The following is a 144,179-nucleotide window of genomic DNA, read 5'->3' as shown; positions in this document are numbered from 1 at the left end:
AATATCATTTGTATGCAGTGTCTGGAGCTCAAAGTTACACACTTTATGCACATGAATGATGTGAAAGGTACCCTTTGGCATACCAGGAGTGGATGCTGCCACTACATTTGATAGCTGGTCAAGGAATGCCCCTTCCCACTGGGTACTTTTTTAATGTGTGATTCTGCTTTGTGCTTCTGGCAGTAGACCAGTGCAGTGGATTCTCTCTGGCCCCAGATTTGACACATAAGATACAGCCCAAAACAAGAGACAAGTTATATTGCTGCAGTGGGAAGGCATGAGTTTTCTCACACCCCAGATGTGGTGCTGACAGGGAGGACAAATGCAGCAATCCCACTCTGACAGCTCTTGTATGGTAATTATAAGCTGATAAATGTAATTGTGGGTGTTTGGAGTTAGTAAGATTCTGATCTTGCAGACACTACTGGTTAAAGGAGTCATTTCTATGACTGCATCTTCTGAATTGCTAAGATTTTTCTTGGTTAGTGCTATACTGGCTTAAGGGCTGGCCTCAAGTTAGGACATGTCTCTGTAGATGTGCATTGTTGGACCATCCATTAAAGAAAAGAAGCCTGTTTTTATCTCTGAAAAAAGGCACACCTTAAGGGCCTTTGCGCCTTTTATAGCAATAGAAGTTCTGGAATCTGGAGTATTAAAGGAAAACCATAAAATAATAAAAAATCCTGAAGATGAGCAGTTTATGTAAGATAAAAACAATGAATTTAAACTTCTCATTCAACTAGAGAGAAGGGGTGGGGGGGGGAGGCTGGGGGAAGAGGGGAAAGGGAGGAGAGAATGACATGGGAAATACCCCACGTTGGTCATGAAATTAATACCCATAGGTTATACTTTTCTTTTGTCTTTGTAAATTGCCCATTTGTTTGATTCTGTAGTATTGTTAAGTGTCAAAATCAAAGCCACAACATAAATTCCACTGAACAGCAAAAAACAACTAGTAGTTCAAAGTGACTGCTGATGTGAAAAGCCTGTGTTCCCTTGATGTTGCTGCTTGGCATCATTACCGACTGGGTAGTGAAGCGGATAACAAATATTGGCATGGGTAAGTGGCAAGTGTTGCTGAAGACCTAGATTTTGTTTGTAGAGCAAACATCCACAACAGATGGAAAGATCCAACCTGGCAGGCCAAGTAGGGCTCAAAATCAGTTATGCCTAAAGAAATGTAGTTGAAACATGATTGTGTAGTAATAAAGTAGAGGAGGAAAGCCATTAATAAAGAAAATAAGTTACTTATTTCATAGCTGCACCAAACCAACCAACAGAGACTCCAGAGGCATCTTAAGTGAAGCAAAGGAGGTGTATCTTCTCAATTTGTATACAACCTCTGTTAACATGCCTAAAACATTTCTGATTCTAATATACTAAGCAGTGATGAAAGCTTCTGGACTTCAGTTGGAGAGAACTTGTGTCATCATCGAGTTTTGTGAGAGAAGGTTCTCACTTAGCTGAAAAAAGCTGTAGATAACTATCCTATTTGAAAGGAATTTTCATGGGACTTATAAATAGAATTGTCAAAATGTAAGCTGGGAGGGATGTTTTTTATTTTTATTGGAGTCTCATGACAGCTGTGCTAAATAGGTTAAGGTCCCACCCTGGTCCCATTGTCCTCAATGGTAAAATGGATATTTACATCACCATCATAGTGTCCATTGTACATATTCCTAGAATCATCTATCTTAAAATCCTGAGATCAAGATGTGGGAAACCTTGCCACTTAGCAAAGATTGAAGAAACTGGGGAATCATTGTAACTCAGTATAAATCGCTAAACACCTTGCAGGAACAGATTCACCAGGATATTTAAATAAAGTTTTTGTATCGCAGTGTCCTGTGGTAGGAAGCCAAACGCTTTGGAAAGTGCATATCACATTGTGACAGACCACACAATGAGAAAAGAGGACATTGGTTAATTTGATGAGTTCCATGCTAACCTCACGACTGAGTGGGAGCCTTGGCACCACTACTTCAATAAAGACAAAAGTTCTACAACTCCCTGACTATTTTCTGGCTAAGTTTTGAAACTTTCCAGTGGCAAAAAGATAGGAATTCACAACATAGGTACAAAATCAAATCAGCAACTCCCTCCCCCCCCCCCAAAAAAAAAAAAACCACACCAAAAATCCCCATAGCAATTGGTACTTAGCCATTTCTTCTCACAATTCTAACAAAGGGGGAAACCCACATGTTTGATATCATAACCAACCACTTACCTGTTTTCTGAAATGATAACTTCTTCAAAATAAAAAACATATCCAGCGTCCACTGCACTTCTCTTCTTTAGGATATGTGCTGAGGATGTTCTAAAGCAAGCTTTCCCAGGCCAGTGTCCTGGTGGCATGGATCACCTCTGGTTTCATCTGTGGAACAAACAGGGCCAACCACAGAAACTGCTCCAATGGAAAAGTAATGTTAAGAAAATTTTCAGTCTTTCCTAACTGTTCCAGCTGTGGTTCTGGCCTTCACTTTCTCTGTGAGGACAGTGCATACAAGAGGCAGTTAAGATACTTATATCTGTCCCATTCCAAGTCCTTAAATAGGATTCCTGACTTTTCCTGGCTACTCCTCCAAGTATCTGGAAGCAAGAAAGCAGCACTATGCATCCTATCAATTATCTACAGACCATTAGAAAATTGCCTGCTGACTTCATCTTTGAGATTGCTGCTAGGGAAAACACAAAAGTTGTGTGTCTGTAAATGTAATAATAAATCCACTTCACTTGATTGTGACATAAAATTTCTCCAATAGTTCATGCTTATCAATAGCTCACTCTACTGATATGAAGATCCAGATATTTACAGAAATATCTTTTTCTCATACATATTTTTAATAGGGAATGCATTTGTAGCAGCTAAAGAAAATAGGAATATTAAGGTTGGTGTTAATATGTAAAAATAGTTTAAAGTTTCCTGATTGGGAGGAAGGGAGCAAGGGAGGGGGAGGAATTTCTCTTCATAAAAATGTGTCACTGAAAGGGTAGCAATAATGTGTGTTTTTGTGACACTTCATCACAACTAAGAGATAATTTTTTTCTTCCAAATAACTGTGGGGTTTTTTTCCACAGTCTCAGTGTTTCTCTCTTAGTTTGTGCACATATTTTTCTACAATTATGTGTGTTTTTGTAAGCACACATTTCCAGTATCTCTGAACTTGCTTCCCAGGGTATGACCCAATCATTAAGGCTGAACTAGTCAAGTGATTTAACATACAAGGATTTCAGGTAGGGTGTAACCGGAGGAGGGAATGCAGCCCACCCAAGTCTGAGACTGTGAATGCCAAGTTCAAGTAAATTTACTAGCAGGCTTTTTCCTTTTAACCCCCCCACCAAAACATATAATCAAAAGGTGAAGAGTTCAGTTATGGAACAAACAGGACCTCTTTAAAAATATGTGGCTGGCTGTAGCCAAAGACAAACTATGATGTCATTGGGTGGGAACTTCCCCTCACTGTATGTGAGCAACATTGGAGTGATGCAATGCAAGATGTGAATAAAATCACAGGAGTGATTTTAGTATATCTTGGGGTACAATTGTTGCAACTAATCTTCAATATCAGTGATTTTCTGTTTCATACCTTTGAATGTTGTGCATCTTCCACAAATTGGTGCCCACACAATTTTCCATTCCTAGCCACACTATACTCATAGGCAGACTGAAAGCTAATCTGATTTGCAAAGTTGTCAATCACAGCATCGATTAGATAGTAGATAATGGTGTTAATGCAATCATTAAATGGCAAGCAGCTTTTGCAATGTTTTCTTTGAATAGCTTGTGGGGCCCCATATCTATGTTACAAACGCAGTTGATTCGGGGAACCTGGCTACAGACAAGTTACCCTATACTGGGTGTTAACATTTATATTGATTGGTCCTGCAGACAGTTTGGTACCTAGTTCATATTTATGTCTGTTTGCAAAACTGGAAACTAGCTTTGCCCTCAAGAGATTTCCCATGCAGCCAGTTAGGCTTAGAACCTTTACAGCAAACTGCTTGAGAAAAGGCCTTATAAGCTGCTGTCAGAAAATATGTCAGAAAAACGTGTTTTACACAAAAACTGGTACTTATGTTGATGTTTCTAATTCTCAGTATTCCATGTAATACTCTTAATGGTGACAAAAGAAACCAAGGTCTAACCCTGGCTTCACCCCATCACTGTAAATCAACCTCCGCTGACAGCACAGGGGGCCTCTATTTTATCCTGTATGTTTTACACTGTAATACGGCCAACAGTGTGAATCAACTGCTTTACTTTTGTGAGCTTAGGCCAAAATAAGTTAAAGAAGCAAATTAGCTTGATTTTTTTTCCTACTATAATATGGGCATAGAATTCCACACAATCTTTTCTCAGGATTAACTATTAGAAATTTAATTGGTCTGTGGTGAACTACATTATTATATATGTAGTTCAGATATGTAGATCCAGATAAAATATCCATCTCTTCTTCATTTTTGCTTTTCCAAAGGAGAATGGAATGAATGTTTCCTTTTTGATTAATTTGACTTTTCAATTTCACTGATGTATTTTTCTTTTTTATTAATCACACTCAAGAAAGAATACTGGATAGATAACAAACAGCTTCACAACTGGCATTGATTTTCAAAGAAATTTGTCAGCAGTTTTCAAGTACTCATTCAGAAAGGTCAATAAACTTAAAATGGACAAACTCATTGTCTGAGCCTATAGACTGCTGAGGGGGAAATGTGCTTCAAGAAGAGCTGATGTCTTTAAAATCATCTATCTCAAGTCTTTGCCTCAGGTAACTTTTTAGCATTGCAAAAGTATACCATATATAGCCATGACATTGCCAAGACATCTGTGATGTCCTATATAAAAAATAATGAACATCCTGATTTTCAGATAATGTAAAATTTGTCTGACCCACAGCCAAACACTTCACACTCTTCTTTTTTAAATATGGATTATTAATTTTGTTTTTTGAAAGGAAGAAATTGCAATGAATATCAATATTGGGCCAAAATATCCAATTTCAATTTTTTTAATACTGCATGATTGCTTTATTAAACATAAAATGTTTAATCAGCATGATTGCTTTACTGATATTTTATCATGACACTAACTTTGACTATTATCCATATGACATTTAGCAGCATTTCAGTTTTATACGAGCAAAAGCATCTTTGACAGTTAAAAGTGTATGTGACTGGTTGTACTGTTAGTAAGGAAAATTATTTTACTGGATGCAATTCTAGATGATTGTGAATTAGGGAGTGATATTGTCTTTTGGGTGAGTGGAACAGCCATTATATGTATAAAATCAGAAACAATGTATTTGTTGACATTACTGTTTAGCCTAGAAACTCTCAGAAACGAATTTTTGAATTGTACATACAGAGTAACATCTGTCCATGCAAGCTGTGCTCAGAGCAGGTTAGAATTCCTTGCAAAATCCATATGCATTACATAATTTCACGTTAATTTGATTTGAAGTGTCTGCACAGCAGGTGTGTGCTAAGTGTTTAAAGTGATTCAAGGGACACTAGGAGTGCAATTCCCTGTTTGGAGCAGGCCTACTACAGCATTTGAAAAAGAAGCAATAGCAGCATCAGCATTGCTCATAATGTCCTTTGGAGCCAAGCAGAGCGGAGGTGCCCCTGGCAGCTCCTTCCAGTGACAAGAGTTCCACTGGGCTGCTGAGAGGAGCGGGGAGTTTGCCCTGAGACATGGCTGACTTCCCCTCAAATGCCCTCTCGGCCTGTAATCCACAAACCCCACTAATCTGCACCGGGGCTTCCCTGCATTACCGTGGATTAGTGACGTGCTGCTGTATCATATAGCATATTTACGCACTGTTTACAAACCCTGTGCAGTTTAACCCATGACAAGCATGGCTCTGTAATCTGATGTGCTGTCAACCTTGTTTGGTACCAGTATAAAAATATAGATATAAAGAGTGTTATGCTTGCTTCACAAGAGTTTTATACAACATTCTGCATGTATATTTTATGGCCAGCTCTTCACATTCTTGGAAAGGGAGGTTGAGTATCACTCGGCGCATTCAGCCGTTCCTTTGCACAACAGCAGCCTCTCACAAATCTGTCAGGAGGCAGTGGTGTTCAGGGACTTCGCCTGGATTCCCCTTTACTCCACAACTCTTTTCTAGTGGCTTGGCTTCCAGCCTAGCAGTGTTACTTATTCTTTCTCTCTCAAATAAAATCTCTAAGCCTCTATCCTGCAGGAAGCCTGACAGCCTAAGACTCCCTGCTCCTGAAGGCTTCAATCACCCCGTTTTTAAGGTCTTCTAGTAGTCTTCTGCCAAGCATGGCTCAGTTCAAAAGTAGTTGTGACTAATTCAAAAGGAGAAGCAGTTTAAAGGATGCACTGAGTTCCTTTAATCTGACCGTTTGTTTGCTCTTTTCGCTATGCATCACCATTATATTGTCTCTTTTCCTTCACTTTTCTGTGGTGAGTCAGCAGATGAGTGACTGTAGAAAGATCAGGAAAACTGGAAAAGTTCTTTGCTAGGCTTTTCAAACAACTTCTGGTCTTTCTGTGACAGGTGTCTGGCACCTAAGGCTGTGGCAGCCCCTCTCCTCCCTCTTCCACCCCATCAGTCCACAGTCTCTCCATGCATAGCTCCCAGACACAGTTGCCATCACCAACACAAAAACTTACCCACAGGCCCTGCAGAAGGACTGGCAGCACTGAACTGTTTTCTCTTGTTTGATAAGAAGGGCTGGAGCCAAGCAGTGGTGTGCAAAGTGCAAGATCCAGCAAGGCATAATAGGGTGCTGTGAGAAGGACAGTGGGGCAGCCATGCCAAGAGAAAGAGTAACCAAATGCCTCCCTAAAAGCTTACAGCATGTGAATAGACACACAAACAGCTCTGCATCTCTGCACCTTACAAACACACTACAAATTCCCTAAGTTGTCCTTCTTTAAGAAAAGAAAATACTATACCTGGAGTTTCTGGGAGTCATGTCTGTCCATTCCTTCAGGGCCCAATTGGGGCAACCCTTTTTCTTTTAAAACTTGCACCTCACTTGACATCATCTCTCTCCTCTGCAACCTCCTCCTTCTCTTCCTTTTCCTGTCTGACTGCTGCAAGACCCTGTATTCAGCCCCTATTCTGCTAAAGCTTCAACAAAGTTATAAAATGTGGCAAGGGCAAGTGTAGGGGAGATTCTGACACTGGTAAGATGTGCAAGCCTGACTTGCATGGACGATTAGTTTTTGTGGCAACAAACTACTGACTACTGCTGTAGTCTTTAGTTCTAACACTTAATTTCTTTATGAACAAATTGCTGCTTTTTCTATAGAATAGATTCCTTCTCTAGGTACTCTGGTGGCTTGATGTGCTGTATGTACCATTTTTCATTAACAGACTTTAAACAGAACTAAAAGACATGCATATTTCTTCTCTTCTAATGTGGATATAATTTTACAATTCTTCTTTGGTACATCTTTCTTTTTTAACAGGATTGTAACTACAGTGAAGGCAGGAGAATTTAAATCAAATGAGATTTGTGGTCTGTGAATCTCTGGACTACTTCATCAGAGTCTTTGGTGCTATTACCTCTTTCTTCTTCCCTTCTCACTCCAACAATTGGGGTATTTTTATTGTGCTCAATTGTCATGGGAAGCTGGCCTCAAAAACAAGAAGTACATCCAGGACCACTCATGTGCAGTAATGACAGGACAGAACTGTATTCTCTACTCTTTGAAAAATGTAAAGGGATGTACAGGGATGCTGCATCTGTGGAATCACAACCATTAATGCCTGTTGAAGTTACCACCCTTACTGAAGCTTTTTTTTTTTGGTTGACTTTGCGCAGGAATCTTGGAGAGGCTTCTATAACTTGCATCTCTGTTGAATTTTATGCTAGATGCAGCATTTACCAGCATTTCTGAGGAAATTTCTAGGCGAACTGAACAGCAAATTTGCTTTATGTGTGACTGGCATACACTAAGAAACCACCTACTTTAGAGAAGTAGTGGGAACACTCTTCACACAACATGCACAAACCCTCTTATGATTTAAATGTGAACAGACTATATATCTTTGCCATGTTAGCTCAATAATCCAAACTTCCCTCGGGCAAGTTGCCTGTGTGTCTAAACAGCACACATCTGTTCTTTTCCACCACTTGTTTACATGTTCTTCCTCTCTGTGTGCCTGCTCCATCCTCATTTTAAAGACATTCCTTAATGCTTTGTTTATTTCCCATGTACATTTCACAACTGCATGCTGTAACAGTAGTATGTGTTGAGTGCTGGTTTTATATAACTTATGATCCAGTGTTTGTTTTTTAATGTATTAATGTGTATGAAGAATAACTCCATGAAGTCATTCAAGGTTAAAATCAAGCTTTCTGGCTTCAGGCTGACTCGGCAGCATTGCAAAATGCCACATTGCATGGTAATGTAACTAATGAATCTATAGTGATACATGCTGTAATACAGAGTAGAGGATTTAGAATAGGAGAGAAAAATCTAATTAAAATTAGCAATTTATTAGTGTTATCCAAAACATGAATACATCCTTTTACTAAGCATAGTAAGAGGAAAAATGCACACTGAATTAAGAAGAAACATAAATATTTTTTTGTCTTATATATCTTATATCTTCGGTCTTCTGTTCTCAGGTATTAAAGAGTCTGATTTTCAGAAATGCTGAGTAAATATTTTTCAGTGCACTAAAAAAATAATGCTGGATAGGTGGGAGGGAATTTCTATAAAGTCCACCATTTTTGCAATGTTAGTACAATGTTGTACAAATATCAGGATGACAAAGATGCTTATTTCACCCTAGGGCTGGAGTAAAACATTGCTGCTGAAAATTTTTACTAGAGCAGCCCAGTTCTGAGAAGTATCTTACAAACCTTTTTGTTTAACATTATTTTGTGTTTTCATTTTACTATTTAAAGTGTTCTACAATTAATAAACCAGATAGTCTGAAGTGGGTTGTTTGTTCCTCTACTGAAATGACAATTGGTGCTACCAAAACAAAGCAAACAGCACAGGACTTGTTTACATGTCTAGTCTACTTGCTTATCATATTTAAGAGCTGATCAGTGCTGCTTCAGTCTCTTTTGCCAGAGCCTCTGGTTGCCAGCCTGGAGTAGAGCCTGCAGTGTGGGTTTTTTATGAAATGCTTAACAATAAAAGTTAAATTCACAAAGAAGTATTTTCCCTTTATAATGTAGAAATCTCAGCAAGCATATAAAAAAGTCTATGACATTAGGAATGGGCACATCTGACATTTCATTACTGTAAAATGCGCCCACAGACTAACAATGCATCATTCAGAAAAGAAACCAAGTATTTTCAAGGTAGAAACATAAGCAAAAAGGTATTCCTGTACATAAATGAATATTACTGTTGGAAAAAAGGTTTTTGCTGATTGATCTGTTGGAATTACAAAACCCTGCAACTGGCAGAACAGATTCAGTGTGGAATTAAAAATCAAACACTAAGGAACTTATTGAGATAATTATTTCTGCTCCCAAGCTTTTTGCTTTTTTGGGGGGGAAGTAACTTAGCAATGCAAGTCTCTTCTATTTGTCATAGCTATAAAAAAACCCGCAAAAATACTTTTTTAGATGTGTATAAATACTATTGCATAATGCCATGTTGGTCTCTGATCCTTGTGAATGCAATTATTTCCTTTGGACAAAACCCTCTCTTCATTAGCACTGAATGGTATTTGTCAGTCTTTTTCCTGTTTAGATAATTTGTTCAGTGTTGATATATTTGAAAACATTCAATTGGTTGGAATAGTATCTGCGGCTTTCCATCAAAGGAGTGATGGCAGTGGCTGTGGGTCTAAATCTCAAAGCACCACTCTGTAGACTTCCTAAGTGATTAGTACAGAGTATTATCGCTCTCCACCATCTGGCTATCTAATATGGAAACGATATTAAAGGAATCAGAAGACCTATACAGGGCTTCGTCACTTTGGATGTACACAATGTCACAGTAAAAATGTGGAAGTTACATTTAAAATAACAAGAGATATGCTTAAACATAAAAGAATTGTTTCTATTTGCAGAGACGACGTACGTCTGTCCTCCCTCTTTTTAATTACTTGCAAGTATATAAAGCCATACATACATACTGAGATAATGCAGCTTAGCACATATAGGCAGGCCACATGTTTAGCATGCTAAGAGTGGAACCTGTTTAAATTAAGAGTCTCATTTTGGTTTTGATGTCACTTCAATTAGTTGATATGTTTCTGAGGCTTTGATTCATCTATGCTTTAAAGGTTTTGAAGTTAAATGCTTTGGGTAAGGCAGAATTAAAGAATCATCAGAAATTTCTGTGCTAAAGCCTCACAATCCAATACATAAAAATTCTTGTAATTCAGTGTACTGTATATCTTTGTGTATAAAAATATCCCTTTATAAGGAAGAACAAAAGATACGCTTCTCCACTCCAGGAACATTACATGGAATAAAGAGCCTCTGAAAACCTCTGAAGCACAGAATGCAAGCTTGTGCTGCCAGACAAAAGTGAAAGCCTATCCTGTTTTCTCTCTCCCTGATGTAGTTGCTGTGTCAGATGAGGGCATCAGGGCAGATTCAAAAGTCAGAATAAAGAAAAGAGAAACAGTGCAGAGAGAAGTGTGGTGAATTCAGTCCTATGAACACCTAGGTTTTCCCTGTGCAAGGCCAGCTTTAGGCTTTTTAATTCGTTTGTTTTACAGAAGTGCAGATAAAGGCGGTAATTAAAAATGAGTTATCAAATTCCACTCATTTGTAGGTGTTGTGCTCCAGGGGATTGTAAGCCCTGTATCCGGCAAAGAGGAAAGAAGAAAAAAGGGAGGTCTTTTCTCCTGTTTCCTTCAAGCTGTTTAGGAAGTTATTTCTTTACTTCTTTTTAAACAGTTTTATTTTTATCTCACAATGAAAATCAGCTTTGCCTTGCCAGAGAATCCTGAGCTACTGGGCTTTCTACTCAGGTTACAAAAGTGTTGTAGCTGCTTATGAGGAAACAACATGTTTGGCTGAGCAGCACAACTATTAGAGTCTGGTTTGGTAAAGATTTATGTCTTTTGGTCCTGAAATCTCCTTCCCTACTGCAGTGATCTCAGGTCCTCCTCTGTGGCACCCGCCTCAGACAAAAGACAGGATGAACTGCAGCTAACTGGGAGGAAGCATAGTAGCAGAGCTGAAAACCTTTCCCTCTGCTAAAGAATTATTTTCCTTTCTCTTTTTGCTAACTGTAGGGTTTTTTTTACAAAGCTTGTAAGGCATTAATTGTCTTTAAGATGACTATCCTATTGCACATATGGCTGAAATTGGTCACTGACTTCAAATGATAAAGGGCAATGGCTGACAGCAGTGCATGGACCTAGGGAAACCAGGCTATCAAATCACTTCTAATATGTGGTTTTATATTTGATATTCTCAGTACTTTTGACCACAGTTATCTGACCTTTGGTTATGTTCTTCATGATATCCAAGGACTGTAGTAAGTAAGAAAACCCAACAAACACCATCTTCTTGTCCAACACTTCACTTCTCTTTCTTCTCCATGTATCTTGAAAAGAACACAGCATCTTTTCCCTTTGTGTACAAGCTACTTATTATACACATGAAGGCTGTGGAACTGTGTAGCACTGCTTTTGGCCGCAAAGCCAGCTCAGGTCAGGTTGATGAGCTCGGTTTACTGCTCCCAGTCTGATCAAATGTATGTTGTACTTTGCATCCAAAGAAGTTGTGTGGACAGAGCTGTCTCTGGACTCTAGGATAAGGTGGATCGCTAAAACTACACACATTAAAAACCCCACAGGTTTAATTTTTTTAGGGTATTGTTAATCCAAATTTTTTCAACATTCTCATTTCTTCTGCTTCAGTAGTGCAGGGGCAAATGTGCACTGCTGGAGTGGGGAAAGGAGCTGGGAGATGAGTCTTAAAGCAGATCTGCTACCAAAGTGGAATAATTTTGAGTTATTCCTGAAGTGTGAAATTCTGTTCTGACTGAAGATACCGCAAGTTTGTCTTTTACTGCAGGGTGGATAAAATTCCATCTTGGGCAGCCACAGCACCAGGGCAATAATCCAGGCCCTACTGACATCAGAAGTAAAATATCCCATGAATTCAACATTGTGGCACTGAATAAACTCCAATAGTTGCTACTCTGTTCTAGGAGAGCTGTAAAATCTGTGAAACGTTATCTGTCAGTTGAATCAACCCTGCCATTACAAATTCCAATCATAACTATGGAAAAAGAATTATTAAAGGACTAAAAGATAAAATTAAAATTGTTCCCTACTTAACTGTCCCAATCTTTTGAGAAATTATTTAGGATACAAATAACTTTCAATTCTGCTGTGCCTACATTTACATGCATAGTTTAGGCAAATATTATAAGAGAGGATTTAAATTTTTCTGGTACAATTTTTTTTAGAAGCCAGTGTCAATTAGTACAGACTCTGACCCATTTTCCATAAAATTGGCACTAACAAGGCAGACCAGGGCACACAGTTTGGCAGTACTAAAGACAAAAGTTTCACATACCTAAAAATAATCAGGTGCTGGTAGAATACACAAGGAGAGAGAATAACTGTCAGCCTCTGTGCAGGGTTCAGCCAGTTCCTAATAAACTTCCATGTCTGGTTGGTAATGTAAAGGACCTTCTCATGAAGTTCTTATTCTGGCAAAGATTCCTTTCCCCCGAGTAAGGAGCACAGAGCAACCCACACTCAATAACAAGGCCTATGAAAACTAGCACAAGATAGTTTTTGGTACAGAAATATGCGTTTTCCAAACGACTTAGACGCTTTATTTTCAGTTTACACCCAGAAGTATCATTGTAGTCAAGACACTGTAATAAGCTATCTCAGTTAAATGTTGTTATTCTCGACTTTAACTCATTGTTAGGCATGTACAGTCTACGGGTGAAAGCAGGAACGCAGCAGCAAGAGGGTTCTTTTCTGATCCTAAGAGGACAGTATTTTTGTCAGAAATTGCCTTGGTATTGCAAAAGCTACTGTCTCCTTCCAGGATGCTGGTGGTCTTGTAGTAACTGTAAAATCTTTATACAGCATAATCACAGTAACCATATACCCCCTTTTGTCTGCAAAGCACTTATTAAATATTCTATTGTCCTCGTTGTAGAGAGGCAATATACAGATTCCCTTTTTTATTGTGTAAATTAGAGAAAGAATATGAAAATGCCAGTTTCAAAAAATCAGATTGAAATAAAATGTAAACCACTTTATAATTCTCTAGACTATTCCTTCTAGTACAGCTTTTATTAAGGCTTTACATCCTGAATTTCTACCAACATAGATGTCATCTCATGCAATTAAACTGGACCATTTTCAACAGTGTTGGATGCAACGAATCACTTAGAAATCTTTATAAATATACCTTGGGGACAGTAAACTTTTCAAGTAATAATACTTTAAAAGATTCAGGAATAGGTATTTACAAGAAGACATGTCTTTTATGACATATGATTTACTGGAATTCTTCTGTGTTTTCCTGAAATTATCTACTAGTAATTTAAAATGAGATTTTAAAATAAAGGTTTACAAAGGATACCAGCTTTTTTGTCAAGGCTTGATACTTATCACACAATCAAGAAGTTACCTTGTCCAGTTTTCATTAGACAGATTTTTGTGGTGGCCATTTCCTTAGCTGTAAAGCAGAGAAGCTCCATCTGAGATAGATAGATAGATAAATAGACTGGCGTATACACCAGGGAGCCATATGACAAGCATTAAACGGCTTAGAAGATTGTCTTAGTGCATTATTAGTTCAGCAGTTGTAAGGATTATTGCTGTTGTTGTTTGGGATTTTTTTTCTGGCAAAATCATAGTAAACAACAGTTTAAAGGAGAACAACAAAGTATTTTTGCTGGTGCTTACAGCGGTATTTTTCCAAACAGAAGAAGGAGTGCAGGAAAAAGCCATAGATCCCATGTCTGCACAGTACTAACACAGCATTATCCACAGATATCGGAGCTGCTTCTGAATGACTTAAATTCACACTGGGAGCAGAACAAATTAATTAGTGCAGTATTCTCTTTGGGCTGTTTGCTTGGCTATGAAACCCAGTACAGCCTATCCAGATGTACAGCCACATCAAACACAGCCATCCAGGTCCCAGTACCCAAGGCCCGTTGTTAAGATCTGGACTCTGCTTCTCTTGAGCTATGCAGGCACAAGTAATAGCTCCTGTTTAAGTTACAAACCTTTCAGAGAAAGAAATCAACCTTCTCAGTATTAAGCACAAGATAATTAAGGCAGGCATTAATCATAAAGAATAAAAGCCAAGACATCTAAGTTGAGTGCTAAAATACAGAAGCTGAAGAGGAATTTAAGATAGGTTACATTGCAAAAGTTGAAATTGTAGAAAAAATTACTTTTCCAAAGACATTCTAAATTACTGTACAGGGGAATTAAATTGCATTTTTCAAGACCACAAAAAAACCAAAAATACCTCACCCCAAACAAACAAAAAAAATCACACACAAAAAAACCAGTTCCAGTACTTGAGACATAAGGTGAAGGTCTGGACAAGAATTTCAATAGTAAGCATTACAGTTTGTATTGACAAGACTCTATCTTAGGTAAAAAAGTTAACTTCTGCCTAACACATGACAGATTGAGAGAAGAGATTTTAGAGGTTTGAGACAAACATAATGCTTATGTGATCAGAACTCACTGACTGACAGGAGCTGTGCCTCCTGGTGACTGAAGGAATATGGAGAGCAAGGATGAGGACAAACCATGTTTAGTGATGCTGCACATAGGCTGAAAGCCAGACATCCACAAGCAGATGGTCAAAGTCAGGCTGAGATCTTAATTTGAAAAATATGAAGGAGAGAAAAAGTTGAAAGTGAATTGATAAAGATGGTAACTTGTTTATTAGATGGAGGACGGTAAGAAATTAAAGGTATACACAAAGGGGTCAAGGAATAAAACAAATCCTCCAAAGGCAATGTGGAAATGTGGGATAATCATGAGCCAATGTTATCATAAAAATCAAGTGAGACAAGGTTTCAGTGGCAGAAGTTTGACCCTGATTTGAAAGATGTCAACTAACCACAAAGAACAATTAGGGGCCTTGGGTCATTTGAGACTTGAGTGAAAAGAAATTCAGCTGTAAGGCAGACAATGGACTGCAGAACATGCAATTTTAGAAGAACTTACACAGCAAATGTAAACAGAATATTGACTGAGGCTGGAGATGAATGGGTAAGACATAACATTTACAAAAGCAAGTGCATACAGAGTTATTTTCAAAGGCACAAAGGCCCCTTAGTTTGCCAGATCCCGTGAGAAGTCAGTGAACTCTACCTAATCACACTCCCTTCTCTGAAATCCCCCTAATTATTATTCTAATTACATGGGTATGACAAGTCAACTGTCATTAGTGGTACTTCCCATGAATCTCTGGAGTCCTGCAAATACAGTGTGTAATTGGTAAAGCCTGCTGTAGATCCACCTGACACAAGTGCAGCTCAACATATCCTTCAGCAATTCAGTTTGCTTTTTTCCCCCTTGTTTTTCTGCTGGTCCTTCTCCTCGTCAGTTAAGGGAACAGATCCTTGCTATAGTGCATCACTTCAGGAATGCATTAGTTCTTTCACTGAATGTACCTCAAGTGAAGGTCCTATTATTGCCTTCCCAACTGTCACAAAAGCATAAAGCAACATTTTTCTAGGTATGATTTCACCCTTTTTGAAAGTCTCCATGCACCTTACCTAAGAGAGCTGTGTTGTGAGGAAAGTTGTTCTTAGGACTGCAGATACCATTTTGCCAAGACACAGCAGAAAGACAGCTACATGTCCCATAGTATTGTCTACGATTTTCAATTTGCCTGTTATTTTCAATTTTGATGCTTATATGTTTGCTCAAAATCTTGATGATATTTTTAGGAATCAGTGCAAATTAAAAAGAAAGAGAGCAGTTCTGTCACCCCATCATACTATGTTCCATGTGGAGTTACAGCATTTGGCCAAAACACAATGCAAGTATATCTCATACTGAATATTCTGAACTGAGTATGAGTTATGAGTCAAAAAAAATCAATGATTCACTGGATGCCCACCATAAATAGTGTCTGATAGAGTACATTTTAATGTTTGCCTGAGCTCCTTCCTTTCAGTGTTTCAAGCATGTGTAAGCTTTCATGACTTTTAAGCTGTAGATTGATTCTCTTACATATAAGCAAGTCCAGAAAATGAAAACCATCCAGAAAGTAAATAAAAATAACACTAAATAACACCTTTTTTTTCCTACATGGTACAAGTTCTTGTGGTAAAACCAAATAGCTGATTTGATCAGACTACAGTTCTTCTGGAGCCCTGGGGAGATGTTTTTCCCCTCCATCTCCTCACTTTATACTAGCTATATTAAACAGCTGTTAGTCCACTATCACAGATAGATGATAATAGTCACATATTGGCTTATGGAGACAGACTGGATGCCTGAAAAAATGACCCAAACATGGTTCTTTCAATAGGGATTTTTAAAACATTGTTCTATCCTGGACTGAGAGTTAGATGTACTACAGGAAATGCAAATGTCTTCCTCTCTTTCAGTTATTGCAGTTCATCTAGTGCCAGAGTATGACTGTTAATTGAAAGTGGCTCAACAAAAGTCTTGAATAAGAACTGTATGATGTAATCTATTAAAGATATAGCAGTGTGCTAATCTGGAGAATTAAAATGTGTCTCTTTCCCCATTAGTCAGAATGTGTTTTTCTTTAATTGTATTTTTTTTCATGCTTTGTCATACTAAAATGGGGACATGAGTTAATGTCTTTGATCTAGGTTAAAATCATAACTGTAAATAAGGGAGCTTTGAACTGGTTCGTCCTTGTGATTTTATAAATTAAAACCTTGAGTCTCAAGAAGAGGATCAGGAAACTCCACCATCAGCAAAGAGGTGGTGAATTGCCTCAGATCCATACATACAGATGAATCCAATAACTGTAAAGAGATTTCAGTGACAGAAACTGGATGCCACATCAAATTGCTCCAAGTGTGAGTGGTAGCTAAACCAATGTTAGAATTGAGATCTCTCATTTCTGTTGAGGTCAGGGGCGCTTTTCTTCTTCAAACAATAAGTTACTGTTTCCCTGAATATCTCGTAGGAAAGGTATTTTGAGCATCACTGGTTTTTTGTTCTAGACTTTAGGTTAAACATAAACAGACATCTTAAGAGACTGCTGATGTGACAGGTGGGTGGGATTTTTTCCATGGTTACACCCAGCAACACCAGGAGTAAATAAATTTCAAAATTCATGTGAAACATAAAACAACACCGCTTAATTATTTCTTCCTAGCTAGGCTCTAACTTGGCAGGATCACAAAACCTACACTGCGTGAAGTTTTCTGAGCACTCGAGCTTTGCAGCATTAGCCATAGTCATAGCAGGTTCTTCCATCGTGATGAGGGTTAGTATAACAATCAAGAAAGGCTGTTTTAACTCAAGTGTTTCCAGTTAGACAGCAGATGTTGAATTTAATTGTCTGGGCTTCAATACTCTTCAATACTCTTTAGTATTGGTCTAAAACACAAAGTTATTTTCCTAATTCTAAACCAGGTGATAACAAAAATTGTTATCATAAATGGATCAACAACCAACGCTGATCCATTTCACCCAATATCAGCCTTCTAACCAACATGCAGGTTAGAAGTTGTGTCTAAGCAAGACACAATCCTGGTTGTTCATGGAGGGAGTAAAGCATCCCTAGAACAACTACTTACTTATTATACAAATTACAGTCCACATAAACCTCTGTCTTTATTGACTGGTGAAGAGTCCCAAAGCAGATACATTCACACCTTAGCCTAAATGAGCAACTGTCAGAAGCTCTGGTAGTGCTTGTGAACTAATGTCTGAGCTCCTCTTAGGAAAAACACCAGAAATGCATGAAGAGAGAATGATGAGCTGAACTTCAGTAAGAATTCTAATGTGTTCTGGCAATAAGGAACATCAATTTGTTTTTTCTTAATTGGACAATGGGCTGTGCAAACGTGCAGGAAAGATACTGCCTTTATTCCACAGACATCCTAACTTGACAGAAAATCCATGGATAAGAGAAGGAAATAGATACAAGGTATCTATATACACACAAAGCCTGCATAGTGGTCACAAATGCAGTGTGTTTGTGCAATACCTGAAGATTGAGAAGGTAGGAAGCCAGAGCTAACAAATAAGCTTGTGGCTGAAGGGAGAGACAGACAGAAGAACAAGAGCAGAGAGGAGAGTAAGAAACAGAACAGACTGGCAGCATGGAATCAAGATTTTTCAGTTTAGTAAGTAAATACGTATTTCCCCCACCCACATCTGGAATAATATGAATTCTGGATTCAAAACTGCATTCTTTATTTGCTTAAGACTCCCAGTAAAGTGTCTTTTGCTCAAGGAATGCAAGATCTAGTTAGTGTCTCAGCTGCATGACTTCCACATGTAGCTGACCATATTCACTTAAACTTTTTAATTGCAGGCAGTGTCTTCTCTTACTTTCCATCCACTTTTCCCCTGCACATGCTTTTTTCAAACCACTTTTTCACTCAGGAAAAAAGAACAGCTCCAGGAAACTGGACATTCCAGATCAAACCTAATTTGGCCTCTAGAGCTAAAAAGTGAAGTGGGTTTAGTAAAGTGAAAGTGAAATCTGCTTTTATTTCAGTGTACAGTCCCTCATAATGCAGGTGTGTGAAGGTTTCCTATCAAACTGAATGTTGTCTTCACCCTGCAGACTGGCATACTTAATGATCTCCAGGACAGGCAACTTTTTGCTTAAATCCACATTATATTTTTCAAGAGTTAGAAAAACAAAATTGTGGTAATCAAAATCACTTAGAGTTATTTTCTGTTTTATAGCTTTGTTTGCATGTATATAAATATTTAGTAAACAGAAACCTATCTACTCACATTACAAAATATAAACCACTAGAGATATTCCATTATATTATTTGTATTCTAATTATCTTACATTTTGGAAAATGTAGTGACATATACCACAGTGATGGAATTTGTGCTTCTGAGACAAAAATAAAGAAATTAATATCTTCTTTCAACCTGACAGTGGAGCAACATAGGGAAGAGTGATTTTGTTGACTAGAAAAGGATGATGTAACTCTGCTGCAGAATGAGGATTTACATGATTTCTGGTGGATTTTCTGTGTTGAAAAGTGAAAGGAAGATTAGATGAGGGAAAGCATAGATTGGGAAAGCATACTCTATGTCTGCTGCTCAAAGTATTTAAGAGGAAATATTAAAATTAACCAGTGAGATACAATTTGCAAGGTGAACGGGTAAAGCAATAAATTAGCTTTAATAAATGCTATGTTCAGGGAGCAAATACTGTAGGAGTTCAGGCTAGAGATTACACCTAACAATAACACCAGTGAAGACTCCAAGTTGGTCAAATATGCCATGGACCATTAAGGTAGGGCAGATGTGCATCCAGCCATTTTTGCCAAAATCCATCAGGCGCTAGATGCAAAGTTTTACAATTGTCTTTGTTGAATTTTACATAGTAAGCATCTGCTGTCCCACTTTTCAAGCCTACTGGGGTCCCCCTAAATGCCAGGCAATCTCTGCCATCATGTTATCCTGCACCTGCTTTCCCATTATCTACCACTACCTCCCTGTCTGCACAACAGCTTTTAGCTCTTCCAGTTCTCTTCCAGCTTAGGTATGATGGGATTGTTTCTCCATCTTTCAACAACCTAGTTTAAAGCCATCCTTATGAGGGTTGCAAGCCAGTTGGCAAAGAAATTATTGACCCACTTTGTTAGGTGAATCCTCTCTCCACCCAGATGTCATTCCTCATAAACCCTGGAGGAACCTGGAAGTGTCTGAAATATTACATTGACGTGAACAGCATTTGTTTGTCTATGCTGATCTTTAGCTCACGTCCCTCAGGTCACTATCCAGACAGTAGCAAGTGAAGAGCTGCTGCTCTTGGTAAGCAGCCTTTGTTCAGCTGCTTTCTGCTGTTCTGTTCCCTCCTCCTGAAATGCAAATGAACTGCCTGTGATCAACAGATCATGAAAATATCCATTTATATTTACATGTCGGATGTCAATCAAATGCAGTTTCTATTTATTAACTACATCTGATAGCATCTTCATGCACTTCTTTTTATACCAGTTATTGTAGAGACTCCAGACTACTTGCTTTTTGACCTTTGCATTAAATTACCTTATCCTAGGCACTCCTCTGCCTCTCATTTTCCATCATCTCTAGTACTGCAGCTCAAAGTTTTCTTGTTTCTCTGGCAAATCTATTATTACTATTGGGTCACGACTTGTTATTCTTCTTTGCTTGTCAGAAAACAAGATGCTGCAAAGCAGTGACAGTAATGAAAACTTGTTTTGTATCAGTTATGTCCTCCCTTCTTATCACAACAACCCAAGCTTCCCCTACAGCTTCCATGCCCTCTCATTACAATACCTTCAACTCCCTCCCATGTCCTACACAATGTCCCAATGTCTCCTCTAGGCTCCCTGCAACACATCCCGTTCCTGCCTTTTTACTACCTAACTTCCCTCAGTGAGTCATGTCCCAAACACTCCTAGCTCATAGCTCCCCCGTATCTCTTGCTTGACTAAGATAAGACATAATATGTATTGATAATATGTGCCCTGACCTACAGTGTAATGAGCTGGCCAATACTCCTCATGGACAGCCACTCTTGGAAAAACAGACACACAACACTGTTTCTTCTTTCCCTCATTTGGGACCGAAATTGATCTTTCTTTTCTCTCAAAACACTCACTTTCAGGAAAGGTGTGGGAATATCATACCTCTGAACCCTCTAACACTCTACAGAATTTGCCTGAAATTGGTGGGTGGATTAAGAGAAGGAAAGGTAGGTGAGAGGCTAACAGGCATTGGCAGTGCAGTTGTGTAAGCAAATACAACCACAGAGCTGACCCTGCTTCCTCTTTCTGCCAGCATCACTTAGCTGTCATAATGTGATTTTTTTTTCCTTTGAAGGGACAACTGCACTGCTGAGAGGTTAATCAGAAACTTTAATAAAGGCAAGGCCACAGAAAATTGATAAAGTGCTGGCTTTAGCCCAAACCTAAGCAGTAATGAAAAGCAGTTTCTGCCAGGCACCCGGTCAGTGACCTCTGTGAAACTTGTGCACTATTTGGGCAGGAAGAAAAATCACAACTTGTTACCTCATCTTTCCAGTCCTCAATCGAACGCTTCCCTCCAACACCACTTCTGTGACTTGTAGGGACAAGTCATGGGAACTGCTACCCGCTCTAGCTGAGGTACTTTTGATTTCTCACTTCCTCTCATCCTGGAGGTAGTATATTCAGGCAAGTCATGTGACCAAAAAATACATCTACAGGCATCTATAATTTTAATGCCAGGCTAGTGGGTACTGGTTACAGGCAATTTTAGCTCCATAAAATGCACTGCATTTTCATTTTTTAAGAGCACTATTAAATGCTATCTTAATTTAAGCATTGCATTCGACTCCCCCATCAATTTTACAAACAGAACTGTTTTTTCCAGAAGTTTTCTCGCTTAAGATTTCTGCAAAAAACTCGAGGAATTGATTTGGAGCAGTTTCAGATCCAAATTGCTTTTTAAATTCATATTTATAAAACCCACTTAATTCCAAAAATATTTTCTTCCAGTGTTTGATCTGTAACTTTCTAGAATCAAAGTGTCATGGAAGTACTGTACTTGACAATGGAAACAGGCTAGGAAGATGTGACCACTTATGCATTTAGTCTCCTAATAACAGCTGATATTCAAATTCAAATGAAATGTGAATAAAAACTGCCAGCAGCCTCATCCTAAAGCTTCTCTTGGATCCCACAGAACTTGGACTTCTGCATCACATCCAACCTTTGGCCTCTACAGAACTATGCAAATCAAATAAAAATTCTATGTGAATGGCAAACACAGCTCAAAATGGATCAGAATAATGGTAAAAGGAGGAGCCAAATACAGAAACTGGCCTCATTTTTCACTCTTCTTTCAACCAGTTTCTAGCCACCTGCAGATATGCTGTTTTCTCCAACCATCCTATTTCATTTATTTACTTTTGCCATCTATGGAGAACCAGACATAAGCATTTTTTGTCTCAAACATTGTGACTGTTACAATGGGAAAAGTGTGATCTAAAGATGTAGAGGTGGGGCAGAACTGTTCTGAGCCAACTTCCTGCTTCACCTTGACACTTGTGCTCAGTGTCCCTGTCCCCACTCACCTCCTGCGGGAGGGCTCCAAGGGCTGGCTGTGCACACATCAACAAAACAGGGCAAAAGATCTGGTTTATGCAAGAGGCTTGTACCAGGTTATCTCTAAAAGAAAACAGGTCAGGCCCTCTCATACTTTTCCCTCTCTTTCACTTTCTTTCTTATGATCCCAGCTCCAGGCCCTCCAACACAGCAGGACCAGTGCAGGATCTGAGGATCTGTGATATTCTTTGTACTCTCTTTCCATTTTCTTTCTTTAATTCTCTCCCCCCTTGCTTTGCCTGGCAAATGCTACCTCCAGGCAAATTCTACCTCTACGGCCAGGCATATTCTACCTCCCATATTGAACTCTGTTGTGGGTGTAGGGAGTTCATGGAATTGTGTTGTGGCTTCTGGGCCAGCACCTTTGAGTAGTTTGTTTTGCAAGTTGAGAATATAATGAAGTGTATGGTATAAAATTAAGGACTTGCTAACCACCAGGTTTGTGGAAATGTATTATAAGATTCAAGGGCTTCTTAGCCAACAACTCGAGGCTCAAGAGTGGGCTGGTTGCCAAAGTTAAAAATGCAAGAGTTCAGCCTGATGAGAATTCACAACTAACATCACCCCTCTACTCATGAGTCGTGACACCATCCCTACTGTATTTATAAATGAAAGTAGGAATTTTTATGTGCACACATTCCACCTGCTCCCTCAGATCTGGTTTACATGGATAAGCCAATCAGCAAAAGCAGCAGGTGGCATTTAGCTTGGCTTCTCCCACCCACTGCCCTGACAGGATTTGGCTTCCGAGAGGCACCAAGTCTTTATTTAAGCAGGAAAAGACCGTCTCCCCTTCCTTCCCTCAGACAAGCGGCCTCTCCCATACACAGCCCTTTTTATCTGTTTCTCCACCGGCTCCAGCCACTCTTATAATCCTATGTGCATACCTTTACATCCTTTTATCTTTGCCAGCCATTTTTTAAGGTCTATTCGGTAACTTCAGGTAGACTCAAAATTTCTATTCTTTACGTAATTTATCACCCTTGAGGCCATTCCCAACACGAAACTGTACAGCCAGAGCCGTACAGCTGTACAGAGCTATTAGTGCCAGCGGTCAGAGCGCCCAGAGGCTGCGTATAGCAGAGCACATTCAAAGCAAGACTATCTATTCTCCGCTGCTAAATTACTGTTCATTATCGCTTTGCCGCCCTAAACTACAGCCGCTTATTTTGAGGGACACCATAGCCCGCTGGCTGCAGCCCCCCGCGGGGGCGAGCGCTGGAGCAGTTCAATCGCTTCCTCGTTAAGGTACCGATTGAAAACTGCGCTCGAACCGAGGCACTCCGGTTGCAGGCCCCGCCGCACGCCGCCACCGCGGAGCGCACGCCGGGGCAGATGAGGGGCAGGGCCGCCCCATCGCCGTCGCGGAGCGTGCTGGGAGCTGTAGTCCCACTGCCGCACGGCCCCGTTCCCCCGCTGCTTCCCCGAGGGGCGCGGCGGCTTCGCCAGACCCGTTCCGGCCCCGCAGCTTCCCGGCGGGCAGCGCTGCTCGCCCCTGCCGGGTATGCGGCCGCTGCTGCCGCGGCTTCTCCCCGCGCTGTGCTCGGCGGCGGCCCGAGCCCTGCTCGCCCGGCGGGCCGTGCCCATGGCCCTGCGGCCGGCGGAGGGAGCGGCGCGGGCCGGGGGCGATGCCCGGAGCGCGGCCCCGGAGCACGGTGAGAGGCGGCGGGGTGGGGGCGGAGGGCAAGCGCTGGCGAGACCCGCGCCCGCCTCCCCCGGGACTGCGGGCGGGCGCTGGGGCGTGCGGGGCGCGCTGGGGCGTGGGGGAAAACTTTTCAACTTCATTATTAAGTTGTTAATGATGAAGCAGGGCTCTTGTTGGTAGGGCTCTGGCGCTTCCCTCCCTGCCCCGCTCAGTCCCTAGGCTTGCCGACAGTGTATGCATCCAACCTGACTGAACACTAAATCTGCCTTTCTTTCCCCTAAGTTTACTACTACTCCTTTTCTTTTTAGTTCCATGTGTATGCGACCTGGCTGAATATTAACCCTACAATTTTTTCCCCACAAGAAATTATTATTATTATTATTATTAGTAGTAGTAGTAGTAGTATTTCCTTAGCTATGGTAACTGTAGTGCCAGCACTGGAGGTTCAAAATGTGTTGACATTAAGACTAATTACAGCAGCTTTCAGTTAAACTGTCTCTAAAGGATTAATTTGTTATTAAAAATATGAATAGAAAGCAGTGGGTGGAAGCTCAGCAAGAGTCAAGGAGCCCCAGCCCTCTTGCCATCAGGCAGATGGTGGGGGATGGAAGAAGGGCGTGGGGTGAAGAAGGGGTGGAAGAATCCACTCCTGGCATCCTTTGCCTTCCCAGGTGCCCTTACAGAATAGGTAGGAGCCCTGGATCTTGAGAGTCAGGCAGATGACAGTGGAGAAGGCTTATCTGGAGGTGTTCTGGACTAATGAAGTCAACCAGGTGGATCTCAAATACATGTATTAAGAAAAAAACAATGGTAGTCATAGTGGGTGACTTGCCTCTGAGGGAAATTGAGGGCCCTGTATGCTGGTTGGACCCATTCCACAGGAAAGTCTGATGGCTTCCTGTGGCCCAGGTAAGGGATATTACCAAGAGACTCCCTGAGCTAATTCTGCCCACTGGTTACTACCCACTGCTGACTGTCCAGGTTGTCAGGGACAAGGTTGATGAGAAAAGTACCAGGGTAATCAAATAGGACTTTGAGGCACTTAACCACTTAGTTGCTCACAAGTGTATGGATCTGGATGAGATCCATCCTAGGGTGATGAGGAACTGGCAGAAGAGCTCATTACACTGCTGTCCATTATCCATCTATCATCAGTCATGGCTAACCAGGGAGGTCCCAGGAGACTGGAGTGTTGCAGACATCTTTTCATGAAAATCCTTAGGATTTTTTCCTCCTGAGAAGCTGAGAGGCCTCAGAAACAAATTGTAAACAATGGTTATCTGCTGCTGTGGAATGCAACAGGTGGATCTTTGGCCCATCTTGGATGTTTATAATTAATGGCCAATCACAGCCTAGGTGGCTCAGACTCTCAGCCTGAGCCACAAACCTTTGTTAGATATTCCATTCTATTCTTAGCTTAGCTAGCCTTCTGAGATGAAACCTTTTCTTTTATTCTTTTAGTATAGTTTTAATGTAATATATATAATAAAATAATAAATCAAGCTTTCTGAGAAATGGAGTCAGATCCTTGTCTCTTCCCTCATCCTGGGACCCCTGTGAACACTGTCACACTGGAGGCTGGCCAGTGTGATGCCCATCTACAAGAAATGCTGGAAGGAGGATCTAGGGAACTACAGGTCTGGCAGCCTGACCACAGTGCCTAGCAAAGTGACAGAGGAGATCATCTTAAGTGTGATCATACAGCACAGGCAGGACAACCAAGGGATCAGACTGGGCCAGTGCAAGTTTAGGAAAGGCAGATACTTCCTGACCAACCTGATCTTCTTTTATGACCAGGTGATGCACCTGGTGGATGAGAATAAGGCTGTGGATGTGGTCTACCTGGACTTCAGCAAAGTCTTCAACACCATCTCTTATAGCACACTCCTGGTAAACCTCTCAGCCCATGGCTTGGACAGGTGCACTCTTCTCTCACCTAGAGAGAGGTGGTGAATGGTGCCACATCCAGCTGGCAGCTGGTCAGTAGTGGTGTCTCCAGGGATCAGTGTTTGGTCCAGTCCTGTACAAGATCTTTATTGATAATCTGGATGAGGGAATTAAGTATTCCAATAGCAAATTCACAGACAAGATCAAGTTGGGTTGGAGTGTTTATCTGCAAGAGGGTAGGAAGGCTCTGGACAGGCTGGATCAATGGGCTGATTTCAATGATATTCAGCCCATTGATCCAGCCTGTCCTGATTCAGCAATACCAAGTCTGGGTCCTGCACTTTGGCCACAACAATCCCCTGCAGCACTACAGGCTGGGCACAGAGTGGCTGGAAAGTGGCCCAGTGGAAAAGGACTGGTGGTACTGGTTTTGACAGTCAAGGAAACATGAGCCAGCAGTTTGCCCGGGTGGCCAGTGGATCTGTGATAGTGTGGCCAGCAGGACCAGGGCAGTGATTGTCCCAGTGTTTCTGGCACTGATGAGGCATGCCTCAATTCCTGTGTCCAGTGCAGGGCCCCTCATTTCAGGAAGGACGTTGAGTTGCTGGAGCATGTCCAGAGAAGGGCAGTGGTGCTGGTGAAGGGTCTGGAGCACAAGTCTGATGAGGAGCAGCTGAGGGAGCTGGGAGTGTTTAGCCAGGAGTAAGAGGCTCAGGGGGATCTTATCTCTTTCTACAGCTACCTGGAAAGAGACTGTAGCCTCCACAGGTGGGGATTGGCCTCTTCTCCAGGCAACCAGCAATAGGACAAGAGGACACAGACTTAAGCTGCACATGGGGAGGTTTATGTTGAACATTCGGAAGAAATTCTTCATGGAAAGAGTGGTTAGATAGTGGAACGGGCTGTCCAGGGAGGTGTTGGATTCATGTCTCTGGTTCTGTTTAAGGAAAGACTGGACATGGCACTTAGTGCCATGGCCTTGTTGACAATGTGGTGTTCAGTCATCAGTTGGACTCAATGATCTCAGAGGTCTTTTCCAACCTAATTGATTCTGTTATAAACCTATTAAACACATTAACTTAAACATAGTGAACAGGGAATAGTGCCAGAAGATCAGGTCTCACTGTGATCTGTGATACTTATATGTCAAATAATAGAAGATTGTTCTGTCTGAAACAATAATCTGGATATGTAGAGAAGGCAGCTGGGATCAGGGCACAATCAAATGTGTTTTATTGCTCCTTATTTTTGTGGTCTCTCCTTTATGAGGTATGTGGATCATGATTTTTTTTTTTTTTCTGCTAGAACAGATGACAAATGCTGGTGAAGATCAGCAGTCACTTAAATACAAATAAAGGAATAATGGATGCACCTACTCATAAATGAAATTCAGGCAAATATAATTAAGCATGCAATTAAGAAAAAAGAATGTATCCTATAACAACTTGATGGTCAAGGAGTTCCTATGGGAAGCTGGTTTTGTACTCTAGGTTTCAGATTATCAACATTATGTCAAAAAGTTTGAAAAATCTTGTTTTCGAGTTGTATTAGTCACTAGAACGTAATTCTTAAATTTTGTGTCTGATTTCTTTAATTAGTATTTTCAAAAAAGCAAGGGAGTTTTTTTTGATAGAAGCACAACCTGTAGAATTTAGACACAGTGCCTGCTCAGTTCAGTTTACTGAAGGTACATTGTTAATTACTTTAGCTGTGCCTTTACTATTGTGAACAGGCTGCTTTTTGAGCAGACAGAGCAAAGGAAACCTGTAACCTGTAATCTGTAAACCCCTCAGGTTTATGTGAGTCCTTGTTCTGTAGCTGATGCTACCTTAACAAACCCCTTTTGCTCTCAGCTGATGATTCTGCACTGCTGAATTTTGAGGTTTTCTGCCTCAGTCTGACCCACTTGTTTGTCAGTTTCATGGACCTCTGTCTTGTCCTTCACTTGGAGATCTCTTTGGATCCAGGGTTGTTTTCTGTATGCTCATGGATACCAGAAGCAATCTGTTCTGTGTGAGTTTTAATTTAAATGTTAAGTAATAATTTTATTATTGCTTTAGCATCTGTTTGTTTTGCATAGTTCTTTAGTGTCTGCGAGGGAACAAGTAACAAATCTAAATACTTTGTTTCCTTTGAATAGCCTGGGGGCATAAAGTAAGGTGTCAGACTACAACCACAGAGTGATTTATGCTTCCCTACTTTAGCTTGGAGTGAACTAGCATTTAATCAGGTTGTTCTTTTATTTATCTTCCCTAGAATAAAGTGATATGTGTCAGAAACATTCCAAAGGGTGATAATCACCCACACTGGATCTGTAATATTGATTTTATACATGTGTAGCCTTGCATGCCTTAAGAACATAGTGTACACTTTTGCTGCTGAATTTTCCTCTTAGGCCAGATTTGGGCCATCCACACTGGGCCTGAGAGGAGCTTTGAAAGTGTGTTGTCTGTAGTAATGAGCTGTCCTGGGATAAACTGCAATTCTAACACACAGCTCCTTCCACTACAGTAATCCCATTGTGGAGTTGTCCCAAAAGAGTATTGCTGGCTGCCTGATTATATGCCCATTTTTTGCTGCTAGAGAAAATTTTGCTTCTTCTTCTTTATTTTTTAAGGTATGACTTAAGGTTTAAGGTTCTTTAAGGTTTTTTTTAAGGTATGACTTAATATGCCAATATTAGAGTTTACTGATGCAGAAGTGTGAAGTAGACAACGAAATGACTCATGCTCAGTTAGTACTCTTGGGAAAAAGACTTTTTCAAAAACTTGTTAGTGGACATTATTCTGTCCTGTCTAACTTATAATATTCTGTGATTGTGATATTATTCTGAGGTAGAGCTTCATATATATATGAAAACACATCCTGCATGTACAAAGATATATGAAGATATATCTTTGTACATGCAGGATGTGTCTTCATTTACACTGACTTCCTTCCTTCCTTAAATACTAAAAGTCAGTTTTTAGAAGGAGAAATTCAGATCATTGCTGTCTAAAACATGCTATACTGAGTGGGAGATGCAGAAATAGAGTCATCATCTCACTCCTGAATGATAGAGTCAGCTGAGAACTCTGTTATATGTGGAATGATAGGATTCCCTTCCTGATTTTTCATGCCTCATTTTTAGTGTGTTTACAGTGGAATTAATTTGCCAGTGTTTGTCTGCACTGAATTTCATATGCCATTACTGTTATCTAAAATGAACTTTATGTGATGTCTGAAGGGTATTCTTTTTTATGCTCAGTTCTAAGTATTTTTTGCAGTAATTTCATTTAGTTGGAACCAAACAAGACCCTAGGTTATTAAAATATAGAAAGCAGAACTCTATTTTTTGCTATTTCACATAAAATGTTACAGTATTTTTACTGATCTGTTGACAAAGAAGAAGAACAGGATCCTTGTGGGGTTATGTGTCAATATTTATTTGCTGATAATTAATGAAATGTTTACTTGTTGTGCTGCTTATGTATAATGTCTCTTAGCTGTTTATATAAAAAACTAAGACCCAGTGTGTTATTTTGAATATATTACAGATGGGCTGGAAAATATACAGCAAAAGAAAATCTTTAAAGAGAGTAAGGAAGAAACACAACAGAGTGAAGTGCCATGTGCTGCTGATTCAGTAGATTCTCTAATGGCAGAAATGCCATTTGTGGACACAGATATTGAAGATGAACATGCTAGTAAGTACATTAAACAGAAGAAATGTGAAAGTATAGACACATCATGCACTCAGTTCTTGGTCCTGCCTGTTGGCAAGGACACATGGGCCAGGCACATGGAACAGTCTCCCTGAAAACAGGTTACAGTCCAGAGCTTCTCGTTTCGCTATTCACTCCTGCAGTACTTGAGCATATTAAGAGTTCACCCTTTTATTATCCTGTGGAGCAGTGAGTCACAGAATAAAGACATTTTGAATGTCAATTCACATTACTGTATCTGAGCTTCTCAGGTGATGGATTTTGTGAGCTGTCCTTCAATATGTGTATTCCCAGCATGATGCTGGAAGTACACTTTTAGTTGGACAGTGGATGTCTGCAGCCTGGTCAGCTTGTGGGCGTGTGTCAGGCCATGTGGTGGGAGAGGGTCTGTAAAGGCACAGGGAAATGAGCTGAGAGAAACACAATTATGTGTGAAGGAAGAACTGAGGGCACACACATTTCTTTCACTATATCAGAAAGTGTCTCTGTGAAAGGAGGAGGTAGAGAGCAGATCTAGCTGGGATGATGTTTTCTTCTGGGCTGGGTTTGGTTCCTATGCTATTGGTTCATTACTCTTAGTCTACTACAACTTTTAGCTTTAATAATCCTATGTATTGCTGCATTTTATATTTCCAAATGCAGAATGCATGGGATTTCTGAAGTTTAATATTGGCCCTTCTGCTCTACAGTCATGTCCATGATCAAGTATGGATAATTTGCAGTCCTGTTGTCCTGCTGCATACGTTGGCTAAGGGAGGCTCACTGGTTTGGAAGCCATGTGTCTTGTCTGTGTTAGCAGCTTATAAACATGGCTTAGAGGTGTAGGCTGTGAGTTCAGGTGTGGTACTTCAGTTATATGGCTGCATTAATTCAGGTCAGAGTTGGATCCCAGTGAGACCGTTCAGAGCATGGGCAGAGCAGGTGAGTGGGAAGACATGCTCCAGTCAGTTGACTCAAGTCCAGCTCCTGTTGCTGTGATATTAAGAGAGTCTTTGTTTAAATGTCTGTGTGCTGAAAGTTACTTTTTTTTTTTAGTGCATGCAACTTCTGAACTAAGTATTAAGAAGAAAAGAAAGCGGACTACTGGAAGGGATATTGAAGAAGGCACTGAGAGAAAGAAGAAAAAGAACAAACAGTATCACCCAAATTATTTCATTTCTCTTCCAATTACTAATCCAAAGGTGATATTCTTTATTATACTAATTTGGTATAACCAGAATTACTTCAACAGCTGCATGTGTTTATAAAAACAGTGTTTGATATTGTGCAAAAAAATTTTTTTTTCAGGTAGTTTTAAAGAAACATTAGCAGTCTATTCAATGAGTAATGCTATGTTATGTAACAGTTTTTGTGAATAAAATTGCTTTTCTAAAAAAGACTGGAGGAAAAATACTTACATTTTTATTCAGTTTGTCAGTCTTATGGATTTCACTGAAGCTGGCTGAAATTTCCCTTCTGCAGTGTTCAGTATTGCCTATTTTGTTGTTCACATAGTATAAGGAAGAGAGACATTCCTATTTAATGAGAAAAATTCTAGCAATATTTTTAGATTTCTTTATAGATACAAATTTATATTTGGATCTGTTACTGTTTTAACTTGGCAGTTTGTAGTTTAGCATTTTACAGTAAAATGGTTCATCTTATTTAAAATTCAAGAAACTGTTGTTTTAGTGAGATGTTGTTAAGATAAATTCAGGAAATGCAAAGAGCTCTTTAAGAAAATGTATTTCCTTGCAGCTACATGAGTTGTCTCATTTAGGCAGTAAATGAAAATGATTTCTTACATCCTGCAGGTTGTCTCTGGTACACCTTTGATATCTTTTGTGTCTGAAACAAGGAAAGTAGGTGCCTTATGTTTAAAAAGTTGAACCCACCAGTTTAACAGCATTTGCAAATTTAGTTTGTGGGGTTTTTTAATATCAGAAGCTATCTCAGATGAATTTTAACTCATATTAAAAATCATTAACTCACTTTAACTTAAATACATCTGTATTATCAGTTCTCTTAAAAAGTAAAATAAGATTAAGAAAATATGAAATGAGACTAAAATAGGTTTGAAAGTGACACTGCATTCTTTGAGTCTTCAAAACATATGTGAAGAAGAGATTTTAAAGGCTGGTTTTATAAGATCCAGGATAGCCTGTTACAAATGTTGTAGGATATCTTTTGTGACATCCTATTTTAAAATATCTTCCAGATCTGTTTAACAAGTTCCATGACTTAACAAGTGCAAGAATAATGTAGTGGTTATATAACCTGGTAATTGAGAATTCCTGCTGACGATTGTTACTATGGCCAAGGGTTGGTTAGGAAGATCTTAACTATATTTGTTTTTTTATATGCCATTATTTAATCATATCGTTTTTTATATGCCATTATTTAGTCATATCATTTACAGAGTTAAGAAACAACTCTTTAAATTTAATCTCAGAGCATTTGAGAACTCCAGGACTTTGCTAGAAAGTTTTGTTTATACTTGCCTTAGAGGTAGAGTTGTTCTGAAAGTAGAAAATACACTATTGGAATTTTTATAGGCAATATCAGCCAAAATTTAGACACCTGATTTCTTGATAGTCAGAGTGAATCTGGTAATTGCTGGTAGTATTTCAGTTGGTAATGAGAGACCTTTATTTTTTGAAGAGCTTATTTTATTCTAGTGGAGTATTTTAAGCTAAGTGTTGTTTATTTGTATTTTATGTATTAATTTAAGCTTTACACAGAGGAAATTTTGTAATAAAGGATATTTCTGAAACATTTAATCAGCTGTTCCTCTTGGAAAATGAACAGTTTCCTTGTTTTCATTTTAATTGTTTTGAATCTTTAGAAATGAAAAGTGTTGTTTCATTAATTTTGAATTTATATTGAACTTTGCATTATTACTTGTGCAAAAATAGTTAAATAGATTATGATCATTGTATCTTTTTCTGTTTGTTCAGGGTTTTTTTTAAGTTATGACTTTCATGATATGCTATTGCTTGGTATGTTAGCCTTTCAGGGTTCTCCAGTCTTGACTATAATTGCAATTCATCTGTTAGGTCTCTAAAGCTTTACATTTACTTACTTGTAGTATCCTTGTAATAAGCAAAACAGTGTTATTCTATTGCTCCTCAGAATAAAGTACTTCAAGTAATGGAGAGGAGATCTTGAAATGAGTAGCTGAGGCCTTTTTTTGAACTTGCTTTTAAAAAAAAATTCAGAGGGAGGAATTGTTTAGTGTGATCTGCCTTAAAAAAGGTTTTGGATTAAGTTAGGACATGTCAAGTAAAAATAAATAGCATGATAGCAGTTGAAATGTAAGACAACACGTTTTAAGGTAATGTAAATAACAGGTTAAATAGCAATTCAAAATTTTTATTTACGCAGTGGGTCAATGCCTGTTACATAGCATTGAGAGAGTCCTAGTTTGCTTCATTAGAATAGTACACTCCAATGTTAATTGCACCTTAGATTTATTGGAGAAAACAGAACAAATCTGAAATTGTGATATGCATTGTGATGGCACACCTGTTTAACAGCTGTTGTTACGCTTTGATTGCATAACTTCAGGGAAAACGTCTGAAAAACAAGTTTCTAAAATTCAGAAGAACTTAGTTGAAAAATTTTTTTTCCTTTCCAATTAATTTCGATTGTGTAGACCATTGTCATTTAGCCAGAGAGAGAGGATGTGCTCAGCCTTCTTTTTATTTTACCTGTATCCAAAGGGCAGGATTTTTCATACTTTCTTGATGGATTCAGCAATAACTTTTCTCTGGAACTGATAAGTGGCTGTCTTTGGACTTAATCTTGTTCCAAAGCCATATTATTTGTTAGGTTTTTTAGCTTGGTGTCCTAATAGAGTTTATACAGCTATGAGCCTGTCCATCGGGGTCTTTTGGGTTTTCAACCTGTTGTCCAGTTTTGGACAGAAAAATTGACATCTCAGAGGTATTAATTTCCTACAGTTTTTGTGTCATTGGTGTTTGCATAAAAGAGTGAGCCTTGAAAGAACATGCTTTTGTAGCAATACTACTGAAGGGAACTATAGGGGTATGGGGACATGGGATATTGGCTGCTAAACTAAATACTGAGTAATATTGATCCCTTTCAGAGCTAGGATGCTTTTACCTGCTGTGAAAACACAGTTCCACATCTGTCTTCTGTACTCTGAAGGGCTTGTACACTTAAATTTATATTTTTTCTTTTGCCAGGTCATGGGTGCAAATTAAATTTAGAAGCAATAGTTGAAAATTTAATAGAATTGCAATTAGTATGGCAATTAGTATAGTTATTTAATTTTTGAGTTTTGTTTCTTTTTTTTTTTTTTTTTTTTGCTTTAGCTTATAAACTTAAATAATTATTCAGTCGATACATTGTAATTAGCAGGGATCACATTTACCAGTTCTTTGCTTAAATATGCATTAAATTCCTCCTGTATCTGAGACAATGAAACTGTTATTTATCCAGGATAAGATCAGTTCTGACATATGAAGGAAGATGATCTTATTGCAATCTTATGATTTATGATAAAATGTTGGTGGAATTTTCTTCATATGTCCTACACTACTTAAGACACTTGTGGTTTTGTAAATGCCATATCCCCTTTACTGGCTAGTAGCTCTTACCTTCCATCCTTCTCCCTACCCTTGCTACCATCAGTTCATTTGGGTTATGATTTAGTTATATTTATATGACACTACTAGATATCTATGGCTCATTAGGTAAAACTTCTGCATGGCAAAACTCATCTTTAGAAATTCAGTCAGAAAAATACTGAACACTCCCATTAGATTGTGGGTTTTTTTTCCCCAGGAAATTTATATGTTCCTTATGATTAACAGAGCTACCAAAATATATCAATTTTTTTTATACCTAAGAGCTACTTGTGCTTATTTTATAAAAGTCAAGTCTGTACAGTACACTTGTGAAGTGTTCACTACTGATTTTCAAATAAATAAATAACAAAAAAAGTGAGATTGGAGTTTTCAACATCCTTCTTTTAGATTTTATACACCAAAGATGATTTGTCTGTAATGTCTTTGTTCACTGTGCTTTAAGAAGTAATTCATTTTGTCAGATGGTCAGGTTTATTTGACTTGATCTAATTTTCACTAACATACTCAAGAATTATTGCAGGTTTTTGGTGTTTTGTTTTTTAAATTGCTACAATACAAGGAGCATAATATCAAGCACAGTAAACATTTTGTATACAATATATAGAGAATGTATAACCAAATAAATAATTTTAAATTTTAAAAAAGTAATTCCAGTGTTTTTAAAGAGAAGGACTGATGAAGTTAGAACTCTATACCTGTTGCAAGGAATTTTGTCTAAATACATTTGAAGGGAGTAGATACATTATATCTGTCTATTGGACAATATAATCAGAATTGCAAATTAGATATCTCTACAAATTAATTACTGAATATTCTGGTTTTGTATGTGCCCAGTCCTGCAAAGATCAGGTTTTCTTCAGTCACTTACCTGTGCATAGCAAGATAGACATTTAGCAGAGTGGGCAGAGCAATTCCTTGAAGAAGCTTTTTGTTGGTATTACTGGCAGTGTAAAACTGGATGATCTTAACCTGCTTCAGGAGGTTATGATACTTATGGAAGGAGGCTCCTATTAAGATGTGATGGGGCATGTCCAGTGATTTATTAATCACTCTATTTGTACCCAGTTTGGGTTCGCTCGGGTCAATTAGCACAGCTTTGTCAGCGGGTAAAACTTTCTTCTGCTAGAATGGTTTTTACATGAATGTTTGTTTTTAGTTTGAGTGCTTTCTTGTTCACTTGCATGATGGGATACAGTAATTGTAGTGGCTAACTGTTGTTTCTGTGTCTTTCTTCCCAGATTACTGGCAGTATTCAGGCTGTCCAAGATGCAATAGTACAAAAGGATCAAAGGCTTTCCAAAGCAATGGTTCGCTCTGGCTCATTGCATGTCACCATGTTAGTGATGCATTTATCCAGTGAAGAAGAAATTAGCATGTAGGTATTTAGTGTAAATTAAGTATATACTAGTATTTTTGCTTAATTGAGTATATACTAGTATTAAGCGTTCATAAAGAGACTAGCAGGGTTAACAGACACTTTTTAGTGCCATACACAGCCCTAATTTACTAGGGTTATTGAGCATTTAATTAATTTTGTTTTTAAAATGCTACTCTTAATATTAGCTATTTTCATAACTTATATGTCATAAACTCTGAACAAAGTATGTGTTTATCCACTGTGTTTCTCCTACTGTGTCCTGAACTTGCACACACAGATTTCATGTTTGCTAAAATAATTCTTTAAAAATAATGTTTTGATATAGGGGATAGGGGAATTAAAAATCTGTTGAAGTGCAGATTGCTCATAAGAAAGAGAGAATCCAAGGTAGAATGTAGGAACCATTTGGTAGTCAAGGGCATGCTTCTAATAAGGAGAAGTATTTTGGCTGAAAGCATTTGACACACCTAAAAATAATGAATGATCAGTATATCTAAATCAGTTGCCTTGTTTTTACATGCTTGTTTTCTTTGAATGCTATATCCTTGAGATCTCTATACTCCTACCTGTCTTCACATCTGTGAAGATGCAAATTTGTCAGCATCAACAGTCTGATCTAAGGCAAGAGAAGCAGCCAGGAAGGAGAATTAAAAGGCAAGCAAAGGATACTAGATTTGGTCAATATCCTCCCCTCTCCATGTGCCTGGTTAATGAGTAAACTGTGATAGCATCTGAAAATTGGTGAGAACAACCACCAGCTGTTTATGTGAGATTTTTTTTTTTTTAAGGGTTTGAAGCAAACTTTTAATAAAAGGAGCATGGAATAGTACCTCAAACCACATGTGCCTCTTCATGAGTATTTTTTAAGAGTCCAAAACTGTATACCAAAACAAATGTTCTCCAATTCAGGATATTCTGCTACTCTGTGAGTCCCTTCTCAGCTTTCACTGTCTGAATGCCACTGAAGCACTGACTTACAGAGTTGTTCTCTGCCTCTCCCAGCAGAACTCTACAGTCCAGGTACTCAGAACTGTCCTCTAGTCAGCAGCAGCTTCCTCAGAGATTGACCCCTTCCCTGGCCAGATGCCTCCTATAGGTTTCTAGCTCAGCTATTCTCAGGTATTCTAGATTGCATGTTCTTTTAAATGAGATTTTTTTTAAAAAAATCATAACTGATGTTTTTTGTTTAATCTTCTGGGAGATCTGAAAGACTAAAATGCTGATTTTGCCCTCTTCTTGCTTCACCAATTTTTGATACCAGGTTAATGGAAAGAAAGCAAGATCCAGGCTGGCAAACAAACCTGTGTGTAATGTAGGGGAAAAGGGATCTCTCAAACAAAGTGCAGCTAGTCAACTGGGCATCTGAGAGTTCACAGATCCTTAGGTTTGGATCCATTGAGTTACTTAGATATCTACAGTTTTTCAACTGTGTTTGCACAATAGTGCCTCTGTCTATACAGAAATGAAATGTGTTGAATGCTATTTGAAGTCAAATGCGTGATAAGAATGTGCTAAACATAACATTCAATTCAGCACAAAGCCCTTTGTATGCTATTTTAGTACATACAGCTTTCACCCTGAAAATGGAACATCTGTATTCTAGGCTGCTCTTTCTAAGGGAATCCAGACCTGCAATTCCCATGTGAGTTTCCTAACTGACTGTGGTCTAGCCTTCATGAATACACTATACATCTCTTTTTGTAGGACTGTATGAAATCAAGAGTGTGAAATTTTGAAACTAGAAAGAAAGCAAGCAATCAAGACTCCTGACAGCACTCCCTTCAAGTCAGGAAGTTCTACTCTATGCTAACTGTGCATAGTCATGGGATCAGGTGCTAGAAATCAGGATGCCTGCCTTTGCAGTAAATGCCTAATTATGAGATTATAGGGTCAAGGTTTTCTTGCTCATTTTCTGTCAAAAACTCTGTGAATCTCACCTTTGCATTACAAGTAACAGGAATGGCAGAATTGAGTTCGGCTTTTTTTGCGAGATTGCTTTTTCGAACAAGTGATCAAAATTGAAACTCAGAAATTTCTAAAAAGAAACTTTGTGAATTTTAAGGACTACAATATTTATATTACAACAACACAGAAAGAAAACAGGCATTGCTTCTATAATTCTAGCTTGTGTTCACTTAGAATATGCTGGTTTAATTATTTTTTAATTTCCTTTTTGACTTTAGATCAAAGTGCTTGTAAACTTTTTGGGTATCTCTGTGGATTAGTTGCACTGAGTGTAATTACCAGTTGGCATTGTAAATACTATTTGGTATGGAATAACAAGAAAATACCACTGTTGTGTTTTTAGCTATTGACTCAGTGGAAATGTTTGTCCTTGGGCATTATTCTTACAAAGCCATTGTTAGATGTTATGAAGTGGTTGATAGAATACAAAGGCAAGATAGCTAGAGTGAGATGACAGCTATTTTTCTACATATTTTAGTGTTTGCAAGATTATAAATAAAAGAAAAAGTAGAACTAGATCTTCAGTGCCACAGTGCTAAACTGAAAGCACAGTGCACTGTGTGGGTTGACCTTACATGGAACTCATTGGGTGGACTTGGGCTAGTCAGTGAGTTCTGCAGCAGACCCTACAGTATGGAAATATAAATCTTTGTTCAGCTAAAGAACAGAGCTTTCCATGGACTTTCTTTGGACTAGTTCTCACATGTAAAAACTCCAGAGATGGATTTTAGATACATTCATGAATCAATACTTAAAAGCCCTCTGCAAGCTTCAAATTAATTTGACTCAGTGTATTTGAAATATCTGTACTTGTTTTGGACCAATTTTTAGGTTCATGTTGGTAAATAAATCTATGCCTGCTTACATATGAAGTAATCTGACAGGTAGAACCAGTATTAGATGGTGTTTTTGAAAGATCTTGAAGTACAGCACATAAGGAAGACACAGGAACAGGCTTGTTTAACAGTGATAGGAGGGTAGGTAAGTGACAGAGACTACACTTACAGTAAAATATCTTTTACAAGGAACGTTTGCGTTTAAAATGGTTATAAAGGAGCTAAAGTACTTCCAGCTTATAGATTAAAACCCTCTGAAAAGACTACAAGGGGACTCTATCAGTGAAGGAAATTCTGTCATGTAATCCACCTTCATGTGTTTCTTAACTTACCCTAGGTTCCAGTTTTGCACAGTTCACATCGAGTCCACCTTGTTAAACACAATGAAAATGTGTAGAGATTCTTGGAATTGTACAGGCTTCAATGAAATAATTTAACCTACCCTAGAAATCGGTGATTGCTTTCATCCAGCTAGGACGGAAAAAGTAAACCTACCTCTTTTGAGCATTTTTAACCTATTACTGCCATCTAGCGTTTATAAAGTCTGCATCGATTTGGGGAAAAGATTACATTCAGGTTAATTGAATAGAATTAAAACTGTGAGATGTGAGAAATCTTTTAGAAAACACTAAAATGTTTATGTGGTTTTTGTTTAGAATTTAAATCACTTTTAGTGCAGGTCAAAACAATTATTTCATGTAATTGTACATGCACTTGATGTGGCTAATTAAGATGATTATTAAAGTGCATGTAATTGTACATGCACTTGATGTGGCTAATTAAGATGATTATACTTCTTTTAATAACAATTCTCCATGAGCTTAATTGTAATTTCCATATAATTTTATCATTATATATATAATGTCAGATATTATATATATAATATCTGTTTATAATTTAACTAACACTTTTGTAACTTTGAATGAAAAAGAATCTTAGTTCGATTGACATATCAGGACAGGAAAAAAATTAATTTAAGAATGGAAAACAAAATGCTTCTAAATAATCATCTTTTTTAAATGGGATTCACAAAGTAATAGGGACACTATCATGTTAATATCTGGATACCTTGAGGACTGAGATAAACCCTTTTGAGGAATTGCACCCACTGCTAAGTCTGCCTTTATTATTTGTTTGGTTTTACAGCACAGTGTATGAACCACTTTACCTTTATAAAATGGTGGTAATAATAATAATAACAACAACTGTATTGATAGAAATTAGTGCAAAAGTACCGCAGTAGATAATAAATTGGTACTAAAAATATCTTTGCTACATTTATTGATATAATGATTAATAGCAATATTAACAGCAGAAATGTGTTTGACATTGGTCTTTTATTTCCTCTCAACAGAGCAGTTGGTGCTCTTTCAGACAGCAAGGTTTTTGTAGATGATCTCCTGAAAGGAAAAAGAGTGGATTTGTCTTTTCAAGGAATTGATCACTTCAGAAATCAAGTTGGATTTGCAAATTTGGCAGAAAATGATCATACAGCACTACTTAAGGAAATAGCAGGTACAACTTGTCAATCTAGTTTAAGTGTTTTAAAGACTTCTCAACAACCTAAATGAGAATTTAGTCAATATTAATTTACCTTTAACAACTGTAAATGCTACATAATTAATTCCCTAGCCTACTTTGCATATTTCAAAATTATGTTAATGAATTGCAGACAGTACTGTTCTCTGATAGCTTTTTATTCAGTATATGTAAAAAACATAGTGCAAATTTGTAAATGGGATGTAAAGACTCCATGCTACCTTGTTTTGGTCCCATTTTTATCTGCCTATGAGTCTATACTTAAACTATGTTGTTTACAGATATTTAATAAAAATTCTCAAAGAACAGTACTGTCTGTAATTCATTGGTGTCCTTTAAAACTATCCCAGCAATTCCAACTATTCCTTGGAAAGATTCTTTAAAAGAGTTTTTCAGTATTGATGAATTATCTTTTGTGTTCTGAGGAATGTGAGGTCACACCATTTTTTAATAGAGCAATAACCCATTTTGCAGAGTAGCAAGGACTGGTGCTGTCACACTACCTCTTTGCAGTCCAGTACAGAGGGAAAAATTGAAAAAGTCTTTATTAATACAGTGTTTCTCTAGCAATTCATTAGTTTCATTTCTGAAGTGCAGCTGGTTTGACCTTTTACAAAGACCTCAGCTGAATTTATTAAGGAATCACTGTTTTGCTGCTTCCAAGATTATGTATGGCTTCTGCTATGTTCTAAGGTGAAGTTTGATTTAATGTTGTTACTTTGTGTTGTACATTAATGAAGGAGAAATGTTGAAAACATAGTCAATAGAAAATAGATGAAGTTAAATTAGCTTTCAAATGGTAGGAAACCATTTAGTTCCATAAATTATATAAGAGAAATTGTTTGATAATAACATCTGAACGTGGTCATTGCATGTCTGCTAATACCAATGTAGACGTAGGTTTGCCAGAGATGGAAGTCCAGGAAAAACAGAGCTAATGTGAATCTTCTGTTCTAATTTCCTAGTTACTCCCCAAAAATCCATTAAAAGACATTAGCATCATTTAATTATCTACCAGGAATAATGCTAAACAGTTCTGACAGGGGTTTGAGGAGTATTTTAATAACTCTTTGTCCAAGTCTTTTTAGAAATTGTGTGCTTACAGTGACATATACAATTACAGGACATTTTGAAAAACTTTCTTTTTTCTGCTTTGCTGCACCACAGAATATTTGAATGACTGTTGAGGGTTAGTCCCAGCTGGCAGCTCAGTCTCTCACAGCCACTCGCTCACTCTTCCCCAGCCATTTTGGGGGAGAGAGTCAGAAGAGTAAAAGTGAGAAGACTTGTGGGTTGACATAAAGGCAGTTTAATAGGGAAAGCGAACACCATGCACTCAATAGAGCAAAACAAGGAATTCATTCACCATTTCCCATGGGCAGGCACATATTCAGCCCTTCAGCGATTCAACATGGCTCCATCAGTAAGAGTGATTTGGGAAGACAAATGCCATCCTCCTTCCTTCTTCTTTCCCCAGCACTATATATGCTAAGGGTGATACCATACAGAATAGAATATCTCTGTGGTCAGTTGGGCTCAGCTGTCCCAGCTGCGTCCCCTCCCAGCTCCTTGTGCACCTCCAGCCACTTGCTGGAGAGGTGGGCTGAGAAACTGGAAAGGTCTTGGCTCTGTGCAAGTGCTGCTCAGTAGTAACCAAGACATCCCTGAACTAACAAACCTCTGTTCAGCATAAATCCAAAAAATAACCCTATACAAGGTACTATGAAGAAAAGTACCCAGCCAAAACCAGCACAAATACTAAGCGAATTTGGAAAGAGTAATGAAGTGCTTGGTTTTTATTTTGATAACTACATTGTAAATGCTGCTTGAAGCTGATGAAAGTGAATAAGTGAATCCTGTTTTTTTACCTACAGGATTTGCAGATGTTGATTTTATGGATTAATGATGCGTGTTATGGTCTGACCATGAGAGGGAGCTTGTATTTCACAAACGGAAAAATTACTCTTCTGTTTATACATACAAATATTTCATTTGCTTTTGGTCCTTTGTTTTTAAGAAATGTTGATTAGTTGTCTTAAGTATTTTAATTCAGTTAGGACTGCACTGTAGTACAACAGTCAGTTAGGCTGACATGCAGTACAACTGACTTAGTAATTTTCTTTAACTTTAGTTGTGTATAAATGGCATTTAGGCTAATCTCTTTGAATTGATTTCCTAGCAGTCCACACTAGAGAGTAAGAGAAATGGAAAGTGAGTCATACTGTCCATCTTCTTCTCTAAAAACATTACAGCTTTACTTGAGCATAAACTTACATTGCCACCATACAAAAGCAATCTTACCCCTTTGTGCAGCCACATGGAGAATTTAGCTGTCGAAAAATTAACATTTTAACCTTTGCCAGCTAATTTTTAGCCTATTTAGCTTGCCCATGAAGTTTACTGAATAGCTACATAACTGTTGGCAGGAAAGATAGGAGCAATGGCAGGCATGGGGCTAGAGAGAAACAGTCTATTCTGACAAGGATGATAGTTTAAAGCTCATCAAGGATGAGCTTCTTTAAAAATTGTGAATCCACACATTTAGCATCCATTTGAGGGTGAATTGCATTGCCCTCCCTTCAGGCAGCCAAGGGAAATAGTTTAATTCAGTTAATTTAGTTCACTTTAGTTACAGATGGCTGAAGCTATGATAAATGAATTTTGCCTCTTGTCAGTTGTTCTTAGGTCATTTCACATGATGAAAAAATTGGGAACTCAGAGGTATTGTAATTTTCCATTAGAACAACTGATTTGTACAAAGTGAGGAAAAAGGTGACAGTCCAAATGCTGTTGTTTAGTTAGGTGGGACTGGAAGCATTCTCTGAAATGATGAAATTATTCTCTGAAATCATACTGAAAACGAGGACAGCAAATGCTTTTAGATTTTAATCTACATTCTTTTTCATATTGTGCTGCCTAACACTGAATTACAATAGCTCTGAGAAATAGCTCACTAAAATGAAGCAATATGCTTACTGTGATTTAAAAGAAGGTACCATCATTCCCCTCTTTTTGTGGTCATAACAAACTTATAGAAAGTATTAGAATGGCTTGAAGCCAGTATAAGCAGAAAGTTTTATTAGGAAGTTCTACTTATGTTTCTTTTTCAGTTCAGGACTTTACCTTCACATTGTCACTGTCTTGTAAGGCTTAGCTTATGTACTGACATTGCTAGGCCCAGCTGCTCCATGGATACTACTTTATGAATGAGCTTATCTTTCTTATGTATATGTGTGTGGTGATGGAGAGAAACAGAACAACCCATGCATACTCCTCATGAGTGCTTGAAGTAACAGTATAGCTTGCTGATACATGGCAGGGGTCTGGGACAGTGACAGCTCATTGCAGAAAAGTCAAACTAATACACAACCAAGGAGCAGTGGAGGAACTACTGGAAAACTGGCTTGACTCTGGCTTATCTTTTGGCCCATCTCTTAAAAAGCTCTAAGAATTTAATAATTTTAGCAGGGCTTAACATTATAGTTCTAATGGTAAGTTATCTATGGTCAGCTTTTCTTCATTTCCATGTGTAAAGTCAAAAAAAAAATCAATAAAAAGACAGAATACTGTTTCTAAATTATAAACATTTTAGTTGAAGGAACATGGTTTTGAGACAAGCAGAAATTATTAGTCTGGAAGTAAACCTGCATATGTAGCATGTTTCTGTATCTAATGAAGTCTTTGGAAAGAAGATGGCCATTTGTATTATAGAATATGGCTCAATAAGTAATTTTACTATGAATTGTTCTGTATTGATCTAGCTGTTGGATTTTTGAGCTTTTCCCATGTAAAGTGGCTCTGAGTAAGCTTCATATATCACATTTCCATTCTAATTATAGGGAAAGAGTTGTCTAATGGATTCAGCTGCATCCAGTGTAAGAGGCAGATGATATTCAGTAATTTTGACATTATAAAAATGAGGTACAAAACGATATTACAGAGTACTTCAAACTGTATGAAAGGCAGTCTAAAAGCTGTCCAAAAATTTGTTCCAGGAAGTCATTGAGCTCGTAAAAATAGCTTTAACATTTCTAGGGTATACTTTGAAGCTGCAAACATCAGTCAGCCTGAGGCTAATAAAGGAAAACATAGATTTTGTTTGATTTTTCAGTCTAAGTAGTAATGATAACGTCTGGAGGAAAGATGGAGAATACTCATTTGTCAAGATGCCTGGGCACTGTCTGTCTATTTTTCTCATCACTGGCCTCTAATTTCTTTTCATTTAGGTAATCTCCATCATTAAAGTTAAAGTAAAAACTTTAACTTTTGTGTATTTGCCAGTCAACAAATCCACTTTTATGCTGTCTCACAAGCCTAGAACTTTCTCTTGCCCACAGCATCCATGTGTCCTTTCCAGTTTCTTCTAAATCCCTTTTTGTAGCCACTTCTTCAAAGAGCTTCATGGATATTAATAGCATTACATTATCTTGTAACCTTCCTGTACTCTCAGGAAAACATTTCTCTTTATTTCTTTTTTTTTTCCCCTCCACTTAGTCAGATTTCATTCTATTTTTCATTATTTTTGAAGAAGGAAACCTTGTGTTAATTATGTTCATAAGTTACCTTAACCAGTAAAATGTCGCACTTCTTGTACATGTTAAATTCCACAAAACTGGGGCTATCTGTAGTCCCAGCAAGCCCAATGTCTTGAGCCTGTGATGTTTAATATGTCTGTGCCATGACAAACTGTGTGAGAAATATGATGCCCCTGAGAACATGTGTAGACACACACCTACACATAGATAAATCTGTTACGTTAAAACTGCAGACTTTCTCTCTTCTTGCCTTTCTCTTCTGACCAGGGTTTTCATTGTTTTTTCTTGATTGGAATTGCCAGGTATGAAAGAGGATTTTGGAGATACATTGAACAGCTACCGAACAAAGCTATTTTGCACAGAACAGAGACAGGCAGGCCAGTGGTTCTGTTTAGCAGGGTAAAGTGCAGGTGCCCAGCTGTCCCACCCAATTCCCACACAGTCACAGCACTGTGTGATTGGTCTGCCCTGCTGACATCCCTGGGTTCGTACCTGGATCAGAGGCACATTGGCAAACCTCTGCTCTGATACTAAGCTCTTCCCAGAGTTAGGAGGGGACATTTGGAGAGGTGCAAATCTTCATCAGCACAGATCCTCATTGCAGAGTGTCAGATAAGACTGCATGGCCTAAGATGTGATGGCAGAAAAAAAATGGAGTTTTCAGAGGAGGGAAAAAAAAGACTGCTATGCACAAGACTGAGTCAGAACATCACATGGTAATGTAAACCTGGTTCTGATAAGATTTACCTTTGCTGGAACATCAAAGTCAGTGGGTCCCCAAATTGTGCTGTTCAGAGAATAGATACAGGAGCCAGAAAGCTCAGTGGGGATTTAGTGTAAATTTAGAAATGTCTCCGACAGATAAAATTTAAAATAATACAAGTAGGTCAGCTGTACTTGTGTTGTTTGCTTCCCGATGTGATTCTGTTTCTTCCAGGTATCAGAAAAAGGACTGTTGAACTATCAGGCAAAAAAATAATATATTTAAATGAACATACATTGTTTTGTTAGGGGCTGATTAAATCTATGTGATAAGATTGATAGTTTTCCCCCTATTTTGATTTTAGTTTGATTGTATGAGTGAGCTAGACCGACACCTGGTGAAAAATTGGAAGTTGTACTTGCAAAGAAATAAAAAGCTTAAGATTTTGCAGTTTTTCTGTTTTTCAGCAATAGAAATACTCTATTTCCCAGTATTATTTTTACCATAGATTTTTTTCAATTTTATCTAAACCTTTTGTCAACCAGAAATTTTTCATGTTGAAAGTATTTAATCTAAATAAAACCATGGAACATAATTCAGAAGTTGCACTGAAATTTATTTCCAAGACATTAAACATTACATTGGGCAGATGAGTTGAAAAACAGTAAACTAGGTCAATATTGTTGAGTTGTTTTCGCCTAGACTTTAAACAGATAAAAGTAGGAAAAAGTACATTAAAAGAAGGAAATTAGCTCAGAAGGCAACAGTGAAACTTTAAAAACCAAGCAAAAATCATCAGCACACCTAGTATGTTCTCTAATGCTGGCATGTAAATCCGGTGCCGAAACTTAGAGCTTTCACTTCTGAATTTCCTTTGGTCTGAGTGGGAGATTACACAAATAGAGATAATAGAATTACCACAGAATACTGGTTTTGAGTTGAGAATTCTGTTACACACGCAGAGTTTTCCTTAAGTTTCCCACACTTCCAGTGAGAGTGACTCCTGAACAGTGCTAATGTTGAGTTTCTATTTTGATAGCAAAATCAGACAGCATGAACAGCTTTCTAATTGCCATTATTTAACTGATAGTAACTGCAGATATTTCACATGAAATATTATATCCATGTTCACATGAAATAATATAAAGCTCTGAAGAAATAACATGTACCTTTAAAATTAAGTAGAAGTCTTCCTGCTTTTTAGTACTCATCATCTTGTTTCTTTCACGTAAAGGACCCGTGACTAAAATTACATTTGAAAGCACATTTTAAGCATTATATTATGTAATTTATGTATTTATGCAATTTTCTCCTCCTGTCAGAAACTATGAAAAAGATATTTCAAGAAAAGGGGATCATGACAGGAGAAGAAAGAGCTTTTAAACCACATCTGACCTTCATGAAGTTGTCAAAATCAACAGAGCTACGTAAGCAGGTGAGCTCACATTTCACGTAACTCAGCAGCAATCTAGAAAGTTTAATTTGGAGATGGACAGTGTTCTTAATGCTGTAGCATCATATTTGCTACTTTGTAACCAGCTGAAGAGGTAAGACTTTTATGCTTTATAGAAATAATTAATGTATCTACTGTAGAAGCAGTCCTGTACTTAATTTATTGCTCTTGATATTCTCAGTGCAGTAATATCATGGTCTGTTTTCTGTTGGGAAATTAGGCAAGACCAAGGGATAAAAGTACTTGTTCAGAGTTGCAGAACTCCCATTAGGGGGTAGATTGTATGCAGGCTGTGTGTTTGCTGAGTTTTGTTACTGTATAGGAGAAAATGAGCAAATAAGCAGTAGAATTTCTGTTTGGATATGCATAGTAGGCAGTTAGTTCTCCACTGAATATGCTTTAGTGAATTTCAGAGTAATGAGGAAAAACTGTGTATCATGTAATTTAATATATCTTCTATATTCTCTCTTGCAGGCAGTTATTTCTTGCCTATTATGGGTTTTTTTTACAAAATACACAAATACATGAAAATAGGATATGACTGTGATTAAAGTACATAGAAGCAGTACTAGTGTATCTTTTTTTTAATTTCATATTAATTTAACTGTAGTACTGTATTATTTAACAAAAGGTATATGTCCGTACATTTTTTTACTGACATTGTATAGAATGTTTTATGTGATTCTTTAACATTGACTAGGAAAATAATTTTCAGAAAAAGTATTTTAAATAAGAATTAAAGTACATAAAACTAATCTTTTAAGTTGATTTTTTGTTAATAGTGGGTTGAAGTTAATAATTAAAGTTTAATTAGAAGTATCTCTAAAAATGCTGAAGGTGCATGTTTTAATTAAGTAGTGTTTTAAAATAAGTAGAAAGAAGGTAGTGAGATTTGAGATACATCAAGAAAATTTGAGGGTATGTGTACTTGTTCTAAAATAGAAATAAAGACTTAGCCACAGGATGCAGGTGGTATATGATAGATATTAAATTTTTAAACTCACAGAAGGCTTTTGCTTGAAATGACAGTTGGGTTTTTAAAATGCTAATTTTAAAAATCCACAGATCTTCTAGAATATCAGCTGTTCAGTGATTTAACTGGTTAAAAGATCTGAGACAATCAGGGTGGGATTTTTGCTATTCTGTGTTTTTTCTGTTTTTTGGCTGGTTGGTTGTTTCATTTACATTTATCTACCTTCCATGAAATATTAGCCAGGATACATCCTTTCTGTGTTCTGATATTCACTGCTGCTGACAGAACCAGGTCAATGTCATTCCAAATCATCTTCCTGAGCCTTCCATAATGCTGGATAATGCATATGATCTACTGCATAGAAGGATACTATGTATTAAAAATCTGTACATTTTTCTCTGTCAATTCAGTGTGAGGCATAAGCATCAGTCTTTACTATAATTTTTTCTTTCATTGTATTCCTGCACTTAGTTAGATAGTTTAATGCATTTACAGAAAACAGTAAATAAAAATATGTATCACAAAAGGAATAATTATTTGTCAGTGCATTTAAATACGATGTCTAATTGCATTTTCAGATCTTAGAACAATATGAAAAAGAAGAAAAGGGAAGTGGATGAAGGTTACATGAGCAAGCTTATAAAAGAGCAAATAGTACTGAAGTGGTTGAGTGTAGTTCTCAGCCGTAGCTTTATATAACTATATTAATTTATTTTTTAAATGTAGCTTCCTTATTTGCAACAATATTCTGTTAAGTCACCCTCCTCTCAATGACATCCAAATTCCACCAAAGTTTTATTTTGGGGGGAAAAATATCTGTTTTTTAAACCTTAATATAACTGTAGTAATTTTGAAATGTATATATTCTGTAGAGATTTTAACTTTTCCAGAGGTAAAAATGGTATTTACAAAGCAAAGAGTTTGAGAATTTAGAACTAGTAAAGATCTCAAGAAATCCAGTTTTCACTTTGAAGGCACATCATTAAGCTAACAATGGTAAATCTAAAAAACTTGGAAACAGATATTAATAAAGGATGGAAGTGTGAAATAAAGTGGATTAGGAAAGAACTATGTGGTTTACTGTATCCCCTTCAGCTTCTCAAATTAAAGGACTTATTTACCTACTCAGAAGCGGGACCAACTTGTTCTTCATGCATAGTTGGACATTTCTCAGATTAGATGTGCCACTGAACACTTCCCCAAAAAGAGGAGGTATAGTGTGCTCCTAGGTGTCCTTGTAGAGGAGACAAAGGGATATAATTTACTTGCTCATGTTCAGCTATTTCCAGAATTATTTGAATGAGAAGAATCCTGGGTTAGTATCGTTATCTTCTATGCAAAGAACCTAATGAAGCACAATAAAAGAAGCAACTGGAGTTTTGTATTTGAAGATAATGTTTCTGTTCCTGCTTCCCTCACTCACCTCCTAAGTTGCCACCAGTCAGTCATAAGCCCTGTGTTTTCCATTTGTCCAGATTCCTATTTATTTCAGGGTGTGTTGTGAGGCACTTCATAAATGCTCTATGATGTTTGAAGGTCCTTTGATACCCAGTACTGCCAGAACCACAAATGCTGTGAAATTCATTTCATAGGTAGAAGATGACTGACAGCTAAATTGCTCTGATGGCATCTGCTTAATTAGTGCAGAGTATATCCCTAGCCTAGACAGTGGTTGACAGCAAAAAATGCTGAACTTATAAATCATGAATCTTTTGTATATTATATTCCTTTGTACAGTGTATCTTTACAATGCTGAATGTATAGTCAGTAAAAGAGAATATATTATTGAGAAAAATATTTGTATTTGCAACACTTCTGAGTATTGTTCAAGGCCTGATTCACTGTTGCCATTCACTTCAATGGTAACATCATAATGATACCAGATATTATGCAGACAGTATTATTATGATTGCACTGGAAATAGCATTAAATGCACAATTCAGTAATTTGTTTTTGTATTTTTTAATGTAAAGTATGTTAAACTTCTGTCACTTTCCAGTTTCATACAGAAATAGCATAAGGTACTTTATTTGGTAATAGTTTCCTTTATCATCAAGGAGGAAATTCCACACTGAAACAAACCCAAAGCAGTGTCTCAAATTTCAGATCTTTTGATGTACGCTGATATTCATCTTTTTGCTATCTTCAGCCAGATAACCAGATTACATGTTCAATACTTATAATTATGAAGTGATTTAATTTTTTTAAAATGTAAATTTTCTCTCAGTTTATGTGACATTAATATTTTTGGCTTCTTGAAATGACATATAGATGAGAGATGTAGTATGTCTTTTATTTGCCATAATGTAAGTGGTTAGAGCAAGTTTTGGCAGACAATAAGCTATCTAATGTCTCCTCTGTCTTATTTACATGAGGAATCTCAGGCACTTGCCTGGCTGCAGGAAAGGTTATTGCTTTGATAGTGTTTAGATATGGCTCTTGCATCATTAATTTTTTAATGAATTTTTCTTGCATATGCATACATAAAATACTGTGTTCAGTAAAGATCCTTTACATGACAAGAGAAGTAAAAGGGAATCCTCCCTTTGTGGTATTAATCCTCAAATGTTAATAATTGAAAATAGAATAGAATATGTGAAGTTCTCTCTTCAATTCCTAGAATTGTAATTTTGCCTTTATACCCATGAGGCACAGACACATAATATGCATGATACAACTGTATCATACAGAACCTTAAAGAAGAGAACAGTTCTCAGTAAAACTAAGGTACTGCTATTTATCAGTCCCCACTGAATCTGACCACCAGCATTCTTTTTATAACTAACCCCTGGGATCTCTGCCATTTGGACAGAAAAGCTGGTATAAGAAAAGCCACAAAGCCATTAAATCCCTCTGCATTGCCACTTATGCCAGCCTCTGTATCAGTGGTTTGTATTGGGACTACTGTTAATTGTTGGCACAAGAGTCTGAGCCACATATTTATTTGGAATCTTTTATGGTGATCCTAAAATGGCTGAAACCATCACTTTGGCCCAATATGAAACAATAAACACGTTCCTTTAATAGTCTTCTAAGACCAGTAGAAATGTGTTGTGATTTTTCTGCAGCATATTTTTTAATCTGAGGTTCCAGTAACAGGGACAGAAAATGCAAACTGAGTGACCCAACAGCTGTAAGAGGTTCTTAAAATTCTTCCTCTTTATACGCTCATATGATGCACCATATTGCAGGGATATGTAAGTACTTGGTTTAAGCAAGAAGAAGGAGAAGGAAGGACGTAAGTACAGACAGTTTGTTACAAGCTAAATGTCCTGGGAGGTGTCATGTCATAGTGATCATTCTTTAAAGTCCCAGACTCTCCATGGTAGGTATGATGCAGTCTATGTATTTAGACATACCCTGGCTACAGGACTGAGGCTGCAGAAGGCAACACCTCTTTAGACATGAACTCTTCCAAGTCCACCTGGGGATCGTCAAGGTCTATGCAAAGAAACTTTTCCACAACAGACTTGCATTTTTCCATCCTATCACATTTTGAAGGATGATCAAGACGTTTGATAGGTTTTCCGTTGCGTATCAGTTCTGATACTTCCACTCCTCTTTCAATAATTTTGGCTGGCATTCCTGCTAATGCAGCAATATTGGCAGCATGACTAACGGTGGACATGCCCTGTTTGATCTGGTAGAAAAATATCAACTCCTCTCCATCCTGATGGGTCTCCATGGTCAGGTACTCCAGAAGAGGTGTGTCAGGCAGGAGTTCTAGCTGCATTAAACTGTGAAAATTAGTGGAGACAAAGACCTGTGGACACTGTGTTCCTTGTCTGATCCAGTACCTCAGGACAGCAGCCAGAAGGGACAGGCCATCCAGTGTGTTGGTGCCTTTACCAAACTCATCAATAAGTACCAGGGACCTCTCTGTGGCATTGTTTACAGCCTTGGCAACCTGGTTAAGATCAATCATGAATGTGGAGAGCCCTACAGAAACTGATTCCCTACTGTGGATTCTTGTATAAATCCCATCAATTACTCCAATCTCTGCCTCTGCTGCAGGGACGTAACTGCCGATGAAAGCCATGTACACTATAAGACCCACCTGCTTTAAGTAAACACTCTTTCCAGAGGAGTTGGGCCCTGTGATAATCTTTATTCGTCTAGTAGCCTCACCGCTGTCCACAGGATTGGCCACAAAAGTCTTTGCACATAGTTCCATGAGTGGATGTCTCCCGTCCTTGATGTGGAAGCCGTGGCGGTGAGTAAAGCGGGGTCGGCAATAGCCGTTCTCTCGGGCTGTCGCTGCCAAGGCTAGCAGCACATCTAGGTGTGCAGTGTACTCAATCACGCTGTAAAGTACTTCAGACTTCTCCAGGATCCTTGTCTGCAGCTGGTGCATGATGAGTGTTTCCTGGTCTCTGATCTCACAGTGCAAGTCACCCAGCAGGCTGTCTAGCTCCTTGGTCCGGGCACTTCTGTAGTGCAGTTTATCCTCTGACAAGAACATGAAGTCCAAGCCTTCAATTTCGAAGTCAGTCTTATCCACCATATTTGGGAGGCGTGGAATGGAGAGAAGGAACCCAATCAAAGGAATGTAGATGACAGCGCAGGAGGGAATCTGATTGTCCAAAGTCTCCAGTTCTTTTCGTGCCACTTCTGTAAGGAAGTCTGACAGTCCCATCAGCTTTCGTTTCTTCTCATCAATTGTGGCATCTACATTGGGTCTAACAGTGAAGCGATTCTCAGAGAGGCTGCCTTCAAAGTCTACCACTTTGCTGATCAGGTTAGCAATGTAGTGCAGATCATCAGTGAAGACACGTGAAATAGTCTGAAAAAGTTCAATAGTGTTGGGCAGAGAACGACATGTGTCTCTAAGGCACACTGCATTGTAAGCTGTCTTATACAGTGCTTGCCAGTCACTAACTTTTGTGTTGGAAAGAGTCATCCTCTTTAAAATAAGAGGCACATTTTTAATATTCTTGAGGCAGTTTTGAAGAGTGAGGACTGTTTCGTGGTTCTGAGCTAGCAGGAAGAAGTTGATAACATCCAGCCGTTTGTTCAGCTCTGTCAGGTTCCGGGTAGGTCGTGTGAGCCACAACCTCAGCAGTTTTTCTCCCCATTTGCATCTGCAACGGTTTAAAATTCCAAATAAGCTAAATCCTTCTTTTAGTCCACTGGATAGCTTGTACACAGAAGGATGGATATCACTTTTAAATATCTGAAGGACACAGTAAGTGTCTTGGTCCATATTCACAGTATCTGATAGCACAAATTTTTTAAAGGCCAAAATAGGAACTGCTATACTGCTGTCTTCGAGTTCAACTCCAACCCTTCTTCTGTCTAGAAACTTAAGGAGCCCCCCTAAAGCTCGTATCATGAGTGGACTCTCAAAAGGGATGATTGAGGACAAATAGAGAATTTTCTCTGTGGCAGTCATATGAGATGGAATAAATGGAAATTGCCTAGACAGGATCCGTTGCTTGCTGACTTCTAGACCAAAATCTATGTTGGGAAACAGGACAATTTCTGGTTTTCCTATGTCTTTATCACCAGCAGTAGCTGTTAGGTTGGTCAGGAATTTAGCAATATTCTGGTCCTGTTTTGCACTGGTCACTATGCATTGAGGGTTAAGTTCCCCAATCACTTTTTGCAGTAGCTTGAGGTCTTCATTATCAGGTATGTCAGGCATGAAGTAGACTGAGCAATCTTCTGTATCATAGTAAGTAATTGCCAGCTGCCCTGCATACCACAGAACAGACATATGTGTCTCTGAGCTCTCTTGCTCCTCTTGCTCAGGCCCCAGTGCAGGTGGCAAGACACAGCTCGTGGCTGACGTGGCACTCATTTTTGCCAAGAGGTATTTTTATTCATAACTCATCCAAAAGGTCCTGAGAAGTAACTTTAATTGACAACAGGAAGTTAACAAATAGTCACTCTTCCAACCCTGGAGAATCTAAGATGCTACTAGGAATTAACTATACATGTTCAAGTAACACAGCCAGTAACTACAGCCACTTCCAAGGCTTCCGAGGAAGGAGTAATAGAGCTAACTACCAGCAATAGTTTTACAGTTTTTCTTTGTATCCTTTATTTTTTTTAAGTCTATGTGGACCCAAGTACCCATAAATACAGTAACATGGACAGACACGTATATCCATGCACAAAATCATCCCCCCTCAGAGGTTCGTGGCACACACCTGTGCTGACCGTGGCTTCTCTCAGCAGTGCAGCCCCACAGCCTGGCCATCATTTCAGGGTCGCAGCCCCATATTTATGCTGCAGCATCACGCAGCACCAGTTTCTATAGACGTACATAAGGGATGGGACATACCAATAATCCCTGTCAGCACCTCACTTTCAATCCTCTCCCACTTCTCAGCTCGCTTCTTACCCTCCTCACCACGGACGGGCAGCTCCTCTCAGCTGCTGCGCCTCCCTGCAGCCCAAAGCTCTTGTGCTGTTCCCTTTCCCTTCCTCCCCGGCCGGAGCCCGGCGCTCCGTCGGGAGGGCCTGTCAGGGGCCCGGACCCGCCTCTGCAGCCGGGCCGCGCCCACAGCGGCCCTGTCCCGGCCGGCGGGGCGGCCGCGCCGCAGGGAGTGACCTTGGGGCCGCCGGCGGGCCCCGCTTGGAGGAGCACCTGGTGCTGTGCTGGGTTGTGGGCTCTGGCACACGAAGCCCAGAGCTGCTTGCCTCTCTGCTACCTGCACTGTCACCACTGGAGCCTTCCTGCCCCTGGTCCCAAGGCTGACTGTGGCAGTAGCTACCAGGGCTGCGTGGGGTTCAACTGCTGGGATAGCTTCCCAGCGACACGGGCAGGAAAACCAAACATTGTAGGGCTGCCAAAAGCATTCTCCTGGTGCTCTGGCGGTCCTACAAGAGCTCCTCGTGCCGTGCCTCTCCAGGCCCGTGTTATTCGGCCGTGTCTTTTACAGGCATCATCCATTACAGTGCTCCTCGAGAGGCAGATGTCTTCCTCCTCCCCTTCCAGCACCAAATGCTTCGAGTACTCTTGTTTCTCACCCTCCCCCATAACAGCTTATCTTATTATCAGCATCTGTATTATTCCCATGTGGTAACAACTTTTCACTTGCATCTCTACTGCTCCAGACCCTTTCAGTTAAGAAATGAGCCATGACCTTCCCATGCGCCTGCATTCCTTCATCCTTTCACATCTCACTGCAAGCTGCACTCCAGGAATTGTTCCAGTTACTAAAAATATCATAGTTTTCCCATGGCTGCTTTTCCAAATACCTTTCAGTAGTGCATCACGAGCACGACTCAATTCCTGAGCATTCAACATTTGATTCACACCTTAGCAACTTGTCTTGGACAAGCAACATCCCAATCTCTTGTAAATGTTATTTTTTTATTGGAGCATGAAGTTGTGATTTTTACCTTTTCTTCATTTCATTCCAGAAGAACTCAAGGCTTCACATTTTGACAAGTGTTCTCCTGGCTGAAAAGGTCTTTTTTATTACTAATTGATGTCTAACTGTATTTCCTAGAACTGTCAGCCAAAAAGCAAGGAATGATGATTTAATGTCAGAATAACCTTAGTACATAAGGACTAGTGTAGCCATAGAACAAAAATAGATTAAGTAATTACTGTGAGGATGGAATAAATGTAGACTCCCACAGAGATTTAGACTCTGAAATTTCCATTTCTTGAAATGAAAAGCATCCACCACTAGATGTCATCATTTCAGAGATTTAGGAAATGAAAAGACATTTGACCTTCTCTAAAGTAGATTTTACTTTTCACACTGATGAGCTGCCGAGAAACCACCGGCAAACTGGGACTTTGCAGCCATTGGGGATGTAAAGCCGAGGGTCCAGGATGTTGGCAGGTTGACTGTGCACATACATGGGGGGGTGCGCAGGGAGAGAGGTTGGGGAAGAACACAAAAGAGGAGTGGACGGTGCAGGCTGCAAAATGGGCCAGTCCTGTTTAAAGTGAGGCTGGTGGGTGCACCTGTCCAACTGATTGCCAGGGGCAAATGTCTGTATCCTCCCCAAACTGTGTGTGGGAGTGCAGGTGATCACTGCCAAACCTCAAGCTGGGCCAGCAGCAAGTGGGAGACCTGTGGGCTCAGTAAGAGGCTGGCAATCTGGGCAACGGTGTTGGGGGACACAGGGGCCATGACAGTGCTTCAGGAATGCACAGACATGAACATGGAGAGAAAGTCCTTCTGTCCCTGCCAGGAACGACCTGCACTTGTGTGTCCTGTGAGCCCCATGTGCAGGTGCTGGTGAAGGCAGTGGTATTCCATGTAGCCAGCTGTGTCCTTGTCCTTTGAGCATGGGTATGTGTCTCTAGGAGGTGAAAGCAGCAGGTACATCCATCTCAGAAAACTGCCCTTGATGACCATTTGAGATTCTTCCTAGTAGCAGCATGCTCAGTAATAACAGCAAGAATAATTTCCAGTTACACATTCCATGAACACTGTTGCAAACCATTGGAAGTTAAAGCAGTCGTAGCCTTGTGTATGCCTATTTGTTTCCTACAAGACTGAAAAGGAAGTGGTGAAAGGAGGACTAATGACACTTTTATTTTATTGTTATTTTCTGCAGTAGACATTGCTTCCATATAACAGAAGATTTGGCATATGATTATTTCTGTATTCCTTTTGCATCTTGAAGTACTTTTCCGTACTAACTATACTAATGGTTAAAATGCAAACTATAGGAATTAAATATGAAAATTCAGTGTCTGAGTAGAATGCCTAACTGAATTTTATATTGCTTTTTAAAGGTGAAAAAAATTGACTCTAGTCTGTATGAAGATTTCAAAAACCATTATTTTGGAGATGAGATCTTGCACCGCTTTGATCTTTGCTCCATGTTGAAAAAAAAGCAGCCAAATGGTTACTACTACTGTGAGTCCTCCATTGTTTTTGGTAAGTACATCATCATTTTCTTCTGGTCAATTGCATCTCTGAGTTATATATGTGCAGAGAGCCATTTTTTCTGGAGTGTGTGTTAGGAAATTCTTGTAAGATCCATGGAGTCTGACAGAAATCTCTCCCTCAGCCTTGGCTCTGCAGGAATTCTGTGCTGTGGTTTTCACTGACAGCTAAAGTTTATGTTCAATTATCCATCTCCAGAATCCCGTTCCATTTCTCATCCTAAAATGAGTGTTTAAGATAAGTGAGATGTATCACTCCCCAGAGCTGCTCATCTCTCTGTTGACTTTAAAGACAGACTGTGTGACTAAGTCAGATTAGACACAGTACTTATAGATGATTAAAGCTAAGTGAAATGTCTCTGGTATTGCAGAGAGGTGACCTTACTTGGACTACATTCATGTAGTGAGAGAATTGCAGTGGTACCACAGATTTGAAAATAAGTCTTCAGAATACTGTTAGACTTTAAACATTTTACTGACACCTTGCTAGATTATTACAATGCTAGAAGTCAGAGTTGTGTCTTCCTGCTTTGTCTGAACAGAAATACCACTGTTAGAAGTTAGTGCTGGTTCAGGACTACATGTAGGGCTTTGGTGACGATTTGGTTTTTCCCTTGTGGAGACTTCTTTGTGCTGCAGCATTGTATTAAATACTTAAACATGCCAGGCACCTCACAAATTCTAGTTGTTGTTAATGTTTTGTTTGTGCTTAGGGTCACCTTTTTTAGTTTAGCTAAATTGTTGCCAAAAAAATCAAAAGCAGTTCAGAGGAAAAAAGTATAGGATGTGGCAAAACTATTGCAAAATCCAGATCAGTCAAAATCAAAATTAGATACATTTATACATATTTATTTATCTATAGATTTGTCTTATCATATTTATTACCTTGTGTAATGTATGTCTCATAGTTATGTTTATCTTTGTGTATGTAGCTATATATATAATGTCTTCTGTACGTGTTTGTGCATTTAAATATTACTTATATGCATCCAAATGATTGAGAAGGAGAAATTACGGGATCATTTAACATGGTATAAAATTTTTGATTTGGGTGAAATTGAGGCCCCACTATTTACAAATATTCTTCAGAGTATTCTGGAATATGCTGGAATTTGGTATATAACTCATTACAAAAAAAGAATCTGCTTAGTAGTATATTTGGTAGATATGTTTTTCCCAAACAATTGTTTAAATCTGTCTTCTTGAACTTGTCTTGTTACTGACATCTCAGATTGCTAAAATGAGACAGTCTTTCAGCGGCATTTTGAATGTGAGTCCCATTAAATGGTTTACAACAGCAGTCAATCAACCAGTACTCAAAGCAAGAATCAGATGCTTGTTTGGCTTTAACTCAATCCCAGTATGGCCATGCGTAAAGAATTTATGTGTCATTTTCACAGTCCAAACAGAACTCTGCTTTGAATTATTTTTACATGAGCACCACATCTGACTTACTCTAGCAATAGAGAGAATGGATGTCCTTCACTAAGATTAAGAAAGGGCACTGTTATTATCCCCATTTTTCCCAGTTCTATATGGATTTAGATGCATCTTGGTGAAATATGTGCATTTAGTTTCTTGGTTTTGTACATGTTAATATGTATTTATTTAAAACCAACAAATGAAGGAAAACACTTTATTGGAATGGAGTTAAAATTACTTACTTTTTAATTTCAAAGAAGAAGAAATTTTATTTTAATGAATTTATAAAAATTCCTTTTGATGTGTTTTGAAATGTGATTTGGATGGGGTTTTTTGTAATTATAGGTAGCTAGAACATTAAAATAAGGGATGTAATGTAGTTCTATTAATACATCAAAAATAGTGAATTTTGAAAACTGCTTAATACAGACAAAACACTGTATCCAGGTCTAGTTCTTCCTACATGTACATGTATTCAAGCACTTATCTTTTCCTTGAAGTACACAGAAATTACAGAAACAGAATTTACTTATTACCTAGAGTTTGGTCATGGTTGAGTGTTTTGCATTTAATAAGATGACAAGACCTGAAAGGGGATCAGAATTAATGTCAGAAATCCATTCACAATGGAGATTTGCTTACTACCACGTTCTGGCAGTCAGGATGGCCAAACGTGTCCTGTGGTGCATCAGGCTCAGCATGGCCAGCCAGGCAAGGGAGGGGATTGTCCCGCTCTGCTCTGCACTTGGACAGCCTCACCTCACGTGCTGGGGGCAGTTTTGTGTGCCACAATGTAAAAAAGACATTAAAGTATTAGGGAGTGTCCAAAGGAGAGCGACAAAGATGATGAAGGGCCTTGAGGGGCAGCCATCTGAGGAGCAGCTCAGGTCACTTGGTCAGTTCAGCCTGGAGAAGAGGAGACTGAGGGGAGACCCCACTGCAGTTACAACTTCCTTGAGAGGGGAAGCAGAGGGTCAGCAACTGATCTCTTCTCTCTAGTGACCAGGGACAGGACTTGGGGAAAAGGCAAAAAGCTGAGGTGAGGGAGGTTGAGTACCAGAAAAGGTTCTTCACCCAGAGAGTGGTTGGGCACCAGAACAGGCTCCCAAGGGAAGTGGTCGCAGCCTGACAGAGTTCAAGAAGCATTTCAACAATGCTCTCAGGTGCATGGTGTGACTCTTGGGCTGTCCTGTACAGGGCCAGGAGTTGGACTGGATGATCTCGATGGGTCCCTTCCAGTTCAGCGTGTTCTATGGTTCTATGGCTAATAAGTGTCACAACACATCTCAGCTGCACATTTATTTTAAAGTGGGGGAACCAAAAGATATTGATATGAATAAAAGGCAGCAGTACAATACTTGCTGAACTGCAGCAGTATACACCGCAGGTAATCAGGCTTGGACAGGGTGTTACAGAGCAGCATCATCTAACTTTAGCAGAGCCTACATCTGCACCAGAAGCTTTCTCTGTCTGTGTGCTAGCCCCACAGGGTATGTGTTCAGGAGTTAAAAATTGATGTGATAGTGATGGTAATGTTGAAGCTTCATCTTCAAAGTAGAGTTCAGTTTGATGTTTAAGGCAAACAAAACAGCAAGGCAACAAAGTGTCCTTCTTTGGGCCACCCATCTCATGGCAGCTGTTATATGCTACCTCAAATCCCAAAGAAGGTCAGTGGCTTTCAATCCGACAAATGAATGCTGGAATGAGTTGAGCTTTTCAATATATACTCCTTCATCTCAACAATTGGTCAGTTTTTGATATTGTGGTAAAGATGTTCAATAGATCTTATTGTCAGGAGGAGCATTATCTAAATCTTATGTCAAATATACCTTTAGCATTAAGTATCTCACTTAAATATTTTCCGGATCCATTAATAAAGATTTTTGTAGACTCATTTCAAAGAAAATTGGTTTGTTGTATTGTAGTGTAAAATGAGATAATACACATTAAAGAAAGTTATCACATGCCAACCTGTTTTTTGTGATGTTTCTTCTGAGTGGCTTGTAAGAAGTTTATACATCAGACTTCTCCTGTGCTATCTCTGAGGTGGAGGAACTTCAAGAAGTCTGTTGGTTATTGTTACTTTCTGCACAGCCAAAATTCATATTTCTGGAATGTGGACCAACCTGGCGGTTAAAGTACTCTTACAGTCCCCCTTAATCCTTGCAATCTACCGGTAGCAATATGGAAAATAAAATATCAGACTACAAACATCTGGTTTATCTGCATAAAATCATAATCATATGGTAAAAGGTAATGCTTCTTTCTGCTGTTGTAATAACTCAAAGAGATGCCTTTTTAAGTAGCAGAACACCAGTGAGTCGATTTGCTTTTCAGTGGATCTATGTACAAGTTTGGTTTCCAGTCTGACCTTGTCAACAAGGTCATTCTGCAGTCTCTCTGAGATGGGAGACACCTGCAGGAATTTGCTCTTCCGATTCTAAATGGAGTGTCTAAGGCAGGATCTAAACAGGGTCTGTGATAGCCAAGCTGTGAGCATAAGATGCACTGCTTGAGCAGTTGTTAATATTTGTTAATTAGCTTCCTTGCTAATTCCATATATGTGTATATAAAAAGATGCAAGTTTTCAACTAAATAGCAAAAAGTTGCATTATATTTGTAATCTTCAAGTTTCTGAGGGAGATCAAGAACATTGTGCACAGAACATCTTACAAAAAAAAACCAATTCTGCCAATTGCTGGTGTTAGGTAGGCTATTTAAACCATTTAAGTAACATTTTTGTTCCTTTAATAAACCTGACTAGGCTTTCATGGTGCAGTTTATGCTTCCACCTTACATTGTACAATGCTAGCCAGGCAGTTGCTCAACACCCATGTCTCAAACAAAGATTAAGATACTTCTGATAATAAGTTTCATATGAGCCCTCCAGAGTGAACACGAGTTTGTCAGCAATATGTTTGGGAATACTCACATGGAAGAAAGAATTATGGAAGAAAGAACAGAAGAAAGACTCATCTGTACCTGAAACAGAAAATAGATATGATAATGTCACTCTATGAACTCTGAATAATACTATGAAGAAACAGAAGACTGAAAATAAAGGAATTGGAAACCAATTGATAGTTGGATAGATTGTCAACATCCCTCAGTCTGCTCTTGATAAAAATGCACTTACAGTGTCAAGCAAAAAGTACAGTAGCATTTCACCTTCATCATCAAGGACAAAGGTGTTTCAAATACAGTATGCAGTATGAAGTTTTGGCAGTTTGTCTGAAAGCTTTTTATAGTGGCACTATCTTAAATGAAAAAATATTTCCATTTGTCTCCTGTGGATGCTCTTCTGCTTCTCTGTTTACTGCTGGTTTGACCTCAATGTTGTTGATTTTATTTGTATGGTAATTGAGCATTTTCTCTCATTGGGAACAGCAATGGTAAGCAGGTAAATGCTGCTTTAATTGTCCAGATTCTACACCCAGCAAGACTACACATATTATGTGTTGGTTTCTTTTCACCTTCCTTCTTAATTGCATGACAGTGAATCCCTGTCTGTAAAATAATGATACATTCTTTAGTTGTACCTGTTACTTGCCCTTCTTTCCTCTTTGTAATTTCAAAATACCCTTAGGCTTTTTTCTTTCACTTCTTAATTTTCTTTTCTTGATAGTATATTTGTAGCCTAGCTTCTACTTTCTCCACCCTATTAGGTTTTGAGTAACTGTTGTTGAGATTCTTGCATATCTCTGGCACTTCTACCGAATTTTAATTAATTATATGGTAGTCATGGTGCTTCTGGATAAAAATGTCTTGGGTGGTTTCCCAGGGGCTGTTTCTTAACATTAGGAATTAGTAATTAAATCACTGTTTGTGTTGAGTTTATCCAGAACTGCTGCAATCTTGTGCATGCAGTGTGCTGAATAAGTATTTGCCTAAATAAAAAGCAACAGGTATTACATGCTAATCAGTAAAGTCTTTCCCTAAAGCACTGTTTCTCAGCTGAGTCATGTGGTGGAATGTTGACTTATAAAAATGGTTCTTTTAAACATGGCAGAGAAAAATTCATATATTGGTTATTAACCTAGAAGCCAGGCTCTTTATGGACACTAACTAGAAAGTAGCAATCCAGGGGTTTCTTACACACATCAAATATTTTTTTTATTTACTAATGACAATAGAGTAGTGCCATATTGATTCCTTTTCACTACTTCTGCATTAGAACTTGATGGATGGGCTCTAGCAATGTATTTCATCTTGTATTGCTACACTGGGCAGTTGCTTCTGTATTTGTTAATTTTCTGCTATTGATCACTAGTATCACATTTTTCATAATGAGATAGTGTTTTTGTATTAGTTTTGTAATAGCAGGTATGACCTAAAAGCTGTACGGTTACTTACTGTGTTTGGATAAGGAGAAGAAGCTAATTAAGAGGGAGGTAACCAAAATGGTTTGAAAACTGAAGTTTTCATTTCAGAATAATATTTAATTGTTCTGAGGAAAATCCTAATATTTGAGCTTTAATGTTGGCAAGTATATGGCAAACTTTTCATGAGACTATGACAGGGAGCTTCAAAGGCAGGAACATGATGTTTAGAATTCAATCATTCATCTCCTAGTACTGAAAAGAGGCAAAAAACCTTCTCATCACTTTCTGTGATAATGAGATTTATTTTTTGTATTTGATTATGAGATTTACTTTATTGTACAGGATCATTTTTGCTACACTCTTTTTAAAATATCATAATGCAATTCTGTTCAAAAGACTATTTTCCTTTGTTTTTCAACAAAAGAGTATTTGAAGTAGTGATGTGTTTTTATGCCAGAGCTGTTATCTGTCGCAGACATCTTTTCACTAAAAATCCTTTCTTTAGGATTTTTCCTTCTGAGAAGCTGAGAGACCTCAGAGACAGAATGTAAACAATGGTTGTCTGCTGCTGTAGAATGCAACAGGTCTACCTGTGATTGGCCCATTTTAGATGTGTATAATTAATGGCCAATCAAAGACCGAGCTACCTCAGAGTCCGAGAGAGCTGCCTTTGTTATCATTCTTTTCTTTTCTATTCTTAGCTTAGCTACCTTCTGAGGAAACCTTTCCCTTCCTTTTTTTTTAGTATAGTTGTAATGTAATATATATATATCATAAAATAATAAATCAAGCCTTCTGATCATGAAGTCAACATTCTTGTCTCTTCCTTCACCTGAAAACCCCTGTGACCATAGTCACAGTTATCAGTAGTTGAAAATAAGTCAAAATAAGTTTTTCCGAAATGGTTTTCAAAAATATGTTCAAACAATGGGATTAAACTGATAAAGTAAATCTAACAGGAGAGCACAAGGTCTTACTTGACGTCAGTAAGATTGTGATTCATAGCTGAAAATTTAGTTGAGTATATGAAAAAGGCAGAATTGACTTTTCACAACAGAACATAGTGTGCTATAAAAAAATAATTTAATAACATCCAGCAGGTTTTTAGTGTCTTAAGTATTAATGCTTTAAAGATATTTTCCTCAGCAGACTTTGGTGTTCAAACAACAAATTTATTTCTAAATTTAATATATTAAAAATACTTTGAAAATGTGTAAAACATTTATTTCAATATTAATTGCAAAAAAGTAAACAGACCACTTAGGTGGTGTGGAGTAAACAAAATATGTAATATTCTTTATGGAACGGATCAGTAAATATATAAAATTCTTTCATTGAATGGATCAGTAGAAGATAATTAATTTATATTCTTAAAATTTTGCTAGCTAGAAAGGTGCTTTTGTTGATACAGATTACTTGTATAGTGTTGACATCAAATAAAAGGTATGTTAGTTTTACCATAATCAAATTACTCTCTTTCTGCAATTTCTGAGTCTTTTTCAGTAGTTTGAAGGTCCTTGAATGAAAGGACAACCAGTTTTCCACTGTTCAAATGTCACCATTTTTTAGTTGTTTCTGGTTAGTGTAGAACTCCAACCCAATGTGAGGCATGGTTCCACAGTCTGTAGGCTTCCTACCTAATCCTTATGAGGTATTCTAAAATAAGATATGGTTGCAGATCTGTAGAGGTCTGTAGCTCTACCTCTAGTAGAGGTCTGTAGCTCAGGGATTATGACAAATGCTGACATAAAAATGCAGGTGTTGGGGAAAAGGGCTTGTTTTGAGTTATACCACAAGTTGAATTTCTCTTTCATGACAGTACTCAGCAATTTATCAAAACAGGTATTTCTAGGATAGAAACAATAGTTTTCTTATTCTGACTGTGCATTAAATATTTTTGAGGCCCCTAGTATTTCCAAACGTAGATTCTTTTAGTGAAAATAATTTCAAGATAAATTGTGACATATTTTAAAGATGCATTGTTAATGTGGCTTGTACTGTCATTTCATTTCCAGCAAGACCACAATGTGCTGTTTCTCATGGAAGCAGTAGAATCTAAGACAAAGATTACATCAACCACAAGCTAAAACATGACATCATTGTTTTAACAGTAGCCTTCCAAGTTACTTGGTTTTGATCTGTTCTTAAACACAACAGAGAGTGTTGTCAGAGTATCTGCTGAATACATAGTATGTGATCTTCTATTTTTCAATGAAGATAAGATATTTAAGGTCTACATTAATATTTGATGACAGCTAATAGACCTGAACCACCCATGGCATAAGTTTTGTGGCATTACTCCAGTGTTTGATCTACCTCGCTCACTTGTGCTGTGGAAGTGACAGTGAGAACTTGGGATCACGTGGAGATGACAATGCTAAATGCAGCTGTTCTTCCTGCTTCTCAAGTGTGGGTGCCACCACTAGGCTGATGCTATAATCTTTAGCTGTGTACTAATTTCTATACCAGCAGCAGCTCAGGAGGTTTACATGGCCAAAGCTGTGGTACCCAGGCGTAGATTGAACATACAAACATACTGATAATTACCAGGTATACTTACAGACATCTGAAGGTAGGGTTCCAATATTTTAACTTTCTAAACATGTGTACTGTTTATTTTCTGAGACAGTGTGCGTTCACGCTGCTTGCATTCTGGGCAAATATTCGGGGATATGTGGCTGCCAGAGTGCTGAGCTTGTCAGTTTCAGTTGGCAGCACAGATTTCTATTCACCTGAATTTGGATCAGCTATTGGTACAGCAAGGATGTCCTCCCTAGACTACATGGTTTTACTTTAGGTAAATAGTTTACTTTCTGAAGTCCAAAGACATTACAGTCAACCCATACTTTTAAAAACCTCTGCTGTTACTTCATGTTTTGCAAAGAGCAGGTTTGACTTACAGAATTCTGAGTAGCCATCCATAGCCTAGGGATTATACCAGAAAGTAATTGCTGACTGAAGACTGTTTGAAAAACCTTTTGCCTTTTAAATCATTTATTTAGAGAAGCAGTGAAAATGCCACAAATGAATTTTAATACCTAGGCTGTCATAGCTTTTTTTTTTTAATGTTTAAGATGTTTTGAACCAGAAACCTTAGATACTGAACTTTATTGTTTTAATCAGGAGAACAAACAAAAGCCTTTCTTACACATATAAATGCTCCTAATTAAATGCTTTTGGAAAGTGGGTCAAGCTGAACAGGAACAAAGCACTCTCTTATTCCAAAATAAGAGTGTTCACATATGGAATCATTCAGAAACAGCTCTTAGTACTTTAAAATTCCCAGGCAATGCTAATCTGTCTTATCTTTTAAATGCAGGCAAGCTCTATAGTTTTCCTTCCCCATTCCTATCATATTGCAGATTCAAAACATGTTGGATGTTAAAATTTTTCATCACTTGATTAGGTTGTTACACCATGTCTGGAAGAAGGGCAGATTTGTTAGTGTGTCTTTAATATTAGAAATGTTATTTTCACATGAAAGCAAGTAAAAGCAATCATTATTTTGCATGGGATGTACTCTTTCAGATGATTATGTTGAATTCTTTATCATCTTTTTTATTGGTGAATTCAGCTTTCTATACATTGTAATTTCCTTTCCCGATGTCTGCAATATCTCAAATAGCATATCATCCACAATCCAGATTATAGTTACACTATTTCCTTTTTCCAGTTGTCTTGCAGTTAACTAGTCAGAGTCTCTATTTTAATTTTTTTTTTATTCCCAGAAATATGCAGAATATCTGGTTTAACTCTATTCATCTTTCATTACTTGGGCTGGTTTGAATGTACTTAATGGTTATCTCTAGTCTTGGGATAGCTTTTCTTAATTTCTGAGAACACAAAACACATGAAGGTATTCTATGTCTCCAAATGGAGTTTGAAATGTTGTAGTACAACTCTTTCTATATAGGCATAAAACTGTATGCATTTCAGAGCATACCAAAATCTATAATTTGAAATACAGATGTGTAAACCCTAATGTCCTAGTTATTTGAGAACTATTGCAAATATTTCCCAGATAAAGAGTCATCTGTATTTTTACTTCTTCTCTGTATCATGGTGCCTTTTATTGGCTTATATGACCAACTTGAACAATGTTGTCGTGTTAATTCAGGTGCTTATGAGGAACAAGGACTAAGGTTTTCAAGATTTAGTAATTTCTTACTGCTCTTTCTGCATGTTCAGTTTTAAACTCTCCACTTACTTTCAATCCTTTTCTTCACTTCTTTATCTGTTTGGAACTTAAGTAGTACAGGGCCAGTGGTGGTGGGGTTCACCTAATGAGATTCTAAGGAAAAGAAAATTATCTTGGGAGAATATTGGTTTTTGTTAGTAGATTTTAAAGGTGAGAATTATTAAGTAGAATGCAATAGCTGAATACAAAATTTTTTTGATTGTTTGGACATATTTGAACTATTTAGCATCCCTTTGTTTAGAGGAAGGATCTTGTCTAAATAAGTTGTGCTGCACAAATATGTGGAATTAGTCAGCTGCATATACCTGATAAGTTTCTCTTCTGTACCAGTAGCTATTCTGATTGTTCAACTTTTATTTGAATATTTTTGTCTTTATGGTTTATTTATATAGAGGAAGAATCTGTAAGGATTTGTGTTTTGTCACATACATACATTTTTTCAATGTCAATTTACATTTGTGCAAATCCAAGTGTGATGGTCTGGCAGTGCAGTTATATTAATAACATTGTACTCATAGGGCAAATACAATAAGAAATCTATAGATCTTCAGACTCTCTTTTAAGGGCTGTTTTCCCAAACAAATTTTGGTCTACAGTGCTGGCCCACAATCTCTTGCACTGTGAAGTACAACATGTACTGAATGTATGTTATCTACTAGCTAAAAAGTGCATTTTATAGGTGTATTATGTTGAAAAGTCCTTCTGTTTCTTATTAGAGGAGGGGATTGTTACATATCCTTGTGTATAAATAAAATTTAGAAGTCAAAAAAAGATTTTAGATTAATATCTTTTGTAGGAATTTGTCCCCAAAATGAGATGCCTCCATTTCCACTTGTGTGGAGTCCAGTATCTCAGAGTAGAGTCAAGCAAGGCTGAACTGAATCCTGCATTAAACAAGGCAGGCATCAACACCTCTTTGTCTTACTTTGATTTCTGAGTTAGGCATCTCACCCAACTGGGATCCAAAACCTCTGCTTATGATACATTGGTACTTAAATCAGGTTTCACATTTTATTTTAAAGAGGAAATACATTTTACATACATAGTTTGCTTGCAAATGAAATTGGACATTTGGATTTTTTCTTCTCTCATCTTGGGAAAATTCAAGCCCCCAAAGACTAGCAAAGCCACAAATGGTGGCTTAGTGTGGAAGCTTAATGATGCAGCAGTGTTCTTCAAGGAGCTTCACCAGAGCAGCAGAGAATTCAGACATCACGGAGTCAAAGAATCACCACTGCCCCAAATCAGACTCTGTAATCCTGTGATTGTTTCCTGGAGTGTCTAGTCTTACAGAGGTCACAAGCACAATGCTAAAATGCTCACTGAACTCTTAATCTTTTGACTGATTTAGAAAAGGGAGTGTCCAGTTTCTGGATCCTAAGCTCAGGCTGTTCAATCTGAGCCAGTTCTGAACATGACTATTTCTGCCACTGGACAGCAGGAGAATATGTGGGGTTTATTCAGTTTCTGGATGCAGATGCATCACTGCTGGCAAAATGCTCAGTTTGGTGCTTGTCTTTTTTTGGTTTTCATTAGAAACAAATTATCAATATATAGGATTCATACATACATGCATACATATTATATTTATGTCCCTGTGTGTGTGTTTGCATACTTGCATATAGTGCACATGCATGCATGTTTACAGTTAGGTGATGTAAAACACTGCTTTTAAGCAGCTCTTTTCTTGCTGAAATCCTTGCAATCAATTCTGCCACAGCAGTGGGTGATGTTTGTTCGCATGGAGGAAGTTAAAAAAAGCACAGCAGAAAAGCATTGAATAAATGTGGGTTTGGACAGCCTTTGTCTATGGGACTTGTATGATACCTTGACATATATCCAAGCTGCTTCCTTCCAGTTGCACAGTAGATGAAACATGTACTATTGCTAGTACATGTTTCATTGAAGTGTTCCTTTTCTTTGGAGACAGTTCAGAGAATCTCATACATGAATGTCCAGCATCTTTTCTGACTGTTGCATGTTGTTATCTTTTGTATATGAGCTTATTTTTCAAGCTATGCTAGCTGTTGAATTCTTATGTAAGAGGTTCCTTAGTATGTAAAAAATTAATGTTTAACATCGTAATCAAAATACATAGAAAAGTCCTGTTTCATCAATTAGTATAAAATAGCAATTTTGAAATCAGAACAGATACTGGCAATATTACCAGTGATTTCTCCTCTCTCCAAAAATATTTATCATTGCTAAGGATAAAAACAATGTCTTTTTCCCTTCTCAAGGAGTTGTACAGTACACAGAAATTTTATGGAAATAATCAGAATGAGAACAAACAAAAGAAACTGCTTTACTTCATCTGATGCCTGCTTACATGAGTAAATTTTGTAAAGAAATACTTTTCAATACATTGAGGTAAAGAGAAAGATTTTGTTATTTCACTTATTTGATTTTGTATCCTCTTGTTCACAGAGCAAATGCAGAATCACATTCCCTTTTTTATGACCTTTATAAATACCACTGTGTCCTTGGAGTATAGAAATATGTGGGAATGCCTACTCAGTTAATTACATTTTACTCAGTTAATATAATAAGTATCTCAGTCTCCCAATTCTTAAATTCGTTTTTAGGAATGAAAATATTTTTCTGAAAATGGCACAGTTTTTGCACAAATAGGTAATAGGTGTTCATATATGAAACTAAAATTCCAGAACACGCTTCCTTCATATTTATAAATCTTAAATACTGAGATTGGAAGGCAATAAACGTATTTCTAGGTGAAGATACAAGAAGGTCTGTGATCCTAACTCATTTATTTATGAGAACCTTCCAGTAAATCACTTCTAGTGTTAGATCACTTTGGACTCCATAGTTTTCTAGGACTTTGAGATTATGCGCTTTCAGAGTTCCATATCTTATATTACGTAGATATCACTTTTATATCTTTTTATAGAGATATGATGGAAAATCACAATGCATAATCTTTGCTTCACTTGTTCTTACTTTACGTTTTTCTTCTTCCAAGTATGCCTAACATTCAGATTAACTGTTGCCAGTAATCTTACGTGATCTACAAAGAAACGTATCAATTTATTTAAAAAAACATATCTTTTAAATCTGTAATCCTATTCTGTTAATGTCTGAGTCTCTTGGGTAAGTCCTGTAATTACATCTACATTATTTTAGTTAGCTCCAATATTTTATCTCATCTGTAATTAGAGGCCAGTGAAAAACTGGCAGAACTATTTGTTTAAATCAAAATTAGGAGGCAGTTGATCTGTAGCAGAAGAATGGCTGGGTTCTAGATTAAGTCTCTGTTAACTTTAGGACAGGACTTGATTCTCTTGTTACTTAGGGGGTTTAGAGAAGAATGTATGAAAGGAATAACAAGAATCTGTGTATGAGTAACCAAAGTGAGTTCACAGTCATCTGAGAAAGCAAAAGCTGGCTGGCATTCCCAGTTCTCCTTTTCTTTCCATTTAGAATGAGTTTTCTGCTTCGGCCTCAGGAAAATCTTGGAGCAGAATAGCGAAAGGAATGAGTCAGTGTTACTGCCTGTCCTGATCCTTTAGCAGAGTCTCTCTGGCACTTCTCTTTGTGATGATAAATCTGGTAGATTCACACATAGGCAGTCATGGCAGTGTAATGCCTTTTAGTTAAAATTACACCAGCAGTTACCCAGCTTTCAAACTGTTGGTGTGTTTGTGATGTGTTGATAGACCATATGCTAAGGGGTCAACTGGAAGTGATAAATGCAGATTATTCACTGCACTTACTGCAGAGATATATTAATAATGAATGCATTTTTTGTGCCTGTTTTTGAGATGAACATTTCAAATTCCATGGTCTTTCCCCCTTTCCTTTCATAGTGTAAATTTAAACAGTGATAAGAAAAAGGCAAAAGGAAAGAAGCAGCTTTTTAAAATTACAGTCAGTAAATGATTGCTGGACTAAATGTTCACAATATTCAAGAATATGTGAACTAGATCCTGAAATATTTTCCAATTTCCAATTTTTGTCTTTTTAGGAAGGAGTGAGAGCAAAATTTTCCTGAAATAAGTTTTATTTTAACTTGTATACTCAGAAGAGAGCATTAACAGTTTAGCGCATTTGTTGTTTGCAAAAGATTGTTCTTTGTTTATCAGTTTTAGCTGAACATAGATTTGAGCTTCACCTGGCATGTGCTGCTTTAAGTAGCATTGTGCATATCAGATGAAAGCCACGGTGCTGCACATTAATCAGATAAAACAATTCAAACAAGAGGGTAGCATGAAGGATTCATACTTGGTTTCTATTTGAAACTCAAGGTAGTGAGCTCTTTGCTGAGGTGAATGGGTTTAGATAGCCCAAAAAGATTATATTCCTGAGGAATCTCACAATTGTGTGGTGCAAGTGTGGGATGGGAATATTTTGCCTGCTGCCAGTGGCCAAAACATGAGCACTGGGGGAGAATTAACTGCTTGGCAGACTAAGCTGCTTTCTCATCTCATTGGCATGGAGGAAACTAGAATTCTCTGGGCATTGACTTTGGCCTGACTCCTTGCCGATTTTAGGAGGAGTCAATCTCTTAAAATTGAGGATTGATTAGGACTGAACATGATCACTGGTCAGAGCATCCTTCTTCCTCCTTGCTCCTTTTACAGACCTTCTTTCCACTGTGGCTGATCTTTTTGAAGGACTGTTGGCTGTGGAAGAAAAGGCTGTATTTAAGAATTTATTCAAACGTAGAAATTAATTTTCTGAAAGGTTTTGAGGTGAAATATGTGATTTCAAAGGAAATCATTAATCCTTTTCTTTCAGAATATTTATTTTCTTTATAATCTGACCAAAGAGATTGGTTAAGCTGTGTTCCATGTACAGTTTACTAATGCAAACAGCCCTTTCCACTGCCACATCTTACTCTTGTTTACTTTTTATACAGCACATGAACAGATTTCAGTGAACTAATTAAGGTGCAGACTAGCTGATGACATCAAAACCTTCCTTATTAATTGTGGTTTTTAAATACAAGTTGTACATGGATTCCTTTACTGACTTTATGCTACTTTACCCCCGCCTCAATCATTAAAAGCCTTTGATACAGCCTCAAAAACATAGATGTAACACAGTAATCAGTATTGGTCCCTATATTTCTGTTCTTTAATTCTAAGCACTTGTTTGCACAGTACCAAATATACCAAATACCTCATTTTCACTGGCATTCAGGAATAATATGGCAAAAAGTTGAAGAATTACATAAAATACAGGGTATTTGTTCTCACTAGGAAGTCAGGGAAAAAAGCCCTTTTTCTACTAATTTCCAGAATTTCAAATAGCATCGGGCATCTGTCTATTCAATATTTAATTTTTCCTCAGACTGTAGAAATACATATTTAAGGAGCTTTCTGCGGTTGTACCATCAAGTACTTCTAAAATAAATGAAAACTTTTACAGAAAGGACCGCCTTAAATATTAATTTTTATTTTGACTTGCATTCTTTCCAGAAGTTTTAACAAGCAGGGGAAAAGGAACTTTGTAATTTCTCAGAAAATTAACAAATGGGCATCGGAGTACCAAATGTAGGAGATCAGGGAAAAGCTGCAATACTGAGGGGTTGTTGCAACAGGAGTGAGAAGGGGACTGCAATAAGGACCTCCCTGGGCAACCTTATGCCAGCTAAATTTTGGGCACATTCAGTGAGTTATTTATGTATTTAAGTATTCCAAACCCGAGAAGAATTTCAGTAAAGAATGGTAATGAAGAACAATACGTCAGCAATAAAATACTGACTAGGGTCAGTGGCGGTAGCAGATTGGATACACAGAACTGTGGTACAGTGTCAGTGCATTTCAGTGACTTTCATGACAGTCTTTGATGGGAAAAAATATTAGTAGTCACAATTAATTGTAATTTCTTTTTTTCCTTTTGGAAAAAAGTGTATTCAATTTGCTTGTTCTTAGTGGAGAACTCATTTCAGGTTTTTTAACAAGAATTGTTCTTCTAGTCTATGCACAACAGCACTTCAGAAAGAAAATTTTAATGTAATGTGATCAAAAATATATGCTCATTGCAAAAAATATCTTACTGTGCTGTGTGCATAAATGTAAAAATTTGTCATGTTTGAATGAAGAACAAAGGAAAGATGTACAAGAATAGATCTCTTAACTTCTTTTTCTTGGTAGCAGGGTTTCCCAGATCTTCAAAATAATAATTTAGAAACACTACATGTAATCAGGAAAATAAAATATTCAAAACAACATTTGGAGAAAAAACCGAAAGTCCTCTTAAAACAAGGCAAACTGTATAGTGATAATTTGTTGGAAATTAAGATTTACCAATGTAGATGTCAGAACATAGTCATTAAACCCTTGCTACTGCCACATCGTACTCTTGTTTAATTTTTATACACATAGGGAAAACACCTATCATTATTTTGCTGTAGTAAATAATCTGAAAGTTAAATGAATCTTTTATATTCTCCTTAAAATTTCTTTGGTGCTCTAACAGTCAGGTTGACTCTCAGTAAACCATCACTGGGCAATAATAGCTGGCTGTAGCTACTGACCACTGCGTAGAATTGAGACAGCATGCTAGGAACAGAATTCTTTTCAAGCTTATTATCTCAGCTGCTCAGTTTCCTTATTTCAGAAGGAAAAATATGTAAGTACCAAAACTTTTCCCTTGACTTATGTTTCAGTTTTTTGCACACATGGCATTTAATAATTCATATTAAGATAAGAGAGTCAGGATTTTAAAGGGCGTTTCCCTCACAATAATGAAAGTATCCTTCAGTTTCTGTTCCTCATATTTATTTATATCCTTAATCTTTCTTTTTCACAGAAACAGCAGGAACTACTTGAATATTGAATGAAATAAATTCTTAGGAGGTCTCAGAGGCTTAGGCTTGTAAACTGAGCCTTGGCAAGACCCTGAAGTATGAGGAGGACCTTGCCCTGGTTTTCCACATTGTCATTGTCATGGGACTTATCTACAAGTCTTTGTATGTCAAAGGGGATGCATTCTTGTACTGGCAGTCCAGTATGAAAGTCCCTCTCACACACATCCTCTGAGTGAGGCCAAATCACTTCAGGAATAGATGGGCTACCTTGGGAGGTATACACTATAGGTGGTCACTCTGCAAAGAAGGGGGCCATGACATGTTTGTGGTTTGCACCCAGAAGTGCTGTATGGCTTATTCTAAATGTGGTTCTGAATGCATTCCTGAGGGTAACAACTAGTACTGTTTGCAGATTTGGTCGTGAGCCTTGCCCTCAGGTTGCACTTAAAATAGAAGGCAGGCTCATTGGTGGCTGGCATCCCAGCCTTTCCTGAAAGGTACAGTGTGTTCCAGAAATGGAACTCACAGGAATAGTGATTTGCAGTGAGTAGGAGCAAGATTCTCTCTCTAGAAGGCAGTGTTGTAAAACACATATTAGTGGTGAGAGTTCCCTGGAGGATTTTAATGTGGTTTTAAAAAGCATAGCTCAAATATGCACTCCTGTTTTATAATGCAAATGCCAACTCATTATCTCCTTTTTTTTTTTTTTTTTTTTTTTGTATAATGCATATTTCTAGGAATATTCTTAAGATATTGAAAGAAAATAAAATACATTAAATTTGATTTAGGCTCATCACTTAAGCTTTTTCTCCAGAAAAATAGAATTGGAACTGTTTTCAGAAAGACACAATTGAAAAATTGTTAAAATTATACAATGCATTACAAACCAAGTAAGAGTGGGAGCATAGTCTGCACTGTCAAACACAGTAGAAAAATGTTTGCATATTGGCAAGTCCAACAGATCATTTATTTATCCCTGTTTTATCTTCTAAATGGGGATTGTAATTCTGATTTGGTAGATGCTCCCAAAACAGAACTTACAGTGATATACTGCCTTCTGCACCTCTGTGTGTGTGTATGTGTGTTTTTATACATAAGCTTGGGAACAGCTTAGGTTCTGAGTGCAGAAATACTTTTAAATTGAAATGCAGATCAGCTTTTCCTCCTCACCCACTTTTTACATAATTTGCACCACAAGCATCATCTAAAAAAAGCTAGGTTCCTTCTGATCAGCTGAACAGTATTCAAGAGCATTAAGAAGGCTGAAATTGCCTCTGCTTAAAATGAATATGTTTTAGTTTCTCTTAGTCCTTATCTGCTGTAAGGAGAGAGACTTTCCAAGATTCAAAACCATACTTTCTGCTCGGGGAGGCTGATAATTCTGTTTGCTGGTGTTGTTTCCATCACTTTGTTTTGGGTAATCTGAACAGCCATCCTTGATAAAGGATGGTACCTTGCCATTCTTTACCTGGCAAAATTTTACTGCTCTGTTTCAATCCCAAGGTGTCCTTCAGTTTCTCTGCCTCCCAACAAAATATATACCAGTATCCCTTGGGGCCTATTCATTTTTAATTATGCTTTGGCTGTTTAGGCCTCATGTGGCTAGAGTTATTATAATTCTATATCCAGTCACATGTGCCTGATACAGCTGAAAGCTTTGCTGCTCTGCTGTAACTTCTGTCAAAAATGTTCTTTGTATATCTCACCAAAATTTCAAGAGAGGTCCAAACAGAACAAATGGCAGGCCTTGAGCTAGCAAAGCACTGAAAATGTGATCAGACCCACTTTTGTTACTGAATATCGTATTTAAAATATTTAAGATGGACCCTTTCCAGCTCTGGAGGTTTCAATGGACTTGATGGTTCCTACCCTCATTCCAGAAGTTAGAATGCATGTAGAATGATGGGGCCAGTGTTAAAAAGCCAGATCCCTCCTTGAATCCTCTGTTTCTTCCTTGTACCCACAGTCGTGCTTTTGTATTTTGTTAGTTTTGGCTTAAAAATGGTTTATAGATGGATGAAAGTGGTCTATCACTGATTGTGACTATTCCAGAATTGCTTAATAGATTATTGTCATCCTGACATCCATGGATTGCCAGGACTGCTTAGAAAGTGATCAGTAAGAACTGTGATTATTGCATGTTTTAACAGAAGGATTCTTGGGTTTAAGTACAAGAGTACTTTGTGCTTCTTGATACTGCTTGGTTAAACATACTTGTGGAAAGATGAGAGCACCAGGAGCTCTGTATTCGTTTAGGTGCTATATAGATGTGATATGTGTATATAGAAGGAGATTATGCTTACAGAAAACTTAAAAATATATATTAATGTTTGTTTTATTACTTAAACATTTTTGATTGTTGGGGTTTTTTCTCTTTTTTTTTTTGGTTGAGAATATTTGGGGGGTTTTCCTAAACTGTTGTCTGTCTTGTTTTGATCCTGAACTGAATGGAAGATACTGCTCACTCTTAGAAATACTTTCTCCATGCTTAGATAACTGTCTTCACTTATGCCCTCTAGTATTCATGTTTAATTCATTTATGTTGTAGAATATGGGTCATGTTCTTTTCTTTTTGCTCTGGGTTAGGCTGACAGCATCTCCTCAAGTGAGGCAACTACATAGCTCAAAGGAATTTCATTGAATACAGAATGTAAAAATTGTTATAGTTACTTAAAAAACTTGTATACTGTCCTGATTTTTTATTTCTGCTACTGGAAGATAAAATTCTTTAAACAGTAGATGATCTAATCATTGTTAATAACAGAGTAGTAATGGAAAAGAATAAAAATTACCACCTACCAGCCTTATACATTTAGTTTTTTAATATTATGTAGCTTAAAGGCAATTCTAATTTTATGAAAAAACATGCTTTACTAGTGTGCTAAATATATTACACTTGTTCTTCTGAGATAAGCTGATTTATCTCTGTAAAAATAAGAAATATTCATAGGATTTTCCTGTCTGAGATTCTTACTTTTGGGAAAACAAGATATAATTTCTTGAATCAAATAGTATTCTGAATGTGAAGCAGTAGACATTTTTGTGAAGAACTTCTGCCACTGGTTAAATTATTTGCTTTATGGAAAGCATGTAATATGAACTAGAGCATTTAAAAAGAGCATTTAATGAACTAGAACATTTAATGGTAGCAGAATTCATACCTTCACCTGTGTGGTAACTGGATTCTTTTCTCATGTAAGTATTAGTCTTTATAATGAAAACAAGAATATTAAAAAAGTGATCTGAGCCTTATGTTTTATTTCATCAATGTGATAAGGAGAAACTGGCATGCTTTAGCATCCTTCATATTAATATCAAATGTTAAGAACCACTGCTGTCACAGGCTGTCTGTAATGGTGCTCAAGTATCAGTGACTGCAGGTATCACCAGAGATATTAGGTGCAAGATTAGGGCTTTAAATGGAAAGTAATTGTGGATTTGGTTTCTTCTGATTTATTTTTACTTTCTGAATGTAGAAAAAATTACTTTCAAAAGCAAATTGACTGGACTCATGAAAGGCTGGTTTTTCAAGTGCACATGGATGATCTCTCAATGAAACACCGGGGTTTTCCTGGATCACCTGGACAGGAAATTCTGTTGTGGTTTAACCCCAGCCAGCAACTAAGTACCCACACAGCTGCTCACTCACTGCCTGTCCACCCCCACCCATGGTGAGATGGGGAGAAGAAACAGAAAAAAAATTAAAAGCTGTGGGTTGAGATAGGAACAGTTCAATAACAGAAATAAAGTCGTTGTTGTTGATGATGATAATAATAAATAATAATAATACAAAAGGAGAATAATAAAACCCACTGACAAATGGGTTGTCAGCCTGTTCCCAAGCAGCTATTGGTGCCTCCCAGCCAACTCCCCCTGCTTCAGATACAGGGCACAACATTCTACAGTCTGCAGTATCTCTTTGGCCAGTTCAGGTCAGCTGTCCTGGCTGTGCTCCCTCCCAGCTTCTTGTGCACCTGCTCGCTGGTAAAGCATAGGAAACTGAAAAGTCCTTGACTTAGAGTGAACACCGCTCAGCAACAACTACAACATCAGTGTGTTACCAAAATTGTTCTCATCCTAAATCCAAAACACAGCACTGTACCAGCTACAGGGAAGAAAATGGAGCTCTATTCCAGGACAGCGTGCAGACTTTCTACTCTGTAATCCCACAATTTCTATGTACACCTGCATTCCTTCATTATTAGCCAAGTTATAGAAGATCTGCGGGATCATGTTTTGCTTATGTGTATGTATGGGTGTTATCTGCCCATTACAACATTAACTTTAAAAGTTGTTGGCAAGTTTCTGGTAAACTAATCAGATGTAGAAATCTTGAAGTATTAAACATCTACATGTTGGCAGAAATACACATCCAGATAGAAGAGAGAGAAATTATATTAATTCCCACAATGAAGCAAAAATTGCAGTATGACCTTGAGTTTTAAGAGCCACAGGGCATCAGAGAATTTTGCCATTATGAATGGCTGACCATGGGTCAGGCTTCAATACAAGTTTATTGGACACTAGAGAGCTACTTCTCAGCCATGTGTCATGTACATTCCCTGTTGTTTAACAGAACAGCTTGTGCTGACAGCTAATTGCAGCAAAATCTGGGATATTCACATAGACTTACCCTGCAAAGATGCTTTGATAGTCAATAGCATGATCACCCCAATAATGTTTGATTCCTTTAAATTAAAGGAACCACAGGACAAAATAAGTAGAAAGCTGGGTGGTTTTGGTTCTGGTGAGTGGAAGAATACTTAAACAAAATGTATGTCTTTTCATTTGTTTTTACTGACTGACATAGTTTGGCAGAAGAGACTCAGTTTGCCAAAGCTGTACAGGCTGTGCTCATTTACTGTCCTTTCTCACGGTGTATGCCAAACTTTCACTCTTAGGGGTTTTATCATTTATTTACTCTCAAGTTAATAATGACTGTGTTGAGTAATGTTAGGACTAATACTAATCCTTGTAGGACTGCCTTTGATTCTTTTTTTATCTTTAATCACTAACTGATTGCATGTTGTTAGCTTTTTATTACCTTAGAAAATCCTAGGTTTAACACATCCACCAGGTGACCTTCATCACCCACACTTGCAGTACACACCGTGTAGAGAAAAGAGGACTAGTAACTTGGAGTGAAGGTGCTCGGCTCTATTCCTTCTGAAGTCGGCGGCAAATCCCCACCACACCCAGAGCCGTGATCCCCGTTTGTTTCTTAGCATCTCAGGCTAGGGCTGCTGTGCCAGCTCCTCCAGCTGCTTGAGCAGCTTTCTTCCTTCCTTCCTTCCTTAATCTTGTAACTTCATTTTTCCTTATGGGGGGAAAGAAAGAGAGCCCATATATTAACCATAAATACTAATATATATAGACATAATATGTCCTTAACTATATTTTCTCCCGTTTCTCGGCACTCGGCTGTGGGGCGGAGGGGAGCAGTGGTGGCAGGGGCACTCAGCCCCGCCGGCCGGTGCCGTATTTAAGGCAGCCAGGCGGCTGCCTGTATTTTCTAGCGCCCATCCCTCCCGTAACGTCAGGACGGGAAATCTGTCTTTAAGCAAATTGGATGTCGGGGAGACAGGTGCAGGATGCCAGTGATCCCCTGGCATCCCCCGCGGGCTGGGCTGGGGCTGGGATTTGGGCTGGGGCTTAGATTTTGACTGGGGCTGGAGCTGGCGCTGGTGCTGGAATTTGGGCTGGGGCTTGGATTTGGGCTGGGGCTGGGGCTGGGGCTGGGGCTGGTGCTGGGCGGGGGCTGGCGGTGCCGTGCCGGGGGCGGGGCGGGGCGGGGCCGCCGCTCGGTCCCCGTCTCCCGCTCGCTTCCAGGGCGGAATAAGCAGTTTCTGCACGGACCGCCGCCCGACTTGCAGGCTTTGCTTAAGGTGCAAGCAGAGAGGACGAGGGAGAGGCTGAGGCGGCCGGTGCCATGGGCCAGCTCTGCTGCTTTCCCTTCTCCAGAGGGGAGGAGAAGATCAGTAAGTGCGCGGCGCTGGCTGCCGCCGCCGCGGGGAGGGAGCTGCGGGAGCATTCCTGCGGGGTTTTGCCTTCTGGAAAATTAACTGATTGCTTTTTAGAGAAGGGGTTGAGAAAAATGAAGCAGTATTTTCACCAAGTAGATGAAGATTTCTAACGGTGATAAGCGATCAGGTCTAATTTTGTCTATGAGCATTCTGTCAGTCCATTTCTGCAAGCAAATGTAGCCGAAGTGAGTGTTTTGATTTTCCTTTTTGGCAAGTGCAGTTTAGAGTGAGGGATGAGAAGGTTTTGATGTTGTAAGCATGTGCATGTTGATGGTAAAGCTCATTAGTGAAAGAATGGAGATTTTGTTGATATCAATGTTGACAGATGACAAAGGATTTCCATTTGGGTGTTGGTTGGATGTGTAGTTTTAAGATGACCAAGTGAAGGAACAGTCACACTTTATGTATGGATCTGGTAGTGTCTGGTTTTGCTTTCAGTTGAGTAAATGTAAGTTGAATCAGAGGGAGCAGTTCTGATCTCTTTATCCTTTGGTGTACTGAGTCAAGCTAGTTAATTTGACTGGAATGTTGTTTCTGTTAAATTCTGTGCTGAAAATGATGTTTGTCCTAAATTTGGTTACACAATAAAATATTTACTCTCGACTTCTTGCTCAGTGAAATACTTTCAACCTTTCTCCTAGAAGATGCAGCCAAATTTCTGTCACATTATGTCTGAAATCAGTTTTAAGTAAATTCACATAATTCATTAGCTGTAGGCTAGAAAATCCAGTTTTCTAATCTGGTTTATATTCCATTCTTGTTTCTCAGGAAGCTGTCTAGGCATAAATAAAGTGGGAGTTTGTACCATCAATTAAACAATAAATGTGTCTACCATTAGTGCAAGAATCTAGAAAACAGCCTCAAGAAGATGAGTTGGCAGTTATTTTAAAATGTTTTTCCTTCCCAGGTCATGGTATGAAGGTAAATGTTACAAATTTTGCACTGGGGAAATGACTAGGAACATTTTATATTTTGAAACTATTTTTTCATCTAGCCAGTACAGAATGTCTTTATATGAAGAGCAGTAAGTAGCAGATCTCACTTCTAATATAGATTTGGTGAGGACAGACAACAAATACAAATCGAGTTTTTTTAATTGTTCTGTTGACAGAAAACAAGAGAAAAACACTATATTCTGCATCCTGCTTCTCTCAGTCCCTTCACTTCACTGCTTTTTAACTTTTCTTCTGACATCACCTGTCATGCACCAGCTTTCTTTCTGTGTGCTCTTGTGAGTGACGAGAACATACACTCAATATAATGTTTAGCACAGCATGACCTCAAACTACGTGTAATCAAAAAAATCATTCAGGAGATGTTATTATGTATGTGCAAAGTCACGAAGGCTTTTGAAAGATGTCTGCTTTTGGCATGTAGCAACTGAAAGGTGTGGCATAGCCCCTTGAGAATGTGGAAAGGAAGAAATAGATAGTTATAGGATGAGGGGAATCTGAAGCAAGGAGATCTGGCTATGGGTGAGGTAAGAAGCTGGTGTCTGAAATGAGGAGAAAAAAGTAGATGTGGCACTGTTTTACCAGTGTTCATGGGGGACTAACATTACTGAGAGATCTTAAAAAGGGAAAGAAAGAGGAAGTATAGGATGAGCATGGTGAATGTGACTGGTTTTTCCCTTCATTCAGTACTGACTGAAGAAAACAGAGAGAAGGGAAATTGCTTTTCTTTCATCTGGCCTCCCTCCCTCTCTTCTGCCACATCTGTTTCTCCCTCTGTATGCTGGGAGGAAGCACTGCTGGGCATCTAGCATGGCCCCAGCCAGAGAGGTGGTTTGAAGCTGGCCACGAGGAACAGGCAGAAGGGAATTTGTCTCACATCCGTTTTTCCTCTTCTTATAATATTATCATGGTGACCTCTAAACTAATTGTGTTTAGAAATTAACCTAGGCTTTTTATTACTAAATTATCCTGGTTAGGAAACATGTAGGTGCAAATCACAATCATGTGGCTGTGGTACATGAGAAACAAAAAGTACTTTATAAAGGTGCAAGCATGTGCCGTAAACAGCAGCTCAACTGTGCTACTTGACTCATTTCATTTGCAGTGAAAATGAAAATGTATGAACTTCATTATGGTTTTCCTATAAGTTTTGTTTTAGCTGAGGTGCCTCAAGTGAACTCAGACAGTTATTGAATTGCTGAAGGTTTGTTCCTTATGCAGTAAGGAAATTTTTTCATTTCATGTAAAGCATAATTTCAACAAGTGTTGTAATTGTATTGTCTGGTACTGTTGCATTGTACATCTTTGCGTTGAGTGAGGTGAAAGCTCAGTGCTTTCATGGTGTGCTTTTTAAAATTTGAGCTTAGATCTATTTCACAGCAAGTGTGAATTGAACTTAGCTTCAACTCAATCTACATTGTTAAAAAAAATTAACCTGTTTTACCTTAGAAATTAATAGGTGCTTATGACTGAAACACACCAAAGTGCTGACAAGTGGAAGCTGAGTTGTATTATTAAGTTTTAGCAGCCACTTGCTTACATCTTGTATCCGCACATAGTTAGGTATTTCACATCTCTTTCTATTCTATTCAAATTTAGGTATAGCCATGTAAAACATTTTTTGGTTATGGTAAAAACCATAACCAAACAAGTTTTATGGTTATGGTAAGATCATAAGAGTGGTTGTCTGGACCATATTTAGGATCTGTCTTCCTAACACATGCCTAACATATGTTAAAGCCATTAAAAAAGGGCAGGTGTGTAAGAAGGTGTTCCTCAAAACTAAGTTCTAATACTGCTGCACTTCAAGATTTATGGACTTTGTGAAGTAGGGTGACATCCTTGATAATCATGAGTCTTTAATTATTTTTTTCCAGTCTCCTCTTGAATCCATAGAAAATTGTAATATCTGTACTATCTTCTGGCAAGAGGCTTTATGGCTTAAATACGTTTTTTGTAAAGAATCTTACTAGCCATGCCTACCAATACAATTTCATTTACTGAATATTATCTTAGGAAAAAGTTTTTCTGCTACACTTGGTAGAAAATTCCCAGATCTGAGTAGATCTAAGGTATTCTGCAATGAAGGAAAGGAAAAAAAGTATAGTATCTCTTCTCACCACTGATTGTGGGATAGGCACAAGTAAAGCGTGAGTAGAAACTGTTAAAACTTAGACAAGTAGGACCTTCACAACCTGTTCTTTCTGTTGTGTTAGTGAATGGTCATATAACCACTGTAAGGCTGAGAAAGCTTTCTACAAGGATAGATACACTCAATTTATCATGTTGAGTTCCAGTGAAGTTGGTTGGAGTTTCAAAACTTGGCTCGCTGTGTTCAAGGAGGAGCTTTTCAAATAAAGATTAGTGTTTGGTCTAACAGTTAATTCTTTATATTTCTGAGATCATGAAGGAATTGCCTGCATGATAAGCCTGTAGTTAGACCTTGTATTGATTTGCTTGTATCAATGCTCAATAAGTGCTTTTTCATTTTGGAAATGGTCTCAAATGATTTTTAACTGCTTTTTGCAATCATCTAATTGTAAGTTCATTTCTGGTCTAAAGTTGTTTGTTTTAACTTCACAGCATGACACTTTTTAATCTGACATAAAGCACTTTACAAAATAAACTTTGTTATATGTCATTATAGCTATATACGTGGAAGCCCATTTGCTACTTGATGGGAAACCAAGGAACAGGTTGTACTGGCCAGAAATTGTTTAAAAAGGCTGTTAAATATTGAATGCCTACAAAATTCCCATATTATACAATTACTGATGTGAAATAAGGCTGGTCATAAAATCAAAATAGAATATGAGACTTATTTGCATTCTAAAAAATGTGATTCTCAACTTAAAAGGGCAGAGGATAACAGTGTGAGCAGTTTTGCATGTTTTAATTTAATGAGATTTAACAATTTGTTGTTTGATGCTATTATAAACAGAATGAGAGCAGCCCTGCTGAGAAGGGTATGCTTGGGTATGCTGGTGGGTGAGAGGCTGGACATGACCCAGCAATGTGCACTCAGCCCAGAAATCCAGTTGTATCCTGGGCTGCATCCAAAGCAGTGTGGGCAGCAGGGTGAGGGAGGGGATTCTGTCCCTCTGCTCTGGTGAGAGCCCACCTGCAGTGCTGCATCAGCTCTGGGCTCCCAGCACAGGAAGGACATGGACCTGCTGGAATGAGTCCAGAGGAGGCCACCAAGATGATGAGAGGGATGGAACCTGTCCTGTGAGGAAAGGCTGAGAGAATGGGGGTTCAGCCTGGAGAAGAGATATCTTTGGTGTGAACTTATTGCAGCCTTCTGGTACCTGAAGGGCCCTGCAAGAAAGATAGAGAGAAATCTTTTACAAGGACATGTAGTGCCAGAACTAGAGGGAATGGCTTCATCTGAAAGAACATAGGTTTAGATCAGATATTAAGAAGAAATTCTTTATTGTGGCAGGGGTGGGGCATTGGTACACATTGCCCAGAGTAACTAGGGATGCTCATTCCCTGGAAATGTTCAAGGCCAGTTTGGATGGGGCTTTGAACAACCTAGTCTAATGAAAGGTGTCCCTGTCTATGGCAGGAACTAGATGATTTTTAAGGCCTCTTCCAACCCAAACCATTCTATGATTTTATTATTATATGTTAATATTCATAGTGCATATTGAACATAGAGTGGGTAAATAGTTGTGGAAATGAGTAAATAAGCACAGGGCCTGGGGCTCTGTAGCCTGTACAGAGGAACCAAGCAAGCTGGCAAGTTCCAACATACAGCCAGGCCAGTAATATGCAGTCCAGATCTTTAAGGCCTGACCAAAAATTACTCAGCTGTATCAAATTAGAAATTGGTTTTTCAGAATAAAGCAAAGTTCAATGAACAGAATGCAACTACTCTATTGAAGTCTTAAATTGATTTTGAAAATACTGAAAGTTGCATTTGCAAATCGATGACTTGGTCAAATTTGCAGTTTGGTGTAAGTTATGATTTGTTTTGCATTTACATAGCTGTAGTACAAAAGTTGCATTGTCTGGCTTTCTGTCATGAGAGACAGGACAGGTTTGCCTACCACAAATAGTAAGTCAATCCCTGTTGTTAAGCAGGCCTTGTATATTTGCCAGGTTATCCAATACTGATTGCTCCCTGTCCTGCAGGTTGTGTCCTTCTCACTTCTGTTTTGTGAGGTTTTAACTCTTGCTTGCTCACAGTGATACCTGCTGGGGCCCTATAAAGACACTATTCTTTTCCCTTCTTCTTTCTGAAATGTGAAAATGCACTCATCAGCTGAGGTTGGTGAGTCCTATTTATACTCATTCTCCAGTGCTTATATTCTGTCTTGCCAATCTCCCTGTGTGATGTTGTTTCTTCACTCCTACACGTTCATTCACACAAGATACACACAAAGAGGTGCATGATGTGGGTGAAAAAAACAAACAATTTGAAGGAAAGGTGCATTCCTCGAAATGACATTTTGAATAACAACTAGGTGTTGTTTGTCTTTTTCCCCATAGAAATTCACAGTGCCTCTGATTAGATTGCTAAAATTGTCTCCATTCTCTATGGGAAGAGAAGAAAGAAAATTTAACAGTCTAAACCAAAACTAAGTATTCAATACTTACCATGTCAAAGTTGAAAGTTACAGAAGTCTTCATCCTCCTGCAACCAGCATTAGGTTTGATGACCAAGGCAGTAAGCCCAAGCAGGGCCTGAAGACTGCCATTAATGTCAGTAGAATCATGAGTATCTTACATGTTTGTCCATTCTTGGGTCTGACAGTGGCTGTCAAATATAATCTCTCAGTAATGCAGCTAGATTGCTAAGAGAACACTTATTATCTTCACACTAGTGAAGATAAAGAGAGATTTTTTAAAAAATCTAGGAGAGAAAATAAGGTGTTAAGTTCACTTTCCCTGCAAAGAGGTATGAAGGGGGTGGATCTATTGAAGGACAGGTTCTTAAATCAGAGAAATTATATTTAAGAAAGCCATCAGAAGTGGATGCCTTTTTCTGGCCTCAAGAATGAAGAATCTAGTCATCTTGAAGTAAAGAGGATAAAAATACTAGTGACTGTGCAATTGGGAAGTTTTGAAAATTGTGTTGGATGTTTCCATATGTCTTAGGCAATCCTCCCCGAAATTAACTCAACATATTTGGGGTTGTTGGTTGGATTTTTTTTTTAATTAATAACTACATTTAGAAAATAGTCCTACATTATATGAGCACATATTTCTGAATTTTCTTCTGTGTCTGATCTATAGTAATTTTAGGTGGCATTTGACTTTAACTGAAAAGTAGAATTTAATTTTTTTTCCTCCCTTTGTGTTTGATACAAACATATGTAAGCCCGAATTCAAACCCCACCAGCATATGTGGACTGTGGAAAACCATTAAATTATTGAATTTAATTTTTATACGAGTTTTTATTAGGGTATAAGGAATTTTGAAACATAGAATTGCAATTTTTTTTTCAAATAGGCTATGTTTTACTATTTCACAAGTATGCAGAAGACTGTCTTGCTCTATAATCTATCACACTGCAAAAGCTGGGCTCCCTTCCACCTTCCTGACAGGATGTTTTGTGTAAAATAAATTGCAACTAGAAATTCTGGAGATGGATCAAGTCAAATGTGATTGCCTTGTGATTAGATTATGTTACTGATGGTGGGAAAAAGCAGAAGTGTTTATTACATAATTTATTTAGGAACAGGACAGAACTGCTTCTTTTCCTGAAAGGAAACATGAGCAAAGTCAGGGAGTTCTGGGGTTCATAAGCAAAAAATCTCAAGGGTAATTTGTAGCTGTTTTAAAATACTGAACATTGTAAATTCCACTAAAAGTCTAATCCTTGTATAATATACACTTATGTATGAAATGAGGATGTATGTGGGGCTGAAGGCCTTATTTGGAGTGCTGTTGGCCACAGTGATCCTAACTACACTATGCTGAGAAACTTCAGGAAAAGTCTTAACTAAACCTGTTTGTATTAAAGGACTTGACTAATAACTCATGATAAGATAGGAGGAGATTTCATTTCATTTTAGCTGTAGCAAGCAGAAGATCAGGATTAGCTAGATGGGACAGGTACCAACACTTCTCTTGATCCCAGTAAGAGATGAAAAAGGAAAAAAAAATTACTAGAGTTCAGAAGACCCTAATGAGAGACTTTGAAATGGAGATGAGGTCACTACAATTGGCTCCATGTTGATGGATTTAGAACTTTAATGAACTTTAATGATCACTTTTCATAAAAAGTGTGTCAGGAGAGAACCAGTCTCCAGTGAATTCTGACTGTGTAGCAGGATGAAAACTGCCCAGGTAACTGTGCAGCCATTCTCATTATAATACTCTGTTTCCTGTCTTCCACTGATGCCAGTGGGAGAAAATGTCTGGTTAAGATCTTCTTTCAGCTTCCATCTAGGATGTTTTTGTGGGCACTGTGCCACTGTGTGTTGTATGTAGACTGTCCGTTAGCTTAGGTGTTCAAGGGCTGTCTTACCTTCAGCTTAATTGCCAAACCATCACTCTGCATAGGTGGAAAAAATAAGTACCTTTTTGGCTATCATGTGACACATCATATTATTATAAGTATTTACATAGATTCTTCCTATGTTATTGAAATTATATTTATTTTCTACATTGAGGCCAAGTGCTCTGTCTTCCATTCACATGCTTCTATTACTTTACTGTCAATACCTCTGGAACTGTATTAGGTCCCAAACATATTGGGAGGGAGTGTCTTTGATATCAGTTTAATGACTGGCAGAGGAGGATATACAGAATGTAGCTGGTTTTTGCTTTCACCCTCGCTATGATCTCAGTCCTCCTTACCCTGATGAGGGAGTTGTGTGATCTTTGGATAAGACTACCAAGGTGAAAACTGGCCACACTTTATAACTCTGCCTGTAGTTTGTGGGAGGTTGCTACAAGCTGCCATCTTTCATAGTGAGTTCTAGCAAGAAATATGTGATCAGATGCAATCCTGGCTAACCTGGCTTCTTACAGATAGATATTGATAGAAACAAAGATAAGCAAAACAGTAATGGCTCGATGACCATAAGACCTATCCTCTTCTAGATTAAAAAGTACTGACAGAAGAAGTTGCAGACCCCATGGAATCATTGCTGCCACCATCCCTGCTTGTGTGCACTGTGCACTGGTGATCTGTGCTGTGTAGACTGATCCATTGCAGAGCAGGTTTTATGTGAGCAGTCCTTTAATAAAGGCAAAAACGCCACTGTGAGGTTAAGTGCTTCTCCATTATTAGCTGACTAACCTGGGTAATTTTGTTTTAAGTGAATTAAGGAATTCTTACAAACCCTGGAGCAGCTAATGGTAAGGGTTACATAGCCACAGTAGCTTCTTCCATTGTGTGACTGGATCTAGTGAAGAGTAATACACAAGAGAAATACACAGGTTTAATTTTGCAAAGTGCTAAGCAGCTTTGATACCTTGTGAACATGTGCACGCATGGAGATGCTTCCTACTGCCAGCAGATCATGCTGGATTGGCAAGGAGCTGAAGTTTCTGATGCATGTGGAAAGGACTAACAGAGTGGGAAGAGGAGGCATTGACCAGAAAAACTGATTATGATGTCTTTCTCAAACAGAGGATACTGCTCCCTTGGTGTAATGAAAGAGTTTTTACTATGTTTAAAGTAATAAGTTCTGCCTCTGTGCAGATTGATCCATTGGTACATGTGGATCAAATATTAAATTATGTAACCATTAAACCAACATCAAACATTAAACCATGTCAGATGGGTCAGGCTTCCTGCTAAGTGTAGCAGTCTCAGGATAGTGAAATGGTGTCTCTCTACCTACCCTGGACTCAGATGGAGAAAACAAGGAAGCCCTGCCTGGTTGTAGCCGAGTGCTTTTCAGAAACTCCAGCAAAAAAAAACAGTTTGAAGGGCAAAGCTCTGAGAGGTGTATGGACTCTGTATCTCCCTTCTGCCACTCCTCCCAGTTGTATTGCCTCGTTTGGCTGCTGTTCTGCAGGGTAAAGTCCTGTACTTCTTATTGGTTGGCCAACTTCCAAGGTCCTGTAGCATTTATCATGCTTGTATTTCACAGGAAGGTTATCTTCATATTTGTGTGCTTTCCTATCCTTTTCTGATCTGCAAAGCTATAATTCAGAAATTAGTTTATTGACAAAGAAATGATTGTTAGTTAATGCTGGTCAGAAAATATTAAGAGACATGAAACAAAATTTAAAAACTGATGCAAGTTTTTCTGCTGTGAAGGGCATTGTATGAGCCATATGTGGATTTTTTAGTTCTGTTCATCACTGTTTAGTCCTGTTAGTACTGCAGTGGATAACACTGTTGTGGGACATTTCATTGAGCAAAGATGAGTGACAGCATTAAAACTGTTTTGTTTAAAGCTGAAGGCTTCTTTGCTGATATGGGAAGCAAGCCTGTGATCCCAATGAGTCCATACAAAGGTCACCACTGCTGGAACTAGTCAGCACACTTGTCAGGCTGACAGAGGCTGCTGCTTCAGGGGATTGTGGTTGCATTATTAGTTATACTATGGTTATGCAGTTTTCTGAGTGGAAATAAAACACAGTAAGAGGTGATGATGAGTACCATGCAGTATTGCTGCTGTTGCATGTATGGTACTGTAAAGGAAAGAAAAAATAATCCTCTGTCAAGCAAAGGGACCTTCCTTAAAATCTTTATTTTACTGCACATTCATGCAATTAATTATTTCTGTGATTTGTTTTCTTGATTTTGCTCTCTATTTCAAAATTTATGGCCAAATAACATTTTAGTACACTTGGCTACAAGGTCAGACAATCTATGTAGAGAAGTAATCCACTGGAAAGTTGTTTATGTGGAGAAGTTTCTAACCATGACATTAGCCAGACATTTTGTTCATTGTTTCTGGAAAGTATTTCATTCAAAAAAACACATGAATAAAACCAGCAGATTCCAAAGGAACAGTAGTATTTTCTTAAACTTCTTACTGAGCACACTGATGCTACATCAGTTAAATTGATTGACAAAAGTTTGGGTAGACAGAAGGCTTCAATAGATGCAGAATTGAGTCTTGTATTTCTTAGGATATATAGATATCAGTTAAAATTCCATGCACCATAGGTAATTTAATTTCCTTGCCCTGTAAGGGGAGGCAGGAAAGCACAAAAATATATCCGAACATTCCATTGGCAGTTGGAAAAAAGAAGCTTTATGATGATCTGGAATATGAGCAAATTCTGCTGCAATCACACTCAAACAGCCCTGAGCATTACTGTGGGCCACCAGCTGCAGTGGCAGATTACAGCTGAAAGTTGCATTTAAAATTCCAAACTGTGCTGCTTCTTGGTTCAAAAAGCCAAACAGACCAAAGAGTAGTGAATGCAATTTCTCATGGGGCTAAATCTTTCAAATGCAATTAGTTTGTTTTGTAAATCTCCAGCATAAAGTTAGACAAAAAGCTGGAATAGAAATTAATAACTCTTTTAAAACATACTGTTATGATTAATTGCTTTTCATCTTTTATAAATGGGTAATAACTGACAGTTAACTATTGTCTGACAATTTGCAATTTAACAAATAAGAATACATGTTGCTTTTGCCCAAAACATTTATTTCTGTGTAATAAAAATAACTATGCAGGTAATTTTTCTGGTAGTGGTAAAATCTCAGAAAAATTTCTAATGTCTAGTAACAGAATTGTTAATTTTAATAATTTTATATTAATTTTAAATAATTTCAATAATAATACACCATTTGGTACTGCAATGCTTGAAAGCTGTCTAAAAGGATGCTTCATTTGGAATAGTCAATTAGAAACGAACTAAGAGTGTTTAAGGATTTTTGCTAAACATGGAAGTAAAACCATGAAAGTGAAACATTAACTGGGGCACGAATCAAGTGGTACTGAAAATGTCAAGTGAAACCCTTAGCAGCAGTGAGCAGGAATAGTGCTGATTTATACCAACCAAGGACCTGGCCTGCCAAGTGTCGTGGCTGTGACAGTCCACTGGCAGCCCCTGGAGTCCAGAGCTGCAGCGAGATGGATGAGAGTATCAGCCAGCCCATTTAAAAGCAGACCTTCTATAAATAATATCAGAAAGGTTGGTTCAGATGGCAAGCCAACAAATTGCCTACTCCATCTAGAATCCTCTTTCTAAGTACATACGTAGCAAGGGAAGGAGCCTGGGTAAAATGCTGCTTGTGCATTAAAAATGAGACTGGTAATCTGCTCTCTTGGCTCTTGCAGGAGATTTCCAACACTATTTCTTTAAAAAGAGTGAGCCTGGAAAGAAATTAAGATCACTTTTAAATTGCACTTACGCTAGATTTCCAAGCAATATGTCTGCTGCCATGCCATATTCTTTTTGGGTTTAAAAGGGAAAATAAAGGCCAAAAGGAGAAAGTAAACATACACAAATATGTAATGGGTGAATTGAAAAGTGTAATTTCCCTGATGGTCCTGTATGCAGATGTTCAACTTAAGAAGAGAAAGTGTAATGGATTTCTCATACTTTTATAAGTATTCAGATTAAACATTATTGATAATTAGTGGAAAATATGTTTGGTATCCACCACATATATACCTGGATATGAGATATTCAGTCTTTTAAGCTGTTAAAATGATTTGAAGGTTATCTTAGTAACACCATTGCTACAGCAGAAGGAAGACTGGATTCTCAGGGGAGCTCTGTTTGCTTTACTCTAGATATATTTGAATAAGCAAAGGCTACAGCATTATGTTTTTATTGATTTTCAGAGGGTAAATTACAGGTCATTGCTATCAGATAATATTAAAGGCTGCCCTGTATTCCCAGTGAACAATATCCAAATACCTTATTCTGCATTATGGAAGTACTATTTCTCTCATTCATTATTGCATGCTCCTGTCTTAGTTTACTGAGATTTGTGTGTACTCTGGCACAGTGCCTCTGTCTATTCACTATACAGATTGCGCCACTCTTTACACACCAAACAGTAGAAGGAGCTGCTTGGTTTTCTGAAGTGCTGTAAGGCCTGCCCTGGAAAGTAAAAAGCATTGGAAGGTCTAAATGTTTAGATTTATGAATTTTGCTTTTCCATTTCCTTACTTCTGCAGGTAAAATCAGACCTACAGCAGTCAGATTTCATTGTAGTAAAAGAGGAAATGGAAATTCTGTTCCCACAGCTTTACTGGAGTCAGGAGCCAAATCCTGTCCTCTGGCATACATGTTACTCTAGCTACTACTGCATTACTCTCTGAAACTGTTCTTAGTTCATACTTCTGTTTTCATTTGTGCTGGGCTGCTTTGGAGTTCCGATTCAAAACCTCTGCCAGGAGAAATCCACAGAAGTAACTGTTCCACAAATGCAGAATTTGGCTCAATGTACTTCCCAGCTTTGCTACCTACAGACACAGCCCAGCTCTGTGACTGCTCTGGGTGCCTTGGACTCCAGTGCCCTGCATGCCAGGGTGTCTGGGGCCACACCTGGACATTGGGACTGCCTTGCCCCATGCCACCACCCTGGCATAGTTCTGGGCCTGGCAAACATGCTGCAGAAGCTCATGGGCACTGGTTAGGAGTTAACACCAACCCAAGTCCTTTGCCAGCAGGCAGTTTGGATACAGCCACAGCACTTCAGAGACTTGCAGAGCTGGATGGGATGGACCAGAGTTGCTCTGTGCTAATTGGCCTTAGAGCCAAGTACTGGCATTTTCGAGCTCACCTGTGTAAACATAGGGCAGGTGCCTCTGCATGAAACACCAGGTTTCAGAGAAGCTTTTCATGGTACTGTGAGAAGAGGTGTTAGTCTAATGTCAACAGAGAACCCAAGCTGAATTTTCCTTCTCTGTTCAAAAGTGATCCACAAGCAAATCCATATTACAGCCAAATAGAAAGTGCAACATGCTAAAGATGAAGTACCATTCTCTGTTAGTGTATATGAACAGCTACCCCTTCAATTTAGAAACTCATTTGCTTCCACCTATTGTCTTGCTAGACAAGTCCTACCATTACTTAATCCCTGTGAGTTTACAGTGGAGCCACTCACAATGTAGAAATTGTAGCATATGGATAAAACATGTATTACTGAAATAGAATAGCCACACTTGAGAGTGGGAAAGTTTGTTACACAACCAAAACGTGGTAGTTGTCTACTTCTTCCTAAGCTGATATTTTAAATGTACTTTTTTCCTTTTGTACTGTCTGATTTGTGATGCTTAATGCTAGGTAATTGAGAGCTTTGTTTGTTAATGGAGAGTGGTATTCCTGGAAGCAGACAGGCATGTTCTAACCTCAATTCTAGAAACCATTAAAAAATGATTTTTTTAAAAAAAATTACAAAATTTTTTTGTGTGCATAGCCTCCATTAAAGATGCCATATAATTAAGAAAGAAAAAAATGAGTTCCTTTGTTTCATTAAAACTAGAGAAATGTTTTAATGAAAAAAAAACTAGAATATGGCCTAATAATCAGATTCTCAATTTTGACATTTCTATACTGACCGGGAATAATCAGGAAGCTGTACTTGGTCCTCTTTCAAAAAGGGGTGAAAATAGATTTCATCTGTGGAAAAGTTCACTTCTGGGAAGGAAAAAAAATCCCCAAAATCTACCTCTTTTCCCCTTCAGCAAGGTTGTGTGCCACCAGCCCTATAACCTTTTAGCAGAAATGGTATGCATGCAGTGCTGGCTAAATCTGCCCTGGGAAGAGCAGAGTAACTTTTGTCCTAGAAGCTCAAGAAGCTCATGGAGCAGAGGAAATAGATGTTTGGAGGAAGTACTGTGTTTCCAAAAGAATATAATGCTTGAAACGTGAAGTAGGAGCCCAGGCTGTGCTTCAGAAAATGCCTGGGAAGCTGTGGAACTACATCTTGGGGAGCTCTGAGAGCAGGAGCTAGCTAATTTTGAAAAAAAAAAAAAAAAAGGCAGCTATAAAGCCAGAAGGCAGGAGGAGGAACTGGTTAACACGATTAAGCAACTGTTAGGATAGCATGGGATTACTTCTATTGCATCATGTGAAATAAGAACAAGAGAGAACATTTTGTATATATTTCAGGGAAAGCTTCCTGTCAGTGACAGATGCTGGGCTGCAGAGAGTCTACATTTTGCAATGTTGTGACCAAGATTTTGAGATTAAGGCAGACAAACAAAGAAGGCAAGACAAACAACAGGTCCTTGGTTGAGTGAGGGGTTGTCCTTTAGATGACATTGGTTTGTTATTATTTGTGAAATTATTATAGGCAAAGTGGAAAATAAGATAACGTGAAAAGTATCATAGCTAGGCATACTGATGCCTTGTTCAGCAGCTGATTACTGATGGTTTAATAATGTTTTATGTCAAATCATTTTGCCATTCCTAAAACTTCAGTGGTCCTGTTTCCATAAGTGTTGAGAAGCTGGAGAACTGACTGAAGAGATTGGAATTTAGAGGAATTTGAGGTATATGGTTGTATATGCTATGTAAGTTAGCATGATGACCCTGCCCATGGCAGAAGGCTTAGAACTAGATGATCTTTTAAGGTCTCTTCCAGCTCTAACCATTCTGTAATTCTGTGGAGCATGAGGTTGGATATTTGTCTTATTTAAATTAACTGGGTGCAGGCTGTCCTTGAGCCCTAAAGAGCTAGAAATATGCTATACCAATGACCAATTTGGCACTGCCACTTGTACAGTAGTCAGTACTTTGAGACTTGTAGTTCTGATGGTAGCATACACAGCCGAACTTTTGTCAGGTTCTTGACCCTGCCTGAATTGTTGTCCTAAATTGGTGTAGGGAAAATTCACTTACTAGGTATTCCCTCTGGATCCCCATCCCCAAATCTCAGAATACACCATTAACTTTATCTTTTCTGCTGATGGCTTAATCCCTTTGAATATCTGCCAATCTCAGGTGAATTTGAGCAGGCCACTTGCTAAGTTTCCTGTTATAATCCTCAGGCATGGATAATTCATTTCCCTCACCAGAGAGATTGTACCCTTTTGCCAAGAGGCAAATTGTCTTACCTTACGGCCTATTATTATGTTATTCTGTTTTACATCCTAGCAATGATTTTTAAATGACGTTTTATTCAATCTTTCATTTTACTACAAAGCAAAAGGATTGAACAAAAACATATTAAGACAGCCATGTTTTCTGTATCACTTACTGTGGCTGAGTAGTCAGCAAATGTAGGTTTTCTCTGTCTTAAAAATCCATTACCATCTCGTATAGCCTAATGCAGTCAAAAAGGTTTTCCTTTCTTTCTCTCTCGCATCCTCCTTTGCTTTTCACATACACCTCATTAATACAATGTGAGAGGTTTTCCAGCACAAAATGATGAGTTTTCTCTTGCAGTTCTACAAACTGTTATAGGGATTGAACCCTCTGTTAAAGCCAGAGTTTACCTTTCTCTGTTAAAATGAAATTTGCTGTAGTGTTTTTGTGTTTTGAAGCACAGTTGATCCTCTGATTTAATGACATAAATGTTAATTTATGTTGACCCCTGACCTGTGTGCCCTATTCATACATTGCATGTGTGTTCTCTGCCACAATTGATCTGAAACATTTGGAAGAAGGGCCATGTGTAATACAGCCTGGATCTTGGAGTCACTGCCTGTAATGCTTGCTTCAGCACAAGTGAATAATAGTAAGTCCATTCCAAAATAAGTGCATCATTTTACTTTGAAAGATCCATTTTATTCCCTTTGCCTTTTTTTAACCATAACCTTTAAAGAAGGCATTAAATAAGAAAATAGTACAGGATTAGACTTTAGATAAAAACTTTATATATGTTATAGTCTGTCCAAGTTTAATCTTCTCCATCAGCAGCAGCTTGTGTTTTCATACAGAACTTTTCTGTATGGAAAACATAAAGGCAAAGCAAACTAAAGTACCAGCTCTTCACCACACAATTGGGTCTGAATAGAGTGAAAAGAAATGCAAAAACTGGTTATGGCATGAATATCCACCCTTTATTCTTTTACTCTTGAATTGAGGAAAGGCTGAGAACAATACTGCTTTAAAATAAGAGGACAAAGAAAATATATGAAACTCCAAATTAGAACTGTTTAGCCTGATAGAAATAAAGGCCCAAAAGACCAGCTGGCATGAATAAGCAGTTTTCTACTGATGTTATGGGACAGATTTAGAATTATTGGGATGCTAAAGAGGAAGGTGTGGAAGTCTGTATACAATATAGGTAGAGAGAAAATTTGCAAATGGAAAAAGGAATATAAAGAGATGAGAACCATCAGTTTTAAGGCATGGTAATGAGCAGTCCATTATGGTACAGAGTAAATTGGTAAAAATTATGATGATTAGTTCAGTTTTTGGCATAACAGACATATTTTTCTGGATTGATTTCACTGAAGTGTTGCTAGAACAGTTTTTGATTCACTGAGTTTGAGGAAGTAGAAATATGGGGGAAGAAAGGGAGGGGGAGTTATTATTTTCGTAGACTGCAGTGTTAGACCTGTAGGGATTTACTCTCATCAAAGAAGTGTTGTATTAGGTAGGGAAGTGGGGTTTTTAAGGAGTTTTATGTTATTTCAGAAAGAAAATGCTTTTATAACTGTTTGACATTTAACATCGGAAGGATATGGAAGTAAGGTCCAGTGGTTTAAAAACAGTAATTAGGACTCAGTCTTGATTTTTAATGGTGAAACAGACTCAAGAATAATGTTAATTTTGATTATTAGGTGCGTGTTCAGTAAATGAAGTTATTTGCTCTATTCATAAAGAACATAGGATGGGAAAAAATTAGTACTGTTCTCTCATATTCTTTCAATTTTTTCTTGCCCTAGATTATAAAGTCTGTTTTTTCATGTGAAGGATTGATTGCCTTCAATTTAGTTCTGTGGCATGGTAGTGTTTCAGGATTTTTTTCACCCACAGATTTTGTTCTGCCATTCTCTAGCAACAATTTTTAAATTTCTGTGAATTAGATTAAGCAAGCTGTAATCATACCTTCAGCATTCTTAACTCTTTATCTACAGCTATTCTGATTTCATGTCTGAGGTCATCAAAACTCCCATGACACGGAGCAATTTGTTATGACTAAGCACATGCCTGAATTTGTTGCTTATCTTTACTTTGGAATATTTTTCTTTAAAATCAAGAGGAACTTTTTTCAAGGTCATGTGGTGAAAGGACAATGGATGGTTAAACTGAAAAAGGGTGATGATTTCAGAGAAGTTGTGGATGCCGAATCAGTGGAAGTGTTCAATGCCAAGTTGGATGGGGTTCTGGGCAACCTGGTCTAGTAAAAGCTGTTCCTTTCAGGGGTAGGACTAGATGAGTTTTAAGGTTCCTTCCAAACGAAATCATTCTGTGATTTGATGTTCTTGAAAGTGGGTATATTTGGGCTTTTAGAGAGCAATAAAAGTCGAGGAAGAGCTTGTCCTGAAGAAGATCCCAAACACTGGTTTTATGGGTTCAAGGCCATAGCATTTAAAGAGAGGCCTAAACTTCTATGTACTAGTACTCTCCAAGTATCAAAAGTCAGCTTCATGTTTACAGACTTTTGTGTGGTAGAGCAGTGAACATTTATACAGCTACATTTCACAATATCAGTTTAAAAACTTGATATCAAATTCCAGCTCTTCCATTTAAAGTGGAAGTTAGGTGGCAAACAAAAGGAAGGGAAGAAGGAACTAAACTAAATACATTATTTAAGGCAAAATCTATGATAGATAAAGGGGATTCAGATAGGAAAGGTCATGATAAGTACTTAATGGAAGGGGGTGTTTTTAAATGCAATTCAAATTGATTTAAGGGTGTCTTGTTAGTTTTCCCAAGGCTGTTAGCAAATTTGGTCAGATTCTATAGACTTGATCCATGAAAGGAAAAACAGCAACAATCCTACTAATATGTTCAAAAACACACATAACTTCATGGTTTACATAAGAAGCTTATGAAGTGAGCTCAGTTCCTTCAAGAGGAGGATTCTGGAGGAAAAGGATTAGACCCATCTATTTTGTCTGCCTTTGGATGCAGTTTTGCTACCAGTTCAAACCTATCTAAGATGCTCATACCAAGAGAGGGGACTCTAACCTTCTTCCATTAGATTCAGAATCTAATTAAGCATGGTTACAGAGATGTTAAAAGCACCTTGCAGATAACATTTTTTTTCATTATAATGATATAGTATTTAAAATTAGTAAATAAAATTAAAATTTTATGGACACTGTTGGACATACTCTCGAATTGCAATTATATCTTTTTTTTTTTTGCAAGATTTCATCTTCCTTTTGCAGTTCAAACAGTATGCAGCTGTGTTTGACAACTCATGCTTCTGCAACTTAAATAATTAAATGAAAATGGATGTTGATTAAAATTTGACTTTTCTGTCCATAACTTACAAGTACATTCATAATTGCTTTCCCCAGGGAAAGAGATGTACTATGTGAGAGACTGTGATAACATGAGTTTGTATGGAGCCTTTTTCTGAGCTCAGGAGGAACAACAATGCAGGTTCAGCTTGTTAAGATTCACTTATTAACACTTGTTTAACAATCTGTCTTAGGCCAAAAAAGATTCCTTTTTTTAGTATACTTGACAGCAGCCTGGAAAAGTCACAGCCAAAATAGCATCCCTTTGGAAGCTGTATAGTAACAAATGAATCCTAAAGACATGACAGTGAAGTTCCCATGACTATGGGAAGGATAAGGAAACGGTAACAAGAAGTGAATGTTTATTAAATGTCTTGCCTTGGCGTGCTGGTGAGTAAACGTTTGATTTTCATGGCTGACAGGTCCATAAGCAGGGACTTTAAGGTTTTGCCAAAATATTTGGACTGTGGCAATTAAAATCCTTGTATGCACCATTTTTGTTAGCTGCTGTGTTTTTTGGGCCTACACCTCCCTCAGCTTGGTGACCTAGCAGGGTCTAGGTCTTTGTGCCTTCAAGACCATCCAGCTCTGTCTGTGGTCACTGGTGATTGAGGTTGATGAGGAAGCAGCCTACATGTCACCCATAGTGTGTTACATTCTCAGTATTATTTCTGGAAGACCACTGAAGGTAAGGCACTGACGTGTCTGTCCTGTTCCAGAGTTCAGCTTTTCCCTGGGAAAACTGGGAAGCCTGATCTCTCTCCCTCTTAGGCTCTGAAAACAGCAGGAGGCTTCCCCCTTGGCACCATCCTAGAGAGCAGAGCAACTCTTCTGCTCTCCTTGATCAGCCTGCTGACCTAAGCTGCCCTATTCCCTGTTCCTGAGAGCTGCTGGCACCAGGCAGCACAAAAGGGAGTGAATAATGTTGCCTGGATATTTGCTATCACAATCTGCCTCAACCCTTTGGTTCTCCCATTGCCATCTTGCACAGTGGATGTTACTGTGGCTATGTAAAACCACTTCTGTAACTTGCCCTGGTTTTCTCTACTGGAGTGTTGGTAGGAAAAATCAAGTAAAACTCACAGCTTTTTAAGCCATCTTGTTTCCTTCGGCCACTTTGCTATCTTTCCTGCCTGTTGCACTAGACTTCTTATAAATTAGTTCAATTTAAACATGAAACTACATTAAAGGAGCTGGGGAATTTCTCTGTCAACAAGTCTCTTTTAATAGAAAAATAAACCCAAGATATTTAGCAGAACTCCCTGTACGCACAGGACTAGAGTCTTACGTAACTTTTTAAATTTTGTTTGTTCTGGAGGCTCTTGTCTGTGGCATCATATGCCGTAGTGCTTGCAGAGGGATGAGTAGCTTTAGCAGATCACATCCTCTTTCTTCGTTTAGAGGTGGTCAGAAAATTTATATCAGAGCTTCACAGGGGTTTGTGTGAAACCAAACAAACTTTTGCCATGTTTGCCAAGTCTGCAGCTCAAAGGGACCTGCAGGTATTCCTGTTGTCTTTACTGAATCTGGCAAGAGCACCACTTTCCCTGAATAGCTGCAACACCCTTAATTTCCTCTTTAGTAGAAATTCCTACTTTATCAGGTTTGTTCCATGGTGTACCAAATTAAATTAAAAAACCTTTCCAGTAAACTAGAAATCATGTATTCAGCATGAAGGACAGATTGGTATTGCTTTGTAAGACGGTCCTGTATTTACAGAGCAATATATGTAAACCTAAAGAAGTTTGTTAGATGTCCCACATCAGGTGGGAACATCCAGCAACAGAAATGCAGAAATGTCATCACCCTCCTGTTCTTATGAGATTATAATTTCATCTTCCTCCCAGTGCCTTATTTGTGTCAATTTCATAAGTGACCACTTAAGAGACTTTTCATGCAAGTCCTTCTTAATTAACAAGGAAATGTTCAGAGTTGTGACTTTCCTGTCTCTACTTACTGTGTTGATTAGATATGGGCACGTGCTCATATTTGTGTTCATAGAGTTTGTAAAAACTGTATTAGAATTAATTATTAGAATAACCCAAAAGGTAGATAGAGGCATGTCTGTTACCACAGCCCTCCCTAGGTCCCAGAGCAGAACCTCTGCCACCAAATTTCTCAGTGGGTCTCAGTCACCTATTCAAAATACCAAGGGTCTCTTTTATAATGCTCCCATGTTATCATTGTTTTGTTGCCAAGAAAGGTTGTTGGAAGGAAGAACAAAGCCCAGTGTGCTGAGGCCACAAGGGAAGGATTGCAGAACATTGTCTTGGAGCATAGCTGGTAAAAGGATGTAAAACTGGCTTTTCCTATAAAAGGGATCCCCCATTGCTTCCTTCAATTAAATCTGTTACAAAAAAATCACAATCCATGGGCTAATCATATGAACAATAGAGAGATTCAAACTGTCCTGCCTCTCTCCAAATCTGAGATACCTACATGCCCCCTAAACAGGCTGTGTCAGGGCCATGAAAGTGCTGTACCAGGACCATGATATCTGATTTGTTCCAATACAGTATTTCAAAATTCAGCTCACAATCTTGTAATGTGTAGGGGGGTGTAAACTTGGAGAGTAAACCTAGTCCAGTAGAAAGATAGAGCAGTGAATTTGAATCCAAACTTGGCTGTGGTTGCAGGCATCTGGTTCATGTCCATAACTGCTAGCAGTGGGATGTAGGATCATAAAGCCTCTTTTGAATAATTCTGTGGAGCTGATAGTTCCCTTTGTAAAAAATTATGGTCATTTGAGGACAACTTGTATGCCTCAGTTTTAGTGATAAAAAACGCTGCTCAGCATGAATGCATTGAGGTACATTCACAAAGTATGAATTGGTTTTCATGTCTTGAAAATTATAGAAGAGAATTCTGGGATAAACAAAATGAAAGATTTTTTCATTTTTATTCTGAACAACATTGAGGAGAAGACAGTGGAATTTTTTTATTCACAGGCACAGAAATAAAGTAGTGTCACAATATCAATGCAAATATAGTGCTGTGGTGTATCTGCTCCCTTTTCAGAACAGAGATTACAAACAGAGCAAGTGTGAATTTTTAAACCACCTTTTTGAATCTAAAACATTCATATCTGCAGTGACTTCTACAGATATTCCAATAATTCCAATAATGTTAGACAGTGCACTCAAAGAAGCATTTGCCTGCTGCAAAGGAATTGTATTCATCAAAGAAGCAAGCAAGCAGCAGCTGCAGCATGGGAGGAAAGATGTAAACAGGACAGATGTGTGTTCAATTGTCAAGTAGATACAGATGCTCAATACTTCTTTCTATTACATGACCTGTTTCATTTTATCAACAGTCATGAATAGGAGCTATACAATGGTACCAAGCTACCTTGCCAGCCAGCTGTTGGCATTGCAGACACTCCCTCAACTGCTATTTTGGGAGTATGAGAATAGAAACAGAGCATCAGGGAATCATACAGGTCCATGTGCCTGTTCACTAAGGTGGCTGCATTGATAAATCCAAGCACAATCTTCATGCAAGGATGTGCATGTATTTGCATTCACACGTCAGTCAGATGTCTTTCCAGTGGGAGCGCAGAGCTCTCTTAGGAGGTGCTACAGTCTTCACCCCAGACTTTTGATGAGCCTCAAATATCTCAAAAATATTAAAAATAAACAAACAAACCCCACAAATCCATTCTTCTGCAGCTATATAAACTGTACTTATAAAAGTACAGTTTTATAAAAATCTAATGTTTTTAATGCTTGAGAAAGTACTGATAAGTGAGCTACGTGTTTATTTTGAAATAATAAACACAATAGTAGCTATATGGATTTTATACATACATCTGTAAATGAAAACTCTTCTGCAGAAAGTATTCATGGGAGAAGAGCTCTGGCCTTTCTCAGACCATAATGCATGATGTACTACAACTAAAATTACACTGTGAGTAAAATAATCAGTACTGTTGTGTGGTATCTGGAGGCCTCTGTGACTGATTAGTCATATTCTGCATATTAAGCACTGCAGGGTCAAGTGTGAGAGTGGCTGAGCACCATATTTCCCAGATTTCATTTTGTTTATCCCAGAATTGATTTTTTTTTCTGAGTTGCATGGATAGATCATTAGCACTGTGTAAGTAACGATTTCTGTGACCTATGAGCAATTCTGAAAAACAAGAAATTCTGCAACTGGAAAGCAGTTTTATTTTAAATAATCATTAAGTATTTTAATTAATTTTTCTAGTGACTAAATAGACCAGGGCAACCAACACATTTTTGAGCATCCTTACTAGAAGCAAAGGAAATCCACAATCTAAGGGCTTCGTTCAAAGGAGTGTGTGGGATCAATTCAGAAAAGCTGTGAGGAGATGCTGCTCATAAATACCTTGGGTGCCCTGAGAGAGAAGAGTGTGAATTAAGTCCCTCCTTCCTGTAAGTTAAAGGATAAACTTAGACCCAGGATTTAGAGATAGTGATATATAAGCAGTGATTCAGAGAATGTGGAGTATGTAGCTGTTTGGTTTTGGGAATAGTGCCTCCGCCTCTGTTGCATGGTAGCCTGAAATATTTCTCCTTGGAAATGATAATTGTTTTTAATATATTCTTATATTTACATTCTTATAATACATTCTTATGATGTATTCTTATATTTGATTTTAACCAAAACTATTCCCCTAGATATTCTTTTTAATATCTTTAGAATATTTATCTATGCTTTCTCCAAAATGTAAAGAAGTGCTTTCCCAAGATGTAGTCTGATTATTCTTCAGGGGGAGAGCACAGTTCTTCCTTGTCTGTACTAACAGTGCTGTGGAGGCCCAGAACTGGAAGAGCTACTGTTCCAGAGCAGAATGTTCTGATTAACAGCTAATAAAAGTGCTACCTCTGAATATGAAGAGCTTTGTTTGCTTCTCTCTCTCCTCCTTGAATCCCCATATGAATTATGCTTTATCAGTGAAATCACTCCCAGGTTGTGCAGTACGCTAGGAAGACTAATAAAAGTCTTTCATAACTGTTATCTAAATGTGCTGGAATACTTTAATAAATTTACATGTATGAAAAATGACAAATTTAGGTAATTGAACAGTACAAAGCTTTGTGCTGAGAGCATACAATAATATCTCTTTCACCAGATGTGTGTGACTAAGCAGCCTCTTATTACTGGTCACAGAATGCAAATGCCTGAAGAGGACATGAAATGTATGACCTTTAAATACAGATGGAGGGAAACAGTTATTTACCTAGTGCAGGGGACTGTGAAATAGCAAATGGCATGACCAATGAGAATTGGAGAATAAAATTTGCTTTTCCTGCAACAAATACTTCATGAAAGGAGGATTCTGCAGTAGGGTTTATAGTTTATTAGGAAAATGTTTCATGGAAAAGTACCATTTCAAATTACATGTAATGATGTATGAGAATCCTTACTATGCATATAGTTGTTTGTTGTATATGTTATTCATATTAAGTTTTAGCAAAACAGGGAAATTTCAGCTTCTTGTTTTTATTTGCAGATATTTAAGAATGGACTGCTGGAACTTGAAATCCTTTGATGTTAGAGCTTTAAGATAGAAGACAGAAGAGAGGCAGGGAGGGACTATGTGTTTTTTGTTAGTTTTGTGCTTTGTTTAGAAAAATATTTGTAGCCTGTGCTTTGAGTGTTTTAGTAATTTTGAGTAATTTAGTAATTTTTCCTGTGAGAAACTCCTGAATGAGCAATGAATAAATAGATTTAGATTTATTAAGCAAAATCAGAAAATGGTGGCACCTAAATTTAGGAATGCTGCTGAAGTGTAAATATGCCTTATGCTATATTTGACCCTGAGATTGGCTCTGTTGGTCAGAGCATGGGGCTCATAATGCCAAGATTGTGAGTTTGATTGCCTTAATGGCCATTTACTCAAGAGTTGGATTTGATGATTCTTATGGGGCCCTTCCAACTCAGACCATTCCATGATTCTATGATCTTTGCTCAGATGTCACTGGTGATCATTGGCCAGAAAAAAATTAAATTTGCACACTTACTCTTCTATGCTGAATGAGGACTTATAACGTTAGCCAGTGGCTTTTGCTGGAGTGTTATAAGAAACACGAGCAGTGAAATATCTTTGATCTAATATGCTGTACACATCTTTATGGAACACTTTGATTTAGAGCTTGAGGTGGGGAAAAATGATTTTGTACAATCAGAAAGAGGCTAATAACTTAGAATCTAGCTCAAATCAGAAGCTTCTGATACAATCACAGCTACTGTCTTTGCATGGCAATGAATTCCTTCTCTTGTCTGTTGTGATGCATAGGTGAAAAGCAAGCAGCAGAGCCAGATGATGCAGAGCTGGTGAGCCTTAGCAAAAGGCTGGTGGAGAACGCAGTGCTGAAGGCTGTGCAGCAATATTTAGAAGAAACACAAAACAAAAGCAGGCAGACTGATGGGAGCCCTGCAAAAACTGAGGAAGCAGCGAGCGGCAGCAAGAATGAGAGCGACAATGATAACAGCAAGTGAGCACTGTGCAAAAAGCCTGGGAGCAAATATCCCACCAAGAATAACTACAAAAACATGTTCCGCTCCCTGCTGAAATTTGCAAAGTGGTGCTGGGTGTTAGGCACTCTGCTTTGTGAGTCTCTTATCAAAAGTTTGTTCTGAACTGAAGGACACTGTCTACTGGTTTAATAAGTGCTTGCACTGCTGAAAATCTGCTGAATGCTGGGAGGGATGCACGGTGGAAAAAAGACAAGAGTGGTGAAGCAGGCGGCTCCAGTCTTCACTTGCTCTTGATACCAAGAGTCCCTTTCTTGCTTTTGAGGAGAAACTGAACATTTTGCATTTGTCATTTGAATTGTCGTGGATGACTGTGGATGAAGCCTTGCCATAAGTGGAAGCGGTGCCCTGCACCCGAGGGTTTGGCAGCGCTGCAGGGCTGCTTGCTCCATGTGAGAGCACGTGCTGTTTCCTAGTCAACAGCAGTCAATACCAAGCTAAAAATTACCACTGCAGATACTCATCGCAGATACTATTACACAGTATGTAATAAGGCAGGAGTTCCCCTTAAATGTGATGCTGTACTGTTCTTTACATTTTGGTAGCATTTGTTGATGTAAATTATATTTTTTGATGAAATACCTTTTTATAAAAAATGAGTATGGGCAAAACACTGAGCACTTACTACTGTCCAAGCCAGACATGATCTCTTTATCTCTGAACATTAATGATTCTAAATCACATTCATTGTTATAAAATGTATTATATTGTTGTTTTCCTCTAGGAAAGAGCCATGAAGCAGACTTAGTAAAGGAAGCTTTACGCAGAGAAACGCAGGCCCTGTTACCCAGACTGAATCAGATAAAGGAGCTGTTAACGAGTCCTGAGATCCGCACAAAAATTAGCAAAGAACTCTTTGAAGACAGGCACAACTCTAACAGTAAATGGAAAAGTTGTATTGACTCTGAGTCTCCAAATGCATGACTGTAAATTGCCGTTGTGGAATATCTCATCAGGTTGTTTAAAGACAAAATATTGTGGCAAGAAATTTTTCAGGTTGGTTTGTTTGGGTTTTTTTAACTGAAAATGTGAATGGGTATAAATGGCTCATGAGGAATCATGCTGAAATACTTGCACAGAAGGGTTGTATTTCATAATAATGAAGTATAGCCACTTCTCAACACTGCATTGAAACCTGTTTGAGTTTGCAGGTATATGTCATGACTCCAAAGTAGAAAATACTGGTTTCAAATAGATCTGAGCAAACACTGTGCCCTTCCTTTGTAATTGTAAATAATTCAGTTTTTTTCTCATATACTCCTTCCCTAACAATGATGTACAAGTAATAAAAAATTGGTGGTTTTAAATACTTCAAAATGTATATTTGGGGAAAAAAATCCTCTTTTAATTATCTGTCTTTTGTATATGTACTGGCATTTTGGGTTAGCATTGTATGTTTTTTATTGTTTTTTTAAACAGCACTTGAATACTTGTATAGATGCTGACATTTAGTTTCTGCTGATGTTTACACTAAAGCAAGAATGTTTTAAATTTCAGTATGAAATTCAGGCTCCACTGATCTCAATGGCATACTCTCATTGGCTTTAATGGAGTCAGGATGCTGCAATTAAGATTTCTCGTGCAAATAATAATATTCCTTGGGATAATATTTGCCTTTTTACTTTTGTAGAACAGTGTTTTTGTCTTTTGTTTTTGATGTTTCTCCATCTCTACCTTCTGCTGCCTGAGGTGGGGTGTCAGTTTGCTCTCATTGTTCCCTCCACACACCTGCAAGATTCACTGAAGATTTGGATGATGGACAACAATGCAGGAGTAGGTCCAATATTTGCAATTTTTATAAGCATTGTCATAAAAGCTATATAATATGTTGTGATTTGTATCAGAATTGTGCTGTTAGAACAGCTGTGTGCATGTTCTTCATTTGTCTCCAGCACTGTTCATTTATCTCACGTCAGAGCTTTTTTTTCCTCATTTGATATATAACAGTATATTCTGAAACGCATCTTTTACATGCCATGTTCACAATAAAATATTTTTCCTTTGCACTCTGTGTACACTTTCACCTGTTTCCAAGTGGACTTGAATAAAATTAAGTGCTTGGAAGTAACAGGGTTACAGGAGAGAAATAGTGCTCCTGTGAATCACACCATTAAGTTGACTACAGGGTGTTGTGCCAACATACTGCTCTGGAGCTTGGCTGCTGAAATCATGCAGATAAACTAGGCCCAAGTCATTATTGTTTTCAAGGAAAAATCTTTGAAACTCTTGGGATTAATTTGTATTCTGGGCAGGACAGGTTTACAAATAAATACTGGTTACAATTTCCTAGAGGTCCGCTCTTGAAGTGTGAGTTAAAGAAGTAGTCTCAAAATGCTCTAGAATGATTGATAAAAAAAATCTCAATCTGAAATAATCCCTGGAGATTATTGGGAGGTAGCTTTTTATCAGCTATCAAGCAATTTAAATCCAACTTGCACATAAGAACACAAAACCACTCAGCTGTGAAAACAGGAAAACAATTTATTTTATTATATCTGAATCATGGATTGTCATATCCCATTCCTCTATACAAGTCATTTCCATGATTAAGGGCCTTTTTATATAATTTAGCTTGTAACAGTCATTGTTCTCATGTTTCAAGTAAAACTGTGGAATTTATGTCCAGGCACTTTGATAGGTGACCTCATTATTCAAGAGCCTGCTCATTCAGTTCCTATGGATGGCATCGAGAATTGCAGCTCTGAAAAATGTTTGGGAGGGTTGAGGGCCTGAGCAAAGGCATCATCTGAGACATACTGGAGTGTGTCTGCCAGATATGGCACAAACCATAAAGGGGACGTTCTACTGGATCAGGAACTGTGGGATAGGGGACACCCCAGAGCCTCTAAAAAGACTCTGGATACATGTGTTTAAGCAAACCAAATCTATCTTTAATTTTTAGATATTTTGAGAGAGGAAAATCAACAGGGCTTTTGTTTCTGAACCATTCATGTTCTCTTAAAAAAGCCTTTACTTCTGGTTTTGACAAGAACAACTGTTAATTTACTCAAAAAATAGGGGGGAAAACCCTTACATCTGGATTCATTTTCTTACCCTTCTTGCTTTCTCAAAGTTTTTTTTTCCACTGGCAGTGAAGCCTGGCTGCCAAACTGAAGGATAAATCTCTTGTATGGAGCTGTGAGATGAGCACTGAAGAATGCTGATACATAAAGACTGAACCTAATATAGGCAGGTGTGAAGCTCAGAGCTGCACCCACCAGAACAAATATGTTGCCTTTCTCACACTTACAAATCATTTTCAGACAACAATTCTGTTTCTTAAATAAGCTCTGAGGAATGTCTTAAGGTAGTGATGCACAGGTTATTCTAGGAAAGTATTGGCATTTCAAAGCAGAAGGAGCTAGTTTGTCCATGTTTTGTTTTCAGTTCTACCTTCCAGCTTTCTCATACTCAGAGTATTTCTACAGTGCTGATTGTAGAGCTGTCTGTGACAGATTTAAAAGCAGTAGCTCAGCTTCCAGGACTAATCTAGCTGGAACTGCCTATGACTTACTGAGAAACTTCTTAACATCTAGGCTTGGTCCAGGCATAGACCAAAAGAATTGAGGAAGGCATGCACTGGATATCTGAGCAACCCATGCCATAAATTCCCTACACTGTTGGGCTGTGCATGAGAGCTGTTTAAGAGTTGACAGAGTAACCAGAGGGACAGTAAATCCATGTAAGTCCTGACTAACAGACCCCAATTCTCTGATGAAGGAAGGGAGACTGTTGTGGAAATCCACATCTCCAAGCACATGTGCATGTGGCATAAGGATGCTCAGTCTGGTAGCTGAGGGGTAATGCACCAGCTGAATGTGCATCAAGGCCTTTGTGAGAATGAAGCTAAATGCTGTTTCTGAGTTGACCTAAGGTGACCTAAAGCTGAAATGGATTGGAGCTTAAGGTCAGATTTGAATGCTGTATCCAGATACACAGGTATTGATGTCTATTGATGGTCCTACTGAATTGTTTGGTAAAATACTACTTCTTGGCAAGGTTATACAGTCTGTAAGTTAGGATTCAAGAAGCTTCATATTACATATTTATAGAAGTTTCTGATTATAACTGTGCACACTTCTGTGTGTGCTATTTTAGCCTAAAGACCATGTGAGCGTGTCATGGATCAGAGTGTGAGCCATTCTTCATTATGGTGACAAGAATGATACTGTTTCATTTTTATGTCACTCTAGACATGACTCACATATTCTTCTAGAATTCTGACTTTTTAAAAGTCTTGAGAGATATCCTATGGATTTATGTAGTCAGCAAGAAGAGCAGGGCCACTGCCCTCAGTGTAGCTTTTAAATTGAAATTTAGTAAAAACACACATTTAATTTTTTTTCCACTTATTTCCAAGAATGTGCTTGTAAAATGAGGTGTAAACTGAAACTTTTTCACTGCAGATGAAATACTAGCTGCAGAGCAGGCTGCAGCCCAGTGGAAGGCAGGAGGAAATCTTCCTCAGGTGGAGCCTGGTAGCCAAACACCTGAGGGTTGCTTCACTCTGCTTTTAGCCTCAGACTTGGTTTTTCACAATCTTTTTCAAAACGATATTTTATCCGTGAACCCCCTTTGCCTCTGTTCAGCTGTTAGTGTATATTGTCTTGGCCTGGAAAAATGGGGGGCTGAACTGCTACTGTGGCTTTCAGCTGTTTCCATGCCTTTGGAGGAGGGGAGAAATTGTTTCTGAAATCCCAGAGAGATTGGTGTCTTTGCAGAGACACCTCTGGTCTCGCTCAACAGAGGTCGAAGGAGGGTTTACATGACTGTTCACTCAAGTCTTCATCTGGCAGTGACTACTGTCTGACCCGGCCCAAAACCTCCAGACAAAAGCAGCTTCCAGAAATGACATGGTGAGTGGGTCAACTGCGTGATTAGTGAGCAGTTGGATAAAAGTAAGTGGTGTTTTAGCTTCATGACAATTGTGTCAAGTCATGGTCATGTAATAATTTAATTTGTGAAAACCTTTTGGAATTTCAATTCTTCTGTAAGTGTTCACATAGTGACAGGGGGTAATCTCTGAGACTGATGAAGGTGCACATGTTTTCAAAGAGCTCTTTAGTGCCGTACCATAATCTTCTACAGAAATGCTTTGCACTTTTTTTTTTCAGTTAAACAAAGTTTTTCCTGGCCTGGTTTCAGAGGCAAGGAGTCACACTATTCTTATGGGAATGAAAACTGTTTGAACCGTGGAAGTAGGAGCACGTTAATGCTGACATGTGTTTTACTCTGCTGTTCCTTTGATCAATAGTTTCTGCATAAGCAACTTCTTAGCATGCACTCATCTTCTCATTTATATTCTCCTCATGTTAAGCCTTTATAATGAGAACATTTGTACTGAATGAAAATCAGTCCCAAGAGACGGCTGGGCTGAGGAATAAAACACACTCATAGTGGAGCAATAATTAGAACAGTACAAGGGAAAACAAAAAGCGATATGCCTGCCATTCCTAGCATAGCAAAAAGGGCACTCTGGCATTGATAAGCAAATAATTCTGCAGCAAGAGACTGGAGTTTGACTGCTGGTTTGTGGTCTCTGGTCCCACTGCTGTTTATGTTCTTTGTTTAGTGACTCTTGGATGAAAAATGCATTAGCAGAGACTGGGATGTGGAACTGTTTCTTCAAGGAACTCTCCTCATTGCTGGAAAATAAAACCCCTTTTTGCTCATGGTGATTAAGGATTAAACCAATCCAAAATGCAGAATTATAGTAGTTAAGAGAAGATAATTAAAAAGTTACACATGGGGATTTCAGTAGAAGCTTATCTGAAATAAAAGTTGGTTTTCTTTCATATAAGAAAGGCAGAGATGATTTGAGGTCAAGATTGACTCTAGAGATTCTGATGGGATTTTTTTAGCAAAATTGCAATTTGAATTAAAACTCAGAGAAAACATTGCATTTCCAGAATACATTTTACTTCAATATTTTTTTTCCTTTTCTTAGCCATACAGAGAACTTCAGGCACTGAAACACTCAGAAGATAAAAAGAAAACATGCTGATATGACTTAACTTCAGTCATAACTCAGAAAAACATAACAGAAAAACAAAACAAAGAAGAAATACCAGCAACTAATGACAAAATTCAAAGGTAGCTGCTAGTGTGAAAAAAAAAACAAACTAGTAAATCCAAATGTTTAGAAGAATAGAGGATGCCATGAGATAAAACATTTGACTGACCAGACTGTATCTGGTCAGTCAAATAATGAACACTTGTGTCTGTCACTTTGCTGTACTGTATAGGCAGATGTCCCATTTCCCAGGCACATTTTCCAACCAGATACATCCAAGGAAGAGGGCTGAATGAGCATGTGGTCATTTTAGCAGAATGCTGAAGGGTTTTAAGGAATATTGCAGGATAGAGGCTAAGTCAAGGTAAAGTCAAGGCAGAGCTCAGGGAGATGATCTCTAGAGGAGCAGGAAGAAGCAAAGGAACAAAGTGTGCATTTGAAGCTCCATTTACCACTGTGTAGGTCCTCTGAACCTTCATCACTTTCAGAAGTTACCCCTAGTCACTATGTGAAAACTTACAGAAGAATCAAAATTTCAAAAGGGTTTCACAAATTAAACTATTACATGACCATGACTTGACACAATTTTCATGAAGCTAAAACACCACTTACTTTATCCAACTTGTGTCAAAGTGGAATAAGTACTCAAATCCTTAAATGTGCAGAGAGCTACAGGAAATTAATTGCAAATGATCTTAAATTCTGAGGCATTCCTCCTGCTAGCCAGCAGAGCAGAGTGGGCAACAAACCTCCCTCCCTCCTCCAGAAACAAATGGATGACTGAATGTTTGCAAATAGCTTGAGGTGATGGCTGTAACACCAAGCCTTGTTCTTGCTAAGTACAGGAAATTGGAATAGAAACCTCAGCAAACTTATTTAGATTATTTAACAAAAAGAGTCCACAGCAAAACGAGGCAGAATCATTAAGTAAATATGATAACTTGATAAATTAAAACCTTCTTTACCATGTGCTCTAAAATGAGATTTATCACTGGAGTGGGATGGATCCTATTGTTTGTAGAATGATTGCTAACAAAGGGAATATGCGGAGAATGGTGAAAGCAACATCCTAAATAAATAATTCTACAGAGGTAAGGAAGGTGTTTCAAAAGTGAAGGTGCAAAAAGGAAAAAACAGATTAAATTTTTAGTAAATCCAGATACTCTTAATTTCATCCGTCCATCCATCCATCCATCCATCCATCCATCCATCCCAGTAAAACTTCCAGTGCAGGGACAAGTCTAACCTTTATAGTTCCATTGCACTTAAAGCACATATTAATCAAGGAAACATAACTGAAACTGCTTTTGTGGTAGATGTAGAAAACATAAAAAACAGATTCATTGCTCATTGAGCTAACATTGCCAGTGACCTGTCTGTTGCATGTTTATTCTACAATTTTCCAGGTAGACATGGTAATACTTTTTCTAGAGATAAGGAAAGGCACCAAAAGACATAGAACCCACTCTTAATTTGTACCTTAAGATTATAAAAAAGGAAATGAAGTAATGCATTTTTTGAGAGACTGGAAATTAACTTTCTTAGTTATATACTAGACAGCTTTTGTACTTTCAGTATAAAGGGGTGCACTACTTTGAAAATAACATGGACATTATGGAACATCACTGGATTTAGTGATGGATTTAGTTACAGAAAAGATGAGTATGGAGAAGCCACAGAACAATTTGTCTTGTTGCCATCCTCTAACCTCAGACTCTTGGAAGACCAGTTTTCTTCTCTCATAACTGCAGAGATGCTCCTTCATAGTTACTTACTAAGTCTCTGGTTTTTTAACTGCTGTAGTGTTTCTGGATCATCCACATGAATTAATAATTTATATACATTCATAATTTACACTAGTGAGAGTGATGGAGTAACAGAGGCTGGAGGCTGTGGGATCAAAGGGAAGGGATCTTCTCTGTAGTCAGTGAAGTCACCAGGGTCATGAAGAGAGGCTAAAAGACTCTGTATGGAGAGCCTGATCTCTGGGTAGAGCGATGTGCTCTACCAAACTGGAGCAGCAGCCTACACCAGCACATGAAAACCTGGGCTGGGAAAGTGAACATGATCAGTTCTTGGCTCAAAATGTGCTATGACCTCTCTTTCAGCTCAATTTGTTTGGGCATCTTTAACCAGTCATAAAGAGACTCCACAAACTGGACATGCACAACTCAAAAGCATAAAATGACCATTTATCACCTAACACATTAAAAAATGGGCTCTTGCAAACTACTAAGCTAAGCTTTAATATGATCCCCACCCCAAAATCTTTCTGCTGGTTGGGTGGCCATGAGTTAGGAGGAGAGAAGTCAGTCTCCATAGTTCCATGGACCAAAGTCTCTGTGGTGCTGAGCTGCCACCTGCCACCCCCTCCAGCAGTGCTGGTCCACCAGCTGTGTGAGCCAGTGATTCCTGCATTGCTGACCTCCTGCCACCCCATCTCACATCCTTCATCCAGCCCCTGTCAGAGCTGCACGGGGCAGCTGTCAACATGAGACCTTGTTCTCAGGCTGAGAGACATACAATGTGCCCAGCAGCCTCACCACATCCACATCTGTCACATGGGCTGTTCTCCACACCAGCAGACATTTCCATCCAAAAGCTACATTAGCTTATGCATGGGTGGATTAATGTTACTATTGGTATTCCAGACTCAAACTGGTCCTTGCAAGAAATAGATTAAGGAGGTTTCAGAGAAACGTTAGCTAACATTGTTAATCATTATTCTTGAATGTAATCTCAGAGCCCTTGGCTCTGCCAAAATATTGGACATTTTCCTCACACTGTCTCCTTCCCTCACTCCAGAGAAATCCAAAGAGAAGCTTGCTTTAGCCACAGCTGGCCCCAGAGGATTAGTCACAGAGGCACAGAAGCCTAGGGACAAAATCAAATGGAACCCTGTGGCAATGGACACTGAACACACAGATAAAATCTTCATATTGCACGTAGTCTTCTCCTTCCTCTGGTTTACTTGGAAGCCATTCTGCAGTGCTTCTTTGGTGGGAGCTATGCCACATGGGAATGCTCAGTTCAGCTGTTTATGAAATTCATCCTTCACTAACCATGTTATTTAGATTTTGAGGTTTTTGTGAGTCCAGTTTAAAAATAAACACAAGCCCAACACAGACCTAGCACAGTCTGGTGTGAACATGTTGCAGCACCTGTGTTAAACTCTCCTGATATTACAGAAACTTCATAATCCTTTCAACACTTAGCCTGGAAATCACACAAATATATTAAGAAGCTTTCAAAAGAAATTAGAGTGGATTTAGCTGCTATCTCAAAGTTTTATTAATTGTACAAGCAGACACAGCAGGTTATGCACAAAGCACTTGCATGCACTTTGTTCTGCTGCTGCAGAAGTCTATGCCATGTAAGTTACATGACAAGAAGAGTTTTGCTCATTCATGTGAACACCATCAGGCACTTCATCGGAGAGAAAAAGAGGCTTGGAGTGGCAGCACACCCAGGAGCTGAGCAAACCTGGGCTAGGAGACACCAGATCTAGAGAATCTGATTTCAAACCAAAGTAATCATCATGAGGGTCTTTCATCACCCAGGTTTCTCCATTGAAAGGACAGAGAAAGAAGTAGAATCCCAAAACTGAACCAGTAAATATTTATTAGGCAGTTGTTTATAGAGTGGGCTGCTGGCATGATGTCTAAAATAGCCTGTTTTTAATCAGACTACTTTAGAGTGTGTTTAAAAATGGAAAATGCCCTTGCTACCCAAGTGAGGTAAATTTCCCCAGCAGTTTATGGGAAAAATATAACCAGGGTGTCACATTTGCATTAACAGAAATGAAAGTATACTAAGGCCAATACTGAATGGCTTTAGAAATCTTGTTCTGAGCCTCTGGGATAAACACTGTTAAATAATGGCAAAATAAACCTGCAAGCATACTTACAAATTCATTCCACAAGTCACAGTGTTGCTTTTTATGGGATCAAAAATCATGCAAAAAATTATGCAAGGATATTCAGCCAAGTTTTTCATGACAAAAAAAATCAGAGAAACTCAACATTTTTTGTCTGTTTTTGACTGTTTCCCTTATGGGCCCCCTCCAACTCAGAATATTCTGTGGTTCCAGAGCCAAATGAGAATAGGGAACCTGTCTCCTGTCTTAACAGGTAGTACACATAGCTGTAGTTTACATGCATTAACATATTACTTCAACCTAAAAATTTCCCCCCTCTGCTTTACTCATGTGGCTGTAAGAACTCAGATAGCACAAAGAGCCATGTTCCCGCTTGCAGGAGCAGTGCCTGCTTCAGCTGAGTGTTTCTTTCCCTGGCACATCCTCCCAGTTTCCAGCAATCAACCCTTAAGGGACTTTGAGTGGGAAGTTGCATCTGGAACTGGAGGCTGTGATTACTAGCCTGATTAGCAAAAATGAAAATTGTTTCCAAAGAGAAGAGACATAAGATGATAATAAAAGACAGTTAAAGTTGTAAGTGAATTAATGAGCAAAAGAAAAACTCAGTCCTATTTCACAACAATACTTTGAATGCTATTTGGTATAGTACCAGCTCTCACAGAAGCAGAGCTGGGCTGCAAAATGTAGCATGGCTTGGGTTGCTCTTATGCCCTGCTAGGCCATGAATCAGTTCCAGATTGTGCACAGAAAATGGCCAGGCTCATACTACCCTGTGGTTCTCAGCATCCTGTAGTAAGCCTTCCTCAAAGAGACAAGCTCTTTGATACTCACACTGACAGCTGTCCTTGTCTTGCTGTGCCAAATCTGAAATGTTTGGCTGCCAAGGTCAGGGAGAAGTGCTCAGAAACAGGTTGGTGGGGAGCTCTGTTTTTGAGACAGGACATGGCAAATCCTCACCCCCTGGGATGATCTGCCTCCAGCTGAGGTGCCATGGCCTCCAACTGAAGAACAGCCATGTGCCTGTGCCTGTGCCTGGCATAGATGTGGTGCCTTGGGCAGGATCACCTCTTCACAGGCAGGCAATCTGGGTAATTTATACCCTCCCAGGGCAAATGTGTTTCAACTAGACCAGAGAGTCAAATGCAATACTTTGGACCAAATGATAGATTGTGATTGCAGAAAACAGAGTTATTTTGAAAGAAAAGCTCTTTAGTGTGCTATCAGATCAGGATGAAATGTTGCCTGAATAATAATTACAATTGAAATTACACTTTTTTTTTCACTTTGGGGTTTGGGGGTGAAGTAACATTGCCAGAGCTAGGAGACAGTCTGGCTCTTTTTAGTGCACCAAAGCTGCAAACTGGAGAGAATGCATCATTCATATTGCTTTTCTGTTATGCTCCTCTCCTATTTATCTTTTATTAAATTATGGTCCTTCTTGAAGGCATGCCAGCAGGCTGGGTCTGTGTTATTACTCGGTGCTTCAACAGCCTGCATCCCTTCAAAATATTGTGTTGCAATAAGGGACATTAGAGGAAGCTGGCAGGGCACAAACAGAAGAAGGGTTTAGCATACAGTAGATAATCAACCTGTGTAACCTACTGCAGAAAGATTTTGTTGGTGGAAAATCTACATGGCTTGGTGCATGAATGGGTGACAGGAAATCCACTGCAGGTTGATACCGAAACCACAGCCACTTTAGGAAAGCCCCAGCTGTAAAGCTTTCTGTCTTTTAACATATGAACTTTTATAAATGTTTCATTTGGCCAGTTTGCAAAACATGTGACCTTTGTTATCCTTACTCCTTGGGCTTTGGAAAATTGCTGTACTATTCATTTGATCATATACAGGAAAAGCATTGTTATCAGGCTGAGGTCAGATTACCAACAAAAATACGATCATGGGCTTGGTAAATTCACAAGAGCCTACTGAAGGTGATAATATGTGCAGATTGCTCTTTTAAAGCCCAAGGGGATTTTCATGCTTCAGCAGTATCCTTCCCACCCTTAGCACAGGGAATTATTCTCATCCCTTGCACCTTACCTGAATTTAGAACTCCTTACTAACAGAGAAAACCCACTTGCTATTTCTCTTCTATTTGAGAGCATATTTTCTTCTCATATGGGAATCATTTTATATTTATGTACTTTTATCTTTGCTGGCTATTGTTACACCTCTTGTGCCCTAGGACAGACCTTCTGGACTGATGTGACTAGAACTGAAGACAATGTTGTCATTCCAGGGTCATATATAGTCTGACATGATGATGTTTTCTTTTATATTTTCTATTTCTTTCCTAATAATTCATAACATTCAGTTTAGCTGTTTGATAATTGCCCTGAACTAAGGTGAAATTTTCAGAGAAATACTCACAATGATTGCAAGATCTTTCCCCTGGGTAGCAATAGCTCATTGACAGACCATTACTGTGAATGTGTAATTAAGGTAGGTTTTGCATTGATTTCTATTTATCAGTATTAAATTTATTCAGCCATTGCATTATTTATTGATATTCTCACAAAATATTTTTACAGGTCTTGGTAAACTTAGCTTTGACTACTGTGATCAATTCAATATTATCAGCAAAAAGTGTCTCCTAAGTCTTCACATTATTTTCATGATCATTTACAAACATCTATGGAATTCTACATTTTCTATTATATTTCCAATTACAACCATAATTGCTTAATTGCTTTAATGCACTTTAAGAAGACATTGTTAAAATGATTTGATGATTAGCTCATCCTTAATTGTATGTTTGTTAGTATCTTCAAATAGCTCCAACAGCTTTTACTCTAAAAGCCATGTTGATTCATTCCATATATGACATATTTATCTATTTTCTGATGTTTTCCCATTAATCTGCTCAGTGTATAAGGCACATTTTTCTCCTTGTAATTCTCAAAATTTCCCCTGGGGTTTCATTAAATATTGATGCCACACTTACCACTTTCAAGTCCTTGGGATCGGAACTAATTTTAAGCAGTGGTGTACAGCGTGGTCATTTCAAACCATCCTGGAACTGAGTCATGCAGAAATTACTCATGTTCTGGTAGCCAGACATCACCATGTTTGTGGTGCTGCATTGCTTCATTTTGGAGGAAAAGCAGTGCAGACTTAGCACCTCATCCACCTTTCATTTGTATCTGTTGCTTCCTATTCCAGGACTTTTGGACTGGCCATGCTGCTTATAATGTCACGGCAGGAAGTAGTAAGGACAAGCATCTGCTGCCCATGATCTTAGTGGACTGTAGAGTGCCCTTTCAGCTGGAAGATTTTAGTGGTCCCTGTGCCAAAATGTACTGTGAAAACTGTGCTAGATCCTTTATCAATACAAGTATAATAAATCTGGCATGGATAAGCTGTTTTCCTATATGAGAAACTCAAAGAGTTGAGCTCACGTGCAACTGCAGACTTCTCAATTCAATGGGTACCAGAAGAAACTTGGACCATACAAAGCCCCGCAACCAAAAAGAAAAAGGGTCCTTCTTCTCTTTCAGGTGAACAATTTGGATAATGAATACTCCCAAGAGTGGGCTCACCTCAGAAGAGAAAACAGAGATCCCAGTGGAGGTGAAATAGCATAGCTCTCTCCTTTCATACTTCTGCCAAGGCTCACGCAGGAGAAATTACTGCACAAACCCAGACAGCCATTCAACATAGGAAGGAGGTGATGGGAAAACTTCCAAGTATTACAACAGTTCTTTACTCTTTACTGTATTTAGATTTGATCAATTTGAGGGGTAGGAAATAAGGTTCAGAGAGAGAAATGATTTAACAAAAAAAAAAACCTGCACGCTGAAGGTAATAATATTTTATACAAGAAACGTTGTTTCTTACCTTCAAAAAGAAAGATGCTTTCAATTTCCTGTAATGCTAAATCCATTTTGCACCAACTGGACTTATGTTCCAGTTTTCAAGCAGGAAATTTTTTCATTCCTGTGTAACCTTCATATCTTAGTTGCAGTGATCTCTAAAATTCAGTTACAGTTATGATATTTTGTAAAATAGACTAAATCTCAAGCATCAAGTACCAGATTGATTTTCTCTTCAGAGGTTCCATTTCTTTAATGCGCAAGTTATTTTGTCCTTCAAGGAGCCTGTTACAGCACTTTCCCTTCTGCTGTTGATGGAAACAGAACCCTGTTCAACCCATGGCTTAAGCCCAAACCTGCTAAGTATTGGCAATGCTACCTGTGATTTTAGCACTATGGAAAGCAGACTTGAAAGACTCAAAGACCCATCAGCCTTCTAAGGGTTGTGGTAAGAGTAAAAGATTCAAGAATCCAATTTTCAAGAGTCTTCATTTTCAAATGTAGAACTCAGCACTGGGGAAGATCTTTGGGATATACCAATGTAGTTTTATTGACTTGAGTTTATTCTACATCAGAACAAACCTACCTGAAAATTTACTTTTAGGATCATGTTTTCCACAATGACAAACAGATTTATCCAGACAAAAAATTTTCTTGTATATTTAGACACAGTCCACAGCACAACACTCATTTGCGAGAGTACAAATGCTTAAACTTCAGTTCACAGAATCTGTCATCTTAATATTTAAAGTAAATTCAGAGCAAATGCAACAGTTTCATGCCTGCAGTTATCTCAACTGCCAGCAGTAAGTAATCCTGGCAAATCCACTTAGAGATATCAGTAGGTGTTTAGATACACAACTGAAAAACCATGTTAACCTTGTGCCTAGGTCAGAACAAAGTTTTCCTTATGATTACTTGGATTTCCTGCTTCCGTTTGGGCTGAAACTACTTTGGGAACAATTTAACTCAACTATGCAGCAGTTTCAGTTGTAGCAGCACCTGTGAAACAGAGAACAAAATATGAAAAAGAAAAATTAGCAAGTCCTTAAAATCCCATAATATTTGCTTGGCATTAAATGTTATTTTGAAATTAAAATCCGAAGCAGAAACTTTCCTTTAAGGAGAAGCTGCTCATACCTTTTTTTTCTTGGAAAATAAAGCATTTTTCTTCCCTCAGGAAAATGCTGAAAATACCAAGAAACAAACATGCAATCTCTAAGTTTTTCCATCTGGGCAGCTTTGTTCAGCTAAAACATTCTTAATCTCTTAAGCATGATCTGATGCCACTTCTTTGCAGGCTCCATGAGTCCTCTTCTGACCTTGTAAATTGAGTTTATATGTATCTTCATCCACAGCTGTCCTGCCGTTTGCAATGCCAGAGGCAATCCAATTGTTTGGTACTTTCATTAGTCCCCTATTGATCAGTTCCTCTTCCTCCCTGCTGTGCACAGAAAGGCACGTTTCCTGTTGCTATTTGCTGTTTAACAAAACCCCCTTAGTGTTTTTGGCATTTTGATGGTATTTGATACTAATCTTACCTGATTGTTCTTAAAGCAGCATTTAAATTTAATATTTTATTTAAAGCAAACTTTGAAGCAACTTTATCTGACCCTGGAAGTTCTACTCTGAATGCTTAGTCAATCACTTCTCCTCCCTCCCAGCATCTGTAAAACTGAGTACTGGGCTGAGAAGTGGGAGGCTTTCCTCACCTACCCAAAGGCATTCCTGGCAAATACTGAAGCATGCCCTCTAAGGCTGCTGTCCAGCATATGCTGGGAAGCACAACACCCTCACACACTGTGGGTGTCATTAGTTGGGACCTCTGAGGTCTCACAGAAGAGCCTGCCATTGCCAGGTGACCTCACTGGAGTCAGGTGAGAGAGCAGCCATGGAAAAAACCCTGACCTGCCTTGTTCTAGTCAGGGGTGTTACACAAGATCACTATGATATGTTAATTTTAAACAAGCTTTCTTTTATGCTGTAAAGCCACAGCAGACCCATCCCATTTGTCCAGCTGGTACCTTCTGTCCAAGGACATTTGCTGACCCATGGGAAGAGGGATCCTCCTCTGGTTCACATCCTCTGGAGGCAGCTGGGATTGCCATGGGGGGATGCCTCTACCTTGTGTTTTGCTCCCATTCTGCAGTCATCAGAGAGTAGGGATTTCTGTTTTCAGTTCTCAAATTAAAAATCTCATTCACTTCAATATTTTTATTACACTGATTTTGTTTTATTGGGGTTTTGAACTTTTGAAACAGCTTGGAGATCTATAGGTCTAGAAGAACATGTTTAAATGCTCACTAGCACAGAGGAAAAAATAAAAAACATCTTTCACTTTTTTTTTCTTTTTACAGTAAATTCTAGCAAATTCATGCCATGTCTTTTAAATGCATGATTTTTAAATCATTCATGCTTGCATTCAAGGGTCTTTAGGTGAGTTACCGGAACCATGACCAGCTGTGAGGTCTCACAACACATAATTTGAGAAGGGCACTAAACCTTAGGGGCAGAGGTCAGCTGAATTTTCTAGTCAAGAAAAACTATAATAAATTTCCAGGTCTGTGTGTTTTCATGTTCCCCAGCCTACACAGAACAGGACTAAAGTCATTGGAAGTGGCAGCATGCCACTTCATCAGTGCTGAATCCTTCTGCCAGAATGACTCAGCCATGTGATGTGTAAGTAAAAATAGGAATAACGCATGGGCATTGATTTATGGTATGAAAGACCAGATATTGAAAGTTAAATTGTTACAAACTTTCTTTTAATCTGCAAAGTAATAGGACAGATGTGAAAAAGCTCTGATAGTGAAGTTATCCATTGCAAAGGCCTTTCTTGATGATACTGGAAAATGTCAGCTGGATTTCTGACTCAGTCTCCAACAAGGAAATCCTCCTGCCAAAGTCTCATGACCCAGCATGGAAACCCCAAGTGTCATGTAATATAGCCCTGCAGGTAAATATCAATATGGAAAGTGTCAATCTTTTTTTGTTTGTTTGTTTCTGGCTGTTGCCCACCACTTCCCAGAACTTCAGATTTGTCCATGAAGTTTATTTCCATGGACTTCTTTTTCCTCAGTCCTAACACCTGTTGTGGTTCGGGCAGAGCTGTGCTTTGTCCACCTGTGAGCACATGCAGGGGCCCCAAGCGCCTTCCTGCCACAGAAAAAACCCTCTCCCTGCCACCATCAGTGGCAAAGCCTGGGACAAGCTGTGTGGCACAAGCTACAGCATCCTGCTGCATCTCAGACAGTATTGAGGCCTGAGCACTTGGTGGGGAAAAGGAAGAAGAGTTTCCAGAGCAAGGTTAGAAACAGTGAAAGCCTGAGGGAAGGGACCCCAGCACCTGCCCCTTTTGGTTCAGCTTTGCCCCAGTGACACAAGAGGGCAGCCTGGGGTGCTTGGGGATGTCCTTATCCTGAACCCAGCACTGATGGAAATCTCCTTTTCCTGCCCACACACTGGGGTTTGACCACCATACTGGGAGGGCAGCAGGCTTCCTGGAGGCAGGAGACCCTTCCCCCTGGCTGGGACACCCCCATTTTGATCAAGACTTGGCCAGAAATGGCTTAATATGGTGCAAAGCTCTTGCCTGTGGGGACAAAGTCACTGAGCTGGTCTTGGGACAAATTCTTCATCTTCCTTCAGGGAAGTTGAGTGTCTCATGAGCCACAGCAATTCCTGAGCTGGCTGAGGGCCCTCCAGCCCTGCCCCTTGTTGCAGACTCACTACCTCCCTGCAGAACCCCTTTGTGCCATTTGTCATTTAAAATGACCTTCCAGTAGTACCCAAGAACCCAAGTACTTGGTGGTCTCTGAGCGTTGCTCCTAGGCATACTTAAAGGCATCCAGATGATGGCAGCAAAAAGGACAGGGTACAGCCACACAATCCTCTGCACTTCCAATCTTTAGAACAAATACAATTCTCTCTACTCCAGCTTGCACAAATGAGGAAGATTTAATTACATCCTGAGAAAAAAACAGCGTGATCCTTGCTTCTTTGAGAGTTCAGGTTTCTGCAGAACAAACCCTTTCCTTCAGCTCCCCTGCCCAAACTGGGCTGCTCAGGGCTCCTGGGCTTTCTTTTGTCCTCACTTCACTCTACAAAAGGGCTCAAATCTCCTGTGGGTGAGGGGGCTGGGCAACATGGCTCCTGGTTGCCATGTACCTGGTGCTGAACATGACAAGAGTTTCGTGTCTCATGGTGGGTTTGGGAAGGAGCAAACTGAGCAGAAAAAATCACCACAGCTCACTTGGCATGGGATGAACCCCTGGACTCTGGGGTAAGGTGCCATTGGACACCCAGGAGCTACAGATTGTGCAAATTGTGCTTTCCCACTTCCATCCAGTGCACATGGCTGCCTGTTGGAAGTGGGATGATAAAACCTGAACTAAACAAGCAAAGAACCCAAATCATCACATTTTGAGCAGCCAGAGCTAAAAGGCAGCTTGGAAATGAAGTGTTTTCACACAGGCTGAAACAACAGTGACAACACAATGCTGCAGTTACTGCATACAAGCACTGGCTTTGCAGGAGTGCTGAACTGAGGCAGATCAGCTTGCACACAGCTAATAGATGGATAAAAAGGACACTTACAGAAGCCATTCCCAACAAATTGTAGCAGATTTAAAACCTACTGCAAGAGATCAAAGCCAGCAAGTATTATGTGCTGGAGAGAAGAGCAGAGAATCGTAGGCATTGCCCAGGTTTCAGAGTCACTGCATTAAGTCAAACCCCTGGACAATTACCAAAATGGATCATAATCAAGTGAAAACAAACCCAGAATATTCAGTGCATTCAGTCCTGCCTCACTGACGTGCTGGAAGGATCACCCAGACAAAACCAGTCCAGTTTTGCATGGACAGCTGGGGTTTGTGAATCTGGCACGTGTGCAGTTGTAGGTGACAGCAGTACCAGGATGACCATGTCCTGCCTTTGGGTGCACAGCCCCTGAAAAAAGGGAAATTGTTTATCTGAAGCAGGCTGCAGATCACCAAAATAGCACCTGTCAGACATCTCAAAGCTTTTACATTTAAGCCACCACCTGGACTGAAGTACCTATGCTGAAAGGCAGCAGATCAGATTTCAGGGAGCAGTGATTTTCCTCTCTCCAGAGAGTGGAGGGGTCTTGCCTCTGCCCAGCAGTGTGGTGTGACAGGGCTGCTGTCACTGGCTCTGTCTCCCTGCCCCATGCAGTCACACTCATTTTGTATGGCCAGCATGCACTATGGCCACTGCCCTGTTTTCCTACAAACACATTCAGCTTTCTCTGGAAAACAAGAGATTTCTTCATTTCTGTAAGCAGCTTGTCCCACTAAGTGCTCTTGGTGGTAAGAATATGATCCTAATTGCTGATTGTATTTCTCTGGATTTGCATTCCAGGAAGGTTTTTTTCCCTTTCTTTTTTTCTCTAATAGCTTAAGGAAGCTCTTTATATCTTTTATTTTCCCCTTGGAAAGATACATTCATGCTGCAATCATGCCACTATTAGTACCACAATTATCACCTGGTAACTGAAATGAACTGAACAAATCCTATCACAAGTGATTCTCCATTTTTATTTTTAATTATTACTTTTCCTAGGATTTGTGGCAGGCTGTTCTATATATATTGCATTGCATTATTCACAACGATATTATTTTTAAAACTATTGGCACTATGTTATCACCATTCCACAGCATCTGAAACTTCTGCTCTCTTAATACAGAAACACCTTCTCAACAAACTCTTTTGGGATGTGGATTATATCTGCTGGTTTTAATTTATTCCCCGAATTTTCTTAACTTCCTTAGGAGTTACTAGTGACATCCTTATAGGATACAGGCAGCTTGAAATATTTCCAAATACAGAACAGAACATGGAATAAACATGCAGGATTTTTAAATTATTCACAGAAATTAAACAGTTGATTAGTTGTCAATGGGATTCACGGGTATCTGCACCCACTTTTTTTAGTAAGTCCCTCTAGTTTTTGGAATGAGGTGGAAACATCAACAACAGACAGAAATTTTAAGATCACTCATTGTGTGCCATCATTGGCATTTGTGTCACTTTGAGCCAGTGTATGGTAGACCAAGCAGAAGTGATGCTACTACTATTTATCATCCGTTTTCTTTTAAAGCAAAAGATACTTTAAAAATAGTAAGATTATTTATAGCTAATGGATACCACCCATCAGAGCACACAGGGAAGTGTGTGCTTACAGACACAGACCACTCTGAGGACTTCAGCTTAACTGAATGTGAGGCAGGTCCAGCACAGCCTGTAAACAAATTTCATCTTATGGCTTATTTGTTCAGTCACAGAGATGGTTTGTGTCCTACCAGCCCAGAACATATATTCATCCATTAACACAAACTCTCAGTATACTGTCTCAGTTTTGTTTCAGTCTCTGCTCTGGACTGATGTTGAGGGGATTTTTGCTTTAATGCAGAGATCTAAACCAGAATGTGTTATTTCATTATTCATTAATTCAGCCTATTTATTTGATAATAAGAAATTTGGCCCAATGTGAGGGCTGATAAGAGATCCTATTGGTAGTAAAAGCCAATCAGGCGTTTTACAACTCAATTGATATATTTTGAGGACATTTTTCCTCTCAGCTTCAAAGGGGAAACAGATCTTTGAACATGCACATCTCTGTTACACCAAACCATTGCTTCAGGCATTGGAAGAAAAATATTGCAAGCACAATTAAGTTACCAGGAAACTGTGTAAATGTATTCCTTTGGATTTGTTTCCCCAGTCTATTTTACATATTAGAAAATCTATGCAAGGCTTGCCCAATGACCACACAATTGTATAGCTGAGTAGCACATGCAACTGTCTTAAAGAGTGTATATTCAGGAAGGGAAGCTTTTTCAGTTGTTAGGAGTAAAACACAATCTAAAGACACAGTAGTCATATTTTTGTAAATATTCACTAACATGTTCCTATCCTGAATGTGAAAGGAAAATGCATTTTGCCAGGAGTGCCCCCAACTCTTTTTGTGAGCAGCTGACGCTAAGGGCAGAGAAAATTCTTGGAACTTCCTCAGAGAAATCCTACTATTGGGGAATCTCCAACCATGCTGTCCATTCTTCCAGGAAAATAGATTTTGCACCTCTGAAAAAAGTGTAAGGTTCAAAGGCTGGAGAAGAGACATGCCAGAGTCCCTGTATCCAGCAGGTAGGGCAGAACTGTCCTGGTAAGGGAAGAGGGGGTGCCAGGAGCAGGAACAAAGAGCCAGACCCAGATCCAGCATCCCTGTTAGAAGCTGGGGGTGGGGGGAAGGGATGCAGAAACCTCTGATGGTTCATTAGTCTACTTCCACAGCACAATTAGATCAGTTGGGTCAGTTTTCTAAAAGCTCCATATGATTGAATTAGTCAAGGATAGGTCAGATTATTTCTGCCTTACTGCCATCATTACAGTGCCATAAACATATCAATTAAAAGAGTTTGCTCTGACAGGATTCCTGCTGTTACTAATTCAGTGGCTCCTATTGTAACAAAAACCAACGTGGTGGTAGCCCTGAGGAGGTTGTGGCAGCTGAGTCTGTTGGAAGACCTCAGCTTGGGGGCCCCAAGCATCTCTCTTTTTCCTGGGAAGAGTACACATGACTGGCTGTGATGTGAAGGAAGCAGTGATATGGGGCCAAGACCCCAGGTTTAAGTGGCAAACCTTTCGTCTACCCAAGAAAGAAAATTCATTTGTGCTTGCTGTTGAAAATTTTGGGGGCATTACCCACCACCATGGGCTTGTTACCCCCAGTTAATTAAGTCCCAATGCCCTCCCAGATAGGAAATACCTCTTCCCTGGACACTCTGGGAATGTCTTGCAAAGATGCAGTCATACCACAACCACAGTATGCACTGGACTTTTAAGACTTAAACACAAAGACCATTTGGTCTTCTCATCAAATACTTTGCAGAACAAAAAATTAAATCTTCAGAATGAAAAAGTCTCATCTATTCTTCCTCAAAGCAGTAACAAGAAGTAACAATGGTGTGGGAGAGCATTGCAGTTGAGACAGCTGTGATACAAAAAGCATCAGCATACAATTTCAGAAAGCTTCAACCCATACAGAGTAGCATCATACCTCATCAGAAGGCTTCACATGTCTGCCCATACAGAGTAACATCACTTCCGAAGACCGCAAGCATCTGCTCTTTCTTGTTCTTTAGCCCAACCTTTTATACCCCTCAAGCTCATGCATTGCACCTGTGTGCCCTCTGTTGCCTTTGGTGGTTGGTCAGTGCACCTGGGCACTCCAGGACTCATTGCTGTCAATGCTGCTCACCTGCTTTTCACAGCTGGAGCCCATTGGGGATGAGGCTCAGCCACAGCCCCACTCCCAATTAGCACAAAATGCCGACAGGACAGCAGTACTAGCACAAAAATAATGTATCAAGCATCCTGATCTGAATAATCATGGGTGAGCCAACAGCTCACTGATCACAGAATCATAGAATTGCTAAGTTTGGAAAGGACCTCTAAAATTATTGAATCCAAGCATTAACCCAGCACTGCCAAGTCCACCACTGAATCATGTCCCCAAATGCCACATCTAAATGTCTTTTAAATATATCTGGGGATGGTGACTCAACCACTTCCCTGGGCAGTTTTTCCAATGCCTGACCTCCCTTTCAGTGAAGAAATTTTGCCTAATGTCTAATCTAAACCTTCCCTGCACAACTTGAGGCCATTTCCTGTTATCCTGTCACTTATTACTAATTAAGGTTCCCAAAAACTGGAGGACATTTCCAAATATTGCTTTCTGAAGACTTGTAGTTAAAACACAGATATGTGCTCTGACCTGGGGATTATGAGATCCTAAAGCTTTCCCATCAGTCACCCATATTCATATATCAGGAATATTTTGTTATGCATATTAGTTATGATTTCGCAAAACCAAATGGTGTGTGGGACTCTGAATATGCCATTTACTTGCATTAAATACATACTTCTTGCAAAGCACACTAGTTTTCTGACAGACCCTGCTGAATAGGTGGATCTTTCTTTCTAATGCCTGAAAACTGTTAAATTCACAAAGCAGTACTCAGATTGTATTTATTAGCATTACAGGCTGATCACCTGAGCAAAGAATGTAGAAAGAGCCCTTTTATGAGAGGGTGGCTGCTGTAGCCAGGGGTGGTCCGGCCTTGCTATCACAGACTGACTCCAGCTGATGCCTTGCCAGTTCATTGATGCAGCACAGGAAAGCACTGCTGCACAGCTCTGGCCATCTGGGTTGAAATCATCACTACTTGTACATCTTGGCTACAAGGCTGGTCACATTTATCACTCAAAGAGTGCTCCTATCCATCATATTGTCCTCCTTTTCAAAGCTTCCTCTGTGCTTGCTCATTCTCCCTATGCCCAGAACCAGCGTGCTTTTATATCAGATATTTCTGTCACCTTTTCTCAGTGCACTCTGCCAAGGCATTGCTGGAACACGAACCCAAGGTTGTGTTTCCCAGGACAGACCTGTCTGGTTGTGTTACCCCTGTTCCTCTGCACACTGCAGGCTTGGGGCTCTCAGCTGCACCAGCCCCTTGTGTCACTGCATCTCTTCATCCTCCCCCATGGCCCGTGGTGGCACAGGGGAAGCCTGAGCTACAGCATTGCTTTTTCTCTAGCACTGGCTGTGGTGGGACCAGCAGCAGCAGCTGCCCAGCACTTGCAGTGCCATTACTGCTGGGTAGTGCAACCTTTGCTGCCCTTTAACAGCAGAAATGCCCAAGAGAGAAGGGCATGTACTGAGCAGGAATTTGGAACATCCAGGTATGCTGGAAGAGGACACTGATAGTGGGAGTAGCAGGGAAGGAATCACAACTGTGCCTGAGACAGAAAAACTATCTTCTTACTTACGGGACAAAGGTCATTTCTTCACAAGCTGCAGGTTTCCAGGGCACCATAGGAAAATGATCATACAAAAAAACCAACCAAACAAAAAAACCAAACACAAAAATCCCCCAACACCCCCCCCTCCTCAAAACCCTAATTCATATACATGAAGGTCTATTCACTTTCAGAAAAAGGGCAGGAATATCTCTAATCAGGCATCTCCAGCTATGTTAACTGGTTCATTTCTACTGGAGTATGAATCAGGATTACTCATATTCACCAGATTACTCTTGCCTTTATTATGACCAAAGAAAAATATATAGCTCAGGCCAACCTGAAAATCTTAACCAAAAGCTCTTTTAAAACCTTTCACTTTAAATTTGAGTTTTCAGTACAGAGAATTAACAATTGTCAAGTCACATCGACAGCTTTCAGAGGCCTTTTTTGCTTGAGGATGTCTGCTACAGTTTTACATTTTCCCACATCTTCAGGAATTTTGCTCACCATCAAGGTGGCTGGAGACAGCTGTGAATGAGAAGGACAAGGGGGTAGAAAGAGAGCAGGGCCCCAGGGGGAGCTGCCATAGCTGGAAAGCTCCATCTCCTCAACAAGGACAAGGGACACAACTGTAAATTCTGACAAGAAGAAAGTCCTTGTCAGGCCCTTGAGAGGCAGCCTCTGTGGTGTGCCCTCTCCCTGAAGGGAAGGCACAGCAGCCCATGTGGTAAGGATGCTGTGTGCCCCAGAAGAGCCACCTGCCACAGCACTTGGGGACCAGGTTGGGTGTGCAGTGTGCTACACAGCTAATTAGGGACTGTTGAGGAATGTAAACCTACAGAGTCTAATTACTGCTCATTTATTACATCAACCATTTAAAATCAAAGAGTTAAAGCAGAAAAAAATATTTCTTTCAGAGAGCGAAAAGTATTGAATTAAGCAGATTAAATCTCTCACCACCACTCTCTAATCACAGTGTTGTTGTCCTCTTATTGCAAAAGTTCCATACCTTAGCAATTTCTCATGAGCAGCTCCTCACAGCACTGACTCCTTCTTCTTCACAGCCCATCTAACAAACTCCAGCCTTTTCCTCACCCAGCTAACCCACTCTTTTATAGCATTCATCCTTATTGGACACAGCTGTGGCCTGTTAAGGGCAGGCCTGTTCCTAATCCTTGGTGATTAGTACAGCTGCAACTCCTCAGGGGTGAGATTGCCTTCTGCACTATCTTTATTTTCTTACATTCTATCCCCCCATATGGTGTTGCTTCTGCATCTACTTTGTAGGTTGAGCTGGAAGTGTTTTCTAGAGACAGGAAGACAATTAGACAAGTACCTGTGAAAAATGTTGGTGTTGGTTGGTTTTGGGGTTTTTGGCCTGTATCAGGTGGAGAACACTGCCAACAAGCTATGGGAAAAATATGGAATTCTAGAATTCTTTAGGTTGGAAAAGACCTTTAAGATTATCAAATCCAACTGTTAACTCAGCACTGCCAAGTCCAACACTAAACCATGTCCCCAGGTGCCAAAACTACACACCTTTTAAATACCTCCAAGGCTGGTGACTCACCCGTTCCCTAGGTAGCCTGTCCCAGTGCTTAACAACCCTTTCAGTGGTGATAGTTTTGTAATACACAATCCAGCCCCCCCACCCCCCCACCCCCCCCCCCCCCCCAGCACAGTTTGAGGCCATTTCTTCTCATACTATCGCCTGCTTTTTGGGAAATGAGGCAGACCCCCACCTGGATACAACCTCCTTTCAGGTAGTTGTAGAAAGTGATAGAGTCTCCCCTCAGCCTCCTTATCTCCAGTCCCAACAACCCAAACTCCCTCAGAAGCTCTTCATCTGACCTGTGCTCCAGACCCTTCTTCAGAAGCCAGGGAGAACTTTACTTTTTCCCTGCTACTAACTGGGAGTGTGACATGGAACAAAGTGCCACTGGGCTTTCTCTTCTTTCACATATGGCACTGGAAATATTAAAGAGCATTCACTTATTCCAGACATCCCTCACCACTGAAGTGGGATCAGGTGGTGGGGGCCATTGGTTTTTTTTATGTCTTGCTTGCTCTCCTTTGGAAACATAAAATTTCATTCTCTTTTGAAGATGCATCTCATTGCTTTCACCGGTGACAGCAGACCTTTCTTTCCCTCTTGCCATGTTACTGCATTTCACAGCAAGCAGCTGAGAAAAAAATGCCTGAATGGCTCCTGGTCCATGGGCAGGCCCTGCTGTGCTGGAGTGGCAGTGCTATAAAAGTGCTAATTGCAGATAGGACCCCTGCTGAGTTACATACGCTGAACATGGGGCTAATTTCTCCTGCCTTTCCCTCAGACTCCCTTGCTGCAGTGCCTGCCTAGCCTATTCCAGCAGTGCTAATAGAGATTTTTGTGAAGGGACAGATGGGGTGGGGGCAAGGGTCTCTCTGTGCCCAAACTCTGTAGTGAAGGTTTCCCTTCAGTGAAGTACTTTCCCTTTGTTTGCTCAGATCAGGCTGCTTGGCTGGACAACCTGCCTTTTGGCTAAATACCACATTTTAAATACAAGATCCCCAAATGTGCAGATCAAGGGTATCCTGAATTCTCAATAGACCTTCCCACACAGAAAGTAATTTGAATTTCAATCAGGGTATAAAATGTAGTGTATACTCAACAAAGCAACTGAAGGCAGGCTGAGAAAACATAAATGAGCTTCATTTTAGTTGCTTTCAAGTTCCTTCTGTATAATCTTTTCAGTTCTTATTTACTGTAATCAACATCCATCTCATGGCAATTTGTAGGCAATTGTGCACTACAGTTTGTTCAACATTCAGAGAAAAACTGCGTGTCTCTGAAACCTGAGGTAAACTCTACAAATGCTTAGAACTCTGGATAGAAGATGAAAAGGCCTCATAACAGGACACATTGTTCTGCTCCAGAAAAAGGTATTGGGAAGAACAAAGGAGTACCAGTGTCTCCAAGGAGTTTTTTTACATCAAGATTATTCCAAAACCAAAAATTTTCAAAACCGATTCAGTTCTTCAACAATTGTGAGCTGTGGCAGGCTGTGTCACCTGGATTCAACACCTCCCATTGGAGAGGTTTTCTACTGAGCCTCTTCCTCTTGCTCTTCTCAGGGCTTGGGGGTTGGTGATGGAGAAACATATTCTGCTGTGAGTGCAGGTGTGGTGTGAGCAGAGCAGGTAGCACTGGTGAATTGGGTCTCCTGATGAACTGAAGCAACACAAGAATTTTGACCAATTTGCTCAGCTGTAAATGCAGTGCAAACTCCATCTCTTGGCATCACTGTTTCTGTCCACACTGCTTTCACTTCTTGTGCGGCCTCCTTCATGCAAAGCTAGGTTTTATTGTAGGAAGAATAGCAGAGGTGGAAAATACCTGGTGTTTAATGCTCTGTTATTTTGACTTCATGATTGCTATTTCAATTGTTGAACGAGCTCTTATTGCTGCCAATACCAGGTGAGAGAGGCATTAGTTTGAGCTCTGCCAGGCTGAGATCAATAAACTCCCCCGCATCCTTACACTTCTAACTGATCACAGTTGAATAGCTCATTAGCCTTGTTCCAGCTATTATCCTGGCACAGCACTTTTTAAGCTGATATGGTCCTTCCTTGTAACAGTAACGATGTGTTTATGTTTGTAAGGCGGCGGGCACAATTATAGGTCCTGCCTCAGTCGTGAGCAATAATGAATGTACCAAAGGTCAGCGCGGCCGCCAGGCTCCGTGTGGCTGTAAGTAGCAGGCTTGGTATGAAAAAGCTATTGCAGTTATACACAGATAACCTGATCCTCTCAGGTAAATCCAGTGAGATGCTATCCCGGGGAGAAAATGGAGCAGCTAGTGTGAAACTGCAATTTATAGGGACTGAACAGCGTGTGCTCATCTTAAGCGGTGGCTGCAATTCAAGAAGGGCATTTTCCCTGTGGGTCTTGGCATTACGGAAGATTTTCAGGCACTGAACTGGTTTAATATCTTGAGACAGGCTGTGATCTAATTGTTCTCTGCCTCTGTGTAAAAGGTACTTAGTTTCTATGCATAGTCTTTTTCCCAGAGCATAAGATAACTTTGAATTTATGATGTGATCACTCTTTGTGGTAAGCCTGAAGTGTGACAGATCTAATTTTGAATAAACCTTTCTTATCAGATGGATCATCTATTGCTTCTGCCAGGGGCCGACAACCAGGTCCTTTTGCTTTGCAGCCAATAATGTTTTAAATCTTCTCTAACACCCCAAATGCCTAGATCCTTGCATAAACAAACCCACAAAGCTAGTTTGTGAGAAGTCAAATTCTCCATGGAGGTCTAAACACTCTGCAGCTGAGAGACATATGAAAGCTGCTTTGGAATAGCTAAACCCATTTAAATCCATTTAAAACCTCACAATTAAATTTGCATGCAGCCAGCTACTGCTCTGTCTCTCCTGAGTCACAGTGGACTTAGCAGGCTGGAGAAAAGCAGGGCCACTTTTTCACCAGCACAATCCCAGATGGTTTTCTTCCCCACTTTTACCCAGATGAGCTATGGGAAAAAAGCACCGTTGCCAAAGTGCCTTGGTGGGAAAATGATGGGGATAATTCAAAACAAGCAATGTACAAACAGACCCAAAATAAAGTGATGTGAGCTCAGTAACCTCTCCCTGAAAGGATGTACCACTGAGCAAGGGATGTCAAGGGCCAGGTGTGCCTCCATGATGAGGCACAGGGGTGGATGGAGGCAGCATGCCCATGGAGGGGCTGCAGGATGCCACAGAGCTCCTGGGTGCCTGGCAGCACAGGCAGCACAGTGCTGATGGAGTGAGAGTGTTTCTGGGGTAGTCAGCACGAACAAATGGAGAAGGCAGCAGGTAGTACCAAAGAACAAAGTGTTGCTGGTGAGCAAAGCTGCTGGTTTGGGGACAGAAGAGGCCATGTGTTAACTGGACTCCCAAACACTTCCAGCAATCACTGCCTCTCATTAAAAAGCTGCTGACAGCGGAGTGTTACTTGGCAGCTCTTTGTCTTAGGAGACAGAGAGGAAATATTATCTTTGCCATGCAGATTTAGGGTCCCACCTGTCCTTGGGTGCAAATGGTCCTTATTGAAACAGATGGCTGCTGTGGATTGATAAACTGCCAGGGGCTTGTCTGCCTGTGTTAGAAAAAGAACATCTTCCTGCAGCCACGCAGAAATCCTGGGGTTGGTTAAACAGGCATTTCTGTCTGCTTTCAGATATGGGCCAGCGCCATGTGTGACGGCAGCTGTGTGTTCCCAAAACATTTCCGTGCAATTAGGTTGCAAGGAGACAAAAGCAGCCAGCCAGACTGGTTTCTCCCTTACTCTGCTCCAGCCTCAGGGACTTTTCCTGACACCAGCCTCAGCAGAGATGCTGCCTGTGAGGCTTTCAGTGTTTTCTAACCCAACCTTACTTTCTAACTCCTGGAGCAAGGGAGGCATCCATGTCCCTGTATCTCTCACCCTTTTCCTGCCAGCTTCCACAGAAAGTTGATCAGGAGGTCACTGAACATGTTTTTGTGATTTTCTTTCCTAGTTATCACAAACAGTCTTAGTAGGTTATTCTGGGTTTCACTCAGAAAGGAGAAAGCAAGACAAGACACTGTTTCAGTCTGAAAAACACAATAAGGAAAGCACGAGTGACAGTTTGCATTCTGAAAACCCTGTGAATTTAAAAAGTTGTTTTTACAAGATCAAAATGTAACAAGGCATCTTTTTGAGAAACAAGACTAACCCCACCTTGACCTATCCTTTATGTGTCAGAAAGTATTTTATGCTTTTATCCAAGGACATCAAAGTGCTCCTGTGCTCCATACAATACTCTGTATTTCCTTCAGTCTCCCAAATGCCCTTTGTCCCCCTGCATTGCAAGTCCTGCTGCTCCAAGGGGATACGGAGGTGGCTGCTGAATATGTGCTTTGCTAGATGTGTGCCTGTATTATTATCATATTGAAAGATATGTGCCTATCTGTCAGTAATCTAGATCAATGACTATTAATCCTTCAGCTGTTCAGAAATACTGTCAGAACAAGCAGTTTCAGCAGAAGAGAGCAAAGAAGGTGTGTGCTTGCACATGTATTTGCTATGTTGCTCCTTCATATTCTACAGGCATGAAATCATTACATGTCTAATTAAGTGGCAATTACAAAAGCAACACTCTGTATTAGTCCCTTTGGCACAAGGGATCTCTCTAAATGTTTTTGATCTCACCTTTCACAGATTCCACTGAAATCCAGGGTGAATTTCTGAACCTTTTTTTGCCAAACTTCAAAGGAATCAGAGTTACCTCCAGTGGCACTATGGCGGGGATGAATTCTCCAGGCAGGGATGAATTCTCCAGGCCACTGCAGGAGAGGCTCAGTGTTTAACTGTCTAGTAGTAGTGGTAGCAACACAGCCACTGTGGATTCAATTTGTGGAATATATTACAATGGCAGTGTGAAAAAATTACTCTTAGGTTTTTCAAATTGATTCACTAGAGCTTTAAACTAGGATAGGGAGGGGCCAATTTACACTTCAAAACCCAAACGGTGCCCTCGGATATATTTGCCAAGCTCCATCAGAAATTAATAAGGACTGTGAAATCAAAGAAGATACAATTTAGCTTAACTATTTAGATGGCTAATCCATTTGACTGTGGCTATTTTACATCTTCCACAACCCAGTTTTTCAACTGAGTTTCTGAATGTTCAAGCTGAGGGATCTTAAGTAGACAAGGCTGTTTGAAGGCTTGTCCAACAGAAGTCTCCTAAAATAATAGATATCAACAAATTGAATAATCTTCAAATCTCCATGTTCTTCAGAGAAGAGGGTCTATGTGCCCAAAGCCTCATTTCTTTTCCAGCTAAACTGCTTCATTCAGTAAAATGGTCAAGTCTGCATATAAACCTTGCCTTATCAACATACCTAAGAGTCATATCACTCTTTGAAATGTTCCTGATTGAAAATCTCCAGTTTTCTGTGGAGTGAGGTTTTTCCTCTGTGTGTTCCTACTTCCTCTTTTTTTATATCAGTATTTTGACTGATATAAAAAGCAACTCTTTTTTGTTAATAGACTGGCAAGATTTTCTAACATAAATACAATTCTAAAATAAGTTTGATATTTTAATTCACCTTCTCATACCACTAAAAAGAGCAGTAGAAAAGGACGAGTGAAGAATTTATTTTTCATTTAAACCCATTCCATACAAGGAAGTGACTTAGAGCTGGTCTCAGATATTTCAACTCCTGTGTTTTTGTGGCAGGTTGTGCCTAGCGGTGAAACAGACAGAAATTGATTTCAGTGTAGGATTTTCTAAAGTGGTATAAAGTGACATAAAGTGAGAGAGCAGGAAGGTGTCAGAGCATAAACACAGTGTCACCTTTCTGTGTCCTGCCTTGCTCTAGAAACAGGTATGTGCAACTCTGGCACAAGCACTGTGGTGGTTTCTCTAATGCTTGGAGGGCCTAGAGTGAGGCAGAATTAAGAGCAGAATGTCAGTTCCCATTAATTTTGTTTAAAAATCTGACCAAATATTTTTTAAAGTAACTTTTGGTTTTGCTGTTGTTTTCTTTTAGATATTTTTACTGTGCTGATAATGCACCACTTATTCCTCTCCTTTCCCTCTGCCTTTCTCTGCCTTGGTTTTTGGGAGTCTAAGAAGCTGCTGCTGCCACAGATCTTTCAATGAAAAAGATGCAAAATTAGTCTGAGGGCCTTCCACATGGCATAGGAAAGCAGGAAGAGACAAGCATGGCATTCAAAGCTACAGCTGGAACGGTATGAATAGTTCTATACTATAACTGTAATGCACTTCTGCAGGGCTTGAATGCTCGAGCCAGGATGCGTCCTGGCTGCCACAGCTTCCCATCAGTGCTGCTGGCAGCTGAGCTGTCACTGCTGCCTTTTGGCTTCTCATTCCCCTTACAGGCAAGGGCCACACTGTCACTGTTCACCTGTGTCCTCTCACACTACAGCCCTCTCTGCTTGGAAGCTCTGTGATGCTGAGGATCAGAGGGAGATTTTGAGCACAGCTCCAACTGATTTTGCCTTGCATTTTAAAGGTTAAGACAAATGACTATGATAGCAATTCTGAGGTTAGAATTTTGGAGGGGGGGAGGCATTCTTGGTGCCAGAAGAGAGAAATAAAATAAAACATTTTCAGCTTCTCCACTTCTAAAGAAACTCCAATCATTTGATTTATTCCAGGGCAGGAGAAACAAAAATCAATAAAGAAAGATATGAGATTTCTGGATATTAAAGTTTTTTCAACCTGAATACTTTAATACCACGAACCAAACAGGAGAGGAAGTGTGGGGTTTTTTTTTGTTTTTTTAAGGCAGGCCAGGCATGACTTTCTCTTGTTGACATGAGAAATCACCAGAGAGATGTACTATACTGAAGTTGATGTGCAAATATCTTAGGTGGAAAAAATATTACTCTTATATACAAAGATACTTGATAATAGCTTATGTGAGTTTGAGAAGCAGCAATAGGTCCTATTCTAGGTCTTTGCTCCCCAGGGCCTGTTCCTACACATCTGTGCCCAAAGTCATTGGGTCCAGCAGTGCAGCTTGTCAGCTTAGCCCATGACCATGCAATTGACTCACAGTGATTTTCCTCTGTACTAAGCCAATAAAAAATCTTTAACTCCACAAAGACCCCAAGGCTAAAGGTACATGCATATACTAAAAGAGGAGGAGTAGGAGCAGATGGAAGATTTAAGGTTTATAACACAACCTTTGACACTTAACGACAAAGCACTTCAGGAATCCCCTGGAGCTTGATGCTACTAGACTGTAGCCAAGCTGTGAACTGTCCTTAGCAGCACAGCAAGAAAACATGACTTTTTTGTCAAAACAAGTGAAAAAGTTTAGTCAGTTCACATCTGTTGATTAATTAGACTCAGCAATTGCTTTTGCTTTTGCTTTCTCTCTAAGCTTTTGCTTTTGCTTTCTCTCTAAGAAAAGAAAGCTTTTGCTTTCTCTCTAAGAAAAGAGTTTTCCAGCAAATTCAAATGCTAAGATCACTCATTTGCTATTGCCTTGCTAAAATACTAATTTACATTTACTTAATCTAATGTCATAGTAGCCAGTACTGGATCTCAGTGAAGAGCCATGAAATATGTACATGGATCAGTGTGAAGAAAAGCTTATTCTCTCAGTCAATTATACTGTACAGGATACATCTTATTAAAGTGATGCACTGAGAAGCTGTCATTTTTATGGTGCTGCAAATTGACATCTCCTTTCTGGAAGTAGGAGCACTGTCACCTTTCAGGGTTCACATCAGTATTTATTACCATAGAGACCATAGCAATGTCTCCTTACATATGTTTTGAGTAGCTTTTCCTGCTAGCTACTTATTTTCCTGAGCTATTGGGTTATAAAATAATTTAAGATGGAAGGAGTCCCTGGGGCAACATGACTTAGATCATGTTGTCCAGAGCCTTCTGTAGCCTATTTGTGAATATCTTCAAGGATGAGGAGTCCACAACGCTTCTCATCAGCAGGTTAATTGATGATTTGAATCTAAAGAGGACTAGGCAAAATTCTGTGTTGCATTTATCATTTGCCTGCAGCTGCACCCTGCCTACTTCCATGGCTTTGTCCATGTGCAGCATTAAATTAGCGTGTCTTACCTTTCCCCTGTGGTCCTGTAGTCCAGGGCTTGGACAAGCTGCTGGATGATGCTGACATCCAGAGCATATTCCATGTTCCCTGTCCTTGTCCTCAGCCTGATGGCACCTACACCCCAGAGCTGAGGCACTGCGGCGCCCGGGAGCCGCTGGGCACCCAGACCTGTCCCTGTGCCTTTCCTCCTCCTGTTCCTGTGCTGGCCTGAGCCACTTCAGCTGGCACATTCCACATGAAGGGAGGCCCACAGTGAGCTATGATTGGTTTGATCCAGGCCATGAGAAACATGACTTAGTTTTTAATTTCTTAATGTCAGAATCTGCTTCTCAGCCTTGCTGAACTGCAGGCTGTGGTTCTGAGATGCCCTTTGCACTCCAGATAGGAGGAACAGATCCTCCTCAGAAACATTATTATGTATTGCTCTCAACATTTGACAGCTGTAGGAAATAAATCTATTGTTGCTGCAAAATATTTGCTTCCTGAATAGAGTGGCAATAGATATAAGGAATCCCACTGAGCTTTAATAATCCCATGGTTCTGAAAAGCCACCTGGATCTGGTGATTAAAATACTGATGAGCTTGGTGAATTAATGCAGTAATGGTACAGCATTGCCATGCAACATTTAACCTGACTGCTGTGTCTGGTGTATTTACAGTGGGCTAATCCCCAGATTTACAAATGAAACTGGATTCCCTGGGGCACTGTGTGTGATTTTTTTGTTTTTTAATGGGAGATGTTGAATTGATGACAACATTCAGCTGTACCTATAGGCTGGGGAGGCCACAATGCTTTTATTTATTCTCCAGGTGTGACAAGCTTGCAGCCAACATGGCCAGCAGGGTCCTTGATAACCAAAATCCCTCAGTGTCTGTTATAAATACAACAGTGGAAGAAGTTTCATTACATTCAGAATGAGCCCACAACACTCTGAAGCCTGTGTTGGTGTAACTGCTACCACAAAGCTGAGTTCCTGGGGGAGAGCTGGACCTCTTCCAAGAAAGCCTTCAATAACATGGGAAATGGAAGGCAGGATGAGAAATGCAACAATTGAGAGCAGACTGCAGAAGATGGATCATCAGACAGTATAAATTCTGCTGGCACCATGGATGTTAATGACTCATCAGGCCCTTTTCTTCCTCCAGGCCCAGTTTGAGTAGAATATTGATTGCTTTACAGTAAGTTCTTGTTTACTGCAGCTAGATTCAAACACAAAGCTGCAAGATAGTAGAATTGGAAGTTTTCTAGGAAAAAAACCAACATATTTTACTTAGGCTCCAATTCCATACAGTTAGCCCTTAAACTGCCCTGTTTTTAAAGCATAGGCAAGAGCAAAGAAGAGAAAAAAAAACCCAAAAGTGATCAGAAAAACCACTGAAATTTCTGGTACTTCTGTCTGCATGTACTGTCACAAAAATAACCCAAAACCCCATTACTTTAAAAGCTCCAGGGATAGAGCTGTAACTGGAGGAGCAGGACTACAGAGCTGGCATTGTGTCACACATGTCAGATGGTTGAAAATGCATCAGGCTGAGTGGCTGGCAGCACGTGGCAGCTATCAAAACCAGGACAATGTTTGTGTGCCTACAAGCTGTCTTCTCCATTTGCCTTTTTGACTCCTGGAGGGGTGAGCAGAAACTGGAATTCAGAGCAGGAGACTTGAGGCAATGCCTCTGATTCCTCCATTTCCCCACCTTTATGTGCAGGTAGTGCTGTAAGAGCTGAAGCACATGAAGTATTTGTGCATTTCTGGATGTAAAGTGCCATTGAGAACACATCTCTTGACAGTATTCACAGTCAGTGTTCATCCTTTTTTCTGATGACAGGCCTCTGCATAGTGGAAATAGTCCCAAAACATAATTGATAGCAAAACAGACTCTATTGTGTACTACCTGTACTGCCTGCTGGTCCAGGCATATTTTGTGCACCTGAGAAATGCTACGCCATGAGTTTGTTATTTCTGTTTTCTCCCTCCTGAATTTTCAGTGGACTTGGGGCAATTCAGGTCATACAAACAAGAGGTTATGCTTTGCATCAGGAATTTCTGAACCTCAACTTCCAACAGAACACATGGGTAAGCTAATGAAAACAGGGAAATAAAAGGCTTTAGAGAGGTCAATAAGCGGCTTTTATGCAGGAAGTAGTAGAATTTTAACCACAATTATTTTTTCACCTTGAATTATTAACATATGCCATAAAAATGTTATAAACAGAGGACAAACAGGACATTCTGTTAGAATTTCAGAGTTTGATATTTTCACCTAAAACATACCCTCTTTAATGATACAGCCACTAAAACAGGGGTATCCATAAAAACTGTTAAACATAAGGGTTTTTACTCTCTTATGGCTACTTTAAAATCCAAAGAGATTGAATCTTGCCTGTTCTTTATGTAATAATGACAAAGTTTACCATTTTATCTTTGTGACCAAGAAATTAAGCTCACTGCTTAAAAAAGTAGTCAGACAAACTGGAGTGTTACCTGAGTGTCTTCTACTGAAACCACACTTCTGAGATAATGAATGAATATAGCTCTGCCAAAGACAAGCATTTTTCTTTTTACAAATTCAACTCCTGTCATAAATACTTCTCAAGAAGAGAAAATGAAACCTTTCCTGGAAAATAATTTCTAGGCATATGTTCTGAACCTTAGCATCAACAGCAGCAGTCTTGCTTTGCCTTGTTAATTTCTAATAGCCTGAGCAACACAGCCATTAGCTTTGCCTTGGTACAAAAGTTGCTTTAAGGAGGTCGTAGAGAGGACTTCATTGTTCTGCAATGATTCCAGGTTTGCCTGACTCCAGGGAAAAACATAAATAACTCCAACACTAACCTGGAATAAATAAGGAGGGAGCTAGTCCTTGCTCCAGCAGACAGGGGATTCTGATTCCCACAATTAGAATGAGGAATCTTCCCCTGGCCAGCCCCATCCAGGAACAATCTGCCTTCCCAGGCATGCAGGCTTCTGAACTTCCAGTTAGAAGAAATCCTAACCTGGCCTGAGTAACACACTGAGGAAGAGCAAGAAAGGAAAAGAACAAAGCCTTGACTAATGCTTTCAGCCCCTTTCCTTCTCTAGACTGCAATTTATATAAATGCCAACAATGACTTTCATTCCTGAGGCTATTGATTTCCCAGCACCCTGCCTTTAAATCCATCCAGGCAGAGAATTACACACGAGAAAAGAGAGAAAAGATGGGCTGTAATTGAAAGCAGCCACTTTCATAACCTTTCAGCTGCTACAGACCAGAGCAAATAGCCTCAGTTTGTTATTGGATTTTAGAGGATATCAGCAGCTATGAGGATTGCAGGTGTGGATATTTGGTGAGGCCATTAGTCCCCTTTCCCCATGGGGTTCAACCCTAAATTTGTGATCACCTTACAGAGCATCCCTGAGGTACATCACAGCACTCAAACTGCAAAAAGGTGAGAAAAGGCTTTTGACACAAGTCATCCCAGCCTTCTTCCTAGCTCAGCCTCCTGCAGAATGAGGTCTCCAGTGGGGGGTTTGAAAGCTTTGGTTTGCTTGATTCAAACAACAAATAAAGTCCTAGCCCCCATCTGAATGACAGTTCAAAAGCTCAGTCAAAGGTGCAGGCAATAAACCCCCTCAGTGATCACCATTAGCCACAGTCCTGGTGGTGGTCAAACCCTGCTAAATGCATGAAAAACTTCTGGGCTTTGCAAGAAGTTTTTTATAGCCCTCACAGAAACCATAATTTGGCACAAAATCTCCTGAGAAAGAAATTCAAAATCTTACTTAGCTCCTGAGGATAGCCAGACACTTCTCACCCACTGGATCCTGAAACTATGGTGAGGGCTGCCTCCTCCAGAGCTGAGTGGGTGAGGGACAGCCCTGGCACAGAGCAGAGCCAAGCACCTTTAGCATTTGCAGAGGGAATACCCATAATTTGATTTCCCATGGAGCTTACACAAAACAATACCCCTAAAAGCAAGGCAAGGATGAATGATCCTGCAAGTTCTGCCCAGGCTGTCACTGAGGTTCTGTTTGGTCCTAGGATTAGGGTAGGCAGACAGAAGAACAGCAGAAGGCTGCAAAGTGATGTAAGAAGAAAGCTGGGATTGATGAGAGCCAAAGGCTTTGCCCCTTGTGAAGGACAGGACCTGATCCCTGAACAGGAAGATGCTCAGACCAATTTCCTCTTAGGTCTGGAGAGGCTGGAGCAGGTACATGAATGTGTTAGCCTGGGCTTTTTCTGTTGCTTGGTTTTGTGGAAGGTGTCTGCACATTGTGGTGGAGCTATGACCAGTGGTGGCTTTAGGCTTAGAGCAGAATGTGGAAAATATTTCCAGAAAAGAGGTGGGGTCTAATTCATCTACAGGATAAAGTGAATGATGGAGATGTCTAGCAAAGTTTAGTGCCTGAACTCTAGTTGTACAAAAGTTCAAAGAAGTATACTTTGATACTTTGCACTGACTCCAGTGCGTTAGAATAATTTGAACAGATGTGTGTATGGAGCAGAAAAATAACACATCTGTGTGCTGTGCAGGCTGAACACGACATGGATGTAATTGCAACTTGCACCTGCTGTTTAAGTGATTGTGTCAGTCTGATATGAGTGGCATTAGAGCAGTTAACAGAGGTGCCCAAGGCACAGAATTTCAAAAGGTGGTGACAGCTCTGCCCTGACCCAAGTGGGTGGGGAGGAGAAGGTGTCCAAATGCAGGGCAAACACCCATGGCCTCCTGTGGGGAAGGGGGAGACATTGCTTTCCAGGGAGGCACAAGGAGTGTGGGAGCTACCTAAACTGGTGCTCTCCAAAGCAGGGTGTGCACACATCAAGGCTGCACAATACAAGCCATGAGGGGACAGAAAAAAAAAATATTTGTGCATTAATTAATTAAATTTAAAAATTTAAAAAAAATCTTTATCTCATCCTAATTTTATTTCTATTGTTGTGATATTATTACAGTCCTACATTTATTTATACATAAATAAATAAATCAATAAATACTGGGGAGAGGTGCTCAAAATTCTTTTACTGCCCAAGCAAATTAGTTTTGGCCTCACTGGCCTAATTTCCCATGAACAAATGTTAGGGGAAGGAGGGCCTAAAATCCTGCTTCTCACTTAACTTCAGCCACACACTAACACCTTACATGAGATAAAACCCCATGTTTTTATTTGGGTCACAGCTTGCTGCTCTGGCTACAGACACCACTTCTTGTCAAATGGCCTCTGTTCTACTGCATGTGGAAATTTGCAAAAGACTTAAAGAGAGGACATAACTTTCTGTCCCCTTTGGTTTCCCCATGTTGCTTTCCTGCTTTTTGGTGCAGCCACAGGTGGGAGCTACTGGCTGGCTGCTGTGCTCTCACTCATAAACAACCCTGACACCAAAAATAAAATGTGATGGCATGGCCAGCATCTGTTATTTTACAACAAACATTACAGGAATAGGTATGTGACCTGCTGCTGACAAATCCATGATACCCATAACTGGCATTGCACTGGGCCACTGTTTCCATGATTTACACCTTCTGAAAGCTCTGCAGCAAGTGCTGCAGAGAGCCAAGGGACTTTCTGCCTTTGTGACAGAAACAGAGGGAAGACAACAACAAAAAACACATGTGAAAACTAAAAAGACATTTGAGAAAAATTATAGCTAACACTGGAGATTAAAAATTGACAAATGTATCATGGGGGGAGCAGGGCTTTTTTGTGTTGGATGGATTTATACTGACTGCAGCCACTGGAGCTGCAGCAGGGAAAGCCCTGCTGGGACCATGAGCCATGGCCAGAGCCTTTGCAAATGCACAGAGACAGTGCAAAAACAATCAACTTGGCTTTTTATTGTACAGATAACCATGGCCATAGGGCTGCATAATGAAGTGCTTCTTGCAGCGTTGCAGCATTTTGTCTTGCCAGCCCTTTCACCATTGTTAGCAATTGCTACATCTTTTCCCACAGGGATGTTGCAGGGATTAAATCAGTTGTCTGTGGTGTGTCAGTCTGTGTCAGTAATTCCCTGCAATTGAGAAAAACTATCTACAGTCTTCTCTTTTTTCTTTTCCATGCATGTCAGCCCAATATCTAAGTCTGCAAAATACATCTTACTCTGTTTTGATGCAAGCTCTTTACTTTTCTGCTCTTCAGCAGGGAGAAAATACAAGCACAATTCCAGCAACTTCAGTGAAAGTAAGCCAGCTATGACTAGTTCAGGAGCTAGCTATGCATTTTTGTACTCCACATTGCATTCCTCATCTCACAACTGCTGCTGCCATGCAAGCATCTAATTTATAATTTTGTTATTAGATGAATCTCCACAAGGAATCTTTCTCATTCTCCCTTTCCCAGCAGATGAAATGCAGACAAACTGCAGTACCTGATTTATAAATTTTATTCTCTCTATGGAGCCAGAAAGCAGTAGTCACACATATGAATCTCAAGATGATTCCTGTCTAGAAAAATTAAATTAAAGCTTTTCAGTTGAAGATGCTTACAGTACAGAAATAGACTGTTTCTAGTCAGCAGGATTAAAGGAAAGAAAAGCTCAGCAAGAATGAAGTTGCATTGCAGTTATCTCTATCTAGGCAGCAGACTGTAATTTCCATAAACTAAAGAAGAAATTCCCTTCTTGTCACTGCTTTTCAGGTCAAAGACCCATTTTTAAATTCCCTTATCTTCTCTTTCTTTTCCTTAATTCCCTCCCTGTCTTCTCTTTTGTGCTTTATTTGAGAATCAAAGGACAGTAAAGTGTAGAAAAACCAAGTCAATGATTTTATGGTACATTTAGTTGTTTATTTAATAGCGTATTTTGGAATTGCAAATTTAACAGAGAGGGGGAAATGCCCTTTAACAATACTAGCAATTGCAAGCCATGCTCTGAAAGGGTGTTATTTTTTCTTGGTCTCTTAAAATCAGCACATAAGCTGTTTTTGACTAAACTGGTTTTCCTGTAGACCTCATTGGCTTCTCCTTACTCTCTTTAATTCCTCCTTTGACCCAGCCCTTCCTCTGTGCTGCCAGCAGCTGGAAATTAAGCTGTCCCTGGCAGTTACAGAAGTCAAGTTCAGCTTTGAGGCAGATAAACGGTGGGATCCAGCTCATTGCACGGCCATGCGAACACTGGTACCAGTTGGAGGGACACCACAACAATGTGGGGCCAGTGGCAGGCTGAAAGGTGACTGAGGGAAGATGGAACCATCTCTTTTGACACTAGTCCACTCTTAAATCAGCTTTCAGGGATGGCAGAGCAGAACCTTGAGCCAAGCAATGGGAGTGCAGTCCCCTGCTCCCCTGTTGAAGCACAGCTTGTCCTGGGTTGTTTTCTATTGCATGTTGTATCAGGTGTCTGAGCTA

The 144,179-nt window shown here is 39.1% G+C and overlaps 2 protein-coding genes across 7 annotated transcripts; one reads left to right on the top strand and one right to left on the bottom strand.

The window, feature by feature from the left end:
- Positions 1-23,596: 23,596 nt before the first annotated feature.
- On the top strand, positions 23,597-105,730 carry AKAP7 (A-kinase anchoring protein 7). Of its 5 annotated transcripts, none has more exons than XM_071436561.1 (9): positions 23,599-23,868; positions 29,282-29,431; positions 30,485-30,630; positions 35,280-35,416; positions 39,575-39,735; positions 46,320-46,432; positions 56,131-56,275; positions 103,486-103,684; positions 104,449-104,599. In XM_071436561.1, exons 1-9 carry the CDS (start codon positions 23,718-23,720, stop codon positions 104,459-104,461), a joined length of 1,215 nt encoding a protein of 404 aa, XP_071292662.1. In that variant the 5' UTR covers positions 23,599-23,717; the 3' UTR covers positions 104,462-104,599. The 5 variants fall into 5 exon arrangements, 3 of the variants coding, with proteins under 3 accessions (XP_071292688.1, XP_071292662.1, XP_071292672.1); XR_011680638.1 differs by having other exon boundaries at positions 23,601-23,868; positions 103,486-104,116; positions 104,449-104,587; XR_011680636.1 differs by having other exon boundaries at positions 23,601-23,868; positions 103,486-104,206; positions 104,449-104,587.
- Positions 50,788-53,746, bottom strand: MSH5 (mutS homolog 5). Of its 2 annotated transcripts, XM_071428869.1 has the most exons (2): positions 51,050-53,746; positions 50,788-50,983 (listed from the first exon to the last, which is right to left on the bottom strand). In XM_071428869.1, the coding sequence occupies exons 1-2, from the start codon at positions 53,221-53,223 to the stop codon at positions 50,788-50,790; spliced, it is 2,370 nt and encodes a 789-aa protein (XP_071284970.1). In that variant the 5' UTR covers positions 53,224-53,746. The 2 variants fall into 2 exon arrangements, with proteins under 2 accessions (XP_071284970.1, XP_071284880.1); XM_071428779.1 differs by having other exon boundaries at positions 50,788-53,746.
- Positions 105,731-144,179: the final 38,449 nt, after the last annotated feature.

The sequence above is a fragment of the Agelaius tricolor genome, unplaced genomic scaffold, assembly GCF_023055355.1.
Source record: "Agelaius tricolor isolate 1412-34295 unplaced genomic scaffold, bAgeTri1.0.p SCAF_1, whole genome shotgun sequence".
Classification (NCBI taxonomy): domain Eukaryota; kingdom Metazoa; phylum Chordata; class Aves; order Passeriformes; family Icteridae; genus Agelaius; species Agelaius tricolor.
The sequence above is the reverse complement of the archived record's forward strand: the minus strand, read 5'-3'. Positions and strand labels throughout refer to the sequence as shown.

What these genes read in the sequence shown, in the direction of transcription:
- AKAP7 (XM_071436561.1), top strand. Translation starts at nt 23,718, where the DNA reads ATGCGGCCGCTGCTGCCGCGGCTTCTCCCCGCGCTGTGCTCGGCGGCG. An exon ending in GAGCGCGGCCCCGGAGCACG is followed by an intron (nt 23,869 to 29,281) that starts GTGAGAGGCGGC and finishes AATATATTACAG; the next exon opens with ATGGGCTGGAAAATATACAG. An exon ending in TGAGTCCTCCATTGTTTTTG is followed by an intron (nt 56,276 to 103,485) that starts GTAAGTACATCA and finishes TGTGATGCATAG; the next exon opens with GTGAAAAGCAAGCAGCAGAG.
- MSH5 (XM_071428779.1), bottom strand. Translation starts at nt 53,223, where the DNA reads ATGAGTGCCACGTCAGCCACGAGCTGTGTCTTGCCACCTGCACTGGGG.